At 46.3% G+C, this 138,717-nt stretch overlaps 8 protein-coding genes and 1 long non-coding RNA gene across 14 annotated transcripts in view; 3 read left to right on the top strand and 6 right to left on the bottom strand.

Annotated features, from left to right (window-relative positions):
* TMEM63C (transmembrane protein 63C) overlaps positions 1-28,397 on the top strand; it is a 32,480-nt gene extending 4,083 nt beyond the window's left edge. For all 3 annotated transcript variants that reach the window (XM_021542817.3, XM_021542818.2, XM_021542819.2), the window contains exons 2-24: positions 14,644-14,758; positions 15,034-15,254; positions 15,646-15,725; positions 16,807-16,894; positions 18,788-18,825; positions 19,242-19,384; positions 19,692-19,743; positions 20,180-20,288; positions 20,716-20,789; positions 20,895-20,975; positions 21,112-21,232; positions 21,350-21,483; positions 21,699-21,821; positions 22,364-22,517; positions 23,063-23,169; positions 23,958-24,044; positions 24,560-24,625; positions 24,748-24,910; positions 25,134-25,239; positions 25,440-25,607; positions 25,888-26,003; positions 26,153-26,224; positions 26,306-28,397. In XM_021542817.3, the coding sequence (XP_021398492.2) occupies positions 15,057-15,254; positions 15,646-15,725; positions 16,807-16,894; positions 18,788-18,825; positions 19,242-19,384; positions 19,692-19,743; positions 20,180-20,288; positions 20,716-20,789; positions 20,895-20,975; positions 21,112-21,232; positions 21,350-21,483; positions 21,699-21,821; positions 22,364-22,517; positions 23,063-23,169; positions 23,958-24,044; positions 24,560-24,625; positions 24,748-24,910; positions 25,134-25,239; positions 25,440-25,607; positions 25,888-26,003; positions 26,153-26,224; positions 26,306-26,518 (2,493 nt within the window). In that variant the 5' untranslated portion in view covers positions 14,644-14,758; positions 15,034-15,056 and the 3' untranslated portion in view covers positions 26,519-28,397. The remainder of the gene's footprint in view (positions 1-14,643; positions 14,759-15,033; positions 15,255-15,645; positions 15,726-16,806; positions 16,895-18,787; positions 18,826-19,241; positions 19,385-19,691; positions 19,744-20,179; positions 20,289-20,715; positions 20,790-20,894; positions 20,976-21,111; positions 21,233-21,349; positions 21,484-21,698; positions 21,822-22,363; positions 22,518-23,062; positions 23,170-23,957; positions 24,045-24,559; positions 24,626-24,747; positions 24,911-25,133; positions 25,240-25,439; positions 25,608-25,887; positions 26,004-26,152; positions 26,225-26,305) is intronic.
* Positions 28,398-30,959: 2,562 nt separating this feature from the next.
* NGB (neuroglobin) lies at positions 30,960-37,445 on the bottom strand. The gene is made up of 4 exons (XM_021542654.2): positions 37,269-37,445; positions 35,838-35,949; positions 34,234-34,353; positions 30,960-33,085 (listed from the first exon to the last, which is right to left on the bottom strand). The coding sequence occupies exons 1-4, from the start codon at positions 37,373-37,375 to the stop codon at positions 32,939-32,941; spliced, it is 486 nt and encodes a 161-aa protein (XP_021398329.1). The 5' UTR covers positions 37,376-37,445; the 3' UTR covers positions 30,960-32,938.
* A 7,329-nt stretch (positions 37,446-44,774) lies between these two features.
* Positions 44,775-72,489, bottom strand: POMT2 (protein O-mannosyltransferase 2). The gene is made up of 21 exons (XM_031504968.2): positions 72,396-72,489; positions 71,710-71,794; positions 70,827-70,931; positions 69,570-69,678; positions 68,581-68,689; positions 66,988-67,147; positions 64,332-64,438; positions 63,335-63,417; positions 62,187-62,296; positions 60,158-60,224; positions 59,290-59,362; positions 57,715-57,793; positions 56,812-56,963; positions 55,104-55,195; positions 53,938-54,014; positions 52,729-52,800; positions 52,455-52,514; positions 52,171-52,276; positions 51,054-51,194; positions 50,297-50,411; positions 44,775-49,759 (listed from the first exon to the last, which is right to left on the bottom strand). The coding sequence occupies exons 2-21, from the start codon at positions 71,767-71,769 to the stop codon at positions 49,654-49,656; spliced, it is 1,983 nt and encodes a 660-aa protein (XP_031360828.2). The 5' UTR covers positions 71,770-71,794; positions 72,396-72,489; the 3' UTR covers positions 44,775-49,653.
* A 161-nt stretch (positions 72,490-72,650) lies between these two features.
* On the top strand, positions 72,651-81,717 carry GSTZ1 (glutathione S-transferase zeta 1). 3 transcript variants are annotated; one of them, XM_021542821.3, is made up of 9 exons: positions 72,651-72,699; positions 75,659-75,710; positions 76,290-76,357; positions 77,177-77,257; positions 77,725-77,850; positions 78,380-78,455; positions 79,236-79,288; positions 80,545-80,594; positions 81,340-81,717. In XM_021542821.3, the coding sequence occupies exons 1-9, from the start codon at positions 72,676-72,678 to the stop codon at positions 81,464-81,466; spliced, it is 657 nt and encodes a 218-aa protein (XP_021398496.1). In that variant the 5' UTR covers positions 72,651-72,675; the 3' UTR covers positions 81,467-81,717. The 3 variants fall into 3 exon arrangements, with proteins under 3 accessions (XP_021398496.1, XP_021398497.1, XP_021398498.1); XM_021542822.3 differs by lacking the exon at positions 72,651-72,699 and adding an exon at positions 74,995-75,129; XM_021542823.2 differs by lacking the exon at positions 72,651-72,699 and having other exon boundaries at positions 75,666-75,710; positions 77,163-77,257.
* Positions 81,718-82,547: 830 nt separating this feature from the next.
* Positions 82,548-83,076, bottom strand: LOC144246474 (uncharacterized). The gene is made up of 2 exons (XR_013340151.1): positions 82,994-83,076; positions 82,548-82,848 (listed from the first exon to the last, which is right to left on the bottom strand). It is a non-coding gene; the product is annotated as an uncharacterized LOC144246474 (long non-coding RNA).
* A 9,480-nt stretch (positions 83,077-92,556) lies between these two features.
* Positions 92,557-107,898, bottom strand: TMED8 (transmembrane p24 trafficking protein family member 8). The gene is made up of 6 exons (XM_021542824.3): positions 107,729-107,898; positions 106,722-106,800; positions 104,032-104,161; positions 102,984-103,122; positions 102,415-102,714; positions 92,557-101,234 (listed from the first exon to the last, which is right to left on the bottom strand). Exons 1-6 carry the CDS (start codon positions 107,805-107,807, stop codon positions 101,017-101,019), a joined length of 945 nt encoding a protein of 314 aa, XP_021398499.2. The 5' UTR covers positions 107,808-107,898; the 3' UTR covers positions 92,557-101,016.
* A 1,006-nt stretch (positions 107,899-108,904) lies between these two features.
* NOXRED1 (NADP dependent oxidoreductase domain containing 1) lies at positions 108,905-114,267 on the bottom strand. Its single transcript, XM_077784408.1, is given in 6 exon segments — positions 108,905-112,195; positions 112,198-112,488; positions 112,909-112,967; positions 112,969-113,080; positions 114,025-114,189; positions 114,252-114,267. Coding segments are annotated over 6 exon segments (897 nt in total). The 3' UTR covers positions 108,905-111,941.
* On the bottom strand, positions 114,205-130,626 carry VIPAS39 (VPS33B interacting protein, apical-basolateral polarity regulator, spe-39 homolog). 2 transcript variants are annotated; one of them, XR_013340150.1, is made up of 20 exons: positions 130,397-130,626; positions 129,830-129,929; positions 128,422-128,565; positions 127,387-127,425; positions 126,964-127,028; positions 124,835-124,891; positions 123,822-123,914; positions 123,127-123,160; positions 122,566-122,668; positions 122,452-122,479; positions 122,218-122,291; positions 121,573-121,648; positions 121,148-121,282; positions 120,615-120,656; positions 120,133-120,222; positions 119,648-119,734; positions 117,007-117,096; positions 116,589-116,693; positions 116,097-116,321; positions 114,205-115,027 (listed from the first exon to the last, which is right to left on the bottom strand). XR_013340150.1 is itself a non-coding variant. In XM_077784017.1 (20 exons), the coding sequence occupies exons 2-20, from the start codon at positions 130,487-130,489 to the stop codon at positions 116,301-116,303; spliced, it is 1,476 nt and encodes a 491-aa protein (XP_077640143.1). In that variant the 5' UTR covers positions 130,594-130,626; the 3' UTR covers positions 115,432-116,300. The 2 variants fall into 2 exon arrangements, 1 of the variants encoding a protein (XP_077640143.1); XM_077784017.1 differs by lacking the exon at positions 114,205-115,027 and having other exon boundaries at positions 115,432-116,321; positions 130,397-130,489; positions 130,594-130,626.
* Positions 130,627-130,988: 362 nt separating this feature from the next.
* On the top strand, positions 130,989-137,175 carry AHSA1 (activator of HSP90 ATPase activity 1). The gene is made up of 9 exons (XM_021542829.2): positions 130,989-131,165; positions 131,510-131,700; positions 131,876-131,958; positions 132,610-132,727; positions 134,309-134,397; positions 134,745-134,879; positions 135,636-135,737; positions 136,283-136,334; positions 136,759-137,175. The coding sequence occupies exons 1-9, from the start codon at positions 131,086-131,088 to the stop codon at positions 136,929-136,931; spliced, it is 1,023 nt and encodes a 340-aa protein (XP_021398504.2). The 5' UTR covers positions 130,989-131,085; the 3' UTR covers positions 136,932-137,175.
* The last annotated feature ends 1,542 nt before the right edge of the window (positions 137,176-138,717 follow it).

Raw genomic sequence — 138,717 nt, 5'->3', positions numbered from 1 at the left:
TGGGACACACCTGGCTGGAGGATCTGGTTCCAGCAGCAGGTTGGGATGGTCTTCTTGGCATGGGTGTGGTTTGGAGTAGAATGTTCATATCTTTAGATACTCAAAACTTTCCTGGACTTGGCCCTGAGGAATCTCTTCTAGCTCACACTACTTTGAGAAGGGGGGCAGGACTACATGACCTCCCTTCAGCCTCAGTGCTTCTGAGCTTATTTGTTTGTCCTGTCTTCTGACAAATTCAGTCACCGTGGGGTAGTCCCCAAGGCAGAATTAGAGAAAGGACCAGAAGCCGAAGTTTGCCTATCTTCCCTTTGTCTGCAAGCAGCAGCATTCTGGAGGTTTCTACAAGACTAGGAGACTGCCAGGGCTTGCAGTCTCCAGGCTGAGGACATGCACTGTTCATTGTGTTTCTGATCTGCTTTTCTCAGGGAGGGCAGAACTATGTGAAAGTGTAAGGGCAAAGAGGACAGAAAAATGAACCAAACTTTATAGACTTCAGAGCAAACTTGGTCTGTACCTTGTTTCACTCTTGACCTGCTGCTGAATAGAATGGATGAATTAAAGTCAGGACTTAAGTTAATGATCAGAAAGCCATGACCTAAGTACCTGTTTTTAGTTTTGCTGTGTTTGTACACTTCTGCTCTTTTCCTAAGGACAAGCTGATTCTCAGTGATTAGCATGATGTGTTGCTTAGGGCTGAGCAGGAGGCTGCACTGTGCTTGAGTGGGTTTATAGCTATATGGTTTTTTAGATACTTAATGTCTATATTTATTGCATTACAAAATGGTGAGTGATGCATTTCTTACTAGATAACACTTAATTATTTATTATAAATTTGGTCCAGCTATATTTCAATGGAAAACGCAGTCCAATTGAAAATGCAGAAAGCGAGCATTTAAAAGGTGGTTTCTACGTGGTTAAATAAATCTGCTTAAAATGTATGAGTCCACAAAAGAAAAGAGAATAAATTTATGAAGACATTATTTATATTTGTAATAAATTAACAATACTATACTGCTATACTATATTGTATTATTATAATACTGTATCATAGGAACAAAATTTTATTATAGGAGATACAAAATATAGCCAGTGATATAATCTGATTATTTTTGACATTTAAGAATTCAGTCCTAGTAGAGATTATCCTCTCACAGTTTGTCTTCATTAGGCTTTGAAAGGGAACCAGGCTTTCCTGCATTAACCTGCAGTAATTTTTCAGAACTTTTACTAAACTAATCCGTGTACTAAGTTAATGGAAACGGTTTTTCCCCTCTACTTACAAGGAAGGTTGCAGCTGTCAGAGCCACTTTTGCAGTTCATCAGGCTTTATCTCCAGGTTCTCAGCCACTGAGCAGACCTGGCAGCAAGGACATACTGCATGAATTTCTAGTGACTTATTTTTCGCTGATGAGAGGGATCTGAGGCATGTAGATTTAAAGAACTTCCAGTTTTAAATTGGCTGATTGGCTGTCTTTTTAATTTAAAAGGTTTTTAGTTCAGACAAAATCTGATTACTTTTCAGTCAGGTGTATGTTTCCAAGAGTCATAATTCTTTTATTTGTCCTGGTTCCAAATCCTCTTTATTGCTTTTTCCTTTCATATTACTGCTGCTAATCTTCTCATCAAGCAGTTTCACTTGATTTTTCTGTTGAGAAGTTTTTGTCAAACTTAATTTTATTTTATAAAAGTTTTTTGGTTCTTATGTTTTCTTTCATAAAATTTCATCAGTTTCTTTCTTCTTTAAAAATAAACCCCAAACAAAGAAAATTTTAATAATAATTGTGGTAATGGCTGTGTAACCTCCTGAGAATTGTGCATTTTAAAGACTTGATGTTTTGTTCAGTCATTTCTGGAGATGGAGGATGGATGGCTTTGCAAATACAGTCCTCTGATATCCTAAACATTGGGCTGGAAAAAGCTAGCTGTGGAAAACTTTAGTAACTGAGAGAAACTATGATCATACCCTAGGTCTTGTCTTAGGTACATACGTACACTTTGATGACTATAGCTTTATGTCTGCTCCAGGTTTTAGGATTCCTTCATCCTGTCAGCCAAGTCTGAAGGACTGGCTGTTTATTTGGACAGTCCCTGCACAGAGTTAAACTTGAGTGGTTTCAGTCCCTCCATTATGAGAAGGTGAATTTCCAGCCCTCCTAAAAGGCATGTTGCAGTTTGCTTCAGCAGAGAAGAGATGTCACTTCACATTTATTTGGACCTTGCTTTTTAGCTTTTTGGGGGTGGTTTTGGTTTTGGTTGGGGACTTTTTTGTTTTGTTTGTTTGTTTAGGGTTGTTTGTAGTAGGGGGTTGGTTTTGGGTTTTGTTGTTCTGGCTTTTGTTTGTTTTGGTTTTGTTTTATGGAAAATACTCTGGAGGCAGCATAAATTTCTGTACATGTGTAGCCTAAAAGTCCAAGCTGAGAGCAATACTCAGGGGTATCCATCTACCTCCCCAGCTGCCCATGGGAGTCCTCTGTGCCAGTGCTGTGTCCTCTCCATCCCTGGGACTGGAGAAGAGCTGCACAGGCATTTGATGGGACCCTGCTGACCCTTGGCTCCAGTCCTTCTCTCAGTGCTGCAGGGTGGTGTGCTTCCTGAACGTTCTTGTAGGAAGCTCTCTGTTCCTCAGAGCTCATCTTGTTTGAGAGGTAGAAAGCAGGGAGAGTGTTTGTTTCAGCAGGTATCTCCTCCCTGGTTGAACAGAGCTAAGCTGGGTAGCTGGGTTTTGTGACCATGCCCTGTGCGTGGCCAGCCTGGTGCTCTGCACAGCAGCAGCAGCAGCAGCAGTGTTGGAGCTCTTGGGTTCAGTCTGGTCCTGCAGCTCATTTTGCACTGGGTCTCTTTCCAGTGTTCTCCTGTGGCTCCTCACACCTGGCTTTTGTTACTTCTTGGTCCCCTCCCTCCAGCATGACATTCATGTGCCCTGTGACAGAGCTGTGCTGCCAGGAGAAGCGTGGAAAGCAGCTGGGCAGGGCTTAGAGACCAGTGTGTCCTGCAGGTATCATTGCATCCTCAGGGAAAGAGCAACAGTGTGGGACTCAGCTTCACTTACATGTTGGTGCCCGCCGCTCTGGCTGCCTGTTCAGAGTTCTGCTCACCCTCCCGGAGTTGTGGTTGGCACAAGGATGTTGGGATGAGCCAGAACCTCCATAGCATCTGTGGTTGTACAGATTTTTGTCTAGTGAGTGCAGGTGTGCTGCTGGCAATAGTGGAGCAGAGGGGTATTTTGCTGCAGAATGTGTTCATGCTTTACTGGAAGTGCTGGTTGCCCCAGGGAGGTGGCAGCTGTGCTGAGGTCTCATGCATTTGCACCTTGCATTTTCCCAAACTGGCTGGAGGTGTTTCCAGGTGGGGAGATGCTTCACAGAGCAGGGATAGCAGCAGTGAAGCACAGTGAGCACCAAACTGCCCCTTATGTCAGTCACATAGTGGATGGGGAGGTGGAGACCCTCACTCATTTAGTAAATACCTTGCTGGTACAGGAAAGGCCAAATGTGGGATCAAGTTCTCAGGATGCTCAGTGCAGAGCCCCAGTACATGGTGACAAGATGGAATATGCTGGGTGGGGATGCAGGAAGGGAAAACAGCATATACAGGCATAAAGCAGGAGCCTTGTCTGGGACTGGGCCAGGATATCCAGCCATTCCACAATCATCTCAATTTCAATGTTGCATCCCAAACATCTCTTCCAAAATGGACACAGAGCCTGTCTGATTGCTAATTGTGACAGGGCCTCAATAGCTGCCTCCCCACAGCTGCTGGGCTGTGGGGAGCCTTGCAGTGGCTCTTGCTGGGACACTGATCCTTGCAGGGTGGAGGATCAGGGAGAAAGATACCATTCTGCTGACACTGTGTCCCCAAATCTCTTCAGCCAACTGTATTCCTAGTGCTGGCTCTGCTGTAGCCAAACCACCCTGGAAGAACGAGACATGAACTTGAGGAGGTTTGTTTTGCAGCTATCTTCTGCGGTGCCTCATGTTTAATTTCCCATTCTTTTCTGGTCCATGTGAGCAGCATTTATGTGGAGGGATGGGGGTGGCTGCCTGAGGAGCCTGTGCTGCTGGCAGAGTGGGCAAACCAGCACAGGGGCTGCCAGCCCTTCCCTGAGCTGCCTGTGTGGCCCTGTGTGCAGGAAAGGTAGGCTTGTGAAGAGAAACCAGGGACAATCTCTCTGCCTTCTCTGGTCCTAGACGGCCTTTTTCCAAGGCTGAATTGCCCATGAAGCATCTCTGATGGTGCCTTTTGGATGCAGCCTGTTTGAAAGGATGTGGCCCCCCCAGCAAACCTGCCAGGCTGGGCTGGCAGTCCCTACGCAGTGTTGTGCTATGTGCTCTTGCAGCGGAAAAAGCTTGCAGGTCGCTCTGTGACCACCCCGCTGCCAAATCTGCCATCTGTCTCACATCCTCCGGGTGATGCTGTGCCTCCCAGCCCACGACTCTCCCAATGCCTTGTCCCTTTCCCAGCCTGGCTGCTGTACATGTCCAGATGTGACACTTCCTTCTCTGCCTGAAGGGGAAGAAAATTTCTTGTGTTTTTCTCCATCACGTCCGTCACTCCCAACACCCCTTGCGCTGGTGTGGGCAGCTGCTGGACAGTGGGCATAGGCAGAGCAGGGCAGGACAGCAGTGCAGTCGGTACAGGTGGTGCCAGCCTGTTTGCTGAGCATCTGTGTCCCATTCATCCCCTGTGCTGGGCCACCTGCCTGTGATAGGTGAGAATTGGAATTGGGGGTGGATCATGAACCCCAGTTCTTGTCCCAAAAGTCCTATGGTTTCTTTCTTACCTCTGGTGCTCCAGGGCCATTTGACTCCCCAGATCCTTTCCATGGAGGAGATGAGAGCATGCTGGTGGGTGTGATGGGCTGCCTGCTCTGCTCTGCTTGGCTCTGCTATGCCCTGCAGCAGGTACATGACTGTAGCTGTGCTTGGGTGTTGTGGGCAAGGGGAATTCCTGGGCATGATGCAAGTTATGGGGACAAGTCTTGTCACCATATGTGAACACCTGTCACACTGGAAGGACGTTGAAACAGTTATGCTTTGCAGAGTCACAGCAGCTCCACATGTGCTTGGGAGAGCTGCCTTTCTTTCTGGCTGCAGCAGCAGCTTTCCTCTCATCTCTCCCAAAAGCTGTGTGGGCTGCAGAGACAACTGGATGAGTGCCCCAGCGACCGGAGGAGAGTGACTTCCTGCTCCCTCCACTTCTCCAGGATTGCCCTGCATGGTGTACACCATCAAAAGCTTTCCCTTCCCTTTGATGCACTATTGACTCAAACCAGTGTGCTGAGTGCTAATCCCTCTGGCATTGTTGGATGCAGTGAGCATGGCTGGATGTGACTGGCACAGCAGCTGCTAGGGCCATCCCCACTTGTGCAACCCACTGCTGCCAGCTCCCGTGCTTCCAGGGCAGTGGGATTCACCCCAGTGACATAGTGTCACCCAAATCTACTTGGAAGCTGGGCAAAGGTGGGAGGAAAGCCTTGTCAAGGCCAGGATTGGTGAGTGGTTATGCTTATGGGCTCCTGCTGCAGTCCAAACCTTACTCTGCTCTTGACACCAAGCACAGCCAATAGAAATGTTCTAGCTCTGCTCTAGATTTTAGATGCTCTAAAGTCATATTGTGTGTGTATATAGTGTTGTCATCTGCTCTCAGGAAGAAGCTTCTGTGCTTGCACAGAGGGGAGCTTGGCAGGGCAGGAGTGCTTTCTTTGCTTCTGCAGCAGAGTCTGCTGTGGAGGATGTTGTGACTGCATGAAGATGGGGAGGGGTGAAGGGTAGAGAAGCTGGTGGCAGCCAGGCACCAGGGCATCTCACAGAGCAGTTGGAGGAAGGTGCACATCTGGACCCAGGAGAGGGTGATCACCAGGATAACCATAGCACTGCCCATTGGCCCCTAGGAAACTGTGTGGTGAGAGTGCTTGGTGGGAGGGTGCTCTCAGTCTGTGTCAGGCAGCAGCAGGTTGGAATGGAGCAGGGCTGTGCCCAGCAGCATGAGCGCCAGGCCCTTGGTAGTCCAACATGTGTACTCACTCCTCATTGCACAGCAGGCTGATGAGCATCAGCGTGAAGAGGACTGGCTGGATCTCATCAGCTGAGAGCAGCTGCCCAAGGGCTTGAAATGTGCCTGCATTCTCCACCGACTCAGTAGTGAGGTCCCTGCCATTCCCAGGTGTGTCATGCTGTCCCGGCCAGGCCAGACACTGGGGTGCAAAGCCACCAGAACTGCCTGGCCCAAACAGTGTGATGCTGGACTTCCCAGTCTGCATCCCTTTAATGCACAACACAACTCCTTTCCTTGCTGGTCTCCTTCCTTCTGCCCTCAGGTGGAGTTCCCTTGGGTGATGGCTCCAACTGAGCTGGCTGCTCCCATGGCTAACAGTCTCTGCAGCAGGTGGCTTTATAAAATGTATCAGGTAACCCTCCCACTCTCCTTTCTGCCTCCCACAGCTCCCTGCTCCCCAAACAGTGGAAGGGACTTGGGGAAGAAAGAGCTGCCTTTTCCCTATTTCCATCCTGTCTTGTTCCCCATCTCAGGAACCAAAGTGCACCTGGCACCTTGTGGCATTGTGAAAGATGCCTGTGACTCATGGTGACAGCTTCAGTCTGGGTCCTGACCAAGGCACAGCTACTCCTGGTTTCTGTACAAGTTTCCACAAGGGAGTGCTTTTCCCAGTAAAGGTGGCACTTTTCTTCACAAAGACCTTAAAATCCTCTGTATGAGTACTCTAACCTGGATGGCATAAGAAGCAATCTGCCTGTAATTGCCTGACACCCCACCACAGTTGCAGCCTTGCTGAAAGGTATCTTCCTTGGTCTTCAATGCCAAAGGGGAGCTGCCTCTGCAATGGGGGCTGTGCATGGGGGCACATGCTGTGGGCTTGGAGCTGGCAGGCAGTAAGGAACCTGGAGAAGCCCTTTGCAGACAAGTTCAAGCCCTTCTCTAGGTCCGGCTGCTGCCATGTCCCTCAGTCACATAGGCAGTGGAGGCTGGGAGCTGTTCTCATCTGCCGGTATCATCCTTAATTAATTGCAAGTGCTGGGGACTGTGAACATCATGCAGCAGCCCAGCTTGGAGCAGGGATCTGATGGTACCAGGATGTCTCTTTACTGTTTTCCTAAAACACTGTTTTTCTGAATGGATGTGTGTGTGCATGTGTATAGGTTAACTGAGAACCCCGGATGATACCCTTCCCCTTTCCCACATGTGAGTTACCTGGGTCTCCATTCCCTGAAGTCAACCGTGGCTTTGTCATAGTATCATACAAAAGTTTGGGTTGAAAAGGACCTTTAAATGTCTTCTAGTCCAATGCCCCTGCAATGAGCATGGACACTTTCAACTTGACGAGATTGTTCACAGCCCTGTCCAGCCTGACCTTGATTGTTTACAAAGATAGAGCATCTGCCACCTGTGTGGGCAACTTGTACCAGTGTTTCACCATCCTCAATTTAGAAAATTTCTTTCTTATATCTATTCTGAATTGACCTTCTTTTAGTTAAAAACTATGCCACTACAAGGTCTATTAAAAAGCCTGTTCCCATCTTTATTATAAGGCCCCTTTCCTGTCTCTCTGCTCCCAGCCATCACCTACCAGCAGCCCAGCAGCACCCTGCTCTCTGCTTGGGTTGGTCCTGGTCCAGGTAATGCTTCATGCTGAGGAGTGTTGATTTAAGTTTTATCAGAGAACAAAAGGTGCATGATACTCTGGGGAGCTTGCAGCCTCATTAGCTCACGTTTGCTTGGTGCACTGCACACACAAAGTGTGGTGTGAGGGGCTGTGTGCGCAGCAGGAGAGTGAAATGCAAACCAAATATGGGTTAGAGCCAACTTGCACTGGCAGCTTAGTCAAACGTGGCAAAAATGGCTGGGGGTGGAATAAATTCTGCTCCGATTCTTCCTTCCCAGTCTCAGTGTGCTGGCTCCAGCAGCAGCTGGCTTGCACATGTGTGGAGGAGGCTGGAGAGGCGCTGCTCCCTGCACAGCATCTCCCACGCACTGGCCCAAACAAATCTCTCTGTAGATCTCACTGTAAACATTGTTTGCTCACAGTTGCCTGGGGTTTGGTTTTATTCTGCCAAGGACCACTGCAGCAAGTCAGCGTTGGTCTGCTCAGTTCACAGCATACCTGTAGGAGAAGGGGTTTATGGAGGTGGCTGTTTGGAAGGCCACAGCCATTGTCCTGCAGAGAGTCCCAAGGGGACTGGGATGCTTTTTCCTTCGAAAACTTCATGGAACTTAGTCTAAGTGCCAAAAACCCGCCCTGTGTTGTGGTGCTGGGGAAGAAGGGGAGGGCAGGCAGCTGTGGGTGATGTGAGAGCTGTGCCACCACAGGGACACATAGCAGGGAAGGGGTATGTATTGGTTTTGGGTGAGTCCCTGGGGCAGCATGACTCTGCACAGGGTTTCCTGAAGGTAGGGACAGCCTGCCAATCCTGAATGCAGAAAAACTTGCTTAGGTCCCCAAAATGGGGTCAGTCTCAGACTCCTAGTGCGTAACGTAATTTAGATGAACAGCGTTGGCAGGGCAGGTTGGGAATGGTGAAGCACTGAGGGTAGGAGCAGCAGTGCCAAAGGCAGGCTTACCACTGAGGGGAAGGACCTCACTGTGGGGTTTGCACCTCCAGGGCCTGAGTGGGCTCATGGATTGGCTCTTTCCCCAGCCTTCCTGCCCTGGCTGGCAGTGAGCCTGGCTTTGTACTCCTCAGTGAGAGAGTAGTGCCAGAGCTTACTGGTAGGGAAGATGAAGTTTATCTATAGCATTTTTAAGCAGGCTTTTCTTAAGCTGTCATGCACTCACATTCATTTTCTCACTGAGTGGTGGGTATGTGTATCATACCTTCATTGGCAATGACAAAACTAATATTTGAGCTGGTGTTTTTTTACCTGTTAGGGGTCATCTGTTGCTGCAGAGTGGTCCTTTGCCTCCAAACCTTACTTGCACCAGCCTCCATAGCCCACAAGCCATGTTGCACTATGGTCCTCCTTGTTTGAAAGATGCATCTGATTTGCAGCAGGCTAACCGAACAGGCTGGTGTATGTCCATGTCCTGCTGGTGACAGGATGGGGTCTCCTGCTGCAGGGTTGTCTGTCTTGTACCCTGACAGGGTGTGGGCACAGCATTCACACCAGTGTCAGTGAGCCCTGCCCAGGGATGCTGCTGCCCCACAGGTACTCGCCTCACAGTCCATGAGCAGCCAGATGCCTCTCTTTGCTTTTTGGACCTCGAGGCCATTAATCTTAATAGGGAAGGTTGAAAGGAGAGCTAGAGAGGAATGCCTAGGACCTCTGTGGGGTTTTGGAGGGCTGTGTCCCATCCCCTCTGTGCTCATACCCCTTGGGGACAGATGTGGCCCATGGTGTGCCTATTCTCCCATTCACCAAGCTACAGGAATGGAGAGGTCACCATGCCCTGTGGTGCCAAAAGTGCCGGGGTGTGTGCTGAGCTCAGCACAGGCTGCTGATGAGCCTTTTCCCTGAAGTCCTGAGGTACTTGGTTAGGCATGCTGAGTAAGTGGCAGTGGCTCCGGTTTCCTGCCCTCCCTGTAACTGCAATCCTGCAAGGTCAGTCACTGCAGTCCTGCAGGGTAGGATGCTAGAGGTTTGCCTGCCTGCCTTCCTGGTCCTGTGCACACCAGGACATGAACCTGATCTCCCTGTTACAGCAGTCCTTGATTTTCCCTTCCACAGCCTGGCCACAATCTACTTGTAATGGAAGAAGGTTGTAGAGGCAGTCAGGTAGCACAGATATTTGTTTTCTAGGTAAGGGTCCTCAGCCTGGTTTTTCTGTGTGGCCACAGACTGCTCCACCAACAGCCCCATGCCCTGGCTGCCCTCTGGGCAGCCAAAGTCAGTAATCCCACCTGTGCCAGAGGGGGATGCTAAGGCTGGATGAGTGTAGGCATGCTGGGAAACCCAGTTTAGTCATCTCAACGCTCCCAAGATTGTTTTGATGTGTTGCTACTCCAGCTGTCCATGAATCTCCTAGCAAATGAGTTTGCTGGCAGGATGCTTCAAGGGAAAGACAAATTATGAAAAATTGCATTCGCATAAAAGACATGCCTTATTTTTAATTGGAAATCTGATTCTCTGGATTAGTGCCCACCCAACTGGAGAGAAGAAACATATGCTGATGTATCAACAAAACAAAGAGGGCACTGAATATTCAGGGAAAGCTTACACACACTGAAAATTCTTCATAGAAATTATCCAGCAAATCAGTTTCAGTGGCAAATCTCATGCATTCACTGTGGATTCACAGGCCACAAAGAGGAGAAAGAATTGCTCTACATGTTTTCTGACATTTTTCTGACAGTTTTGGTATCTTCCCTCTAAGATCTATAATGGATAGACAATATATCAAAATTTCTGACTTTTTCTTATTGCTGCAACCCTGTACACACCTGTGTTTCTTGACTAGTCCATTGCTGTCACTTCTCTAGGACAGTGGCTGCTCTGAAGGGCATCTTGTCTGTGGTTGCCATCTAGAGGCCCTGCCTAATACACAGTTAATGGGAAGTTGTCCTGACACCTTCTGGAGGTGACACCCATCCACCTCTTGTTATTCATAACAGTATTTGTTCCTTTGGTCCATAAAGATTCAGAAAAGCACAATCACAGTGGTGTGTGAGGGAACAAGAACTGGTTTGGTGATGCTGTGGGTTCTGTTTTACTTTTCAGATACTATTGCAGGGTTCCTTCAACTGAATATTGCAAAATGATGAATTTTCTCATTTGTGTGATGTGAAAATTTAGCTTAGGCATTTCAACAATGACTTTAAGTGTGACTTGCAGTGTTCTTGTGATTTCTTATTCTGTATACCGAAAAACTTACCTCTAACCAGAGGGAATTGGAACATGTTCTACAGGTCTGAGTTTAAGCTGTTCTTGATGCATGTGAGCATAAATCTCCTCTTGCTGTTTCTGCAGCATGCTGTTCCTAGAACATACACATGATTTACTTTTAGCTGGTTGTCCCCAATAGTTATTTTAATGGTAGCATTGCAGCTATATAATTTGCATAAGCTTTTCTGTGAGCAGCACCATAAAAGGTAAGACTAGCTGGAACAAATGATCTAGAAAAGTAGTGATTTGGGTATTTAGAGGAGAGCTTCTCTGGCTATCTGGTGATGAAAGGAGCAGCAAAAGGGCAGGAGAGTGCCTTGAGGTCAGGTTCAGAGGAGCTGTGATACACTGCAAAATCTGTGTTTACAGCCTGAGTATGACATGACAGCTCCTTAGAACTTCTTAGGAGTTGGAGGTGCTTAAAAGAGGGGGGACAGGCTTGGACTGGGTCTTCAAATATCTTCTGCTCCTGAATTTTGTTTGTACAGTCTGGCATTGTACTGGCAGTGCTATGTACAGATAAATGAGCTGGTTGGGCTGGAAGCGTGCAGGCTTGCATTTAGGAGCTTTCTGGGCAGGAGAGCTGGGAGCAGGAGATACTAGCACCATCTCCAGGAGGAACCCATTGCTTTTGGCCACCAGGAGCAAAATATATGATACAGGAAAGAAACGGATAGCAACAAAGACTTGACAGAGAAACACAACTTGTACTGATCCCTGTGAAAATCCCCCTCATCCCCCCTCTACCATCCCTGACAGGATGTTCCTCCTACAAGCGTGAAGCCGGTGCCTAGAAACAGGCTGCAGGATCTTGTTGCTGTGTAGTGGAGTGGTGGTGATGGAGAAAGGACTTGGAAGTTGCTAAGGTCTCCTTGTTTGTTTGCTGATGGTCTAACAGCTCCCTCGGTCAGAGACACACTCTTCTTGTTAACAAAAAGGCAGTGAATTATTTAGCAGCTGAAAATGCCAGATGGCAGTGGCTCTGCTGCTTACAGGAGGAGGGGAGAGAGAGAGAGAGAGAGAGAGACGCACATGGTGAGGAACAGATTGAGAGCATTTCCATAGCAAAGAGCAGACCTTGGCTAGAGGTCCTGGTGGCCCAGATGACAAGCAGGAGAGCAGGAGGCAGGCAAGCCAGGGCAAACAGCTGCTGCTTGCCAGCATAGCCCCCTCACTTCTTACAGGTCTCTTCTGGAGGTCCCTTGTCAGGGGTCATTACCCTGATGGGACCATGCTGGCCCTTGAAGTACAGGACTCCCAGCCATGGCTGGGAGACAGGCTGTGATGAGGGCACTGCAGGGGGGCTTTGCCAGCCCATCCATCACTCCACACCTGTGGGGTGGAAGTATCAGCCCCAAGTCTACTGGGATGCTCTTTGGAGAAGTATCAGCATATCTCAAGTGACTGGCAGTTCTTTTGAGACTCACACTGATGTTCAGCTGTCCTCGCTTGGGCAGTGGTGTCTCCAGACATCATAGTCCAGACAGATGGATATGGATATGGATATGGATATGGATATGGATATGGATATGGACCTCCAAGGAGAACCGAAGATGCAGCATAAGGCAGGTCTGTAGCAGACACTGGAGCCCATGGCTCAGGTGACTTTGCACCATATGCACAGGAAAAGGGATTGCCATGTGTCTGCATGTCCTGGGGAACTTGGTGCCTGTAGTTCAGCATCTTCTGAAATCCCTTCAAGACATCTATGCAGGTAGTCAGATGCCAGTCTAATGTTGCAGTGAGGTGAGACTTAAGCTCTTCTGGGCTCATAGCCTTGGTCCAATAATCACAGCCACTGTTAGGCTTCCAGTGGAGATTTTTCTTTGGGATGGAATTTATGCTTCAGAAATGAAGAAAATAGCAGGTCACCATCTTTTTGTTGTTGTTGTTGTTTAATTTGGAAACTGCAAGCACCAAGAGTATTTCTTAAATTTTTCAACCCTTTGGAGAGCTTGAGTTGACAATCCCTTGGGAACCCTCAGTGTTCAGGTTGTCAGATTTTTTTTTTTTCTTCAACTCTTGTGTTTGAAAACCTACCTCTTCCTCAGCTTTTTCTTTCCCTAGATGAGGAGGTCAAAGAGAGTCAGTCTCTCAGGGATGTGATGTATGTCAGCTCCTGCACCAGCACTCCTGTCCTGCCCACTCTGGTCAGCTGAGGGTTGGGGGTGTCTGGGCTCCTCATGAACTTTGGGACAGGATTAATCTCCTCCTTCTTGTGAACTTTAGGACATGACTCCTCAAGCAGCAAACTGCAAGGTCTAAGAGAGAGAGGCTGAGGCCACAGCCATGCATATAAAATCAGATGCTAGTATAGTCCCCCCTCTACCACACTGACACAGCACAAGTAAATGTTTCCCAACAAAAGCAAATCTGTGTAGAGCTTAGGAATATCCCCTTTCTAAGCCAAGTAATTTTCTGTAGGCTCTGTGGGCTCTTTCTAAGCCAAGTAATTTTCTCTGTGCTCTGTCATTTTCTGTGCTCCCCAAGGAGCTCTCAATTAAGTTTTCTTTAGTGTTGAAGAAGATTTGATCTTGTTTGGTCTTGGTGGCTTTAACTGCCATAAACGCTTTGTGTCTCCACATCCCTGGAGGTCCCATCTGTCTTTGTGTGCATTCTCCTCCACTGCTTAATCAATCCGTGGGTTCTGCTTCTTTTCATCCACCCTGTTCATGGGGACTTTGAGTATCCTCCAGCAGGGATTACCTGGTGCTGGGTGACTGCAGGGGCTGTAGCAGCATCTCAGTTGTGGCTTGAATATAGATGAAAAGGAAGAAGAGGAATGAATGCTCAGTGGCTTGAATGCAAAGCTCCCAGGAGTACACTCTTGAGTTTTCACATAGTCTTTGCACTGGTCACAATATACTGACCTCAGTATACTGTGCCCATCATGTCTGCAGGGCAAGGCACTTATATAGCTCCTTATAGACTTCAGGCAGGCCTGAAAATATTTTTGTCAAGAGCAAAAGTTTCTGAGAACAGGGATGTAGAATAATTGTGGTTGGAAGGGCCCCCTTGGAGGTCATCTGATAAAAACCCTTGTTCAGGGCCAGGCCAGCTTCAAAATTGTATTTGGCTGCTCAAGGTCTCCAAAGACTGGATCATCTCACCACAGACAGCTGTTCTTCTCTGAAGGCCATGCAGCTCTTCAGGCACAAGAAACAGCTGGCTAGAGGTGTTAAGGGTGACTCCAAAGCACAGAGGCAGGACAGGCACATGAGGACAAGAGACTCTGGCCCAACACTGTTTGTTAGTGTTTGCTGTGCTGGTTCTCTCCTCATCTTTGTATGGTGAATGCAGCAGCCATTCGGTACTGTCCTGTGGCATCCCCATGAGTAACACACAGCCATGCTGGCTCCTGTAGGCTGCTTGTTCACAGGGGTTCCAGGCACTGCAGGTTTGGAGAGGATCCTCTCCTACCCAAAGCATAGCGGTAGGAAAGGTTTTGGAAACAAACCACAGTGTTGGCCATTAATGGTCTTTAAGTGTCTCCTGCCAGTGAGGACTGTAACCCATGGTATCAGCTCCTGGGGAAGGTGGCAGGAAGCCTGACATTTAGGATTTTGAGAAGCTAACTCTTCTGAAGAGATCAAGATATCTTGGAAGTATCAATTCTGCTTAGGTGGAAAGATGAAAGGGAAGTCCTCTAACTCCTGAGTCAGACAAATCATGATGCTGGAGGAGGACAGCAGGCTTAGAGATATTCCATAGGCAGTAGATACCTGGCTGTGGGGAGAGAAGCAAATGCAACCCCAACAGCCCAGTTGTCAATATCATCATTGTCAATATAATCATTGCTGTTTTTTCCAGAAATTCAAACAAATGCTTCAGCTTCTCATTCCTGCCTGCTGACAACACCAGGGTGTCCATGACTCAACCCAGCTTCCAGGACTGAGGGGCAGAGGTGGTGAGAGACCGGTCTCAGGTATGACGGAGACAACCAAATAGCATGGGATTTAATGGGGTGGGGAAAGGGCAGGAAGTAGCTATGAGATTTCTTCAGCAACACCCTCTGCCAAGTGTTCAACAACCTCTCCCTGAGAAAGACTGGGACTGGGGAAGCTCTGAGGTCACCAGCCAGTCCTCTCCTCTCCCTACCCTTAGTGAGCTCTTCAGACCTTGATGGAAGGGACCTGCAAGAGCCATGGCCCCTTTTCAAACAATGGCTTCTCCATCCACACTCCTGCCTCTGTGTTGCAGGGTGAGACCTCACAACGGTGTCGATGGAAAGTACGTACTCGATGGAGCCAGCACCTGATGGTGCTGGCCTCACCTCGCTGGATGTGCTTCTCTTCCTGGACGCCCCGGTGAACAGCACAGAGGAGCAGTGCTTCAGCACCCGCTCCCGCAGCACTGTCCTGGAGGGGCTGCCCTTTGGTGGCGTGCCCACAGTGCTTGCCATCAACTTCATCCTCTGGCTGGTGAGTGGGCCAGGAGGGTGCCACTTCTATGGGTTCTGCAGCCGCTGCATGCACTGACAGCCACACACAAGTGCAGCCTGTGCAGCGCTGCACCTGGCAAACTGGGGAACAGGGATGAGTGTGCTGGTGCACCTGGCAAAGTGGGGAGCAGGGATGAATGCACTGGTGCACCTGGCTGATGGGAGAACAGGGATGAGTGCAGGGGTCCAAGGCCTTTGCCCACATCATGGTGGGCAGACAAGGACACCAAGCAGTGGTGAGATCACAGAGCAGGAACAGTTTGGGTAAGAGTTCTGCATGAGCTTGGGCTCATGAGTGGGAAAGCACAAAGGAGGGATATGAGAAGATCCCATGGGGTGATACCTTGCAGCACAACACTTTCTTCTTCCAGCTTCTCCTTCTGGTCTTCTCATGTCTTCGGAAAGCGGCTTGGGACTACGGGCGCCTGGCACTGCTGATGGACAATGATAGGTAAGATGGATGCAAAGCTGCTCTGCAGGTGATGGTTCCATTCTCTTCAAGAGGGCTGGACGGAAGGCCAAAACTGCAGTATGACACACAGAGTTCAGCAGGTGTTCTTGTCCCTCCTCCCCACTGGGAATGGCCTGGTGCCCCCATTTCCCATGAAGACAAAGCCACCATCTGCTGCAGGGAGAGGGAGAGGGAATGCCCAGGCCAGCTTTCATTCCCTCCAGCATCAAAGAGCTGTTTTTCAGTGGGGACTGTGCTGCTGCATCTTCTGCCACTCTCTTGGGATGAGCGGGACTGCCTGGTGGAGGGGGCAAAGGGAGGCACACAGCAATAAAACTGTTACTCCTGTCACCACAGCAACTTGCCTGGCCCATTGTTTGGGCTAGGTGCAGAATTCCCCAAAAATAAGCAGTGTTCTGCTTATTTGGTAAAAGTAGAGACCAGACTATATTTCTGGGTGGGCTGTACTACCCACAACAGCTTTCCTGTCAGACCACAGCTCACCTTGGGCAGCAAAGCATCTTTCTTTGCACAGGCTGGTGCACACAGGAGGGGTCTGTGCAAGGCTGGGCAGCCCACAAGAGTAAGATCTGTTAAAATCCTTCTTCTGCCTCCTCCCCTCCAGTTCCTCTTGGTCTTTGAATGTGGAGCTGCCTGGTGATGAATACGTGATGTTTTCCCTTCACCAGTGAGAACAAAGGGCAATCAAGATTTAAAATGCAAGCTCTGATTAGATACCTTTTTACTGTAAAACCAGTTGAGACATCTGAAAACAGTAGAATAGAAAATGTCTGGTTCAACAGTCCCTTGTAATGGAGCTAATGTTACATCTCCATGAGCCCATCATGAGTCAGGGCCACAAAGAAGCTGGGAAGACTTGTTGGTGTGGAGGCAGCAAGATGCAACCCTTTTGTCCCAAGCCCAGAAGTAATCACTGTACCAGCCCCAGTGTAGGATGCAGGGAGGAGGGAGGCATTTCTTGGGCTGCTGTTCTAGGAGAGACTTCTCCAAGGGTGCTTATCCTCTCATGTCTGCTGCTTCTCTTCTGCCTCACCCCTCTGCTCCTTCCCTCACTGCAAAGCCTGACATCGCTTTTCTATGGAGAGCAGAGCGAGAAGGAGAAGTCCCCATCGGAGAGCAGCCCTCTGGATGCTGACAACAAGGATGTGGTGAGTGCCAGTGGCTGTGGCAGTGGAGGCCTGGGCTGGGCTTGTCCCAGCGCAGCCTGTCCTGTTCTTCACCAGAAACCCCTGTCAGAAGTTAAGTGTGAGAAATTAAATCTCATGCTCAACACTTTTCAGCAGTGGGGAATTCCTGGAATCTGGAGGGTTTTTTGTCCTGGATTCCTTGAGGCATCTATTTTGAATGGCAGTTTGGAGGGGATGCTCTTGTCAGCAAGCATCTCACAGCTGAATGGCTCTCCTTGCAGCTGTGGATCCAGTATGATGCATGGCCAGAGCCCAGCTGCATGCCTGCAAGGATCTTTCCTACCCCTCAGGATAAAGTCCCCCACACCACATTTCCTCCTCTGTCAACATGGTGGGGCTTTAAAGTAATTTTCCGTTTCTCTCTAGCACACCAGGCTTTCCTGGAAACAAACACAGACTGGCACATTTTGCTGCCTCTTCCTTTTTTGGCTGCAAAACCTCAAAAATCAGTCACTGGTATGACCATGAAAAAATGTCATGACTTATTAAAAAATCTAGGTAGGAAAGAAGCAAAAGAAGCAAAATCCTTGCAGGTTGCAGAAGGCATGTTTAAAGGCTCTGTACCAGATGCTCTAGGCAAATGTATATTGCTCATCAAAAATTAAGTGAGAAAGACTACAGGGACACTAATGAGCAGATTAAAGGAGATTATTAGAAGTAAGAATACATCCTTTTAAAAGTCAAACTGTTCACTAATGAAGAAAATCTCAACTCTGCCAGGTTAGATGTAAAATACACTAAGAGAGGAGAAGAGCAGTTTTGAGGAGAAATTCGTAGAAAGCATAAAAAGCCCAGAATCACAAAATCACAAAATGGGCAGAGTTGAAAAGAACTAACATGGATCATCTAGTCCAACCTCCTTGTTCAAGCAGAGTCATCCTAGAGCACATGACACAGGATTGTATCTTGAATATCTCCAGTGAAGGAGACTCCACAACCTCTCTGGGCAATCTGTTACAGTGCATGGTGCTTTCTTCCAGTCCTCAGGCACCTTTCCTGATGACCACAACCTTTTAAAGATGATCATGAGCTGCCTTGCTGTGGTGTCCACCAGCTCTCTCAGCAGTTGTGCATGCATCCTGTCAGGGCCCACAGACTTGTGGGTGTCAAGTCTACCTAGGTGTTTTCTAACCCAATCCTCCTTCACCAGGGGAAAGTCTGAAGACCCATGTGTGTATACAGTGACAGAGAATAAGCTAGTTAATGCGCAAGCACTAACTTTGTTAGTCCTGTAGCACTCTACAGCAGTGCCACCATAGCACTTGCTAGTGGTAAAAAAAGGTGCATTGAATGTTAGGGACTGTCATGGAAGGGGAAGAGGAGGGAGCTCTGGAAGCAGGAGTCTGTTGCAGTGATGCTCCTTAAGACTCAGAGGAAGCTGAGGTCCAGCAAGTCACCCCTGAAACAGTAGGTTAATGCTTGACTTCAGCTTCTGCAAATCCTTTTGCAGCCAAAAATATGCACCTGATGCCATCAGGATGGATGATGTTTGTAGAGAGACTTCCTTGTCCCTTTACACCCCTGTTCCAGCAGACTCCTTGTTCCCACTCACAGAAATTCTCTTATCAATACTTTCAGGAAGGGCATGGTCTCTCAGGGCTGGAAGAGAGATTGAGCTCAGCTTCCCATTAGCTCTTTGGAGTGTGTTTTCCTGGCTTCTTCTGAGGCAGTTGCTTTTGCCATTGGGCTGAACATTGCTGAGCTGCCTTGGGCACTACCTCCATTTGCTCAACCCCCTGGCCATAGGCACTGCACCACCTCTCCGTGTTTCCCCAGCAAATGTTATGACCCAGTCCCTCACCAGAGAGGTGCGGGTGGTTGTCCTTTTCTCATCCTGACTCTTTCTCCTTCTAGGGATTCTGTTCCTGGCTCCTTTCTATCTATCAGATGAAGTAAGTGTGTGTGCTCGGCATTATGGACTTGCCCCACCACTGCCCACTCATGGGGAGTTGATGCCCACAGGTGGTGGCCCATCACCAGGAGCTGCTGTGAGCAGCAGCAGAGTAGAGCCCTCTTAAAACATCCTCTCTGAAGAGGGAGCAGAGACTCACCTCTGCATTTCCTTCTGGCCCCTAGATCCTATCCCAAAGGAAAGGACTTCAACCTCTCCTCATAGGAGCCAATCCTGTGATGAGATGGCAGTTAGAGGGCTGCTTGGGTCCCTCATTCCCTCTGTGCTCAAATCCTTTGTGCCACACTCCGGATGTCATGAGTGTGGGTTGTGGGAGACTGGAGCAAGCCAGTGTCCCCATGATGGGAGGTGGTGGGGAGGAACCACCAGCTTTGACCCCCACCTGCCTCTCTCCAGGGATGAGGAGATTCAGAGCAAGTGTGGGATCGATGCCACCACCTACCTCTCCTTCCAGCGGCACCTCCTGGTCCTGCTGATGCTGGTTTGTGTGCTCTCCGTGGCTGTCATCCTGCCTGTCAACTTCTCAGGGGACCTCCTGGGTAGGTGCTTCCCTAGTCATAGGATGACTCAGGAATGCCATGCAAGCTTCCAAGCCTTTGGGCAAGCACTGTGCCTCTGGGAAGGAAAGCAAAAAAAACCCTGTCTCAGAAGCCCCCATGTGAGCAGGAGCTCACCATCAGCTGGGTGACAGAGGAGCATTAGAAGCTGGGAAATTCAGAGCAGTGGGGACCTAGGGACCTGGGAGATGGAAAAGAAGGGACCAAAGACCAGAATCAGTAACTGCTATATGGACATGCATACTGCACTGGGTCCACTTAACTTTTTGCTTCTCCTCTTCCTCTGCAGGACACAATCCCACCCACTTTGGCCGGACAACCATCGCCAACATCCCAACTCAGTAGGTGCTCCCGGAGGCAGGGGGAGTGTGTGTGCTGCTGCTGTGGTGGGCACTGCTGGGAGCACCTAGGCACAGAACTCACCACAGCCTTGTGCTGGGGCCAGGGACAGGTCCATGTGAGCAGCACACCACTCACACTAGCTGTCCTGTCTCTCTGAACTACATGAGCACAGTCAGGGCAGCCAAGCCAGTAGCAGTGCTCGTTGCACCCCACTGCTGTCAGAAGTGCTCTTGGGGATGTTGCGTGGCCTCATTTCTGTAGTATCTCGATCAACAGCCTGGGTGCTGCCCCTTTAGTTCCTGGGCTGCGTGTCTGACAGCTGGCACAGGGAGGTCCTGCTGGATGGAAGGGGTGTCCATGGGTGAGATGCTGAGTGCTGGGCTGTTCCAATACCACATGCTCACCACAGTGCTTGTTGATCTTCATCTCTTCCAGAGACCGTCTCCTATGGCTGCACAGCATCTTCGCCCTCATCTATTTTATCTTCACTGTCCTTTGTATGGCTCACCACTCTGTCCACCTGGAATACAGAGAGAATGAGAAGGTGAGAAATTTCCCCTCCTCCAACCCTGCCTTGTTCAGTGCTAATGGACAACTTCTTGTTTTGCACAAGTACTGGTCCCAGTAGGTACAGAGGTTTTTAGGAACAGCGTGAAACTGGTCTGGCAGGGAAATATGTGGCTGATTTTCACCAGCTTCTGGATAAATTGACAGTCTGGAGGCAAATCTTTCTCTCTTTGTTTGTCACTTGAGACTGAAGCTCTGCTGTGTTCATCTGTCTGGGGTATGGCATTGGCTGGCTGTGCCCTCAAGGTTTGGGACTGGGCATGGAGGAGATCCGTGCTGACTTGCCTCTAGAGTGGCAGTTGGTGCTCCAGCTCGCTGCTGGGTGGACAGGGAGATATTCTGCAGATCCCTGCCCATCCTGCAGATCCATCCTGCACATCCCTTTGCCTCTTCTCTTCCCCCAGGTCGCCCGGACACTGATGGTTACCCACATCCCCAAGGAGATCACAGACCCTTCACTTATTGTCAAGCATTTCCAGTGAGTAGCCATGTGCCACAGCTTTGCTGGGTGAGTGGCAGACAGGTGGCAGGGACTTGTCCCTGTCCCCTGCCTCCTGGTGCCACCACGCCCCTGTGCTTGCAGTGAGGCTTATCCCAGCTGCACCGTCACCAACGTCCAGTTCTGCTTCGACGTGTGCAAGCTGATGAAGCTGGATGTGGAGAGGTGAGTGCATGCACGTCCATGTTGCCTCTGTGGGAGGGTGTACTGCTCCTGCCCACCACATCAAGGCACCCAGGCTGGGTTTCTGTCTGTATGTCTGGTGCTCCCCAAATGACCTTTGCTATCGGCTTCCTGGCAGGCGCAAAGCAATGAAAGGGAGGCTTTACTTCACCACCAAGGCACAGAAAGAGGGGAAGATCATGATCAAAACTCACCCCTGCGCCCGCATCTTCTGCTGCCGCTTCTGTGCCTTTGATGAGGTAGGAGGGTGCAGGCAGGGCTTCAAGGCAGCACACCTGAACCATGGGCAAGGCAGAGCATGGCAGCTTACCCCTGCCCCAGCCCGGTGCACAGCACAGCCCTGGCTGCTCCCACAGGTGGATGCTGAGCAGTATTATGGGGAGCTGGAGGAGAAGCTCACAGATGAGTTCAATGCAGAGCGCAACCGCATCACACTCAAGCGACTTGATATGGCCTTCGTCACCTTCCAGGATGAGCGGATGACAGCTGTGTGAGTGTCCCTCATGCAAAGGCCATGGGGATGTCCCTCAATCTGTTGGCCACCACTACTGGGGAACTGGGACACCTTGCCAGCTTTTTCCACCAAAGCCAGGCAATGGGTCGGTCTCTTCTATGCCTCTGCCATCTGCCGAGTTGGCTGCCCTGTTGGGGCTGTGGGAAGGGTCTCACAAGTGAGACCTGACCCCTGGCTCCCTCTTCCTGCAGGATTTTGAAGGACTACAGCCACATCCACTGCCGCAAGCACCCCCAGCAGTCCTCTGTCACCACCGTGGTCAAGTCACACCACTGGGGTGTTCGCTATGCCCCTTCACCCAGTGATATCATCTGGTGAACCCCCATGGCAGAAGGGAGGGAGGAAGGGGGAACAAGCAGATATGGGGAAGCCCATGTCCATACCTATAAGGAGCCCATGTACATAGCTATAAGGAGCCTATACCCATAGCAATAGGGAGTCCATATAGCCATAGGAAACCTGTGTCTCTATCTATAGGACACTTTCCCAGGGTGATGGGGGCTGAAAGTCTCTCCTATTGCCATAGCAGAAGTCAGTAGGGGTGATTGGGGTGATCATCCCAAAGGTGGCAGGGTGCAGCCAGCTGAGATTAAGGGTGATTGCCAGACTCTGATTTCTCTGGCCTGATTCCAAAGCCTCCTGGTTGTATGGACCTCCGCTGTGGCTATTCTCTGGTCCAGGGGGCTCTGCATGTGATAGCAAAGAGCATGGGGAGGGGAAGAGGGTGACCTCAGAGCAATGCCTGCCAAGATAGTCGATGTAGATAGGAGTCAGAGCTTCATGAAGCTATGCTGGGAGGCCCAGGACACAGGGCTTTTCCTCCTCATCATGTCCAAGTTGTGTTTTCCTCTTGCAGGGAGAATTTATCAGTCCGTGGCACATCGTGGTGGGTGCGATTCATTCTGCTTAATATCTGCCTGTTCGTCCTTCTCTTCTTCCTCACGACGCCAGCCATCATTGTCAACACTATGGACATGTTCAATGTCACACACCCTGTGGAGAGCCTCAAGGTAGTCCCTAACCCATGCCAATTTTCCTAAAAGGTTGTCATTTCCAGGCTTATCTGTGACAGGTGGGGGGCACAAGCTGTACACTGTCTTAAGAAGATGAGCCACCACTAGGTTGGGCAGTGATGAGAAACAAGATCATTGATGAGGTCATGTCTGTGCTTGCTATCCATGCCCTCCTCCTTGTGTTTCCAGTGGCAGAGCCCTGGGGCAGCACCTGAGCTTTGGTGCTGGTTTCCATCAAGGCGGGCATGTTGCTGTCCATTCAAGAAAAAACATTTGGAAAGAGCTCAGGAGATGTCAGGAGCTGCCAGCAGCACAGCTCTTTCTTGCTCTTTGACCTGTGAGCTTTTGGGTGGGCACTGGGGCTCAGAACATGGCTGTGGTGCCTTTGGCTGGCCTCAAGTTCTTATTTCCTGAAACAAATGCCCCTGCTCAGGGAGGGGATGCTCCAGCCCACCTGCTGCACACACCAATGTGTGCTGTCTCCAGCACAGCTGTGCTGTGGTAGGTTGCTGAGGGGGTGCTCGTCTTCTCTCTTCCTGCAGAACCCCATCATCACCCAGTTTTTCCCCACGCTGCTGCTCTGGGCCTTCTCCGTCTTCCTGCCCTTCCTTGTCTACTATTCAGCATTCTTCGAGTCTCACTGGACAAGGTAATGGTGCTGGCCCCCCCAGCCCCCCAGGCTGCCATAGATGGGAGGAACTGCAGTGGAAGGGGAACCCAACCTGCAGGGAGGCAGGCAGTGAGGAGTAGACCTCCACAGTGGAGCAGAGCCCCCTGGGTGTTTCTCTCCATAGAAAGAGCTCCAAGTCCATGCACAAATGAGCCATTTGCTTCCCACAGTCCTCAACACTTTCAGGCTACTGACAAAGTCAGGTGGTTTTAAGATGGATCTGAAGAAGTTTGTAAGAGGGACAGTGTGATGGTGGACTGGCAGCAGCAGGGACATCCCAGGCATGCTTCCAGCCCTCCAAGGCAGAGGTATGGTTTCAGGATGCTTAAAGTAGGGGAAACTGCACAGCACACAATGTGCTCTCTTTGTCTTGGCCCTCCATCAGCCCCAAGCCCTGTGCCTCGTCTGATAAGTCCTTGCAGGAGCTTTGTCATCACCTCCCTTCCTTTTTCTGAGGGAAACAGGAAGTCGTGAATTCATACTAGACACCCTATCTGCCTCTTCTTGGGTGTCTGTTACCATCAGGGATGGTAGGAGAGGGCAAAGATGAAGGAGATGAGAGACTACAGCAGATTCCTCATGGTGACACACCCTAGCTTGGGAGAGGCTTTGCTAGCCTCCAGTGGATATGCAGACTAAATGCACACAGCTTTGTGAGGCAGGGAGTAACTCCTTGGTGAAAAGCGAGACCAAGCCCAGCCCCTCATCCCACCTGCTGCTCTTTCCCAAAAAATGCAATGTTCTTTTCTCATCTTCCATCTCTGCAGGTCAAGTGAAAATCAGATCACCATGCACAAGTGCTACTTCTTCCTGGTGTTCATGGTTATCATCCTGCCCTCGCTGGGTCTGAGCAGGTACGGACCACCTTGCCATGCTTCTCTCCCTGCTCCTGAGCTGCCAGGATCACACCTAGGCCCCTTGCCCTGGCAGTCCAGCCCCAAAGGGCTAAGATCTCATTGCTGCCAAAACGCAGCGATCTCTGGGGAGGAAAACACTCCTTTAGCAGTGTTGAGCCACTCACACATGGTCACACATGGAAACCTTCCCTGCAGAGGAGTGGAGCAGAGCCATTTACCAGGCTGCCACAGCTGATCCAAGGGGGCTGGTGGCAGTGATCAGCTGCTGCTTGGGTTCAGCAGACCCTAAAAGGACCTGGTCAGGTATCTGCATAGCTCCAGCTACAGTAATCCTGGCCTTCCAGGAGGCAAGCATTCACTCCACAGTGAAGAAGGGGCTGCTCTGGCAATGTAGGGTGCAGAGGGCTTTGCCTGCTCAGGACAGGGAAAAAAAGCACGTGCCTGCTGGGTGTCTCTCACATCTCTCTGTAGCTCCCCATCTATCTGAGCTGCTCCTCTTCTCTTCCCTCCAGCCTGGACCTGTTCTTCCGCTGGCTCTTCGACACCCACTTTCTGGATGAGGCTGAAATTAAGTTCCAGTGAGTAGCAGGAAGCTCCCAAACTTCCCAGGCAAGCGGGAGCACCTGTTGTCCACCGCCAGCAGCTCTTGCAGCTCCTGCCTGAGCATTCTCTCACTGTGTCACCTCTGTCCCTGGGGCAGGTGCGTTTTCCTCCCAGACAATGGCGCCTTCTTTGTCAACTATGTAGTCACCTCCAGCCTGATTGGGACGGCCATGGAGCTGCTGCGCATCCCAGGCCTCCTCGTCTACACTGCTCGCCTCTGCTTTGCCAAGTCTGAGCCCGAGCGGCTCCATGTCAAGCGGGTACGTGGCTCTGGTCACCTGTGAGCCTTTGTGACCCCCAGCACAGCAGAGATACACTCATTGGAAACTCAGGCTGTTGTGGTTCTGTGGGGGTGCTTATGAGGACTTCTTCAGGCCCCTTGGGAGCTAGTGGGGGTGAGGCAGTCCTGTGGGCCAGGGTGCAGAGGCAAGTGCAGGCTTTGCAGTGACAGAGCTGGCAATTACACTGTTGGTTGTGTCCCAGAGCCAAGCATACCAGTTCCAGTTTGGACTAGAGTACGCCTGGACCTGCTGTATCTTCTCCGTTGTCATGACCTACAGCATCACCTGCCCCATCATCGTCCCCTTTGGTGAGTATGACTCCATGCCCATAGTCCCAGCCATGCCAAGGACAGCCTGTCCCAGCCACCAGCAGCAGCATGGGAATGCAAGCTGCCTGCATAGTATGGGAGGGCACCCTTGGGCATCATCCCCAGGGCCTGCCCTGCTGTCCCTATGGCCTGGGTGTCCCCATTGCCCTCCACCCAGATGGCTCCTCTTGTCCCACCAGGGTTGCTCTACATGCTGCTCAAGCACATGGTTGACCGGTACAACATTTACTATGTGTACATCCCCACCAAACTGAACCAGCGCCTCCACGTCGCCGCCATCAGCCAGGTCGTGGTGGCCCCCATCCTCTGCATGTTCTGGCTGCTCTTCTTCTCCGTCCTGCGCCTTGGTAGGGAGAGCTTGGGGCTGCGCCCTGTCACTGCTGAGGGTCATGTCTGATGTTTGGGGGTGATGAGCCACTGGTGTCACCCTTGAGTTAGGCATGGCATGGAGGGTGGTAAGGGGGAAGGTGGTGTGAAGGCTTGGCAGATGAAGGAGGTGTCAGCTTGTATTTTGGGAAGGGGGTTGAGAGCTTGTAAAACCCAAAGCAGGCACCAGCCTGGGGCTCAGCTGGATGTGCAGCTGGTTCTTGGAGGCTTATGTGCTACCCCAGTGTCTCTGTGCTATAGGTCCCACCCGGCCTGTCACTCTCTTCACCTTTGTGGTCCTTCTTTCCTGCATCATCCTCTCCTTCTTTGGCCTCTGCCTGAAGAAGCTGCAGCCACGGAAACCCTCTAGCTACCAGGTGAGCACAGATATAGCCGCTCACTGTGTTACTTCACCCCAGTGCATCCCCTCTTTGCTTGCCATGGGGAATCTGAGATAGCACCTGGCTATGCCTAGCCAAAGCGGGGCCTTCAAACCCTGATTTCCTCATGGCCTCCTTCTCCTCAGATGTCTGACCAGTCTGAGGGCGCCTTCAATGACGTGGAGCGGAGTAGCGTTTCCTCCACCCCTAACTCCAATGTGAGTATCCCTCTGCAGCCCTGCTGTGGCCATCTGCTCTTGCTCCCCTGGGTCCTGATGGCCCACTGCCCCCCGGGGCAGCTCTTTTTGGCCACTGTCCTGCAGGAGCCTGAGCTGAGCCTGACACCAGCAGCCTCTCCGGCGCACCAGTCCTATGGCACCATGGGCAACCACCTGGAGCCAGCAGAGGATGGGGAGGATGGGGGGCTGCAGAGCTTCGAGACAGAGCTGGAGACCGTGGAGGGCGAGTACAGGAGTGGCCCCGTGATAGAGAGCCAGGCTCGCTACCAGTGAACATCCCTGCCACAGGCTGAGAATTGACTGTGCTGAGAGCAGAGGACATGCCATGGGGCAGGAAGGAGCCTTCCCTGCACTGTGGGGGCCACCTTGCTAATGGGGCAGGGGATCACAAGACTGATGTGAGGGAGAGACCCCATTGCACGGGCAGAGGCAGGAGGGTCTGATGGTCCCTCCTGCTGCCTGCACTGGCTGAGCCCCCTAATGTCCCCCTGTCCCCACTTGCCTCTTCCAGCACACAGTGGGGAAGAGGGGATGCAGCAGTATAGGGAGAGGGTATCTCTGAGAGGCCATGCTTTTGGGGGCAGGAGGGAGGCCCTGTTCCCTCAGAGGAGGAAGCAGCCCAGACAACCCAGATGAATGTGCCTGCCATCACGCTGTCCTCTGGGTCCTCAGTGGCAGGGGACAGCCACCCATAACCCTTGCATCTCACCCCATCCATCCACTGCTCAGGCAGCTGTCCTGCTGCCTCCCCTGCTGCTGGCCTGCAGGCTGCTGCCTGCCCCTGCTTGGCCCATTTTAGCAGGGACTGCTGACATGCGTGTGCTTTGGTGGAGGAGGTGAGTGTCCCTACATAAACACCAACAGCCCTGCACCAAGGCAAGCATCAAATGCAACCCCAGCTCTTCCTCGACCTCCCACCCCATCCCCCCATCTTGCTGCACAATGCCTGTGCCCTTGGGCACTTGAGGAGAAGTGGGAGGTCAAGAGACAAGTGTGTTTAATGGGTTTGAGGACAGCTCTTTTTCACTTCTCTTCCCTGGCAGTACCCCATCATGCTCATGCTTTCACTGGGGCTGCCCATGGGAGCCAGAATAGCTCCATCCTAATGCAACAGAACAGGGTGGACAGGTGGAGACTGGCAGGACCTGGACTTCCAGGTCCTCCTGGTCCACCACATCCTGCCTGCCCTTGTCCACAGGCTGCAGCTTGGGATGCTCCCCCAGTAGCCACACTGCCTCTCAAGTGTGAGTCCTGCTGTGATTAGTGTAAATGTGCCATTACCTGCCCAGACAGCATCCTTGGAGTTTTCCAGCTCATCCAGAGTAGCTGTGGTGGGGATGAAGGTTTATTCTCATCCTCCTCAGCTCCTCTCCCACCATAGCCCACCTGGGCATGCTGGCTTCTCACTCAGCCCTGTTTTGGTCTCAGGGCTGATTTTCCTGTCCCTGATTCTCCTGCTAGCTTCAGAGCAACTAGAGTTGCTATCATCCCAGGGCAGTGCAGGGAGGGAAGGGGAGAAGGTGCAGCTCTGCCAGCACCAGGGCTGCTGGCATGCAGAGTGCTGTTGTGTGAAGGCAGATGCTCAGCCATGGCACTGGTTAGCATTAGTAGTGCCACTGAGAGGAGGGGCAGTGTGCCAGTTCTGGGTTGGGGGGAGGTTAAAAGGCAGCCCAGCGATAAGAGCATTAAGGGGTCCCTTAGGACATTCCTGTGGAGCTGGTGGATCTCAGCTCAACCAGCTGGCAGTCCCATGGCCCGTGTCCCACCCATGCTCCTGCATGCTGGGGCAGTGGCTGCGGCACACTAGCCACAAATTGGTTGCCTCGGGGGAGCCTTGAGCTCAGACACATCCTTCTAATCCCAAAAAGTTCCCTGGGGGTTTTCAGCCTCCTGCCCAGGTGCCCCCGGGGCTGCCCACAGTTCAGCTGCTCCCCTCGCTGTCTGCTCCAGAGGCAGCACCAGGCAGGGTACGGGGATGCTGGTGGCCTCTCTGAGGGTAGAAGCAAGTGCCTGCTAGTGGCACTGTGTCCTCAGGAGCTCAAGCTGCTGGTCTGATTGCCCTTGGCTGCCCCACTGTAGGAATGTGCCAGAGGTCTGTACCTTCTCGTGATTTATTGCTATGACTGTGCCTTGAATAAAATTACTTCACCCAGCTGCTGCTTGGCGTCGTCACCCCCATGCGTCTTTTCCTGGCACCGGTTTAGAGGGAACCCTTGCCACTAGGGCCTTTTCCCACCTGTGGCCTGCTTTTGATCCCACCTGGGTCATCCTGCAGATGCTTCAGTGGCAAGGAGACTGCTTGGACGCATCCCCACCTCCAGACTGCCCACTATGATCCCCATAAAAACAAACCCCAACATGTGGGCAGAAGCAGCAAAGTTTCAGGAGTGGGAGAGCACCTCACTGTGTCCCAGACAGACTGGTACAGCCCTTGGCACCATCCCCACATTGGGGATGGGCTGCAGTCCTGGACAGTCATGTGCCTTTCTTGCCCACCCTCGGTCAGCAATCAATCCATTGTCAGAGCTGGCTCAGAACACCACCAAAGGTGCAGATGCTGCTTGAAGGTAACAGGAAGGTGGCCTGAAGCCGCTCTGGGACCACAGCAAAGGTCAGGGGCAGGAGGAACTCCAGCCTCTGAGGATGGAGCAGGTGTTCCCAGAGCTGAACTACCCACCAGCAAGTCCCAGGGAAGGGGGTGAACACCATTTTTTAAGTCCTTCTCTAGATTTTGAGAGAGCTATGTTCTTTTCTGCCCTCTTCCCTCCCAAAGTACACACTATTTTTACCTGAATTCCTACTTGAATGATCTCCCTCTGGTTTCAGCAGGTTCCTCCTACTGACTCCTCCACAGCTTCCCTGGAGCGAGCCTTGCCACTCTCGTTTATGGCATAGGGCAGAAGGCATGGGGAGGATTTCCCTTTGGGTGGAAAATTTAAAAGCCATCACACGCCCCTGCAGAGACCCCCTGCGGTTTGTAATGAGGGTAAACAGAGTTAACACGGGGCATTGCCGTGCCGGGGAGCTGGGCAGGAGCTCTGCCCATGGGCTGTGATTGCCCCCGGCCGCAGCTCTCCCGGGCCCCACGCGGGGAGCTCATCACGGCCGAGCGAGGGGGGTCAGCCCCGTCACACCCGTGTCACAGCCCCGTTACACCCGTGTCAGCCCTGTCACACCCGTGTCACAGCCCCATCACACTCGTGTCAACCCCATCACACCCGTGTCAGCCCCGTCACACCCGTGTCAACCCCGTCACACCCGTGTCACAGCCCCATCACACCCGTGTCAGCCCTGTCACACCCGTGTCAGCCCTGTCACACCTGTGTCAGCCCCGTCACACCCATGTCAGCCCCGTCACACCCATGTCACAGCTCTGTCACACCCGTGTCAGCCCCGTCACACCCGTGTCAGCCCCGTCACACCCGTGTCACAGCCCCATCACACCCGTGTCAGCCCCGTCACACCCGTGTCAGCCCCGTCACACCCGTGTCAGCCCCGTCACACCCGTGTCACAGCCCCATCACACCCGTGTCAGCCCCGTCACACCCGTGTCAGCCCCGTCACACCCGTGTCAGCCCTGTCAGCGCCTCCGCCTGGAAACCGTTCCGAGCCCGCGCCCCGGCTGCAGCCTGGGCGCTCAGAATCGTCACGGCCGGGGCCAGCAATCGCATGGACGCTCCCACTGTGCCAGCTGGTGGCAGGCAGTGACAGGAGCGTCCCCACTGGGCAGCAGCCGCAGCAAAGGGGCAGTCTGTGGGAGCTGCGGCAAACCTCCCTGCTGGCACAGGCAGTCAGAAATGGGAGTGCTGCTGGAGGCTGCTGTGCTGGCCCTTCCCTGCAGTGCCAGGTTTGGGCTCCCACCACCAGTCCTGAGGCCAGGAAAACTAGGAAAACTCATTTTATCAATGACCAAAAGGGGGTATTCAGATCTCTGCTGCTCTCCTTGCTCTTCACAGCCCATCACACATTGTCTTGTGGAACAAGTCCATCCTAAATGAGCAGCATGGCTCTCCCAGGATGTTTTCCCTTCTCTCCTGTGCCAGGGCTGGGATTTCAGCCTTTGGGAATTGCTGTTACAGACCTTGAGCTGGCTTCCCCACTCTAGGCACCATTCTTCAGCATAAGTGCCCAACTCTTACAGGGCTGGAAACCCATCATGTCAAAACTGGAACATGCTGAAGACAGAAAATCCTGCATCCTCACCAACTGCTCCCTGGGCAGGGCTGCTGGAATGACTCTGCAATCCAGCTGGCAGGGTGGATGATGCTCCATGGAGCCAGACAGGAATTCATTATGAGGCCATGCTCTGCTGCTGCAGATGATCAGCTGTGGGTGACCAGCAACAGGTGAGCCTGTGCTATGTCAAAAAACAAAAGCAGCGGCTGAACAACAGAAAAGGGACTTTTAGGCTGATTGCTTAAAATTCTGATTCCATTAGAGATTATAATACTTGCAAGGTCTGGGCAATCAGTAGTAGGGTGTCTCTGTTAACTCCTCCACTGCTCACCCACTCAATTGCCAAGCGTAAAAGTTCCCAACATGCTTTTGCTGGTGGATGCCTTCTCATGTCAGTCAAGCTGCACTACATAAGTGCTCCCAGTGACCAGTATCTCCAAAGCTAGAATCAACAAGAAACCAGTAAACCCCTCTCTGTCACCCTTTTTTCCTGGTCTGCATGGGCCTTTTACATTAAAATAAACACAAAGCATCAAAATGGGCTAAGACTCACTGTTGTTTTTTAATAAACAGTACAGCTGGGTATAAGAGGCACACAGACCAGTTCTCTTGGGAGTTACACAAAATGTGGCACAGAAGAGCAGAAGTCAAGGAGCTGGGAAAGCTAGAGGGAGCAGGGATGTTTTGGGCAGTAACACCCACACCCTGCCCATCACACAGCTGCCTACATGGAGCCAGAGGGTGTCCCACTCCCATGACGCTGAAGGCTGATGCCCCATAACAGGGTTGCAAAGAGGACATCCCCATTCCCAAACCCTCGAGCGCCATACTGTGCTATCAAAGCCAGTGTCTAGCCCCAGCTTCTCCATCCCTCACTGCTGGGTGCAAGAATGGGACCCAGCTGATGGAGAGAGCTGTGGGCCAGGATGGACACCACCACACTGCAGGGCTGCAGAGGCAGAGCAAGGAACCTGGTGATGTTCACTGCCTGTTTCACAATACCTATTAGCTTCCCTCCCAAACACAGCTGGAGGGCTTTTTGATAGTAGCCCATGGCTACCATCAGGCCTGGTGGCAGGGTGCTAGAGACCCATCTCACAGGGCGCTTCACTGAGCAGCTTCAGCTACATTGAGCAGGCAGCCTTCTCCTGCCCCAGAGTGGAGGACATCTGAGAACAGGAGGAATGTGTCTTCAGAGCAGGACCATTTCAGACCTCAACGCTAGGCCTCTCCTGTCCTGAAGAAGAAGCAAAAAAAAAGGTGCTGCCTGCAACTGAATAATTGCTCCATGTCCTTCTCTGGGGCTAATGTTGGCATTGTTCTGCTTGTTCCACAGTGACTTCCCTGTAAAGATGAACTCTTCCTCAAAGTGCTCAGGTTCAGCCCCTTCACAGAGCCCTCAGGTGCTGCCTCTCAGCAGTTTTCTGGGATTTCTTCTAGCAGATGCTATCTCCTCATTCCTGTGAGGGTGAGGAACTCTGCAGATGGGCACTGTGAGCAGCTGGGAAGCACTCCAGATTCTGACAGCATCCACAGAAAGATTCCAGCTATGCTTCCTCTGGCCAAGAGCCAGAATTTCTGGAAGCTGTTGCTATGACACAATTGCAACCTTCATTTTTAAGACATCTTTTCCTTGGATTTGTTTTATTTTCCTTAACACAAAGCAGTAAACACACATTGCTGCTGCTGCTGCTGCATTTCAGATGGCTCTAAGGTTAAACCAGCTGGCCAAATCAAGACAAAGCCTTTCAGCTGGCAGCCCAACCCTGCCAAAAGTAGTCTCACCTTGGGATTAATGTGACACTATTGCCTGAAGCATCCCTAGAAAACCTACTGGGTTGTGGCCAACCTGACACAGGGAAAAGCCAGGGATCCCATCCATGTCAGAGGCAAGGCAGAAAAAAGCACCAGGATTAACCATCTGGTAGTGATATATTGGTGAAGGGAGAGGGGAAAAACTCTCTGCAAGGTTTGAGGACGGCCACATGGTGTGACCACCTCACTCTCTTGCTGCCTTTTAACCTGGATGGAGCTAAATCTGTCTCTGCCACAGCTGAACCAGGTACAGCAGCACAGGAGGACTGACCAGTGTCAGACCTGGCAGGTAAAGCCCAGCAAACAGGATTTTGGGCAAATAAGCCCAAGAGTCCTATGCCAGCTGTCACCTCCCTAGGGTCGGTAGCAAGAGGAGGGAAGATGAACAAGCTAAAATCCAGAGTAGGTACATGGGTGTTGATGTTCCTGAAGGAACTTGGGGCAGGGTGGCATACCTGTGCTGTGGCACTGCCAGGCTTCGCTGCAGGGACATGCCCTGCCAGCCCTTAGCAAAGGCAGAGACACACTCCTGTTGAAGCAGGATGGAACCACGTGAGAGCCCCGCAGCACGTGTGAGCGGCAGAGGCAGCCATGGGCTGGTGCACACATAAAGACAGAGGTGGGGAGAGGAGGCGAGTGTGGCGTGAGACTCCCCGTGCTCAGGACTGCTGCATGGTCAGGGATAGGGATGGCTGGCAGGATCTAGTCTCCTTCTGGGAGGGTCTCCCAGCCACGTCGCATGGCTTTCACCACAGCATTGTAGAGTTTGCTCCAAGCTTCCTGCACCTCCGGGCTGAAGGCAGCACCAAGGCATTTCTCCAGCATGTACAGCAAGGACTCGCCAACAGTCTGCAAACCAAACAAGGAGCTGTCAAGCTCAGGACCAGAGGATGACATTCAGTCTCTTGTCTCACTTTGCCACCTTTTTTGATTTCTCCAGTTGCAGGGCACCTGTTCCCCTTCCACCGACAGTATCAGGCCCCTCCAGTCCCTGGCTCATCAGAGGGGACCCAGAACCAGCCCATGGCATCCTCTTCCCCTGCCCCGTGCTGGCCTCCTCCATGAATGAGTGCAGAGTGGAAGTCAGGGAGCAAGGACTGACACTGCACATGTAACACCAGGGAAGAGGTGCACATTCAGTTTCTGTGACTCCCAGGTGCAGGTAGCTGGCCCTATCCCTTGGCATAGCTGTGGAGCAGCAGAGCTGAGCAATGCTCTGATGTCAGGAGAGTGGATCAGACTGCATGCTGGATGCTTAGGACATGTCTCAGTGCTTCTCAGGCTTCTCCACAGGGCACTGCTTCTCACAAAGTTGTGAGCAGGTCCATGCAGGAGCACCCTCACACTGAGTGCAGGGCTGGTGGGCATCACTAGCCCAAACGAAAGGGACCCTGCTGCCTCTGAAGAGAACAAAAGCTAGCAATAGGAACGAGCCATTTGTGGGTTAGAAAGCTTTTCTTCAGCCTGCCCTTTCCCACCGCATTTCTGTCCATGCTTGATAGCAGGAGAGGAGTAATCAAGGGTTTAATATAGAAGATGCTTGGGTGTTAGTGGCATGGAGGAAGAAGGGCTGAGGTGCAGCAAACCCATCCCAGTGCAGATACAGACAGGTAGATGCTCCCTTTTCCAGGTGTGGAGAAGTTTGCCCAGAGCATTAGATGCAAAGGATCCAGGGCAAAGGCTGAGCCTACAACCCTGTGGCACAGGAGAGACTGCAATGTTCTAAGCCACGGTCCTCTTCCAACAGTGGAAATGCTTTGCTCCCATCTATCCTTTCTGCCTGGGCTTACTGGGCAAGGGCAGAAAACAAGGGGAGCTGAAAGGTTTCTCCCACTGGGGCAGTGTCACTACATGGGTATCAGCACCTTGGACAGGCTGCCCTGAGCCATCAGCTTTCTCTCCAGACAGCTGAACCCAGAAGAAGGATGGGGACAGCTGAGGGTTGCAGGCAGGGGTGAACAAACACAGCCACAGCGAGACAAGAGAGAACACCTCACCGAGAAAGATTCAACCTTCACACCAAGTGCCTGATGCTTCTTGCCAAGGTTGCAGAGATACTCTTCCAGGCAGGACAAATTCTCCAGGTGGCTCACAGCAGCATCAATCACCAGCATCACCTGGCACAGGAGCAGAAAGACAGAATGGCATTAACAGAAAGGTTCAGCTTCTTTCCCAGAGGAAACAAAATGTCTAATCCTCTACTTCACCTTTGTCAGCCTGACCCCATCCCAGCCCAGATGCCCTCTGAGTTTCCTTTGCTCTGCTGTGATCCGTGTGTCACATCAGTGAGGCCGGCAGCAGCACACACCACATCCTTCCATGGGACACTACCAGAGCTGCACAGAAAGCAGTGCTGCTGACCACCCTGTCCCAGAGGGGATAAACAGCCATGCAGCAGAGCAGTTGCAGGTTAAGACCTAATGCTGATGCAGTCATTAGAACTCCTAGGACCCCAGGACAACAGCATGGAAACCCCAGAATTTGCCAGGACTAGAGTTTCTGATTTGAAGTTGCCAAAACGGTGCAATTATGAATAAGGCCACTCCAATTCTAAGATCAGCTGAGATATTTTGGAGAGATGGGATGGAGAGTACAGCCAGGTCTCTTGAGCTGGTCTAGTAAAACATATACCATAGTCTCCCAGGAGCATTAAGAGTCAAATGGAAACAGGATGGAAAAGATTTAATGAAGGATGAAGGGAACAGACACAACAAATTAGAAGAAGAGATTAAAGCCAGGGCATGGTTATCTTGGCAAAGCCAAGAGGTTATAGAATTGTGCTCTGTAATTTCAACAGGCAATTTATCTCCAATAAGAGCAAAAAACTATTTCAGCTCAAGGCAATAATCTTAACTTTGCCAATAAAGAGATGCTGGAAAATAACAAAAAGCTTGCAGTATCAGAGGAGCTCAGTCCTGAAACAGCCTCTTAACAAGGAATAAAGACAGGCAAGCAAAGCACCAAACTGGTTTAAAGATGGAGCCAGGCAGTTTATGAAGACATTTGCAAGCCAAGGCTGTGCTTTATCCCAGTGTGGCTTCTCTTCAGGGTTCAGCAAAGGGTCTCTGCTGCATGAGGTGTACTGTGCATGCATGAGCCTCTCCTCAGCGTTGCTCCTTTCTGTGTTGGTTGGGGAGGGCAATGTGTACTGCAGCACTCCCTCGGAGGCTCTCTGACTCCACAGCAGTAGGTCCAGGGTAGCCTGGCCCACTGCCCAGTTCTGTGCCATCTCCTGGTCAGCATGTGGCCAAGCCAAGAACTTCAGTCCTCATCTGGACACAGGTGGACTTCCTGAGGCACTTCCGCAGTAGGAGAAGGATTTTTTCAGCTTTCACAGAAAGCAATCCACTCTCAGATGAAGGCATGGAAATCAGCACGGTGCCTCTTAGCCACCATAACCTGCATTCTCATTCCCTCCCCACTCTTGTAGGACACTTTGTCCTGGCTTTCTACTAGCATGAGTAACCCCCTGGAGTTACTATCTCAGAAGGAGATTTCCCATGTGTTCCCTGGTCAGACACACCACAGTCCCAAATCATTGCCTAAGAGTTTTGTCCTCCATGGAGGCTGTGCTCCAGCCATGCCACAGCCCCTCTCTCACCTTCCTGATGTGATCCAGGAACTCAGGGGCAGAGAGGCACTCCTGAGGGCTGGCAAACTGCTTGCAGTTGTACTGGAAAAGGGGCAGCAGGTCAGGATCCAAGTCAAACAGCCTGCAAGAGCAAGAAAGAACATCCCATCTTTATTTAAAGTCACAGTCACCCCATAAGAAGCACACCTACAGCCTACTTCTGCCTTCCTTCCCACCTACTGATCCATCTCCATCTGTAAAAGATCCAAAAGTTCTGAAATGCTTTAGTTTGGGGCAATCCAGACTTACTATGGACAAAAGCCTTTCTGTTTCTCTAGCCCATAGCCCCAGCTCTTAGATACATATTTATGGCACCTGAGAACTGGCACCCAACCCTCTGGAGTTTCTTCCAGCTTGGCCCTTCTTCTCAAAGAGTTGGCTGTTATCTCAATTATTCCCATTCCCACTTTTTGATCCCCTTGAACCCCAAAGCTCCCAAATCCGGGAAGGCCTCCAAGTTCCAGCAGCCATCTGGACCAAGGGGGGCATGTACAAACTCAGCGGATGCCCCACTCCCCGACACCATCACCAGCTCCCATCTCCTCTCCCCCTGCCCCATCCCCCCTTGCCAGTGTATGTCAGGCACAAATGGGACTCAATAGCAGCCACCCAGGTAGATAGAACTGGCCACCGATAATTCAGGCAAGACTGTGTTCTCCTCATCCTGCACATTAAACTACTGCACCCCTCTCCCCCACGTTGTTGTCACTGCTCTAGTCCTGCTCTGGAAGATTTGGATCCCTCCCGCTCTGAAAGCTGCTCATCAACTCTCAAAATGTCCTTTTTAAACGACTTTTCATTGATTTTTTTTTTCCTTTTTTCTCTTCACATAATTGATACATTAATCTGCCGAGGAGAGGCAAGGAGCTGGGTATCAGCCATTCCATCCGGCACACCATTTCCTCTGCCCTGCGACTGAATCCCTCTCTGGTGGCCAGGTCTGAGCCTGGGGCTGCACAGCACTTCCCTGATCAGGGAATGACCGGGGGGCCCCTTCCGCGGACGCGCAGCGCTTCGGAGAGCAGAAGTCGCGGTGACAAGGCAGGGGATCAGCGGGCAGAAACGCACACAACCTGCCCGCCGCTTCTCTCTCGCTCTCCGTCTCCGCGTGGCAAAGTTCTCACTCGCGCAGGACGGGGGAGGCAGGCAGCAGCGCGGAGCGGAGCCCGGCCCGGCCCCACACCGCTGCCCCACGGCACCTGCGGCTCGGCGGCGGAGCGGCTTCGGCTCCCCGGGGACCGCCAGCCCCGGTGGGGGAGAGCGGCCGGGGAGGGGAGCCATGCCGAGCAAAGGGAAGCGTTTCTCTCCAGGAAGCGGAGCCCGTCCATCCCTCCCGCACGGGTCAGTGCGGGCGGGCAGGCGGCCGGGGCCGGGGCGCGGCGGCCGCATCGCGCCGCTCACCTGGTGAAGAGGACGAGGCCGTGCTGCACGGGGCTGCCGCTCACCCGCTGCCAGCTCTCCCGGATCAGCGCCCGCTGCCCGCCCGACAGCGGCATCCCGCTCTCCATGGCGGGGCCGGGGGCTCTGCCCCTCGCCGCCCGAGGCGAGGCGCTGGTGCCGCGGCTCCGCGGGCGGAGGGGCCGGCGAGCTGCGGCCGCCCGCCCCTCGCTCGGCCGGGAGCGCCGGCGCTGCCCCCGCGCCCCCGCCGCGGCCGCACCGCGCCCCGCCCGCACCGCCGAGCCCCGCGGCCGCCCCGGCCGGGAAGGAAGATCTCGCGGAGTGTTTCTCACTCGGGAGGAGGAAGGAAGGAGGGATGGAAGGAAGGAAGAAAAAAGAAATGCCCAAACTTCCCTACCCCGGGCCCGCGGGGCAGAGCAGAAAGTTCAGCTGGTTCACGGTTGACATTTTCCGTCGTCCTGATTTTACAAGTGAAGCAGCAGGGCAGAGCCGAGCCAGCGAGGAGACCACCGGGACCTGGGCACCTTCACTCACCATCAGCACTGCTCCCTCTGAGCATAACTTTGCTTGGGAGGGCCTCAGCGATGCTCCACAGCATCCTCTTGCTCTTGGCCACTTCCACTGAGACCCTGATGCCACACGGCCACCTGCTATCTCCACAGGCAGATGCAGTCTAGACACTGCAAGGTAGGTGTCTAATTTAAGGCTAATTATGCCAGCTGAAGCTGGCAAAGTTGTTAATAACAGATGAGAAGACATGACATCTTTGTCAAATGTGTTCAGGATGCACAGATTCTCTTTGCTGTTCAGACACTGCTTAATTTGGCCCCAGGACTTACGCAGAACAGAGGAAACAAAGCAAGAAATGGCAAATGAGGTCTCAAGCACCACAAGGGAAGTCAGGAAAGTTAAGGTTTTCAGAAGGACAAGAGCAATACAAGAGTGCAACTATTACTGAAACCATCACAGTCTGCACCAAAATGACAATTGTGCTGATCTTATTACAAGTTCTGCTTCTGTACATCAGACTTATTTCTGATGATCAGGAGAAAAGACAGAAGCCTCCAACCCATCCCAGAGGCACATTGACTAGGTGTAGGCAGAAAGGATGCTCTTCTTATGGGAGAGTTTAAAACATTCCCTGGGAGGAGACAAGTGTTCAAAGACTCAATGTTATGTTCTCAGCCCCAGCTTGTCTCCCAGGAGCCTTTCTCCTACAGAGCTGGAGCGACAGCAGTGACTGCAGTGACAGCAGGAAGCCACCCGAGATGGCTCTGCAAGTGCCAGAATAAATTACCTGTTTTCTCAGGATTTTGAGACCACATGTTCTCAGCGCAGTCCAGACAAGATGCTGCGCAGAAAAAGCTCCACATGTGCTAAAGGAAGCTGAAGAACCCTGTCCTAAAATTGGACACTCGAGTCAGAACTGATGGGACTAAGGAGTCGGCTAAAACAGCATCTTGACTGTGGGGTTTAAAGGGTATATTCACACCGGGGGCTGATGATAAGTCATTGCCATGATAACCGCTGAAGCGGCAAGGAGCCTGAAAGGGCAGCTGGGAGATACAGGGTTAACCCGAGCAGGGCGGAGAAGACCAGCCCGGCAGCGACAAAGCAAACATTAACCTTTAGGTGTCCTGCGGCTGATCGAGCGCACCAGCAACGAGCATGAAGTGTCATCCTTGGTCATCTCTGCAAGGTACTCTGACATTTCAGCCAGTTGTCACAGGCAGGCAGACGTGGAGCTCCGTTGCAGAGCCTGGCTGGATGGTTCAGCCTGGCCCTGCTAGCAATAAAGAGTGAACACACAGGCAGTGGCCTGGTTGGTCCCAGGGCACTGGAAAGGAGCTTGGAGAGTCATCCCAGGCCACAGGATACTGAGGAGCAGAGTTGAAGCACGTATGTGCAGTCAGAGCAGCAACCAAGGCTGATTATTTGCCTAACAACATTTTGAATACAGTCAGAGCTGGCTGATAGTGAAGGAAGAGAAACTCCACAAAAGCAAGTTAAGAGTAATCAATTCCTGAAGATTTGTTGGAATGTAGGACACCTTTCCTCCCATCCATATAGGGCACCGTATCAGCTACCCTATCCCAGGGCAACAACAAAGTAGAGGTTCAGCCATTGTTCCTGATAGAAAGGGTGTCTCAGACAATGGCAGTGAACCTGTGATGGCAAAAGAAAATGGTGGCTCTTGTTCAAAATTATGTCCCTGCACCTTCCCTCTGTGCTGCAGGTAGCAGCTGAACACTCACAGACAAAGCACAAGTGTCAGATATAAGGGCAGCAATGAGAGGGCTTCCTTCCATGGAAAATAGGAGTGCTTCAGCTGATGAAAGGGGTAATGGTCTGGCCATTTTCCTACCCACTCGTTGGTACCCAAACCCTACATGGATATGGCACACAGTAGAGTCCAAGAACATTTCCCTGCCTGCCAGCAACAGGTCCTTCTGGGCAGGATACATTCAGGAGCAGTTTCCCCATCTCCCCTGACTGTCTGAACAGTGAATCCATCCCTTTGCTGCCTTCTGGCACCAATACATCTCCACTCTCTTAAAAAACCCAGTATTTTTTCCCCTGTGACAGCATAGGTCTTCCAGCACAGGAAGAAGAAGCTGCAAGGAGGGACTTGAGATAGGAGACAGGGAAAGCTCAGTGATAATAAACATTCAAACCACCATTCAAAGGGTTTAAAAGACTAAGGGTTTGGGAGAGACATTGCTCTCACCTGTGTGCAAAGCAGCTTCTCCCTTGCAGTTACATGGCTGTCAGAGTCCCTCCTGCTGTCACAGCACTGAGGTGCTGAGAGCACAGACTGAGTCCAGAGAGGATTTCAAGTACAAGGAAGCAAACAAGAAAACATCTCTTTTTGTTTCAAATGTTTTGTGAGCCTTCAAGCATGAGAATCTCAAGAGGTTGAGCACTGCAATGCTCTGAGGTTTTCCTGTGATGGTTCCCAGCTCCCTCGGCTCCATGGATCTAACCTGGCAGGTCAGCTTTTTTCTGAGCTGCTCTTGGATCCTTGCAAGACTGGCCCTGGAGCTCTCATGGGTGAAGAACACCCAGGTCAGCAGCACAGACTGCTCCATCTATAGACCACTTGAAGAAAGGGAAGGGAGGTTTTTGGAGAAATTCACTGACATGCAAAGAGGATGATAATGCTCTTCTCTGCTTTGGAAGAACACAAATTTATGCCTTTAGTTTGCAGTGGGTTTCATTATTGTAATTTACATCCACTTCAAGTTACAGTACCAACACTTTTAACCACCTTGCCAAGTGTCAGCTTTACTTGTTCAGTACCTCAGTTTACCCACATGGAAAGAAAGTTACCCAATCTCATAAAACCATGTGACAGAACTAGAAGTAAGCTCACAAATGCCAGTCCCCAGCCCAGCACCCAGGGTTCACAGCACCTGGACAACAACCCTTCCTGCCCAGGGAGGCCCTGTCTGCCTGGCCCAGGGATGACTGCTTACACGTGCTGCTGTAGCACAGTCAGATTTCATCCCAGCTCCTGCACTAAAAACCCCATATCTCCCTTTGAACTCCTGCTCATTTCCAATTCTACATCTGTAAGTCTTCATAAATAATGATACTATCTGCCTTAGGCTCCCTTCTCACTTAGGATGCAGACTCCTGAGTTTGGCTAATCCCTTTTGTTTCCCCTTTTCCCCAGTCTCAAAACCACAGATTATGACAGGTTCTCTTTTTCCCAGAATCCCATCCCCTCCCATCCCATCCTCAGGTGTGTGCAGAAATCCTGCAACATTCCCAAAATTCTTCTCAAACTACACCCTCAGGCCATGGTACAGCACAGCTCAGTAGCAAAGGCAGTCACGAAACATGGTTTCATAACAAGAATCAACAGTGATGCAAAAGGTAGTAATCTTGTTCATAAAATTATTTAGATGAGCTGCAGATCTTGCTTGCTGTCACCATGACTGTGGAGAGAACAGGGCAGCACTACCACCCTCAGTGGTGGGGATCTGGGCTGAGAGGGATAGGAAAAGGGAGGATTTAATGGTAGAATAAAATGAAAACTTCTTTTAAATTCAATTTGCTAAACATCCCCAGGTTTATCTTGAATATCCTGTGGCCAGCTAGGGAATATTTGTACAGGCAGGTGAAAACAGTCATAGGATGACGAGACATGAAGTGGTTAGAAAAGTCAAAGGGGATCACACGGAGCTGTTGGACCAGGTCTGGCACTTGCAAATGCTCAGACCTTACCCCAGATGTTATTTACCTGGGCTCCCTAGCACAGTGATAACTCAACACCAGCAGGCTGATCTTCCAAGAAGCCACCTCTGTCTTTTGTAAGTCACTCTGCCAAAGTGAGTTCAAAGAGTTCAAGACCATGTCAGTCTTGACACGCAAGCTGTATTTGGTCATAAGACACAGCTATGCAGGTGTGTGCACCCCAGCTGGTGGGATGCAAGCAAAAAGCTCTCCAGCCTCATTAGCTCAACATGGTGCTCTAGCTAATATGCCTGGCAACTTGGCAAGCATTGTGTTAGCACAGTTTCCGGGCTACTGTCCTACCTGGGGATGATGCACGTGGTCTTGGATCTATCTCCAATTGTCCTTATGCTTCTGGACGCATTCATCCTTCAGCTGCTAAAACATCATGGCAAAAGCTTGTAAATCAATGCTTTATTCATTGTGGAGTCTCCTCTGTAGTTTACCCCCTGGACTTCTTGTTTCAGAAGCACTGCTGGTCTCTCAAGTAGTCATTGATTGTCTTCTTTCTTATCTCAGCTCTCTTTGTTGTCTCCCTCCTTGCAATTTTAATTGACTATTGATTAGGCCATCTCTTACAAATGTTTGACCTACAGCAGTTTTCTCCAGGAATAGCATTTTTTATATGATCTATTAAAACAAAGGGTTTGTATTTTACTGCACCCATTCATTTATGTCAGGGCTGTGCCAGCATTCCCACATTTCAGCTTTGCACTCAGCCATCTGATCTCAAAGCAAACCCCATGTATTATTCCTTCTGTGTGTGGGACACTTCTGGCTTGAGACCTTCTCCTCCTCACCTAAGCCATTACAGCTTGGGGCTCTGTCAAAAATAATTCTCCTGTTCAGTGAGGATTTTTTCACCTGCAAACTGCACTGCTACATTCACCACTAAACTATGTCCCCAAATGTCAAATTGATGTGGTTGTTGTATGCTTTAAGGTGGTAATTCCACCACTTCCCTGAGCAGGCTGTTATAATGCCTGGCCACCTTCTGAGGGAAGAATTTTTTTCCTCATATTCAATCTAAACCTGGCCTGGTACAATTTGAGGCCTTTTCCTCTCATCCTGTCACTTGTGACTTGAGAAGAGACTGACTCCCACCTTGCTACAGCCTCCTTTCAGGTATTTGTAGAGAGAGATAAGGTCCCTCCTGAGCTTCTTCTCCAGGCTAAACATCCCCAGCTCTGTTGTCCTTCTCTGGACATGCTCCAGTACCTCCATGTATTTCTTGCAATGAGGGATCCCAAAAATGAATACAGGATTTGAGGTGTGAGTGCTGAGAAGGGTACAATCATTGCCTTGGTCCTGCTTGGCCACACTGTTCCTGATGCACTCAAGAATGCACGTTGACATTCTCATCTTAGCTGATTCCCCCCACTTCTCAGCTGCTTTCATTCTCCACCAGGTAATGGAACAGTTATTGTCCCTAAAGCACTTCAAGACACACTGCCAGCGTGTGACTCAGCTGATCCAACACAAATGCTTTTGTGAGGACAAGTAATCTAAATTCCCATTCTGGTCAATGGGGAAACCCAAGTACTTAAGAACCACCTCATCCTAAAACACATGGTGAAAAAAATAGGGCAGGTGAATGAAGCCTTAAGACTACCTTTGTCAGCTGCATGACAAGATGACAGGCTTTGGATGCAATATAGAGTTAAAGCAATGACTGCAAGAAGGATAAAAATGGAAAAGCAATTTACAACAATTATAATGCTTGCCAGACTTACACCCATTCTATAAAGCACAAACTTTCCGGAGCATGCATTACATGGCCCAGAGTACAGTTAGTGGTGGTGTACTAGAAAACAACTCCAAAGTGTACAACCACAACCCTCAGATGTAAACTAGGCAGTAGTGGTAGGTGTAGTGAAGTTGAAATCCATATGATTTCAGCATACGGACCTCAGGAGACTGGAGTTGGAAGACATGGTATGGATTGGGAAACCTTATAGTTAACCAAAGAAAATGAAAAGGAGGTCATGGGAGATTGAGGGCCAAAGGAAGCAACTTGTATGGGAAGTGTCTCTTTGGTTAGAAAATAGAAGATTACGAAGCAGCTTGAAGACGGAGCACAAAATCTGTATTAAAACAACAGGTCGTAAAAAAGCCTCATTCTTGTAGAAAAAGAGATAACAGGGTGATGGCTGGAATCTAGAAGCCAGCAAATTTGGCAGGATCAAATCAAGTGCAAATTGCAATTAGTCACCACTGTTCACCCATGTGAGATCACTCACCTGCAGACAGAAGCCATTCTTCCTTTAGAGGGCAGTGAGAAGTAAAGTTTTACTTCAGCATTTTACAAACAATACTTCCTTCTTTTTTAGTCATCTCCCTACATTCTAGCACAGCTTCCGTATCAGCAGTCCTCCCTTCCAGAATAGTCCTGATCAGATAATATCCAAAGACCAACTTGCACTGTGTGGAGCAATACAGGAAGTCAATAGGCTTTTCAGTAACCATTCAATAGCCTGTTGTATCACACTGTACAGGCCACAGTCCAGTTTCTAGTTGTCCTGGCTGTACTTCAGCAGCCCTTGGAACGTGTCCAAACAGACTGGTTGGCTCTCGTCCAGCACTCATCTGGGCATCAATGTGTAGTCCCAGGTGAGGTAGCTTTATTTTGGTTTTTCCCATCTAGTTCCACCCCAAGCAATCCGTTATTACACTCTACTCAAAAGTATATCCCAGCCCCTCACTACAGCCTCGTATAAAGCCAGATTCTGATTTTCAGTGTTCCAGTTTTATTATGGATTCTCACATTTAAATCACAGTAAGAGCCTCATTTGTACAAAACTGTGCACCTGTCTGGTGTTATGAACACCAGACTGAACATGACTTACAGAAAAATGCTGGGTTTTTGAATAAAGTGCTTGACCTGTCAAATGAATTCTTCATAGGTAACCTATCAGAAGCTTGAGGAAAATACCCATTAAACCCGACATATTATACATATTGACAATTTACCACATCTTTAACAGGGAAAAATAAACCTTCTTTGACAGACAATACTTAATTTTTGTCCAAATGTACCTGTTCCACTTCCTGTTGTGCTTACCAATACATTGCTTGGATTGCAGTAAAATCTGATCTCCTAGAATTTCAGTCCAGCAATACTCGTGTGCTAAAAGCTGATGTACATCATCACTATCCTAGATTAAATTCTCAAATGGGTCAATTTAAAGTTCATGTTGTTACTTCAAGCATGTATGTGAGGAAGAAATCGTAGGGGGAAAAAACCCACCCCAAAATCTAGACACAAAGATATTGCTTCAAAGAAGAGATATTTATTACAAAATTAAATTCCAAATTCTACCTCATTTTCCATGATCACCTGTACAAAACACATTTATAGCTCAAGGGAACATTCTCCCATCCAGACCATATGGTACAGTAATTGCACTGTAGTTAAAAGAATTCAGTTCAGACAGATGCACATACACACCCCCCAGCATTAGTAAAAAAGTTTCAGGACATAGAACAGAATTACCAATGAGCCACTCGCTGTTGCTCCAAACTTTTGCTTAACCAGGGGCAAGCTCTTCAAGGATGGCTCTAAACTGTGTCTCTTGTGAAACACAGTAAGCTCACTTGGTAAAGTTTTAGAATCAATTACAAATTCAGCAGGAGTGGCATCTATGCAAATATATTATAGCTTCAGATATTATTTGTGATAACCATAGCCCTTGACATTCAAGTAAAGAGCATTAAAAAGTTTACAAATTGAAGCAATTTGCAACCAACCACACAACCAAGGTCTTAGTACTTTAAAGAAGACAAAGAATTTTCAGTCCTGACTACTTGCAGCCAACAGCCCCATCCTGAAGAAATGTGCTACGGAGGTGGTGCTCTTATGCTCAGCCTTCCCCTCCCAGCAGGGAAGTGCCTTATGTTGTTCTAACAGTCCACACATTTTTGCTTTCATGACACACTTGCCCATGTGTGGAGTCATGGGGTCACTTGCTGTAAAGGGGGAAAAAAAAAATCTTACCTACATTCCCCAGCTGGCAGAGACACAGGGCACTGCTAAGGTTTTCACATTGCCAGCAGGATCCTGAGGAGGAAAGAGTACATGTGCACAGAGTGCCAGTCCAGAGGGGTACTCAGTCACAGCTTGGAAGGGAAGCTGCTAAGCGTGGCAATGGAGAATTTCAGGTAAATACCTTGCGTTTCCACAATAACAGTTGGTCTGCTCTCAAGTCCCCTAAAAACAATTCTCCAAAGGATTCAGGAAGGACAGGAGGGAACTAACACATAACACATCTGTTTACCTTTCCATTCCAAGATTCTGGTTTTGCTCTCAGACCACGTGACAGGTATTCACTCACTCAGGCTACTACAAGACATCCTGTCCTACCCCTTGTCCAGGCACTCGTATGAAATGGATGCATAGGTGAAAAATTAGGGGAAGCAAAGACATGTCCTGTACTTCGGGCATTCTTCAAGAATCAGAAGGGAGGAAGATACAAAAAAAGTATATATTGCCAATGCCCTTTGTGCATCCATCAGCCTCTCCAATAAAGCTGCAGAAAGAAAACTGTGCAGACTAAAGAACGGGGGTGACTCCCAGGGCTGCTCACAACAGTGGCAAACAGTGACGACACAAAGTCCTCCACCTGGACCAAGGGCAACCTTGGAACAGAAATCTCCATTCAAATCCTCCTCATAGTCACATCTGTGTCTCATATCATGAGTGGTCCAGTTCCTGGAAATAGGCCAGTCCCTGCTGCTGGAATAGATGTGTGCATGTCGATGTCCTGAAGCAACTGTTAGCAGAAACCTTTTAAAATGGATGGATTGCCTAGGATAAAGCTGGATGAGCCTAGAGGCCCTCTATCTATCCTTCAGAGACTGAAGAGTTGAAAATAGTTTACACACAAAAAAGAATTTGAAGCAGGGAACGTGGCAGCCTGCAGCTTTTTGTGATTTGAATCCATGGATACAGTTTGATGAAATACTTTGTGAGTGATAAAAGGAGCCTTGTCAAGCAGGGTTCAAAGACAGCAGCTGCTCCAGAGAACAGCACCTCTGGCCTCAGAAAGCACCGTTAGCTATTTTCCACGTGACTGGAGAAGACGACTAATGAGCAGTTCCCAAAAAGAACCTGAAATCATTCCACAAGCACAAATGGAAAAACTGAACCAAAGCAGTTGAAACCCAAATTCCATCCCAAAAGCAGAGTGCCTTGCACCCATTGCCTCATGTCTGTACCATTCAGATATTTCAAGACAGAGTCAGGAAGGGAATCCAAATTATTGTATTTTATTGACCTCATAAAATATCAGTTACTATTATGTTTCAGTAATGGCCTGATAATATTTTGTTTTAAGAAGCAAATACTGAAGGTCAAATTCTAAGAGGAGTAATTTTTCAGTACTTTTCTCCTGAAAGAAGAGAGAGCTACATGAATGTAAACTTATTTGAAAACCCAACCCTTGGAGTCCAGAAGGTACAGAGGAAATGTCTGCCCTCTAGTTTCAATGTAGACCTTTCAATCCTTTTAACTCCAGATCAAAAATAAAAATTCTGCTGGAAGTTGCTCCCTCTTGTGGAATAGCTAGATTTTTTTTTTCACTGTATGCCTCCACCCATTTACCAGCACACAAGACCTAAGAAATAGTCTCAATGTCAATCAAATGCCCTCAAGAAAATTTCTGAAGTGACAGTCCTAAAGAAAAAGAAACCTTTTGTCTGTGTTGAAACAGAAGCTGTACTTGTGCATAAGAAAGTAGGATGGAAGCATTAAATTTGCCACCTTCAGCACTCAGCTGCCAATCCACATCTAGAAGATTATCACTAATAAAGGATGGATGGATCCTAGCCAAAAAACAGACTGCTTCATCTTCCTCAGGCAACTCCTACAAAACTCAGCTCTTCATAATAACTGAAGAAACCAAGGTTATTAACTCAATTTTTACATTCCCAAGGTTTAATATGATGAATAAAGGGTGTTACAAACAGTAATTCCAAAACACTCCCAAGTTTCTTAGATTTACTTTGTTGTTCATGCTAAGGGGAAGTGTAAAATCGTATGTGCTGGAAAAAACTGCACTTTAAATCATGGCTTTTGCCAGGTCTTCTGGCAAATCCTCCCCATGACAATGGGACTCCCTTAGGGAAAGCTCATATTGAGAACAGCAATGTATTAAGTCAATAATCTCACCAAGAGATTGATGGATCACGTTGTTACAAGGCAGCACTGCACTGTCTACCTTCTACATTGCCAACAGTTAACAATTTGCTACTACGGTCAGATCTGGCAGGTTCTGAAGAAGTTTGTAGCCTTCCTCCACATCCTTCTTAACTATATATCACCTCTGTGAATTCCTGGCTCATGCAGGAGCACTTCCTGCAATAGCAAGTGGAAAAGAATCATCAAACCCAGCAGCTAATTATTGCAATGACTTCCCACCATGTATAAGCAGCAGGTGGTCAACTCAAAACCTTTAGAATCAAAAGCACAGGTCCATTCCATCTGAGCTAGTATCTATAGGAGTTAGTTTTTGGAGAGATGTGACATACCAAGCCAGAGCCTTACAAAGCAAGCAGCTGCCTTACTGAACAATGCTGTGGATCTCTACTAAAGAGGAACCAAAGCAAGTTTGACTGGAGTCTAGTCCCCCCCACACAACAACTATGCTAATGCAGCCCTTCCATGTGGTAGGAAATGTATTGGATCTCAAGATTTGATAAGAGAAATAAAATGCACAGTCCATGTTTAAAGGCAGACACACCCACCTGTTACTCTCCCTTTACCTGTAATTTAGATGCAAGGCTGTGAAGCAAAGCAAGAACTCCAAAATGAAAGGCATGAGTTCATTGAAACATATACAAGAGTTTTTCAAATATTACTTCTTGATATAGGAATACAGCTGTGATCTAAGTGTCATTGACATTGGATACTACAAGATAGCAACTTGAAGTGTGACAAGAAATCGACACTGGATGAAGGGTAGGAAATGGAATAAAAGAAACATAGACAAAAATATCTAACACAGGACAAAGGCACCTGATAAATCAAATTCCACTTTCTTGGAAGGAGTAGATTCACATCCAATGGCTCTTGACACTTCACAGACAATTTCTGCCTGGCCTCACATTCCCTTGTAATTTGATGTTCAGCAGTCTAGAGAAGGAACATGTTCAATTTGGGAACACTGAGCAGATACTTTGGCGCCAGCAACCTGTTTTGCAGATGCAACATGCATTGAGATGAAGCCTTCCCCTAAAAGCACAGGCACTGACACTGAAATAGCTGAGAGCAAAAGCTGAATGACAGCTGTCCGTAAGATTCCCAAGTTATCATTACAGTCTCTAGTACCTCCCCATGCTTGTCTCTACAGCATACTGGGGCTGAAAATAAACCACCTGCCATTTCTGCTGTAATTTCCCTGGCACCTTCAGACAGAACCGAAAGAAGCTACAAAGAGTTGAGCTGGAAGTCTGGCCGTGAAAACAGGCCTGCTAGGTGAGTTGTAAAAACCATTAAAGGTGACCAGAGAGAAAGGCAGTACATAGGAATAAACAATTTCCATCTCTGCAGAGGGCCTGGGAGACAGGCAAGGCACAATGGCTCAGGAGATTTTAAATAGATCCTTTCAGTCAAATTTTAAAAATCCAGGGTCAGAACAAAAAAGCTTCAGCCAGCCACGCCAGGTAGAATGAAGGTCCCCAGATACTTACAGTAAGCTTTCAAAAACCTCACCATAAGAAAGGTTGTTAACCTTGATAGAAGTCCTATAGTGCTTCAGATGTAGTGGTGCTTAGATTACAAAAAGGAAGACACACACACACATGCATAGAGCATGCATGCAACTGCAGACAGCCTCCAACTTGTACTGGTCTGGCTGCTGGAATGCCACTGCTGTTTGACTGACATACACTGCTTCAAGGAATTGGCATGGCAGCCAGTTGTCCATTAATACAACCTAAGGATTCAGGACATGAGTCTTTTAATTTAAGGGGACCTTGTTGTCCTCTGCATCTTCCAATGCAGGCAGTGCAAACAAATGCCAAAGCAATAGGGTTACTATACCCAGAGTCCTCCAGAGAGGGATTTTATAGTCATGTCCTCAAAGCACCAGAATCAACCTGACATGGAGCAGATCTCGTATTTCTGATCCACTGTATCCAGGCTTCCTTTGCTCTAGAATTCCCAGGAGTCCATCCACCGGAGCCCTGCCATGGGACTGCTTGGGTTGGAGGCCAAGGGTCCTATCATCCCATAGGACAGTGGATGGAAGAGGTAGAAGCTGTGGAAAAAAACCAAATGCCCATCAAACACAGCACAGTTTTATGTCTCAAGTAGTTCGCAGCCTATGGCACCTTTGTCTTTGGGCTGCTCTAAGCTCTACTGGGAACCTTTTAATCTCTGCTGAACCAAATATATACATAGCACACAGTTTTATCACCTGTCATTTTCTCTTAGAATCTGATAAAACCTACAATAATGAAAAATTTTTCTGTATTTGAGGAATATGTCATCATCATTGGAAATAAAACCACAAACCACTGAAAGGCAGGTTTGGAGGAGAAGAGAGTGTTCACGCTGTGTGCTGCAACAAAAGAAAGATCTCTTGCAATGGAAAGATGTTCTATAATGCATTACTGGACACAGATGCTGAATCTAATAAAATTTTAAGGTTTAGGATTGGGCTTGAGGATGTCTGACAAGTTCAGCAGAGAAGAGAAAAGGGAACAAAGGCTAAGGATAATTAACAGGCAGCAAAGTTTCTATTGAGATGGCAATTGTCATACATTCCATTCATGAAAAGTTCAGCTCTACACACCTGTACAGGATGAGCAGAACCAGTGCCAGGAATCCACCTGCATATACCCTTCTAGCTGTAGTGCTGGGTGATAAGAGCCCAGAACAGAACTTCAGTAGTGCATCCCAGGTGATTCCTAGGAGAAGAAAGAGGTAGAAGCCAGAAGAACAGAGCTGCTATGTTCACAGACTAGGCTGATTAAACTCTGTAAACACCAAAAGACCATGTCAATTTTTAAATTAATTTACCTTGGTAACCTTCAGAACCATAGAGATTGTTTTATATCAGCAAATGTTCATTTTGTCCTACCTTTCCATTTGAATAAATTCAAAAGAGATCTGTGTGCCAGATGCTCATGAAGTTGATATAAAATCACAGGAAAAACTACCAAGGCCAAATTATAAACAGACATGACAGAAAAGTGTTGGCAGTAAACCAAAAGGAAAGTAACTTATATACAAGAATATATAAGAACAGTGAAATAGCAGTGACCAGGAATCCCATCTCTAAATTTAATGCCCTAAGCACCAGACATGACTGCCTCATAAAAGACTAACCAACCAACCAACCACCACCAAAAATCCAAAGCCAAACAGACAAACAAAAAATTGGTACTGCAAGCTGATTTGTGAAAAACATTGTGAGTAAATCAATGCTTTCAAGCACTTTGCACAAGCAGAGGCTATAAAATAATAAACCTATTAGGCTGAAAAACACTCTATTTAACAGAGTATCACCTTTTTCCCTACCTTGTCTTCTCCAAGACTCTAGTATTTACCTGTCAACATGCTGGAAAAAAGCATGGCAGGAAAGTAGTGGTGGAAGTAGAGAACTCGTCCCATCATAAAAAAAGGGAGGTAATGAAGAAGCCAGCCCAGTGTGATCTGCCCTCCAGCATGTAGCACAACTCTGGACAGTTCTGGAACACAGATAAACATACTTCAGCAGAGAAAAACTCAGCTACAGTTCCAATTCGCAAACCTTAACACACAAAGTAAACTCAGCAGGAATGATCTTTGCTGGAAGTCATGTATTGGTCTGGAATTGCTTCAAGCCTCTGCAACATCCTAGCTGCATTCTTAATAAACATACAAGCACACTTCAGGAGAACAGCTACCAGAAAAGATATACAAACACCTAATCTCAAGGCATGGCAGGAGGTTGACCATGCTCTATGTTAAGACCAAAGGTGTAGTTTCTCTGGCTGTGCATCAAACTAATCAGGTGATTCTGGTTTCTGAAGAGTTTCATTTTCTCTGCAATGAGAGCCATCCAGATGATCACTCTGTCAGCCCTTCCTGGAAAGAAGTGGTGCCTAGCCTTCACAGCCTGGGGAAGGGACTATGAGCTCTGATGTCTGCATACAGCTTAGACAATAACTTTTTGTATAATTGAGGAGTTTCCCATCACATTTCAGAACTGACCTCCCACAAGGAGATCTACAAAATTAAGCAACCATTGGTGTAAACAGGAATGGTGAAAGTATGACTAATTAGGGCTTGTGAAAAGCTCCAAAACCTTGTCAATGGGCATAATAAAGGATCATTTTATCTCTTGCATTTGTCATTTGCTTTGCATAAATATCAGAAAACATTTCTTGTCTTAAAACACTGCAAACTACCAAGTACAGAGCACATGCAGAGCTCGATAGCAGGGCATTGATTAATTACCCTGTATCCCATGCAGCCAATGTAGGTAGCCATGCACTATTTTTGTAGAAGATCTGTGGTGTTCACTATAAAACTATAGCTATGAAGTTCCCACTCTTTTCCCTGTGGACACTTCTTGATAATCCAAGTTCAGTGGTTTCCCACCTTTGACACACAAAGTCCTGCTACCCACACATTTTCAAGATTCCTACAAAAGGCATTTATGAAAAGGAAGACTGACCTCACCTTTGAGTTCAGATGTCAGTTGGACACCTCTCTTCAGTGCCACTGCAGTGGCAACTGTTATCAGAAGATATAACCCAATAGTGACCAGATTTAGCCACCAAATCACCTACACAAGAGAAAAAGAAAGATTTGGGACTTCATGCTGGATGTGTGCATGTGACCTGCAAACATTAAGACTATAGTAATAGAGACAGTCCAAAAGGAGAAGGAAGAGAACTGGCACAAGCAAAACCAAGCTAAAGTTTGCTAAAGACATTGGCTAGGAACTTCTCAGTCCAACTTACCGGGTTTCCAAGCAAATAAACCCGATAATCTGTCTCATTGACACCAGAAAAACGCAGTCCCTGAGGAGAGAGATCAGAAGGGAGAAAAACAGATATTCATCAGTCCAGTTGGTATTTTGCACAGCATCTAAGGTGAGACCAATTCCAATCCATGCATCACAGGTGCTGCAAAAGAAAGCTGACAGTATCTTCAATGCAATTACAAGGTGTTTTGCTTCAAAAGGCATTGCAAAAGCACTTGAAAATAGAAAGGAATATGGATTGAACAATATACCTGGTAATTGATGGGCCAGTGCCAAGGTTTGGATGTGACTTCATTGTCCTTTGGTTTGAGGCCACTGTTTCCCTACAGATAAATTAACAGAATTTAAATGAGCAGGCAGGTGTGCTGCAATGTCTGCCCAGAAATATCTGTGTACACAAACATATATCAATACCCTTCCTGAGTGAAAGTTCTTTTTTGACCTACATAAACACATCTACTTCCACAATGGTCACAATTAGGACTATGAATGTTCTAATACTACTGTGCAAATGAAAATAGTTTTTGGGTAGCAAAAGAGGCAGTATTCTCTCATTTTTCCTCTTCAGCTTTTCTGTCACTAAGGATACCTGTTGCATAAGCAAGACCTTTTGTCATTAAGAGACTACTGTGACAGATTTCTCTCCCCTATGAAAAAAAAGCCTCAAAGATTATTTCCATGGAAACTCATGCAGGTGCTTCCTTACCTGAGACAGCATTATCACTGATTACCATGGGAACGCTTTACAAAAACACTTTACAAGTACTAACAATAACGTGCTTGACTACTTTTTTCTCTTTAAAATCTCAGAAGAGCTTCACAAACAGGAGCAAAGAAAACCCTAGATTCCTTTCTCAAAATATTAACTTCTCATTCTTCAGAAGAAAGATAGAGGAGCTGGAAGCAGAAGGGCTGTGGCCAAGAGTACAAAGAACAGGCATAGGAAAAGACTGCAAGAGCAGTCCACCTTGCAAATATTAAATCTGCTCTTTTTAAAAAGCATATATTTAGAGATAAAAAGGAAACCAGAAATCACAACTCCTTGATGAATCTGAAAAAAAATCAGAAGTTTTCTATTTTCAAAACACTTACTGGCTTTTTAAGTGTCTGGTTAGCTGATTTTCCTTATTTCGACCACAGTAATATCCTCCTGCCTCATAAATACTAAATTTCCTTTAAAGCCTTACAGGAAGGTAGAGAAAACATTACGTAACTAGGCTGTAGCTAGATCACATCAACAACAGAGCCAGGCATTATGCACAAGACTTCCAAACTTGGACTTGGAAGATTTAGCTCCAAGATCATCCTTTATTCTAAGTATAAATTCAAGTAGGTTGCTTGGCATGTAAATTCTGCCCTAGCTTGGAGCCATCACCCAGATCTCTCTGAAAGTGCTATTTCTTTTTGAATGCAAGAAAGAGGAGGAAGAAAATGATAATCTGGAATCAATGATATCGTACCCGGATCATAACCATGTGGGATTCTAGCAGAATTTCTGCAAAAGAAGGCTTCAAAACATCCAAGCTGATATTGGGCACTTCAAAAAAAAAAAAAAAAAAAAAAAGAGAGAGAAAATAGATTAGAAGTTTGTATGGTTCACTTTTATTTGCCTTTTTCATCATAAACTAAATTCTCTCCTCCTACAACAAATCTGCTTCCAGCACCTCTTTTAATTCCCTCTGCAATTCATTCATACTCTGAACACAGTGGCTTGCAGTTAGAAGTGTCTCCCAGTGAACTTTACAACTGTTGAATTTCTAAATTTCCTCCTTTACTTCAAGGAGTAATAGAAATATATAAAAGTCCATTAAATAAATAATTTGTATTTCTGGCTGGAATTAAGAGACAAAGGCTTCATAGGCTTCTTTTATCTGTAAATGAGCCATAGTATGGGAATGTAAAATGCATTACAGCAGAAGAGGAAATTCTACTAAGTCAACAGCCCAGGATTTCTCTCCTTTGCTTTGCATACTCTCACAGGAGGAAGAACAGTAAGTGCTCTAATAACTCAGAATTCAGCCCAAGCCACCTGAAATTCATGGCATGACAATTGTGTTGAACAACCTGGACAGATGAGCCTGTGAAATATATGTGACTCCTGGACGAGGCTGCAAGGCCCACCTGTCATTACTGGCAAACTTAGATCCATGTCACACACTGTTCATTTCTTGATGGTACTGCAAAGCCATAATTTAGCACACCCCTAGTAGGAGAATGAAAAAAATACACCAGAACAGACTGGATCCAAGCTTTTTTAAAATATCATTGAAATATATATGACATATTCATATCAATGACAACAATTCCCAGTTAAACAATGTTAGAAATAACAGCCTGTATTGATTGGAGTGCTTCACACTTTCGTAACACATTAAAATCTCAAAATCCTTAAAAAAGTCTTTATACTTCTACTACACTTCAAGCATTATCACCAGCTTCCAGTACAAACAGTGAAATAGAAAAGGGCTCTGCATCCCTGCACATATTCAAGTTCAACAATTTTGCACTTAAGCTGGGAAAGAACACATACATTTCAAATGCAAAATGCCAGGGATGATAGCTCATCCCTTCCTTTAAACAGTAAGCCAAGATGCACTCTCAATTGAAAAGGAAATCAATTACTTACATTTAGGGTTAATATGATCTTCAAAGTTCCAGAGGGAATTGGGTGTCTCCTTCAGGTATGGTGTGCAGGTGACTTCTACTTGTTCCCAGCCCCTGTGGATCGGCAAAACAGTTCACCACCACCCCACAGGAACCCTCAATATTTCCACTTCATGTTTAGTTTTTCCCCTTTAACTTTATACTTCTCCATAATGCTTCAGCAGTCAGGAACCATGTAGAAACCAAAACAGATCTGCAAGGCAGCTGACATCAAAATTCTACAGAATAGCTGAACCACATTTCTCACTTTCTCACCTAAAAAGTCTTAGATGGAATTTTTGAAAATTATGCACCTTGCCAACTACAAAGAAACTACTTCCAATTCAACCCTTATAGTTCCTCCAAAGAAAATCACCATCATCAATTTAAGTCAATCCACATCTACAAGAACTGAATTACAGAAACAAAACAACCACCTTAGAGGATACAAATAACTGTTCTTTAGTCTGTCACCCTATGTCTACCAGGTCGCATCAAAGACTTTGGGAGAAAGTGTATCAAATCTGGCAGAAATATGACAGATTAATAGGGAATTTTCTATCAATCACCACTTAGAAAATTTCACTAATTAAGTAATCCATTAAATAATTACCATTAAAGTCTCTGGAGGACAGTGATTACTACCCTCTAAATAAAAAATATAAAAATCCAATATACTCTAATCATCCTTATTTGCAGTTAACAAGTGTTTTTTTGCCCTCAGCTGTTATTATCATCAACATTTTGTGGTAGTAACTTCCATTCACATAACAAGTTGTTAGTGGAAAAAAAAAAAAACAATCAACAATCCACAATGTTTTCTGAATGCTCTTAGTGGAGATTTTTTTGTGGCTTTTTTGTTAACTGAACACATTATGTGTCCATAAGTCGAGTTTTATGGTGATGTCTAAATGGCATTTGCACTCCTGGCCAGGCAGTTGCCAGAGATACCTGCTTGCTCTGTGATTCAGTATACACAGGATTCTTCAATCTGGTTTTACCACAACACACAGAAGAGAAATCTAGAGTTTCCTAGGGAGGCAGCTCTTGAAACAGCAGCAACATGAATGCACAGGATCCATGTCAACATCCCATATGGTGCAGCTTTACAGACAGGGCAGCTTGCTTCCATCAGCCTGGATGTCTCTGCATACACCTCATCTGAATGATGAAGATGCATAATTCAAGGACAGATAAAATTCCAATCCCTGCTAATTGCAGTTTGTAACCCTGCCTCACTTCAGATGCTGCAAGCAAAAATGGCAAAGGTCTTCTAATCACAAGGTAAATTAATACCAATAGAAAGCAATTTTGAAGATTGTGGTACAGAACAGCATGAACTGCCCCAGTTTCCAGTGATTTTTGCAAACCCCAAGGATAAACAACACGTTAAATAACATGTCTGTCATCCCCTCCTGGTCTTACCAGATGACAAGATCCTATGTCCATGCCACTTTTGGATTTCTTAGTAAGAGACATTATTTTTCAGAGCTGCATAGCTTCTCTGTAACAGGCTGCATAACCCTAACCCAGATCCTTTGGTCATATTCCTAGTACTTGCTACTTATATTTTTATTCTTTTAAAGAAATGGAAGCAATGTAGTTATTTCTTAGTCTAAAAGTACCATTGAGTAGAGGAACATGTCAGCTCAAGGCCCTGCAGGGGTGGATGGGGATTACAAACTATTTACCATTTTGGCAGAGTCTTTCCAGAAGATCCCAATATACAGCCTGTGGCCACATGGGTTAGCCGGACCTGACTCCGCAGGACTTTGATGAGCTCCCCAGTCCTTCTGCCTGCCACTTCAATCCGCCAGAAGTCATTGGAGTCTCCTGTTCCATTCTATCGTGCAAACACACCATTCCAGAAAAAAAATTACAAAAATAGAAAAAAGAAACTAAACAATGCCCAAACTAGAAGACACACAGAATTGAAGCACTGCAAATAGGAAATTCTGAAACTCCACTGGGTGCTAAGCCAATAAAAAAGCCCAGACCAGACTCACTCACACTTCACAGAAGAGATTCCCCATCAGAAAGACATCATTCTAGACATAAGCAACCATTCACAAATACATCTCTTGCCAACCTTAATTTTGTTTGCTTTCAATTCATTCTTGACTGTAGCTCAGAGTTACAGCATAAACAGGGGCAACTTGGCTGCTTCACAAAAGGGGTTTAGGCAACAGATCTTTGCATTTAGAAATTCAGCCCTCAAAGCATATTCCATCTTTGTAATTCAAAATTCTGTCATTCTGTCAAAAAAAACCACTTGTCTATGTGACAAGGCCAAATACATAAAATAATACTTGTCAGAGCAACTTCAAGGTTGCTCAGTTTGTCATTTTTGGAGTTGAATGCTGCCAAAGCTAGACTGACAGTAAAAGTTTAAATTTTTTTAAATCTGTGTCACATTAAATAGACCTTAAATATGAGATAAGGCATTTCATAGTACATCAGTTTTCTCCTTGAGGATGGCAGATGTCCACCTATCATCCTGGATAACAAACTAAAAAAAGCAACAATAAATTCCCTTGCATGATATGAACTCTTCCCAAAAGAAGCAGCTTTTGTTTTATCTTGCCTTCACTTACTATTCCATAGCCAGTGACCTGAAAATGCTTCCTTGTCAGGGGAGCCTCATGTTGGTGACTGTGCAGATTTCTAGAAGTTCTGAAATGAAATTAAAAGTCAAACCTTTGAACCGTGTCGATTTGTGATAAAAACATTGATTTGAGCCATTCAGAGATCTGCCAGTACTCTAACCACTGAATTCCAGCTGAGGGCACAGCAGGATGCAGCCTTAACGGGATGGGAGACATGGAGCGAAACTGTCGCTTCCCAGCATGTGACTCTGAGCTTATGCCACACTCAACAGTGACAAAAAAGGATGACAGCATGAAAAAATCCAGCCCTCAAACTACAATCTACCACCTCTAAAAGGAAAAGAGATTGGTTTCATCTTGCTCTGTTTTGTTTTAATTATCAGTAAAGATGTGACAAAGAGACCTGTCTTAGAAGAAGAAAAGCAAGATCCTGACCTTATCGGTTTTGCTTTTGTGAGGAAAGACCGTACCATTTAGGGAGAAATCAGTGGTCACCATTTACACCAGCACAGTGCAGACAAAGAGCCTCCCATGCTGGCAGGGTGTGCCAGCTGAGGCAAGCAGAGAAACCTGGCCATAGCCCATCAGTCCTTGCCAAAGGTGCAGGGACAGTGCCTAGGGTGCTGCTGCTGCTGGCTGCACTGTCCCAGACACCGCTGTCCCACGGGACGCGCCACAGGCCAGCCTCCCGTGCCACCTGCCAGATCCTTCCCCGGCAGCGCCCATTCACTCCCGCGCCACAGACCTCTCAGGACTTAACCCACTTTGCCTAATCAAGATGTTATCATCCTCATTACCCATATATGTGATAGTAAACTCCCAAATTCAAAATTTAAAAAAATACTGATTATAAGACTTATTTTTTCCAAAATAATTAGTTTTGAAACCTAAGCAATGGTTGGTGCATATAATACAACATGATTTCCTGGCTCACGAGTTTAGAGGTTCTGTTAAAAAATCAAAGCTGTGAAAGCACATAGCATTTTGGCACAGTGACACAGGACATTACACTAGATAAAGACTAAATACCAAGTCACTTCCACTGTTTCCTCTTAGGTATCCTCTGCAGAAAGCTTCCATTTTCATTCAAAGTATTTAACTGCTATGACCTCAGTGCTGTTGAGAACTTCAGCAGGTGGATATTGCCTATGAACATAGGGACAGGATACTTGCAGTGCACTGACCAAAAACCCCTATATTCTATTTGTCTAGAAAATGCAGCATGGAGACAGGCAACAGAGTGAGAGTTTTGAAATTGCTTCTCTGGAAGAGTTACCCTGATTATTGCACCTCACAGAACTGAAGAAATCTCCCTGCTGCTTAGGCAGATAGTTCTAATAAAATCGTGTGGTTCTCTCTGAAGTTTCTCATTTAATAGACACATTTCAAAACATAAATCATAGAAGAAAAACTCTACAAACCTCACACTGGAAATTCAGATATACAGATACCTCTGTCACACAGTCTGTTTGTGCTTGTCTAACCACAGTCTCCAGCAAGACAAGTCTCCCACCAACTCTATTCAATCACACAATCTCTTTGAATCCCAGAAATCATCCTTACTCTTTATGTTCCAGACGAATTATATCTCCATGCCTCACAAACTCCACAGGACTTGAGGGGTCAGACAGATCTGCTGAAGGAAGACAAACTAATCGTATCAATGCACTGACAAACTTACCAGGGTATGACAAAGTTTCTTGCTGATGCTCATGCCTCAAGCAGATAATAAAGCAAACAAAGGTGGTCTGACTCTAAGTCTGGTGTGTTTTACAGACTCTAACCCTGAGAGCTACTATAAAGAATGTGAACTGTGAATTACTCTTGCAACACTGATTATAATTTTTCTTATATATCTATGTTATTTACATTTTTTGCTGTTTAGAAAATTCTTGTTGATTTTTATAAACACATGTGGCAGGTAAAAAATAAAGGAAACTGCCAGACCAAGCATGCCTCAGCTACCTACACTACATAATCTAAACCAACAGCTTTCTGCACAAACCACAGATCATCACATTTAGTACTCTTATCTTGTCCCAAGCAATCATCCACAAAAATCTGTCAAATACAATGTACCAGATTGTAACAGGACTCAGCTTTCCCAAGACTCTCAGCCACAATAACAGATTGCAAAAAATACTAACTCAGTTCAAATTTCCTCTCTACTGTTATTTACAGCCCTACACAGCTGAAAAATTGTCTCAATGCAACCTTCAGCTAAGAAAAGCTTATTTACTTCAGCTGTACAGTCTGGAGAAGAACAAAAAACACAGTAGACACACAATGTAAATCAAGAGACAGGTTCCCCTTGTTCTTCCTCCTCTCCCCCTCATATCCAAGAAGGATACTCTGCTCTGGAAAGAACTAAGAATATTTATGTGAAAAACAGAAGCAGCAGTAATAAAAGGCACTTTACTGTTTTTGTTACCTGTATCTGAGTCATGTTTCTTTATGATCCACAGGTTATTCAAATCTTTATGTAAGTAAGCAGTGACCTGAAATGACAGGATTCATTATTTTACATAACAAGAAAAAAAGCTGTTGATAGCAGTCACACATTCACCAGCAAATCAAAGCCCCAAATAAATGCACCAACCACACAGAAATCCTGGGATTACCTTGATGACAATGCCCCCTAGAAAACCAGTTATGGGCCACTCCTTAACCCAGATGACACCTCTTAGCCAGTGGATAGCCCACACTCAGAAGCACTACACTTCACATGCACCAACAGCCTCCAAACACAGCCTGACCTCCCCTCACCTGTTTCAGAAGCTCCTTCTACAACAACAGGATATTCAAACCAGAGCTCTTGCATAATCACTGACCACTATCTGATCCAGGAGACAGAAGCGGCACTGGCTTTACACACAGTAGAGATTTCTGATAAGAGGCTGACTGTGACAACCGTAACATCTGCCAAAGGATTCAGGCAAGGTAAGGATTCAGGGATCACCCATTACAGCCACACATTCTACACAGCTAACTCCTGCCAGCCTGCTCAGCCTCATAGATAATAACTGCATCTACTGCTACCATGACACCAAGAGCATCTTACTCCAGGTTGCTGCTCCCCAGAGCACATGGAACTGTACTCCCTTCACCCACCCACCTATGACAGAGCAGCACGCCCTGCTCTGTGAGACCCTAGCCCAGTGCCCCACCTGTGCCTCTCTCTTAGGTGGGAGCAGATGGCCCAGTGGGTGGGTGAGAGGCAGAACACAGAGGAGTGTCTGACAATAGGGAAAAAGGGACAGCTGGAGGTAGAACCTTGTACCTTGAGGTCAAGCCATCAGGAGAGGAGGAGAAAGTGGAAGCAGAGAGATCACTTTTCCTCTCTACATCTTCAAATTCCTCTCTAAATTCCCTTCCCCTCTCCAGATCCCTGAAACTACCCTAGAACCCTACTGTTGTCCTACCACCAGGGCATGGAGCACAGCGGGAAAATCTTCACTCTTCCCCACTTTCCATAAGGAACTCCCATTAGTGTCCTCTCCAAATTGCCTTTCCCTGCTTTTAGTGTCATAAAGCATGATCTGCATTCCAATTTTGCCTATGCTTGAGGCAGTTTAGCATGACATCTCCATATACCATAATAAACATTAATGTCATGTTAAGAGTATTAGAAATTCTGATTGTGACAAGCAGCAGGAAAAAAAGATTGAGACAAAGTTTTCACTTCTGAAAACTGCCACACAGACAGCAGGGAGTTAAAAACTAAACACTTGTGTTTCTCTGGCAATTTTCTTCCAAGGATCTCAACAATTTTTAGACACCAATAATCAAACTGCAGAATACATCTTGGTAAAAAAGTGCAGAAGCAGCAAAGATTTGTGAAGCTTGATGATGATGGACAAAAATAAGAAATCCACTTAATGCTTGTACTTCTTAATTAGAGATAGTTACATGATTTCTGATTTCTACTTTCACTTATTGCTTAATCGTTTAATGAGAAGCCCTTAGTTCAGATGGTTTCCATATGGCTACATTAGCTTACAAATGTACAGTATCTAATTTATTGAGCAAATTCTTTGGTGACAGATAAAGGAAGCAAGGCACAAAGGAGAGGGATTCATGTAAGGTCACAGAGGCCAGTGGCTGGAGTAAAAACAATACATAGCAGTTCTATTCCCTTGCTTTTAATATACAGCCAGAAAAGCTGCAAAATAATGTATTTGTTTTAAACAAAACTTTACAGCCTTCCTTGAGGTAACTTTCATGGACGGTGGTCTTGCAAAGCCTTGTTACTGTAAGTCACCCCTCTGGTGCAGTGTGGTAGGCTTTCTTCAAGCCTCCTTTTTAGTCAGAGTTCTAAGCCAAGTGCACAGCTGTGGCACTGAGAGGGTAACAGATGCTGAGTAAACACACAGCTCCTACCAGTTTGGCTCCTAATGCCAAATACAAGGAGAGTAACCCAGTGGTTGCAGACACAGGGAATACTACCACAGCACACCAACCTGCTGCTGGCGAGCCCCAATGCCCTCCGGATAGAGGTGCCAGTGGGAGTGAAGGTATCCCCCTGCCATCCGAAGGTTCTTCATTGTGACCACAGACCCATACGCCAAATCTGCATGAGAAAGAGGGAGGAACAAAGACATAAGGCAGCTGTCCTGTATCTCCCCCAGCTAGTCTACAGTGCTCGATTAAGCATGCACTCTTCATGGTTTTGATGGAAGTTTGTTTCCTGTTTGACACATTACTCCACAGGGCTCATTGCAAGCTTATCTCCCATCCCTAACCAGGATTCAGTGAAACTGTTATATAACATTTGGCTGAAACACTTAAAATTCTCCCACTAAGTTTTAACATAAACAAACATGGCAAGACATTCCTTTGTTTGTAATTTCATAATGATAGTTTTAAGATGGCTTTCCCTAACAGTATAACACTGCTGACCCCTACAGCAATACAAGAGAGAAGGGAGGCAAGCTCAGCTGTTGGATAGCAGAGCTGCTACACTGGCTTAAGACATCTTCCCTCCTAGTCCCCCAACACAAGTGAGAGAACTCAGCCTTGGAGAACAGACCTGATGCTCTGTCAGCGACAGCTCTGGAGCAGGGAACAGCCAGAAAAAAGCTGAAGTAATCAGAAAGCTAAACCATTTTAAAGGCTCAGTAGTCTCTAGTCAACCTGAGGATTAGGGAACAACCACATAGCCTTCTTTTTGCTAAATTTGGGTGCATTCTGAATACAACATAGCTGGACCAGTGGCATACTGTGTAACAAAAGTTGATAGTTTCCTTTTACACATATTTTGGAAACAAATCCCACATCTGAACTACAAATCTAAGGTGAACAGGAAAAACATCAATATAGAACCAAAGAATAACAAGATGCAAGCACACATGTCAGACCCCTCAAAATGGCATCCTTCCCTCTAGATGTAATACAATGAAACAGCTAGTGACCATGTACTGAACATGGTGGTATTTTCAGCCTTTTTCTTTCTGTCAATACATAAAACTGCACACAGGAAGAGTATGGATCTGACCTTAACCATGGAAGGCATAATTCACACTGCACTGAGTCATGGGGACACCACTTTTATTTAAGTTCTCATGTACACTGACAACATTCAGAGTCCTTTATTCATATGGACACTCACGCTCTGGAATGGAGACATTATGAAGATTGTTCCCAATCAGCTGGGATTGAAATGCTGAACTGAAGAAACCATCCCCAGGACCACTACAAAAGACAGCAAAGAATATGACAATTCAAGGTCTAACTAAGCAGCATACAAACCTTTGTCATGCATTACCAAGTTGTTTTTACAGAAGAAAAATTATAAAACCAGACTGGGCATCTGAAGAAGAGTGGGTGCAGTTCCCTTAAGAGACACACTTCTCTAATGTTTTGAATCACAGCAGATAGAGACAGTCTTGCAGGAAATTGTCCAGAGTTGCAAGGACTTAAGGTCACAAAAATGTAAATGCTAGCACTGCACAAAGCATCAGAACTGTCTTTGGGGGTGTTCTTACAACAAATAAACTGACCACTGTCAGGACAGATATAACAAAGCCTTTCTCTGTGACTCCTGTAGTCTTACTTCTGCTAAGAGGTTAGTGGTAAAACCAGTGGACTTTAACTGAAAAATAACAGATTTATTTTTCTATTCTTTTTCTACAGTAAAGTGCTTATTCACCTCAGTTTTTAATACTGGCATTTGGAAAACATTACTTGGCCATTTAACTAGCTCTTTCCTTGTAAAAAGCATCCCTTGGTTGCAAGCATTCAGGAAAGAGCCCTCCCTTCATGCACATTCAGACTCTTTAAATCACAGCCATTTTTCAGGAAAGTAATGACTTTTTTTAATTACAAAAAGACAAAGAATGGAGTTGAGACATTTTCAGGTCCCAGAAAGATAAGAGGAAAAAAATTAGACAGGAAATTTGGTTAGGTTACTTGCTTGGCATTTCAGAGAGTCTCAAACTCAAATTCAATTTCACTGCCAGCTTGGCCAGAGAGCTGGGGAAGAGAATTAAACAAAGACACAGCTTGTGGCTGTGCTTCTGACACTGAAAGTGGACTACTATATAACCAATAGCCTTTAATTCAAAGCAAAGACAAGTCATTCTTCTGGAGAAAACATTGTGAAATACCTTCTATTTAACACTGCAAAATGAACAGCAAACACAGCCGTGTAGAGGGCAAGCGGCAGTACAATGAGGCAGAGTACACGAGCCAGTAAATGCTTCCCAAACATGACCTGTAACAAACACAATCTGGATCAAACAGTGCAGGAACAACTTCACTCCTGATTTCACAAGACTCTGAGCAGCAGACCTATGGCTGGAGCCTGCTGTGCAAGAAAGCTCACCAGATTGTAGAATTACCTCAGAAAAGCCCAGAGAGAGGTAAAAGCTGAGCCAGCTCTTGCTGTGCATCTCCAAAAGCTGGAGCTATGGTACCTCAGCATTTTAGGGTCATGGGAAAAAAGACAAAATTAGGCAATAGGCGAGTTTAGTGTTCCAAAGTGCTGAGCATCCCTAACTTTGGCAAAGGATGTTGGACAGCCCCCACTGAAAGTATTTTGAGAGCAAGGACCTTAACTTGTTTATCAGTGGTACATATCTTAACCCAAAAATCCCAAAGAGATGGCTCCCAAAGTAACTACCAAAGCTAAGCAAGAGGGAAAATGAAAATTTGCTCCCCCAGTAAGTCTGTGCAAATGTAAATGTAACCAGGACATCTTGGGATCTACATATGCTTCACTTACAGAAATCACCTTGCTTAGCAAGGATGCTCTCACACAGCAACTTCTAGTGCTGCTCAACCAGAAACTACAGAAAAGTCAGCAGCAAAACCTGTTCTTCAAATGTCCCAAAATGAAAGTAAAATATTTTATTTCAACCAATTGAAAATATGTTTTGCAAACAGATGTCAAAGAAGCTATTGCATTTTCAAATCCTACTGATACTGCTGGTAGTAAATAACATAAAGTAGAGAGTGGATAACAAATAGTTGTGGAAGAAGAAAAGAATTAAATAGCAAAAACTGTTTACTACATGGCCACACTAATGTCAAAGTGGGTGAAAGCAGAGGCACTTACTATTCTCTGTATTTTTTAACATGATACCTGTCATATAATCATTAAGCCAATGATTCTCCATCCCTTAGTACCAGAACCAATTAACTCAAAAGGAATGGAAAAAGCTGAACACATTGCAAAACTCAGTGAAGTCAACAAAGGAAAAGCTGTTCAGTTCCAGTACTTCAGCAGAATACTTCATAACCACTGGACACTTAGAAACTAATGCTGATTGATGGTACATAACCAAATATAGACAGTAGAGAGGCACATGAACTACCCTCCAGTTCCCTACTTATAAAGGCCTCAATATGCTTCAATTTTCATGAAATGGTTTTCTGCAACTAAAGACTTCAATGCAAAGTGAAAGAAAAGAAAGTGCGTGTGAAAGACAGCAGTGAGCAAATCAGAACAATGGACCAACACAAGCTGAGAATTCTAGAAATCAAGGTAGTCCCCAAAAAATTGCATATAAATAATCATGAGTAGCTTCCTAACAAATGCAGAGGTAAGTTATTCAGGCTTTCAGGAGATTAATCCTCACCCTTTTTTTTCCTTCTCCTCAAGTAACAAGGCTTCCAAATAGCTATTCAGAAAGCATCTACCTTCTGGAGTAAATTCTTTACATACTCTAACACTCAGGGGTTTGCTGCCTTTGCTGCCAGCAGCACAAATGAAATCACTGTTCAGCTGTCTCCTGGCACAAAGCTTAGACATGATGGATTTGTTCTATTTCAAATGCAATTAACTGACTTTGCTCAAGAAGTGTTTCTCTGGAGTTGGCGCATTGAATCTTTGCAGCCCATATTGATTCAAGTTAACCAAAGAAAACAAATCACACAGGAGGAATAGAAAAAGTCCCCCCATACTCCCACTGTTTATAAGACAAACGAGACAAAAATGGTAAGTGAAAAAAAAATAGAATTTTCAAGCTTCAAAAGAGGCTGTGACAAGAAGAGAACTGAACACCTTTTAAAAGATATGACTGAAGAATTTGTCTTCCTGCCGGCTGCAAGACAGCAAATGGTACATCAAGGTGTTTCTCCAAATGGCAGATTTCACACTTCGCAAACATAAAATACAATATATTAGACCAGGACACTCAAACCCACTAGCATTTTTTTAAAGGCTTAGAAGAACTAAATGTGTATGAAGTCAAGCAGGCTATAGCTGTCTTAATCCTCTAAACTGGCAATGGATGCTGCAGATTGCAGAGCATTTCTGTGACTCGTGATGCTCCTGCTACGCAGCCTCTGCCCCCTTACTCTCACGAAGCAGAGCCTGAGCTCACAGTGCTTATGCAAACTGAGTGCTGCAAGACAAGCTGTCTGCCAGGTAGCACACACTCCTTGGAAGGTCAGGTAACAGTGCTGGGCACCATCTTGCTTCGGGCCACTGTAAAGCCTCTCCATTTTACTCCTGTAAAGATTAGACTGAAAATACAGCCAACTGTAATGGTAACAGTTTCTCTCAAGAAAAAGTAACAATCTTTCTGCTGTGCTTAGATACTATTATGAACTGCTAATATAAGTGTGCTTGGTTTTTTTCAAAAGTGAGGCAATAATTTTTTCATTAAAACCTTAATCTGCTTTTTTCATCACCACATCAGATGCTCCTCTCTGCTGTAGAGTATCTCTGTTTAGGTACTTGCAGGGGTGTCAAAGACTAGCAGAATTGCAAAGCAAACAAAACAAAGAAACACTTAAAGAAAAGCCTTTGAAACTCACCAGTGACAGGCTGAGGTTCCCCAGCAAGTCCCATAGGTCACAGATTGTGTTCAAGCCAACCAAGAGGACTACAAAAAGGCCAACAAATTTTACCCCCATTGCTCCAGCAAGGCTCACACCAGTCAGACTCAGCCAGAACCACCAGGAGGCAGAAAATGGCCTGCAGGACCAGTAGAGCAAGTCAGTAAATAAAATGATGGCTACATGAATGGGCAGCCTGTGATCACAAAAATAAATAACAGATCAGTTACCCCAAAAAATTACAGTCAGTCTTCTCAGGAACCCATAAAAAGTGGAAAAACAAGTTTTTCATTTAATTTAGAATCACACAAGGATACTGGTTTCAGATTCACGCTTGTGAAGCCTTGATACAGGCTTCAGGTACACTTAGGCCAGGGGCAACCTTAGATCCCCCATTCAAGGATGGAAACACAGACATCAGGTGTAAGCTAAAATACTAGTATGAAGAAAGTCTGACTACATGAAAGTTCTGAAAACAGAAACAAGAACTTTGCTCCATAAAGTGCAAACTTACTTCTCTCAGAAATTTAGGGACATGGGGAAGAACAAGAGGCAAAGAGCAGCCACCTGTAGTACAGCAAGAAAGCCCTAGCAGAAAACCTCTATCGAAAACACAAACAAAAGCAGCAGCAAAAAGCAAACAAATTATAAACTGACATAAAATTGAACTATAGAAGAGAGATGAGAAAAAATGACAGCAGAACTTAAAACTGTTTCCTTCTGATTCCTAATGCCTTGACGCTTTTATTTCAACTAGACAAAATCCCCATGACCTGCTAAGCAACACGATAGCTAGGGTTTGGCTTCTAATTTGTAGAATATCAACTACTTTGACAACAGGATTAGTTCTAAGATATGAAAAATAAATTCAGGTCAAGACACACACAGCTGGTCAAGCACTGCCCTGTAATTTAGTGATGCATTCCCTGAGGAATGTGCTGTAGATAAAGATGGCCTTGGACAGCCGTACATGATGCTGCACGCTGCATTTCAGCCACACAAACTGCAGACACAATAAGATTGATACTATTAGTTCTTGATTGTTTCATGAAGTAAAAGCTGCTCATATATAACACAGAATCTCAACTTCTTCTGACTTTGAATTTGGGATGCATTTCAAGGAAACTACTCTGTGCAGCCAGCCACAAAGAAGCCTTCTGACACATCCCAGTACCTAAAAACCACTACCCTCTCTGGATGGGTCTATAGCAAATATTCTTAACAACTTTACTACTTTATTCAGAATCATCCTGGCTATATTTCGCTCTAAGTTTTTGTAGCCATTTCTCTAAATCAAATAAACTACACTATTTACCTTAGACAGCACGATTTTTAAAGGTCACAGGCTTACAGTCACAGGTAAATTGGTGTACTCCAGGCACAATACTTTCTCCCTAACCACACAAACCCTCAGAGTAAAAATTTCTCTCTGCTACCAACAGTCATTTTCACCTTCAAATTTCCTGAAGTAATCTCATTTCAGCTATTCACACATCACCAATGGCAGACATTACTTTAATTGCGTGGAAGTTAAATATCACTAGTTTAACAAAATTATCATCCTTATCTTACCTGTCTGCACAGCTGTTACATTTCACCATACTCAGAACAGCTCCCATGAGAAAGAACATTAGAATGGGATCCAGCAGAATATATTGGGACAATGTAATACAGCCTGTATCTGCAAAGAGACACACAGCAATGTCAGAAACACTTGCAGTTCCAAAGTGAATCTAAGATTGTGGGAATTCAGCTTCCTCTGTGTAGTCAGGACAAGAAGAAGGTGGGAAATTTTAGAAATAGAAGGAGATCACATTTCATCTTCTACCTGGATAACAAAGGAAAAAAATGAACAAAAAACCCCTAAAAACAAATACAAGAACAAAAGGCAGTACAGCAGTATCTGTGAAACACCATCTGGAAAGTGCTGGTTACATACTGAGATGGAAAGGATTACAGCCAGCAATGATCTACCTCAGGCACCACCACAGTGTCAGAGGATGCCAGAGAAGTCATCTTTCAGATGGTACCTATAGAAAATGAATATGGCTTTGATATTTTAAGTCTCCATTTCTCAATACCTGTGTCCTTACAAAACTCCTATTTTGGTAACTTCATTTGCAAGGTCAATTTCTCCACTTGGCTCAATTCAACAAGGAACTTCATTAATTTCTTATTGTGAACTCTTCTAAAGTAATGCAGGGGTCATTAAAGACCTCTATAATTCATTCAGAAAACATCAATATTTCACTAGTGGGCAAAATCATTCCTAACTGCCCACCTTATAAATTTTTTTTAAATTAAGGTGCAATCTAACCCAATACTGTGGTTATGTAAATAACTGAAGTACCTATGAACTAAACAAGACTGCAAAGTCCTTAAGGGGACCACCAAGTAGGAAGGCTCATACATACATACACTAAAAAAAGTGGAATGACTTTGTTTTCGAGAAAGTCTCTCATTAACCCAAATATCCCCTGTTTAGGTTATACATGGTAATCCAGAAATTAAATTATCTGAACAATTAAGATACTCAATTTTGCTGTAGCAGGAACACCTACCAAAAATAAGGATGAAAGCCGTGAGTAAGGCTGCTGGCAGTGACTTTGACAGTTCCAATACTGTGAGGTAGGCAAAAGGAACCAGGCAGGAGCCAAGAAATGCACAGAACTGCAGGAAAAGATCATGGCAAAAATTATAACCTCACCCACAGTGGACAAGAGCTCACACCCTTTCCTTTCCTCCCTCTTCCATACCCACAACAACAGGAGGTGTTGCAGCAGCTGAACTGAGTCACAAAGAACATTGGACAAAAGCCAGATGAACAAAGACACCGCTCAGAGGACAGATGCTTACTCTCTTCTGCAGTGGTGTCAGTAACAACAGCCAGTCACACTCTTGCTAGCCTGCACCAGATATTCATAAAAGGATGCATTAAGTAGGTGCACCACACATCCACTACACTCAGCCTTTTTTTAACAAGATACTAGATTATGAAAGCTAAGAACAAAATACACTTGCTCTTTATATCTTTAGCAGACCAGATTCCCCTCTCCTACACAAATGAGACCAAGGATAGTTGGAGGAGAAAGAACAAGAAATCAAAACAAAAGAAAGCAAGACCACAGTAGAATTTATTATCTTTAATGTCTGTTTCTAGCACCTCTCCCACCTTACTCAGGGAAACCTAAAACAATGAACTTCTGGAAACTAAACTAAGAAAACATGCCTTCCCAGTTTTCAGTTTTCTTTCTAGGTAGTAGCAGTTGGCCACTGTTTCTCATTTTGACTTATCTGCTGTCAGTTATATGGCTCTTTGTCTGCCTAAATAGCAGTAGAGCCAGGGTTTCAGATCAAATAAAACTCTGAATTTTGCCCTGCTGTCCCAGACTCCATCAGCATACTCAGTTTAGTGTCATTGGGGGTGGCAAACTGCAGGTGACAATGGATGATCCTGGCTTTTTGACACCCTTGATTCCCCAGATTAGCCAGGCACAATGCAGTGAGAGAAGCTCAAACTCAGCAATGTTTGCTTTGTAGACAAGGCAAGGTATCTATCCCATGCAGCAGTATAGTCTCACTAATTAGCAGGAAGAGCTGCCCTCAGTTTTCACCTTAATTTCTTACCAGGCCTCTCACAAACACACATTAAGACTTATTCACTATAGAACCACTAACACTTTTCAAAGGAGCTTGAAGACAAGGCACGAGGGTAAACAGATCTCTGACCTGAACAAGGAGAGCTGTTCTTAAGAGGGAACATTGTACTGAAAGCCACAGGAAAGCTAACCAGTTGACAATAGCCTGCAAAGCCTTACCCCTCTCATCCCTACATAGTTGTGCTGCTCATATCGATCCCCTGGTTTTTGGAACGGAAATGTACCATCATATCCACTAAGGTAGCCAGCAAGTCCAATCAGCATCTGAAGAGAAAATGTGAAAAAACTGGTCAGGAATATCACAATGGAGGAAAAAGTACCTAGGCTAGCAGCAGTAAGGTTTCTGTAGAAGCCACGCTGATCCAGAGGACAAATAATTCAGACACATCATCCAAAAAAGAGTTTATTTACAGAAATCATATACGTACATACTGCCCTTTGTCTAAAGGCAAAATCAGAATTATTTTTGCAACAGACTATAAGCCTGACTGCAAGCTCAAGAAAAATACTAAGTGTGGAATTGAGCAGCGAGAATTCTGTAGTCTCCCATAGCTCCCTATCCCTTTAGTTTCAGGAGATTCAGTCTGAAAGGAAGATAACCCTGACAATGCAGGAAGATGCACCTTCATCCACACTACACACTGTTGCTAAAACAAGTTCATTTACAGAACAGGAAATCAATGCTCTCAGGGTCATTTGTGGCAGGCATCTCATCTGCTCACAGGTTATCAGGAACTGTTTCTTCCTTTAAAATGTAGGCTTCTATTATATATGCCCTCCAAGTGTCATATTGATTTTTTCATGTCAAGCCTTTCAAAACCCAACATGCAATACTGTTTTGTTTTCTTATATTTGAAGCATGTTTTGTAATGACAAAAAGTTTTCAAGTTGAGGCTCTGGACACAGAATGCAAATTGCTGTGGTGTCAATAACAGTTAGGAAGGACTTTGTTGTTCACCACATCCTTTGGCCAGGAGGCAGAGGCAGACTTTTGTGGGCCCACTCTGTGGCTTCTGAAATATGTAACAGAAAAGCAGTTTACCTTCCCCAAAGGGGGATGGACATCAAAGAAGAAGGTCCGATTAATGTAGTAACTTCCCATCTTCCCAAAATGAGTTTCATCCCAACTGGAAAAAACACACCAACAAAACACAAACCACAATAACCAATCTACTACAATGCTGAAGAGAGTTAAAAAAAAAAAAAATTCAGAAAGGCCTTTCTACTTATGCTTTTTATAGTATAGTGGGTTACTGCCATACATTCCATACGACACAATGCGTTAAACTCAGTGGGAAATCATCGAGAGCACTGCAGCCGCTGTAGGAAATGTGCTTTTTAAAAAAAGTTTTATATTATCACTGCAAAACCTGTGGCTTGCCCTTTTGATTCCAAATTGACCGCAGAGAGGTTAAAAAGTCGGCTTGTTGCACAAAAATCTCCAAAACGCCCTCCCCGGGCCCCGCTGCCCGCCCTGCAGCACGTCCCGAGAGCAGCGGGAGGGCTCAGGGGCCGGGCCGGGCGGGCCGGAGAGCGCAGCGCTTCCCTGCGGGCCTCACCGCCCGTCCCGTCCCTGCGCCCGCCTGCGACACACAGGGATCCCTCCCACGCCGGGCAAGGCCGGGCGGGGACGAGGCGCGGGCCGGGAGGAGGCGGACACGCACCCCCGCACCCCGGGGCCGGGGCAGCGCCCGGCCGCAGAGCCGCACGCCCCGCCCCGGCCCGTACCATACGTGCGGCGGCTCCCTGAGGCGGTGGAAGCGGGAGGCGAAGCTGAGGAGGGTGACGAGGGCCAGGGCGGCCGGGCGGGTGGCGGCGGGGCGCGGCCCCGGCCCGCGGCGGGGCTCCCGCTGGCGCGGCGGCATCCGCGGGCACCCGCCGCGCGCGGCACCGCGCCGGGCCCGGCGCATCCTGCGCGGGAGAGCGGGCGGGGCGCGGGGCACGCCGGGGGATGTAGTCCCGGCCGCCGAGCCGGAGCCGCCCAGCCCCGAGCGGGGTCGGGCCGGCGATGAGCGCCGCCGCCGCCGCCAAGGTACGCGGCGCTGGCTCCGCGCTCGCCCCGCGGGGCGGGAGGGACGGGGGACGATGGCGGCGCCACAGCCGGTGGGAGCGGGGCTTGGGGCGGCGGCTCTCCGTCTTCGGCCTGCGCGGGCCTCGCTCGGTTCGGCCGTGTCGCCGGCTGTGGCTGCTGGTACCCGGGGAGGCCGGGACGGCGGAGCCCGGGAGGAGCGCGCCCCCGCTGCCCCGCCCTGCCCCCGTGTCTCTGTCGCAGTGGAAAGCACGGAATTTAACCCCGTGCTAAATAAAATGCTTTAGTGTGCTAATGCTTTTAGTGGGGGTGCTTACCGTATTTTATTTGCGCTGTTCACACCAAGTCCTGCTGAAGAGATACTGAGAGTTTAGGAGCAAATCTGTTCTTTCTGCTTTACATTTGAACCCAGCAGAGTACAAGCTGTGCCTTTCAGGCACAGAGGTGTCCCAAGGAGCAGTGTGTGTGCAGGCTGCTGGGCTTGATGGGTCTCAGGAAAGATGAGAGATTTGGCGTTCCCAAGTGCATCCCTTATATCACTTGGAAAAAGGTGGTATCCAGAATAGACCGTACTACTTTGAAGAAGATGGAAAACCTAAGAGGTCAACATACAAAGTTTGGGGTGTTTCTTCCATCTTTCACAACAGAGAAGTGTGTTTGCCAAATTTTTACTCTGGACTAGTATTTAAGCCCAAACTTTCCTCGCTGATTGCTAAAAATGAAAACAACCAAACCAGAACTCTCAGTAGACATCAAGCAAATCCTGTCCTGCTATCATCCCAGCTCCAACCAATCTAAACTGCAGGTTTTGGTGATTTTATCCCACAGGGTTGTAAATGCAGGAAATTCTTTCCTGAGACTTCCATCGACCATGCTCAGCATTTCCTCTGAGGAAGACACAGTGTCACTCTGGGATATGTCCACTGAGGACAAAACATTTCTGCTGTCTCTACTCTTTACTTAGCTGATTATTTTTGCCTGTGATCTGCCCTGCTTCTAGGAACAAAACAGCATGAACTCAAGAGATCACTCCATGCCCCAGTGTCTGGAGACAGTTCCCAGCTGAACAATGATTTCCATGTTCTTTTTAGTGAAATCCCCCAGAGCCTTGAAATTACAGAGCAAGGCAATTAGCATGACACAGTTTATTCCAAATTATAGCACAGGCTCTAAAACCAAAAAAGAACTGCAGAGAGGATAAGGAGAAATGTCTCTGCTGGCTGAGAGGGCAGAGTCCAAAATGGATGTAGTGAATGACCTGAATTTCTGAGCCAAAAAATCCTTAGCAAGATCCTCAGGAAAAGCAAGTAAAATTAGTATCTCATGACTGCTCTATTTTCTCTTTTGAAGCCATAGTTTCTGTTTCTTCCCTGAAACTCAGAAGGCTAGACATTTGAAAAACTAACGTAGCTGATTTTTCTAATGCCCTCATTCCAGAAGAATTTAAGAAAATCAGCAAATACATTGTCCACTAAAGTGTTACCAGTACTTTCCATCTCTTTCCTCCTCACTTATAAATCTGACTAAATTAGTCAAAGACATACCTCATTTGGAGTTATTTGAGCCAATCTAAATTGTAAGAAGTGTGAAGTTTTCAAAGAGGACTGGAGCACAGAGATCATCAGTGTCTCTGGTTTTCTTTTGACAGACTATAATTGAGCATATCCCTGCTTTCTTTTGTCTTGCTGCCAAGTCTCTGGAAAAATTTTTATGCATTTTGGGAGGGTAGAGACTGAGAGAGATCCCTGGCATGCTGTGGGATCTGTGTAAGCAAGGAGAGACATGATTACAGGTTTCTTTAGAGACATAGATGGGTACCAATTTCCTGTGTGGAAAGAAAAGACTGACACAAAAAAAAAGCATAATCTTTTATTTTACACTAAGTTGGTCTGAGAGCAGAGTAGCAGCTTCTCCCATATCTCCAATGTAGGAAATTCCCTGTACTGGCCAATACTGGTGGGAGGGGAGCTACAGGAGCACACTATGGAATCTCCCTGAAAAGGGAGCCCATTCCCAGAGCTAGCAGTCTTTCCCTAGTGAAACAGAAATTCTGCATGCAGCTTTGGTTTTCTTTTTTTTTTTTTTTTTCCTTTTTTTTTTTTTTTTTTTTTTTTTTTTTGTTCTCCAGGGTTAGATTTCTGGATGAAAAGCTATGGAAATAAGAATGATTCAAGAATGGTTCCCAAATGTGCTTCCAAGCTTAAATCTGTTTAATGGTTTTGAGATCAGGGCTGGGAGAGGGTGACTGCAGTGACTCAGGATTGAATCTGACTGGCTGGTTTTTGTGTCCTGGGCACAGACTGGGGGGCAAAGTCCTTTCCTCATTGGTTATAGGAGAGAAGCTTTTCCTCATTACAGCTGAGTTAAAACAGAAAACACAGAGGCTGTTTTTATTTTGTGGAGACAACTGCATGCACCATGGCATCTGAAAAGGTGAGAATCTGGACAGGCTGGAAGCATCTGGGAAGGCTGCCTTAGCGTTATCATTCAGGTAGAGATGAATTCTCTCTCTTCATGGCTTTCGTCTCAAACAACAGAAGCTCTTCTTTTTTGGAAAGAAATTGGTTTTTCTGCTACATGGCTGGAAAAGTTGTTTCATACCGTGCAAATACCCAGATGCTTGGCACAATCAGTACAGAAATTTTCAGAAATCTAAGATGGGATAGAAGTTAGCAATATTGGATAGGTACAAAGAGGGAAGCTTTATAGTGTCAAGGTCATTTGTGCATTGTTGGAAACATCAGGTGCAACTGGATAATAAGAAGGCTATTATGAGAGACAGTGATGCTACCTGTATGCCCAAATCAGGAACAGTTACTTTCAGAAAGGAGCCGTCTCTCCTCCAAACATTGCTCTCCCCTGTCTTAGAGTTCCTGAAATGCCTTCTGCTCATGTATTCTTTTCCTTACATTCAATACTCTGGTGCTCCCAGCATATAACTCTTTTGTCTTTCTCTTCTCAGCCAATACTTTACAGTTATTTCCGAAGTTCCTGTTCTTGGAGAGTGCGAATTGGTAAGATTCAATTTTCATCTCTCTTTTTTTGTCTCAGTATTGCAGTATCCTCCCCTCCACTGACCAAATTAATCCATCACTTATTAACAGAGAGGTCTGCAAACATGAGCCTGGAACAGTCAGGCACCTCCCCATGAGGAGGAAGGGGAAGACCGCAGCTTACTTGGAGCAGGTGGAGTAGAGGGGAACAGATAAGAGGGCTTCATGATGCTACCTCAGACTCTGGCTGACCCAGGTCATGAGAACTAAGCAGGGCTGGGAATGGTCCTTACTTGTGCTGAGACAGAAAGGTTTTAAAGGTAACCACATGGTCCCCTAACCTCTAAAAGCCGAATCAGCAAGGGCTGTGCTGCAAAGAATTGCAAAGCTTATTTTGAAAAATGCAGGTTTTGCCAGGACTGATCTTTAGTACTTTGGTCCTTCATTTGCCAGAGCACAGTCTTCTCAGTGGACTCAGGCCACCCTCATTGAGGGGTAGAGTCTTTTTTCAAATATAGGTGCTAACATTTTCCTGAACCCATTACCAATGAAACTGGTCCCAGTGTAGCTGTCTGAAGCTGTACACTCTGCTCTCCCTAGCACTGGCTCTGAAAGGAATTTCCTATGACCTGGTCCCAGTGAACCTCATTAAGGATGGAGGACAGCAGGTAAGGATAAAAATACCACTGCTCTCTCCAGGGTACTGAACTTGGGGATCATTAGGAGACTTGAGATTAGCACTGGAAAGTTCACAGGCAAAATTACTGAATTCCTCACCACTTCTTTGGAATTAATAGCTGCTTTCAGCCACTGTTCCCTGGCATGTGAGACAGGAGAAGAATATGACTGCAGGAGAATAGAGGCTTTTTTCTCTCTCAAACATTTTTGACTGAATCCATAAGGCTGAAAATCTTTTGCTTACCATGATGCAACTGAATATATCTGGAGCACAGAGAAGCTGCCCCACACTTTAAACAGACTTAACTTCATTCAATTAGCAACAGAAAAGGCATGGAGTTGGGGATAGGGGGTGTCCAAAATATGCTAATTTATATTGCAGGGGGCTACAAAGGGCCTGCAAAAGGAAGAGGTGGGTTGCCAAAAGAGATCTTCACTGAGGCCTTACTTGGGGATCCATAGGAGGGAGTTGTGCACCTCATAGTACCACTGGCTCAATGGGCTGGTATGGGCCAAGGCAGAGTTGGACAGCTGGGACAGTAATGGTGTCACTGATGCAGTACCACTGGGCATTGCAGTGGTGCTTTATCAAGAGATAAAGCAGTCCAGGCCAGGTGCAGTGATCCCTGAGCCCCAGTAAGAGCTTGCTGTAGGCTAATAGTACAGCATAATTTACTCCAAAGATTAGTATTAAGGTAGAGAGAAAAAAAGAGGAAGGAAAAAGAATTTGGTAACTGGGTTCTGGGAGAAGAAAACAAGGAAGAATAATTTCTTATTGCTGTAGAGTAATCTCAGGTTTGTTTCCACAGTTTTCTGCTGAATTCAAGGCACTGAATCCAATGCAGCAAGTCCCAGCCTTGAAAATTGATGGCATCACCCTTTCTCAGTCGGTGAGTTATCAGCCACATCCCTGTTAACCTTTCACTCCAGCCTGCTTCCCAGTCTGGATGGGATGGCTTTGTTCCATCTTTTTCTCCAGAGCTCTCACCTTTACATTGGAAAAGAAGTGGCATTTATGATCCCACTTGGGAATAGAAATAGCACATATTCCCTGATGGGAAACCACTGTCAAGGATTTCAGTTCCGTTCTGCTTTGGTTCATAACTCCACCTTTCACTAAGCAGTTGGTCGTCTGACTTTGATGGCTGTTCCATGGTTTGCCTGAAATTACAGCTGGACCAAATTACAAGGTCACAGGCAGATGTCAGAGGAGTTATTCTTTTCTTTGGGTTGGTAATAAACTGCATTCAAGAGCTATTGTATTCTCTTGGATCAGCTCCCCTTTCCCACATGTCCAGGAATGTAAAGTCTTCCTTGGGTCTCCAATAACCTCCCATTATCTCTTTGTTCTTTACAGCTAGCTATAATTAATTACCTAGAAGAGACGCATCCTAACCCCAGGCTCCTGCCCCAAGATCCAAAGAAGAGAGCCCAAGTCAGAATGATTGCTGACCACATTGCCTCTGGCATTCAGCCACTCCAGGTACTGCCTTGTCAGATCCATGCAAATGAGAAGATCAGAAAGGATTTCTGTCCCTGAAATTCCCAGTCTCCTTAAATTGTTGCCAGCCAACCGGGTGGCAGAACTTCAGACTGGTGTGCTAGCAGATAAAATCTGCTTAACCTCTGCCTGATCTAAATACCAATGGCACCAATACAGTATTTCCAACACAGCAAATCCTATAGCATGCCAGGGCTCTTTCCAGAAAGAGCTGAATCCATATGGTTTTACTGCCTAGTCTAGGACATTGTAGGAAGAGAATTGAGCAGCCGAAAGGGAAGAGGCAAAGGGATACCCTGGCAACTGTTACAGAAGGGTAGTGCCAAGAGAAAGATACAGCAGGGTGCCTGATTCATTGCAGGTGAGGTCAGGGCTGACCCAACCAAGTGAACTCAGGCCAGGGGTTCAGCCTTGGCAACTCCTCATCTCCCCTGTCCTCCACTGGATGACACAGTGGGTAAGATCCAGCTAGCAGTAGTTATCTAACCTAGAGATTGCTTTGTCTTCACAGAACCTGAGTGTCCTGAAACAAATGGGGGAGAAAAAAATGGAATGGGCTCAGAACTGTATCACATCTGGCTTTCAAGGTACATACCACATCTAAAATGATCAGTAATTTGGCTGACCTTACAAAATTCTGCACCACTGGCATTCTATTTGCCTTTTTCAAGTAGAACCACAGATATTCCTATGCTGGTGTGCTGGGGTCCTGCCTTGCTGGCAGAGACTGTGTTCTTCTTGCCCAGAGTCTCATGTCCAGGACTGGTAGCTCCCCAGGATTGATGTGCACAGAAGACTTCCACTGTTGCACAAGGAAGAGGGGAAGCCTGGTGCCATCCTGCACACTGCAGCAGCTGATTAATTTTGAAGCACAAGGGCTCACAGCTCTTCTATAGTTCTACACATAGATAGAAATCTAATAGCAAACTCCCACAGAGTCTAGCAAGTAGCAGAGTAATTCTTTGCCTTTTTGAGAGAAATAATGGGCTTTTGGTTCCCTCAAAATCCTTTCCCCCATGTGCTACAATGACAGGCCCATTTTCACTTTCTGACAGACACAAACTGACTGAACCGTTGCCTTTCCCCCCTCCCCAATTACGTATTTCTACATTATCCTCATAGCATTTCGAGTGCATTGTCTAAAGCAGCTGAAATCACCCTGGGCCCAAAAAAGCTGAAGGAGCCTAAAGACTCATAACTATAATAAGATTTCTGTTCCTTCTAGTTTCTGTCCCAAAATGCTCCTTTTTCATACTCTGCTTGGGGTTAAAATGCCCTTGTACATAATTCTCAGTCTAGAAAGTGTTTGGTGTCCCTTTCAATTGACTTTCCAATGCCTCATTCCAGTGTACCACCTCTCTTGACAGCACTGGAGCAGATTCTGCAGCACACTGCTGGACGCTACTGTGTGGGGGATGAAGTAAGTATCAGAGAGAGCCCTGTGTGCTATTGCAGAACTGAAAACCAAAGTATCTTCCCCTAAAATAGGAAAGAAAATTAGTTGAGGAGATAAGAACACAACCCCATCCAGTGCCTAGAATTACATGCAGTGCCTTCACCATAACAAAAAACAGCTGCATGGATCCTACTTAGGCCATTACTGACTGACAGAGTTATGGAGATGCTTACTTGTCCCTGACTATAACCTGCTGATGGCCAGATTCTGCAGCTGTAGCTATGATCTGGCTGGTTCTAGATGATGTGGAAAATGATGATATATCATTTCATCTTTATGGGATTTGGACTTCAACATGTCCTGTCATAGGAGCAAAGCTTGGCTCAAAAAACATGTGTTCTGTTTTTAGCTCTTTTCTATGGAACCTTTAACCAACTTGTATTTTTCTGCTGTGACCATCCAATTTAAGATGGACAGATTTCACAGAGCTCACATAAAAGCTGTTCTGACCCGTACCAAACTAGAGGCAGTTCAGGCCTTTTCCATTTATTAGTTCTGCTGCCAGGCAAAAGGCCTTTCCTATAAAAGCCTTATTAAAAAGGAAGGCTCCTGCATTATTCTGGGATGCAGAGGATTGTCTAGCAGCAGCCTTATGGAGCCCTAATTAATAAGGCTCCTTACAAGATCTAATGCTGGAGAATAATGTGCTCTGAGAGGCACCCAGGGCTCTGTGATCTGGGGAGCAGGGTGAGGGCAGCTGCCTCTGTGCAGACAGGCAGCAAGCAGCACTGGCGTTAAGTCTTTCCCTCAGACTGCAAGTCTCCAAGCCTGTGTACAGAGGCCCTATCACATATCATGTCTTGACATTGCAGGACTGCTTGATACTGCTGCAGTGCAAGCAAGCAAAATTTACTTAACTTTTTCCAGCCATGCAAACACCCCTCTCCCTCCATCACCTCCCTCTGCAGCTTGCCAGCAGACGTGTTTGCTTAAAGGCAGTTGCCATAGAAGCACAGTGTCCTTAAGGTCATAATGATCAGCTGGTAAATATAAAGCTTCCTAAAAGCTCATGGCTTCTACTGGCAACTGCAATGAAGTTCTTTTTCTTGTACTATTGCTGTAGTATTAATGCTGAATTAAATGATTAGATCATCATGACAACTCCTCTGTACTGGCTGATAAAATAATTTCTGTCCTGGTCTCAAAGCCTGCCGCCACTGGGAGGTGTGAGAGGACAGGCTCTGAGTTATTCTAACCTTTTTTCTCTGCTATATTTTTAGGTTTCCATGGCTGATCTGTGTTTAGTTCCTCAAGTTGCCAATGCTGAAAGGTAATTAAGGCTAAGTTTGATATATTCTTCAAGACACCTACTTATGCTGGGCTGTCAGAGCTTACCTTCTGCTCCTTGTGCCTGTTAGACATTATCCCTCCAGCCTGCCCTATCCACTTATGTTTATTCTCTCCACAAATTTTCCTACTTCATAAATGCTGTCTCTTTTGGAAGTAATGAATTGTGGTCTCCTCTTAGAGGCCTCTGGGGAAACCTGATCTATGACTTTAGAAAAGCTGAAGTTGCCCACACTCCATATTCTCTGTCCCTGTTTGCTTTGTTCTTACACTGCACACAGGAGGAAAAGATTAATCAGACTTTATTTAAAGCCTTAAACCCATACAAGTAGTGGCTGCATGATTCCCAGGAAAAGTAGTGTCTTCTTACCTTGTGCTGCACATTACGTAAAAGTCTGGTGAAAATCGCACAAGCACAGAATCATTGCAGTTGGAAGGGAATTCTGGAGGTCACCCAGTCCAATTTCCCTGCTAGAGGAAGTGGCACAGGATTGCATCCAGCTGGGTTTTGAGTATCTCTAGAGAAGGAGACTTTACAACCTCTTCCGGAACTGATTAATCTCTCAAGCATTTGTTTGTAAACCTACAAGGATGAACCTTTTCTGTTAGTGTAAATGCCTGTGAGATTCTCTCACACCAGGCAGGCCTATCACACTGCTCTATACTTCTGCTCCCTGCCGCACTGGCTCTCCAACTCAAGTCCTTCACAAATTCTTCTCCGTTTACAGATTCAAAGTGGACATGGGTCCATATCCCACAATAACCAGAATAAATAAAGCTCTCTTGGAGTTAGAGGCCTTCAAAATAAGCCACCCTTCCCGGCAGCCAGATACTCCTGCAGAGCTGCGAGTTTGAAGCCTTTCTACTCATTAACTCTAGAAAGCTGCCATGATAAAGAAGACAACACCTACAGTTTGAGTAGGACTTCAATGCCAGTAGGAAACCCCAGTACTGTTGTCTCCCTTTCATCTGTGTGGGAAGGACAGAGAATCTGGAAGTAGTGTGGATGACTTACAGGATGCCTGTGCTGGAATACCTGCAGCTACTAGTTTTGTCTATGCAGTCTATTTCCATGAAGCAGATTAAAGCAGAAGTATCCATAATGATCAGAAGTTTCATCTGTATGGCTTTGGGCGGGGAAATGTGGCCACAAACAACTGTGAGGTATTGAGCCAATTCTGTATTCCCCATGGTGGCTACTTCTTTCTATCATCTACAGAAAGAGCATCAGAGAATCGGTGTACACATTGTGCTTATCCTTGGAGCTACCTCAGAGCCACAGCACAGTCATCAGTTCCACAGATATAAGCAATCAGATCTAGTCTCTGATGGAAGGTAGCTTAACCATTGTTGGGGTCTTGAAAGAGCCAAGTTGATAACTCTGTCACCCCTTGAAATAACAAGAGCAGTCACATGGCATTTATGAAAGGTGTGCCTAGAGCAAAGCTAGGTCATTGTGCCAAGGCACAACCGTCTCTCTCCACTACAATGAAAATTATGTTATCTTCTTTTTCCCACCCTCAGATACTCCTCTAGGTGTTTTCCTAGCCTTCAGCTGCAGATGGTTGCCCAAGGAAATCCCACACCAGATTCTCTCCAAACCAGAATAATGTCTGTACTTTTACTGTAAAACAGCAGCAGTAAATACCATTCCACTCATCCCAAATGAAACCAAACACCTAAGTCACCTACAAAGCTGAAAGCAGCCTGGGAATTCCAGCTAGAAACCTGTAGGGCAAGAAAGGAACCCATAACCTTGTGTCATGTTCTTGTGCAGAGTCAGCTCAGATCCCACTGAATGCTTTGGCACCTGAGCCTAGATATTATATATCAGGTATCCTAGGAAAACAATACCCATGGCTTTCAGAATTTACAAACCCACAATCTCTTGTACCAAGGTGCCATTCACCTACATACAGATACCTGGACTGCCATGTTGCTTGGATTAATTTATTGCCATCCATATCTGTATTTAGGCTGGTGAAGAGCCTTGCTGTTTAGGCTCATTCTGAGAATCATGCATTATCCTAGGTCCAGCTGGATCTTGAGTGTGCTGTTATAAAATGTCCCAGCACAGTTGGAGCCCCCAAAGACCAACACCGTGTGCAGCTTCTGCTCCTCTTTGTTCTCCTTGTCCATATCCATCAAGTGGGCAGGAGTCAGGTCAAGCAATGTGTGGCCAGCTCGGGGAACAGAGCAGAGGTCATGGTGGATCACTGTGCTCCATGAAAGAGTATCTGAAGTGGAAAGGGGATATCAATACTGACAAGCCCATTCCTAGTGCAAAGGATGAGACAAATGGACTAGACTAGGTGTTCAGAAACACCTCTGCAGCCCCAGAGTCATCTTCAGCTATCAAAACAGGGCAGGAGAGTCACTCACCTAGGTGGAAGACAAAGGCATCATGCAGGGCTCCTCTGGCATTGCAGCCTCCACTGATCAGAACCTTCTGGTCTGACACAGCCAGAGCTGCATGAAAGCTGTGACCAAAGCAAAGTCAAAAGGTGACTACAACAAAACTGGGATGGCCTCAGTCACTAATGGGTGGGGATTGGAAGGCTTGATCAGGAGGTTGGCGGCTTAAGGTGCCGGAAGAAAGCTGACTTCTGCTTCTCTCTGCCCTGGCTTGCAGAATAACCCTAAGAGAGATGTTTGCCTCTGCAGGTCAGGCCTGAAGCAACTCATTATCTCAGAAGGAGCTATCAAAACTCCTATGCTTTGCTCTGTGAGGTGAGATAAGAGGCTAGCTGGGCTCTGCATTGATTTAGATCATTGTTCTAGTGAGCAATTTTGTCCCTTCAGGAAGAATATAGTCCTGGTAGAGGAGTTTCTTCCTCTGTGTGGCACAGTACCTCTCCAGGCACTGTGAAGACCAAACAGCAGGCCATACAGTTTACTAGCACACAGCAGAAAACTTACCCTAGCCTGAAAGACAGAGGAGTCTTCCAGGGGGACTAAGGAATATTCCCCCACACCATACAGGCACCAACAAGGACAGCACAGAACTCCTGGTGCCACAGCAGAGAGAAGATCCACTGTATTTTGACTAATGGAACAGAGATATGCAGCTGATCACAAGCACTATTTAAACCTGGCTTCAAAAAGACATGACACAAGAAGATAGCTCCTGGGTCTGCAATAGACTCTTACCAACGTGCAGAAGGCTGTCCTGCCAGGAGGGGGACTGATGTGTACTCCATGAAACCTGAGAGACAGAGAAAAGGCAAGTGAAATGTCCAAAAACAGCCTCATAACTAGACAAAAATTTAGATACTCTGCCACATCAACAATGCCTCTGCCTTCTCTATTACCCAACTTCTTCCAAAAAAGCCATTGTTTTTTCTTCATCCCCTCCCCTATTGCCCCAGAAAGGTTTCGGTTTTTTTTAACCTGTAGTTTTAAACCTCCATTGCCTAGTCAGGAGTTTGTATAATGCTGTTTCTATTTTCCTATTGAGCACACCCCACTCCCAAGTCCCTGTCTTGGAACAGATGTTCCCAAGGCAGCCAGACAGCACAGACTTACTTACCCAGATCCAGAATGTGCATGTCACTGAGGTAGACAGAAGTCTTCTGACCCCCAAAAATCAGCAGCTTGTTTTTCAATAGAGTAGCTGAATGCCTGGGCAGAGAGCAAGCAAATAAATAAAACATCTTCAGCAAGTTCCCAAAACTTCTGTTTTAGCCTTGGCCCCTTCTACTGGGCTGCCACAGCTTCAGTCTACACCTGGGACAAAATCCCATCAGGATTCACAATAGGAGGTACTGAGAATTCCACTGCTCTAAGCACAGCCCTATCTTAAGGAGTACATGGTGGAGAACAATCACCTAATATTTAGGAAATCACAGGTGTGGGAGGGAAGGTAAGCAGAGGTTTCCTGCACTATTTTGGATAGCTGGAATTAGAGCACTCTCACCCAAGCCTAGGCAGAGGCTTCTCCCCTTCTGAAATGGGCTGATACCAAATTTCATCCTCTGGATTGAAGACATAGAGCACATTGCTGCAGGGTGCAACTGCCAGCGATGTTTTTCTGGGGAAAGTCCCTCCAAAAACAAAGAGCTCCTTGTGGTAGATAGTTGCACTGTGGTAGGTGAGCACTGGTATCCTCCCTTTAGCCTAGAAAAATTTCAATATATATTTGTTACCAGAAGTGCATTATTTGCTGCATGAAAATAGGAAAGGGGCCCACATCATGCAGTGAGTTTGACAAGTCTCAATTTTCACTTTATTGGCTCCCCAGCCAGATCTTTGCTGCACAGGCAGACAGTACATTCTTTGCATGCTCTACACCACCAGAATGATCTGATAAGAAAAATAAATCAGCCTCCCACACCTTCCTCAGAAGATGTCAGAGAACTGAAAGATCTCATCCAGGCTTACTCTGTAAAAAAACATTTTGTGCTTTAGCAGGAAAGAGACAGTCCCATGCTGACAAGCGCTCAGAATGCTGCTGTACTCAGGGCAGTTCCTGATTTGAGAAGACCAGCTCTTCACCTCAGCATCTGGTGCTGCTCCCAATGGCACCATATAAAATGAGAGACCATTTGCCTTCACTGCTTGTACAGTATCTCCCACCATTAAGCTTGGTCAGGCACAGCCCTCTGCAGCAACCATTTTTTTCCATTGCTTCATTCGCTGTAGACACAGCAACAGGTTTCTGTTCAGCATGTGGCTTTTCAACACAGCCTTTTAATACCTGTCAAACCCAACTTCACATCTCAGACAACCTGCACCAACAGTGGACCAAGACTACTAGACTAAGGACATGGGCACATGGACTGCCACATTCAGGCAGAACCTGCCACTCCACCTGCACTTGTGCCTTGGAAGAGATGCAGTACTCACAGCCACAAGGAGCCATTTCCAGGTGACTGTGTCCAGAATGTAGATGCTGCTGTAGTCTTTGTCCTCCCTTATGCCCCCAAAGATGTAGATACGCTTGGTGTCAGGGTCGTAGGTAGCTGTGTGACCATGCAAGCATGATGGCTTGGCATTTTGTAGCTGGAAACCCACTGGAAGCCATATATCACTGTCTGTAAGAGCAATAGCAGACATATGGTATGGGAGTTCAAAAATGCTCTTGATTGCTCTAGATTTAAAGAACATGCCATAAAATCTTTAGTCAAAACCTTGCTCCCTTTGTCTCCTCCTCTCCTTTGATTCAGGGCTAGAGGGAACTCATACAGAATTATTCTGTAAATAATGATGGGGAATACCAAGGTGAAAGAGAAGACCAGTGAGGTGCAGAAAGACATAAGGCACTGGAATTGTATCTCACATTTCCCCACCAGTCACCACACACAGACTGCAAACTGCACTGTTGCATTTACCCCTTACAATTCCAACTCTTTCTAGAACTTGTATCTTATCTCCTAGAGTGCTCTCAAGTATAATCTCAGAGCCCTCATAAGGCACTCTATGCTGTCAGCTCAGCCTGGTGACATGCCAGATGTGATGCCTTCGCTGTTCACTCCATATGCACAGGTGCCCAAGTACCCCCTCCAATCTGCATGAGCTATCCTCGAGGCCCACTGTCCCCACTGCTTTTCACAATCCTAAAGTTCCCACCAATTTCCAGCTTCCAGAGAGCATCCCTGCAGGACTGTTGATTGACACCTTCTCCACCAATGAGAACAGCTGTCCCCAGGTCACTGAGGCACATGGCATGGCACCACCGAGGGCTGGGACTGCCTGGGGAGGGAAGAGCACAGGCACATGAGCAGTCAGACAAGACACCCTCAGCTCCCTTCCCTGTGGGGAGAACAAGGCACCTGAATGCTCAGAGGGGGGAAATGGTAAAGCAAGGCTCCCTGCCCTCTGCAGGGGAAAAAGACATACCTTCCTAAGGAATATTTTCAGTTGGCTTGGGGGAATAATTGCTGTACTTAGAGAGACCTCAGAAGCAAGGACTAGCTGGATGCAAGATGCATTCAGGCTGCCACTTCAGACAGGTTTGGAGGTCTCCCATTTACTACCCCATCTCCAAAAGTTGTGCTACCTGGCCTGCGCTACTCCTCACGAGGGAGGGCTACCCAGGGACAGCTTGTCAGTGCCTAAGAACAATCAGAAGCCTGGAGCTGCTTCCACAGGTATTCCTTGTACTGCTCTGTTCCTCCTCCCTTCTCCTCCCAGGCCCCTGCAGCTGGCTGAGCAAGCTAAAAAAATACTTTTAAATCAAAGTCTATTTAATATCTTACCTTTTTTACTCAAAGAGCTATGTACCCAGAGGTGTGCCTGAGATTCAGAGGGGCTAAAGAAACATATTTGAGAGCCTGACAGTACTGGAAGCGCTGATGGCAATTACATGAAGAGAAACAGCATATATACGTGGCCTACTTGTTATTCTTGATCACTGCAGAGATACAGAATGAAGCATGAGAGGCTTCTGATGTTGAAGGGAAGGAATATCATCACTGAGTGACTGATAAGACAAACCAGGGTCTAGGAACCAAATCCTCACCTTGCAACTCCTTCACCGCCAGATCTGCAAAGGAAACACAGAGATGGTCCCATAAAGCACCCAGCAGACATACTGTGGAAAGTGCTCAGCTCCACTGTGTCAGAGCCCTTGGACCTTCCTTTCTCCAACCTCCAACACAAAGCTACCTCACTGCAACAAACAAGGTGCAAGACCAAGAATCATGAACTAAGTCTCATCAGAAGAAATGCAGAAAATAGGTAAGAGCAGGGCACAACTTCCTCTGACTAACAAATACTGTCACCACTGCCTTTTACCCCCCTGATAGAAGTTTGTTTCCCCCTTTCTCACACTGGCTGCAGCAGCAGAAGCTTTATGATGAAGCTATATTTGCCTTTATGACAAGCAAGGCAAGTCCCAATAAGCAATATCTTATGGGGACCACTAAGTTATTGCCAAACTTTTACACAAAAACTTGGTCACACTCTCAAGGTGACTTGGAATTCACACTCCAGAAGCCTAAGGTTTTGTTGCCAAAGCCCTTGGCAGTTACCTTCTCATTACTCAAAAGACAGTACAATTATACTAATTATATATATACATACATATATATATATATATCTCCCTTTTTGTATTCCTTATACTGTAATAATTACCACTGTCTTCTATAGACCAAGTGGTATGCTATTAGTAGGGTACAAACAGACTAATGCAGAGGTTACAGAACGTAACAAGGTAACTTTTTTGTGCCTCAATTTACTCTTTTGTAAAACAAATTTAACAATATTTGCCTTCATTTATAAAACACTTTTACTTATATGAAAAGATAGGCATTGTGTCACAGTAAAAAAGTGGTGGCACTAAGATGATATATCCCATGTTCTATTTCTGGCCTTTTCCCAGCAGGCAAAAATTCTTCCAGCAGCTGATCCAGGAATAAAGAGCATTTTCAGTATTTCAAAGCCAAACATACAAGCTCATCATACCTTGGAAGTACACAGAGAAATGGAATGGGAAGGTGCAGCCCAGCAGCATTAACAGATCATGTAGACAAGATCTGTAAAATAAAGTTGGAAGCTACCAAAATTACCTTCTTCATCAAGACCTCTCTCAGATGCTGTGGGTTCAAATAAAACTTTTCTGGGCTTTTTGGAGTGGACTCTTGGTGGTCCTTGGTGGTCAGGACTCATCCTCCAGGCCTCATTGGATTCCATCTTTTCAGCTGGTGACTTCAGGGCACAGGGTAACACCATGGTCCTCGGTGGCCGGACATCCTTCTTCACAGGTTTGGATGCTCTGGTAGCCACCTCTGAGCTCCGACTCTTAACCTGTGACACGAGTCCCAGCCAAATCAGCCACAAAGAAAGATGCCTGAGGCTACTGTGAATTGCATCTTACTGGGCCAGAGATGTGGTAGCTGTTTTTAGGCCCATCTTCCCAGTGAGTTTTAAGGGCCAACATGCCATCAGTATCAGCTGCCAAACAGTGCAGCTATCTGCAGCAGTGTGCTGTAGTCGGCTCTCATACTGCTGGCTGCTGGGCACAGCTAAAACACAGAAGGGCAAAAAGGCTATCTGTACTAGGAATGAAGGGGCTGGTTAACCATCCCACCAAGGACTACTACATTCAACATTTAAAAAGGCATTTCAATGGAGAATATATCTTTATTCAGCACAAGAGAAACTTTGGCTCCAGAACTTGCTTACCTTATCTCCACTGAAAAAATAGCAGCAAATGTTTCAGTTAGACATCAACTGAATGGCTACTGGTGAGGGAGAAGATACTAAGAAAAAAAGTGAAATAACAAGAAGGTGACTCCAAAATACACATACCCCAGTAGGATCCTCCAGGTCCTGGCCAAGGGGCCTGTCATCTGCTGGGAGCACTGGTGACTGGGTGGTTTCTGGTACAAGGAAGGGATGGACAGGTGTACTGCTGGAGACACCTCGGAGCAGCTGCAGCAGAAACAGCAACAGAATAAAAGGCCCTAAGGGTGTTAACCTCCATCCACACAAAGGATGAGCAAAAACATGTCTTGCAAGGGACAGATTTCCTGCAATGGAATAACCTGCCTTTTATGTCCCACACCAACAAAACAAGCACATAAAAGGAAAGCCAGACACTGCAAGATGCTAAATCCAGTGGCTTCAGCTCAAGGTGAAACAACTCTGTAAGTACCAAAGACTCAGGAGATAGTGGGACTGGAAGTGAACAGCTGTCAGCTGCCCGTCTCCTGCAACACACAAGGTGTTATGGCAAAACTGTTCAGAGAATAGGCCTGGAGCATCACACAGGTTTCAGGTTCTGCACAGATATTCATTAACAGATCTATGTTTGTCAGCTCTACCTTGGAGTAGCAGAGAAGGAAAAGGAGAGCAGGGAGAGGAGGTTCTGGGGCTGAGAAGTGACAACCTTTGGAACCTGGGACAGGAAGAGAGGAAAGTGTCAATCCTTTTACCTGTCCATTGACAGTCAGAACAAGCCTCACAGGGTTGCCTTTGTCCATCTCTTTCAACGAGGCCATGAAAATATCTGTTCTCCAGTGATCTTCCCACACCAGAGACCTGTACAAAGGACCATAGCTTTTCAGCCTACAAGTGATACTAACCGGGACAAAATTCCTGCTCCCATAATAGATGGTAACAGCCCAAAGCCAAAAGAGATCCGACCCTGAAAGCAGCCAAAGGGATCATCACTAGAGGGAAACACCATGGTGGAGGACCAGCAGGCCTGAGTGGCTTTTGGGAAACAGCAGCAGAATCAGGCAGCACCAGAGATCAGAAAGCTTTTCTAGGATGCCCCTCCTGACACCCTGGCAGCTCCTGCTATAACCTGCGGGTGGGCTCCAGCGTGCCGACCCGCTGTGGTGCGACGCCTGGGGACACCAGCACATCCACCGCGATGCTCGTGTCCGGAGAGTAACAGCTCCAGTCTCCCAGCCCGAACACCACCAGCTGCCTTGGCAATGGCAGGGGCAGCCAAGCCTGGAAACCCATCTGGCTGGACTGGCTGCAAAGGGAGGGAAGAAAAACAAGAGATAGTAATCAAGGAGTAAAATAAAAGCTGCAAAAAATATACGAAAACGCCCGAAAACACGTTTATGCCAGGGAGGGGTGAAAGGAGAGGGCTTATGTCGTTTAAAGATGAAACCATGCAAGTATGCAGGGAAGGAGATAGCCGGTGGGAAGCCAGAGCCACCAGGGGCTGGAGCAGCTCAGCCAGGCGGGCAGCGGCATTCCCAGGAAAGGCCAAGGAATGGCGTGCGGGTGCTCGGCCCACGGGGCAGCCCAGCCCCGGCGGGGACCGGCCGGGCCGCACCTGCCGAGCCGGCGCGGCGGCTCCCGCAGCGCCCACAGCACGTAGAAGGCGGGGCCGCCCTGCCGGGCGCTGCCCGCGGGCCCCGGCCCGCCCCGGCGGCGGGCGCGCAGCATGGCTGAGGGCCGGGCCGCCGGGGCCGCATTAAAGCACCGCGCCGCACCTGGGCGGCCCCCGCAGCCCCCGGCGCGGCCCCACAGCTGCGGGGAGCCCGGCCGGGCCCGCCCTGCCCGGCCGGGAGCGCCCGCGGCGCCGCCATCCCGGCACCGGGAGGAGGGCGAGGAGCGCCGGCTGCTCAGGCCTTCCGAAGCCGGACCGGCCTTGTCTCGTACTAAATCAGCCTCTCTAGAATCACGGAATTAATTAGGCTGGAAAAGACCTCTGAGATCATTGAGAACAGCCAATGACCGAACTCCACCATGTCAACTAGACATGGGCACTACACATCCAGTCTTTCCTTAAACAGCTCCAGGGATGGTGACTCCACCACCTTCCCTTGCGGTCCAGTATATAGTCACTCTTTCTGTGAGGAAATTCCTTCTAATGTCCAACCTAAACCTGCTCTGGCACAGCTTGGGACGATGTCCTCTTGTTCTGTCACTGGCTACCTGGGAGAAGAGGCCAAATCCCACCTGCCTACACCCTCCTTTCAGTAGTCCTGGAGAGTGATAGGTCTCCCTTGAGCCTCCTTTTCTCCAGCCTAAACAACCCCAGCTCCCTCAGCCACTCCTCAGAGAACATGTGCTCCAGATGTTCACTATTTCTACAGCCCAAGCCACGTGACCTTTTCCAGAGAGGGATAATTTGCTTGCTGATTCCTAAATTATGGTATCTGTATGGTATCTGTATGCATTTCTTGTAGTCTTCATTAAAAAGAGCAGGTGTGAGCCTTGCTTCTCTTACTCTGCAGTCAGGGCTCATATTGAAGGTAGGATGGTGGCAGATTCTCCTTAAAAAGTAATTACGTGTGTGTGTGTGTGTGTGTGTGTTACTACAGGCTCCACTGGGTAACTGATACCACCTGTACAACAATGAGTAGCTCTGCTAAGATTAAAACTGCTGTTGATAATCAAACACTACTAAAAGCAGTGACAGGACTTCAGCAGACAAAGTACAATATTCTGCCTATTCACCTGAAGCAGGGAAGAGCCATGTCCCTGGCAGAGGCAACAAAGCCTGCTGCAAGGCCTTCACAGAGCACCTCATGATCAGAGTGCTTCTGCTGCAGCCCATCCACAAAAATTACAGAAGGGGGAAGGGGAGCGGCAGAGTGGGGGTGGATGAGAAGAACTAATGTGAAATTTTGCACCACTTCCCTGCATGCCCACTGTTTTCCTTAGTTTTCCTCTTGGCTGTATACCTGAGCCAAGCATAAAGATGTATCATGAGTGCATCATAATAAAGTAGCTGTAGCACCGTTTCTCTTTAGTGATCTTAAAATGCAATGAAATATCTTTAACTTGGCAGAATCATCTATCCTTTGGATCACCTTGGTTTATGATTGCTCCTGCCCATTAACTTGTTTATAAAAGTGCTCCAAGGGACTAGAACAGAGAATTGAACCTCTGCAGCACTTGTCCTGCCAAACTTAAAATGACATGGGTGAGAAAAGATGACTCCTGCTACAGGCATCATTCCTTATTATGACCAGCAAATGCTTCTTTCAGGACATGTAAATAGAGCCTTTGTAGTGTGATAAAGCTGATGGGCAAAGCAGCTGTGAAGGGCAAACACTTTTTCTCTAGACAATTTAATGGGTATCTGGTAACGGAAGAGATATTTTTTAAATTCTCCAGCTTGAAAGCTGAAGTAACAAAGGAGCTAGGGGATCTCTGCAAATAGAGGTGACAAGTACCAGTATGAAGAACTGAAGGGTAAATTATTTGAACTTTATGTCCATTATATGAGCTTGGCTACTTGCTTGTTCCTCTCCAATTCCTCAACCATTCAGTACAATCTCAAGAAAAATAGTCCAGCGAGTCATTTTAATAGACAAAAGATTTTCTGGCTGGAACCATCATCATGAGCTGATAACAGAGCATTTTCCTATCCATTTGCATCAGAATCTCCTGTACATTCCAAAGTATATTTTGCGTATTTGATTCTTCTTTGCTCCTAAAACTAACTGCATTCTTATTTTGTTGGAAGGTTTGTAGTTGAATTTTTCATATCAAGATATTCACTTGCCTTAAACAGAAGACGAAGTTCTTGGTTGCATAGTGAAAAGTTTATTTAAAGGGAGTAAATTCCAATAGATTATTACAAATCAACCACAACACATCAAATATAAACAATACAAACCAATTGTAGAAGGAATGCAAGCACACTATAAATATAGCCTTCATACATGCCCTTCAGAAAGAGTTCAGTGACACATTTTGTTAAAATATCCTCTTCTCTATTTAAAACTCACCTCATGGTGAGAACATGGAAAGCAAACATTTGGCACCAAGAACTCAATTTTGAAATCACAGGACATCAAAAATATTCACATCACATAGGTAAGGACTGACAAACAACCATCACAGTTCACAAGAACATAGCTCTGAAAAAGGTATGACCAGCTACAAGGTGCTCCCCATTGAAAGCATGTGCTAATGGCGGAGCTGTGAGTGGAAAGCAGCTTGCTTCCCTCTGAGGAGAACTGTTCCCAGGCCATCTTGGAGGTTGCAGGGAAGCTATCTCCAGCTATTTATCATTTCCAAACATGGCTCCTAAATGTCAAGGTCATTACTTGGCAAGGTCTCCTTAGCTCTGAATTTTGTGGCTGGCATCCTGCTTCTTGCCAAAGGGACTTGACTCACCAGCGCAGATGGGTTTAAAACAAGTAACCCTCACTGATGGATCAGAAAATCCTTCCTCTCTCCCTTCCCAATAAAGGCTACATTTAATGTATGATGATTCTGAGAAAGCAACATGTAAAATCCAGAATGGAACCCAGAAAAGCCAAGGTGACTCAGATCCACCATCCACCTGGCCTGATGCACCTTCAGCTGCAACAGCACCACAGTTCTGGAATAAGTAGCCAGAGACTCTCTCCAGGCAAATGTGGACTATCCCCCCAGAACACTCTCCTCCTTGTAATATACATTTGAACTCTGCTATTTTATGTACCTTTTTAACCTTTATTTAATTGGTATTTACTGCAGATCAACTTATTTAGATAAATGCCTTAGCACTTTGACTCCTGCTAAACTTCTGTCTTTCACAGTCTAATTAGCAATATATTTAACATAATCAGTTCCCAGTTTTTCATTCTGCCAGTTGTGAAGTTCTCATTCATCTACATGATCTTTTCACATCCAATATTTTCCCAGATATGAGAAAAGTAGAAATAGTTTTTCTTTTACACTTGTAGATATAAAAAAAACCTAAACAAAAAACTTGGTGCTTTGGTCTCTCATCCACACTCAATATGCATTAACACACACCACTCACAACTCTGGATTTCAACACTTTTTAGAGAAAATTATGAATGGCCATAAGGAACACTTTTCTATGTCTATCTAGTGTTCCTCTGGACCTTGGGTTTAGTGTCAGCATATCAAAAGGAGTAGTCCTCTGATGTTCCTAGACATCTGACAGCAGCATATGAAGGCAAAGAATGTATGGCACCAGGAAATTCAAATACCATTGTACTACTCATTTTACAGCAACAAGGTGGTCTATGAACAGATTAGATCTTCAGGAACAGCCTAGAGAGGCCCTCCCTGCCTGACCTTGGCAAGTACCACCCCCTACCTAAATGGGCAAGAAATAAGAAATCTCTTGTGTTAATGACACCTATGGTTCTCATTTCAGACTTGCTGTTTGTTCCTAAGGCACCTTGTGATAAATCCTCTGTAGAGTGGCTTTAACAGGGGTAGTGAAAAAAGAAGGAAGAGTATAAGCAGTGGGGATGAAAATGAACTCATTTAGGGATTCATTCTCTACCCTAATTCCCCACAAGAACAACAAAATAGTTCAGTAGCTAGACCTGTAATAAGGTTTACCTCAAATTCACCTCATCAGGTCCAGCTCCACAGTAACTGTCCCACTGCAGGCCATAGGTGGAGGTTACATGCACACATGTACAAGGAGATAAGCTGACAGGTAGAGCCACAAAGAAAGGCATGTGGCTGCCTTCTAGACTCAGTGTGTAGTAACTTGACTTTCCTAGCACCTGAACTCAGGTAACTAAGCTCTTCCTCTTAACACATTTTCATCTTACCTGTTTGTGCATATTAAAAGGGTCCCGAGCATAAATTTGCTACAAGCCTGTGTCTGCCACCAGTAACCTTTCCTGAGAACATGTATTACAGGCTTCCAAAGGGTCTCACTAACTGTAAGCAGTACCAGCAGTGGTCTTTGATTTAAGCAATTTTAACTCTCTGTTCTCAATAAAACACATACATTTTTAACTTCTGCTGCTACATTACACCTAAAGCAAAAAAAGAGGAAACAATGGAGAGCTTACTACCTTCTCTGACATAAAAAATGTCCAACAGATTAGTACCATTATCGTAACTAAACACATACACAAGGTAATTTTTATACAAGTCCTTTGCTACAGGATATATCTCTGACTGAACATGTAAATTTTATTTAGATCTAAATTATATTCAAAACAAAATGGAAAACAATTTTGTGCTTTCACAAAGGCAAACCTAAAATGCAAAAGAAGTTTCTTCCTTGATTCAAGTTTCTGATTTATAGAGACAATTTAGAGGGAAAGGAAATATAAATTAAAAACCTATTTGAAATCTTCCTTCCATAAAAACAAAAAAATTTGCTTTCCTGAGGATTAACTTCCCTCTCTGAAGTGCAACTGCATTTAAACTTTATTTTTCTTTCTTGACCCAAGGTCTAATTCCAAAAATCTCTATTTAAATGGGAAGGGTTTCCATAACTGCCTAAGCCAGCTAGCAAGATTGAATACAAATCCAGGAAATATAACAAACTTAAAAAATTACACATGTGAAATAAGATTATTTCTTTGACAGAACTATGGATCTGATATTGAACAGGAATGGCTGCTGTTAATTACTAGCCACATAGCCAAGCTATTTGATTTATCAGAAAACTAATTAAGACTGTGTATCCTTCCAAAAAGAAGTCGTCACTTTGATAATGAATGCTAGTTGAATACCTGAGAAACAATATACTTGTATAATGTGGAAATATAAGAAAATAAACACAAAGAAGAATTATCCTGTACAACAGTGAAGCTTTCCTGAAGATTAAATATTCCTAAAACTATCTTGTGTTCATAAAAGATACCAGATACTTTTGGGAAACTCAAGCAGTGAAACAACACACACCAAATACTTTCAGTTCCACTGCAGCAGGCCTGTCTGTGGGCAGGCTGCATTTGCAGACTAGGCACATACTCTTTGCAATGACATTCCCCATTCAATGCTGTTTCTGGGCTTAAGTCAATGAGACCAGGTAGATGGGCACAGTCCCAAAAGAGTGACCCAAGCCTTATTAAAGATTGGTCCACACTTCAGAAAGCAAGAACTGAATAATAGGTTTGCCATCTACAGTGCCATTTATCTTAACAAAAACCATTAACTAATGGCTTGAAAACTGGGACATACTATCTATGTCTTAGCAAGTGATCAAAACTGACTGTAAGGCAGGTTTTGTGATCAAAACCACTGTATAGTTTTAAATGGAGATAACCCACTACCATGCAACAAGCTGCGCAGCTGAGGATCAATAATTCTGGAGTATCTCACGTATATACAGGTCAGAATTTCCTACAAGATAAATAAATCCTAACTAGAAAGTGAAGTAGGTGCCAAATAGCACATCATGTGTTAACCAGCACACACACAGAGGATTCTGCAGATCTCACAGCCAAGGACCAACAGCAATCACTGAGTGGGGCAATGCTGACATTGTGGTCAGACTGAATGGTCTGTTCCATCTTCTGTTTAGTGCCTCTGGTGACAGTGTGCTCTCCCCTCCCACTTCTGCTTGAGCAATAGCCAGCCACCAGTGGTGGGTGGGAGGACTGCATCTGGCTTAAGCTTGACTCTGAGAAGACAGGTAAGAACACAGTGGTTAAAGGCCAAAAGTCTTGTTCAACAGCTTAGGGTCAGTTGGGCACAAGGAAACCCAAAATACAGGCTGTATGGAAATATGACAGTAAGTCAATCATCTTACTCTAGTGGACAGCCCAGGGCCTGTTACCCTCTCCTGCATGGCACTAGGCTGTGCCCCAGGATCTCCACTCAACTAGGGATGCTTCTTAGGGTTAACTCTTGAGGCTGAGAGATTCCTTGCTCAGAAGTTCTCACAAAGTACTGAACAGCATACAAAACTTTGAAATCTCAGCTAAGTGAGATACAGGATTGACTGTGCACATAATCCTTAAGATGTAAACTATGGGCCAAGTCTGGGACTAAGGCTGGCTCCAGACACACCTAAATTCCCCTCAAAAAATGAGTTTAAAAAATAAGGGGATCCTTTCTGAACCTCATGACTCAGCAGACAGTCTCCCTGATAGTTTTGTCTGACCCTGTCCTCTATGCACTATAGTTAAATATACATTGCCATCGTATCTTGTTAAACTATTGTCACATTTACTCATAAAATCATAGAATGGTTTGGATTGGAAAAGCACCTTGGATATCATTGAGTTCCACCTGCTTTCCCATGGGCAGTGACACCTTCAACTAGACCAGGTTGCTGTACCTGCAGGGTTGTGTCGGAGACAGGTTACACGTGCTGGGGTGCTGTACCTGTGTTGCTGTGTGTGCAGGAGATGGGTTACACCTGGATCACAGCACTGACCTGAGTGCAGGATGAGAAGAGCCTTTAGAACATGTGGGGAGAACTGGGCATGGTCCAGTTACTGCTGCCTGCAGTGCTTCAGGAGGCACAGGCGTTCTGCACTCCCTGAGTACTGCAGGAGTCACACGTTGCAGCCATGCCATGATCATTTCTGATGCTCCTGGCACAGCCCTGTTTTACAGGCCTTGTCTGTCCAAGTATATTGTACTGTATGTGTGTGAGCTGACTGACATGACTGATTATATGTCTGCTATCTGGACAATGCTTCATGAATCTCTGTCACATTTTTAATCAATAACTTTCACTATTCACAAACCAATACTTTAAAAGGGTAGGGGAGTAAAATCCCCTAATGTATTTGCTTGCGATTTGCTTTTTTAACTCAACTATCCTTTAAAGCATAAACGGTTATGAAAGAATACTGTAAATTGCAGAATGTGATGAGTAACTCAGTGACCAGAGCTGCAGAAGTGTCTTCATAATACTGAACTGCTACTGCTGAATTTGGTTACCATCTTTTTAAGGAATTACTTTACCATATATGAGTATTTGTGCAAAATATAATGAAACTGTTACTGTGTTTAGAGTGTTTCTAGAGGCTTCAATAATTCAGATTTTATTAGTAATGATAGTTTCAATAAACTTTTAATGAAATGTTCATTTATTTTATAAAACAGCCCATTAAAAAAATCTCATTTCTTAAAACCAGTTATTTAAACACTTTTTTGAGTCTAAAGGCCTGAAGAGCCTGGAGATTTTTGAATTTCTGAAATTTGTCTGAATGTGAATTACTGTGTGTATCAGATGGATATATGAATTATAGTGTGTATCAGATGGATAGCTGTAATGTCTGTAATGATACAGACCCTTTTCCCTCTTTCTTGTAAGACCCACTGAAGCTGGAAAAGAAGTATAGTCCCATCTCCTGACAATTTGGGACAGTTAATTCCAGCACTAACTTTATTTTCAGAGACTGGCTTGTCTTGTTAAAGCATTTACTAAATAAACTTGCCATTTCCCTGTTGCTGGTATATTTTACTTCCTACATAATCTGTTTGAAGAAAATCCTCTACTGTAAAATTCTACCTGATGCAGTCTTTAGGTAATGGATTTAAGTGAAATTCCATAAACTTGGAATTTGGACAATTTGGAGTTCACAGATTGACTTAAGCTTGTACCCACTTTTACAAAAACACTTCCCTGACAAGCACTGAGTGATGAGCAAAAGTATTTTTTCCAAATTAACAACGTAAAAAAATAATTCAAGGAACAACCTAGTGAAACCTCTAAGAAAAATGTAATTCCCATTTTTTATTTCCTTTAACAGTCCTGCAGAACTTCACCACTGAGTTTCACCACCACCAAGTTTCCCAGAGACTGCAGAACAGCCTAAAGAACCTTGGCATTGACCACACATGTATGTGGCTGATCTTACTGCTTTGGGACATGACCAACTTATGTGCAGCTTTTCTTCTGGCATTGGCCCATAGTGTTTTCTGTGTGATCATAAATGGTTTTAAGGTGTTTTCCAGTGACTCGGTACAAAAGATTCATAGAATCATAGAATATGTTGAGTTGGAAGTGGCTCATCATGATCATTGAGTCCAGCTCCTGTCTCGGGACACCCCAACAATCAGAGCAGGTGCCTGGAAACACTCCTTGAACTCTGTCAGGCTTGGTGCTGTGATCATTTCCCTGGGGAGCCTGTTCCAGTGCTCAACCACCATCTGGGTGAAAAGCCTTTCCCTTATACCCAACCTAAACCTCCCGTGACTCAGCTTCAGGCCATTTCCTTGAGTCCTGTCACTGGTCACAAGATTGAAGAGATCAGTGCCTGCCCCTTGTGAGGAAGTTGTAACTGCAATGAGGTTTCCCCTCAGTCTCTTCTTCTCCAGCCTGAACAGACCAAGTGACCTCAGCTGCTCCTCACATGGCTTCCCCTCCAGACCCTTCACCATCCTTGTGGCCCTCCTTTGGATGGTCTTTAATGGCTTAATGCCTTTTTTATATTGTGGTGCAGAAAACTGCCCCAGTACTGGAGGTGAGGCTGCCCCAGTGCAGTTCAGAGCAGGACAATCCCCTCCCTTGTCTGGCTAGCCATGCTGTGCCTGATGCACCCCTGGCTGCCAGGGCACTGCCTGGCTCATGTTCAACTTCCCATCAACCAGGATCCTCTGGTCCCTTTCTGCAGTGCTGCTCTCCAGCCTCTCATTCCCTAGTCTATACACAACACACCAACTATGAAATGTTGTAAAATTGGTGTTTTATATCAGCTACTACTATTTCTCTGTTAGAAGTGAAGTGTGTCACTCTATCTGCAGTATCTAGGGACTTGACAGATGATCAAGTGGGTTTTTTTCCAGAGGATGAAAAAACCCAAACATCATACCTAAATTTCTCAGGCCTGATTCAAGTGCTGTAGAAAGGCCAGAGTATGGTTCTTCATTTCATCCATGACAGGTTAAAGGAAGGAACAGCCCTCTCCAAGCTGCTAACTGAGAGAGCATCTTGTTCTGACAGATACCAAGCCCTACTGTTCTGTCTCCCTGTGCTCGACCTGCTTGAATAAAGCAGCTTTGCAGCTCCCCCCAACCCTGATGAACACACTCTCTTTTGAGAAAGGTGACTGTTTTCTCCCCTTCTCAGGGCCCAAAGCAGCAACAACTCTGCTCCTTGCCCACTCCCCCAGAAAGCCACTGTGCTCCAAGCAGTGCTCTTCCAATGTCCACTCCTCCTGCTCCCAGCTTGGGCTGCTCTGTCATAGACTGACTGCTTCCTCTCTTACCATTTTGACCTACTAAGTGCTCTGGAGCAGTGAATCAGTAAGCAGAGATAGCTAAAAGTAAGCTTGAATATAGAGCAAATTGTACAGCATTACAATATACCCTTAATAGGAAATATGCAGCCCTTCTATGAGAGCAAAATCTTTGGCTTTAGCTACCCCAAATAATTCTGTCCATCATTTCCTGTCAATAGAAGGAATGGACCAAGTAGAGGTGCTTTACCTGGATGATTTAAAAATAAAACTCAGAACTTTTCTAGTATCACCATGGAAAAATCATTTTGTGTCTCTGCGAAGAGGTATCAAAATGTAAATACAGCAGTATTCTTAGAAAAGAGAACGATTTCAAGTTAAAAGTATTAAAATAAACAACAGTTACAAATAAACATGTTTTAAAATTAATCTCTGATGGATTAACTTCTCCTTGTTCAACTCAGCCACTACTTAAGCAGAAGGTGATAACTAATACCATCACTAGTCACCAAAACATGCCAAGGAACTTCCCAACAACACCTTTGCAATAGCAATAGCAGTTGACAAACTGCATTGACAAACTGTAGCACTGCCCAGCCACTCGTGTGAGTGAAGGAAGCACTGACTGCTGGTGACTGTAGCGATGGTAGGTGATGGGGCTACCCTGGCTAAGTGACGAGCCAGCTGTGCTTCTGGCTCACTGAAGCTAACAGCTGCCCTCTAGTGATGCAGATACAGCAGGAGAGTTGGAAAAGTTATTCACAAAATAGTAATATTATTTTCACTTCATTTTGTACCAGCACAACAGATCAGAACCACAACCACCTGAATGTGACTTCTGAGCAATTGCCAGCTGTGACTTGAAGGCCCAGCCCAATGCCTGCATGGAGCAGACCTCCCAAAGTTTTAGAGAAAGAGCAGCTGCCTGGGAACAACCAGGCAGTCACAAGTACCTTTCTCCCCTGAGACAGTGGGGAAGAAGGGTGCAGGGAGAAACCAGTTTATGTCCAAAGAAGAGCTGGCAGAATTGCGTCTGGTTCTGTCACACAGCAGTGCCCGTCAGGCAGTACCAGGGCTGGGTGGCAGCCTGCTACCCTCACCATTACCTGCCTGCCATCTTTGCCCCTTCCCTCTTCTTCAGCTAGTGTAGTAGATGTGAAAGAACAGAGTCTTGTTGCGGAGCAGAGAGTACGAGTTATCAAACTTGAGCAGGTAGATGCCCTCGCCCGGGTACTCGTGGCTGCCTGCCTGTACCTCCCGATGGCTGTTCCTGCGGTACACAGGCAGGATCTCTCCATAGCGGTTCCGCAGGTAGCTTTTGGAACCCCGTTCCACATCACCTACAGGGGACAGTCCTGAATGGGAGAGAGGAGACAAGTAAGTAGGCCAGAACCACTGCATGATACAGAAAAAGACCAACAAGATCAGAATGCCACACAGACATGCAGCTATATGGAAGGCTAACAGTGATAGCATTACCTAGAGCATCTCCTCTGACCTTTCTGCAAATAATTCCCACAAAGTCCAGCCTTCCTTACCATAAAAAAGGTCATATCAAGAATCAGTTCTCTTGAGAATACTGATGGGACAGTATTTACTAGCCCACCAGCCCAGTCTCCCCTCTTTTTTAGCTTACCTTTTAGACACCTTACTGCTTTTATACATGCAACAGCAGTCCTGTGATATAGACTTGAAGCAAAGAGAGGCAGGAAAGCTCTTAGCTGTTACCTCATAGTGTCTCTGTCCTTAATTGATTTCTCCAAGAGAATTCCTCATAAAGGAACCTATCCCTGCTTAGAGGGCCTGCAAAACTCAGACACGAACCTCCCAGCTACAGTGGTCACACATACACTGAAGCCACAGAACAGCCAACATTACTATGTGTTTCTCAAGTACAGTAATACAGGTAGCAAACATTTCAAATACAGTCAGAAGGAGCTACTGATGTACTGGGGAAAAAAAGAAAACAAGAAAAAAAATCAAAAACCAAGAAATCCTCCCCTCCAAACAAACAACAACACAAAACACCAACCCCCCCAAAAAACAGAAACAAAACCCCAAAAATATCAAAAAACAACAACAACAAAAAAACACCCACAAGGAAACCCAAAACCCCCCCCCAAAAAAAACCAAAAGAACCCAAATAAACAAAAACAAAACCGAAACAACACCCCAAAACAAAATCTTCTTGCTTCCACTCACCACCAGAAATTTCTCAGTCTGAGAATCTAACAAAAACAGTCAGGTTAAAATTTCAGACTTCAACTTTTTTATCATCTAGAAGTTGGCTGAGTGAATTCTGATTTTATTTTTCCATGTGTTCAATTTTAAGAATGCTCTTGGAGAGGACAGCCATTGACATATGCTGAAGCAAGAAGGGCCAGATGCTTTCTTATCACTCTATAACCAGGAAGCCAATAGGCTGCAGAGATAGCAAATGGGTTGACTAAACAAAGTAGATGGAAATTGTAGCATCTGACAGATACTCTTAGCAGCATGGCAACACAAATTAACCTTTATAAGATCTGCACTAACCTTCAATTTCCTCGTCCTCCTCTTCATCCTCCTCATCACTGGATTCACTGACCTGAACAGTAATGGCAGTGCTAGTAACTGTGGTCCAATCAAAATACACTCCAAACCCAATGTCGTAGTCATCCGTAGCAAACTCCCAGCAAATGCATTTCCCATCAGGATGGGTTGGCACACGCACTGTCACCACCTCGCCTCGCTTCACCACCATCCGGCCATTCTTCTCCTTTCCCATCTTGGCTTTGAATTCCTTCATCTTCTCAGTGGTCCACATGGTGGGTGCAGCCAGAGGTGGAGGCTGAGCTGAGACAAGGGAAAAGTTCACAGGCTAACATGACTTTTCACTACTGACAAACTACTACCTGAAAACAGCAAAGCTATTTCTGGTAAGGGGCCTGCATTCTGGGGCGTGCTCCCAAAAGCCCCAGATGTCAAGTTTTTCCACTCACTAGCCAGGAGCCCTTCTAATTCCAGCAGGAATTAGAAGAATCTCCAGGACAGTGTCTGGTCTTCTAGCCAGGGCAGGCACTTAAAAAAATTACCCAAACAAGAGTTATGTCTTCAGGACTCACCTTTTCTTTGCTCCCCAAGGAGGTCTGCAGTCTCTAGCTCAGCTGAAAGGATATCCACAGCACCAGTGTGGTCTGACTGAATCATGACTATATCCCCTACTCCCTGAGGTACATGGTAGTTGGTTAATCGAACAGCTTCCTGCACAAAGCACATAACAAACATCGTCACAAAGACCACCCTGGTTAAAAAGTCTCTGCCTAGATTTGAAACAACTCGTTAGTAACTCAGGCATCTTTAGGAAACAAAGTCAGACCTGCAAAAGCTTCTATTATTAGTATAGACTAGCTCTGAGACACCTCTCAGCATCTGTTTCCCCGCACTGCACCAAAATCGTGAACTTTGAAGTCAAATGCTACATCAGTGTCACAAATTTCACTCTCCTTGGTCTCCCAGGGCATCCTGGGCAGGCACATTTTTGCATTTGCATCAGAGTTAATTGTTACTCCTTAACAAAGCAATGGCCTTATACATTTAGCCGACTACTCTTGGAAAAAATTCTCAACACACAATCTCTCTAGGGAGAGCCTTTCAGCCCTGTGTGCATCTAGACTACAGCCACAATCAAACTACAATTGCTCCATCCTAGTTACAGGTCCATCTGGTTCACTCTCTTCCCTTATATGCAAACTCACAGGTCCTGAACTCGGTGTCACTTGCACAGGTTTCCCTGACTCTAGCTGTAGAGCAAACAAATTTGCTGCTCACAAGAAGAAACAAGGCATTTCAGTTCCCTCTTCCAGAAATCCGCAAGAATGGAATTTCCAGAAGCACCAGGTAAGAGCAGAAGGTGACAATTACCTTGAAACCTCAGTGAGCAAGGAAGCAAGGACTAGCTGAAGACACAAGAGGGACTTTGCAAATTAGACTGATACCACTTATCTCCCACTAATGTACAGGAAAAAATGTAACTGAATCTACGTTAATACTACTTTTATCTTAACACAACCCTTAGAGCCTCAGTGCCACAGTGGCAAGCATAGCAGTAGAGTGGGAGAACTGTTGCTGCACTTCTGTCTTCATTCTCAGACATAAGAAACATCCATTTACCTTTCTGAGAGACTGGATTTGGTCAGGCAGCTTCTCTTCTACTACAGCCACTTTCTGGTCCCCCAGAGTGCCAATTTCTTCCTTCGAATGCTCTGTTGAGTCTGCCCTCAGGTGTGCTCCAGGCTGTGACCTTTTGGAGGAAGAGAGCACTACAATTCAGCACTTGCACCCAGGGCACAGCCAGCAGAGGAATCACTGCTCTGGAACTCAAATTCAGATGAATGGAAGGAACAAGCTTCTGTGGTCAGCACCTGCTGACTGGACAAATAACCCCTGCCCACCCATCCTGCCATGTCTGCATGATTAGTTTCCATGTGAGCCAGGGGGAGCAACTTCTGTGGGACACTCCATATTTACTATCCTCTAGATGGCAGAAATTCACTGCACTCACCCCACAGCATGCTGGCTCACCAACACTATAGCAAGGACAGACAGACATCAGTAGCAACTTTTCTGCCCAAGAAAGGACAACTTTTATGCCAGCTAGTGCATGGCATCTGCATACTGCCTCAGAGGTCAACTGGATCAGTGAAAGAATTCAGAACAATTTTGACAGCCATCCTGAGAATGCCATCTATTTAAGTGGCCCATTATGCCTTTCCTTACTAGCATTTCCAACAGGTACAGGGAGCACCCAAGTGTCTCCTTGCCATATCCAAATACACCCCACAGATAACAAGCAGTAAGACATACAATGGGCAGCACTTAAAAGAGGTCCAAGTACTGCACTGTAACAAAAGAAAATGGACATGCTGAAACAATAAGAATGCTACGTAGCAGGAAAAGAATGGGCAAGAAAGGAAACCTCTCTGGCATTTATTCTCCGTTGAGGATTTTCTTCTAAATTATATTTTTAAAATTGCTGCATGTTGTCTATAGGTAGACTTATAATCCCAAATGAACTCAGATGCCAGAAGAGTGTCCTCTGTAAAGCTCTCATTACATATGTGAAACTTCTATGAGAAGCAACCTAGTATTAAATAAGAATAGAAATATTTGCACTTTTGAAAATCAAAACCTTCTCACAGCACTATAAAACCAATGTCAACTGCCTTGCTCTAAACGATCAGAAACATGAGAACACAGCATTAATGGAAAAAAATTGCATTTCTTCAAACATATCCTTTCAGAAATGAGAAATATTCTCATTAGTAAGGAAGCAGACTGAGTATAGTTTGGAATTATTAAAAATAAAATAAAATATACACAGCTCAATTAAGACACATTCTGCATCCACAGAGAAGACTTGAACAGGGCAAATGTGGCTTTTGTTTTCAAATTGCTACTCCTATGGCACTACAGAATTTATTCAAAAACAAAGAAATTTTTTACTTATTTTCTCTCAACAGTGTGATTTCCTTTCCTAGAATTGGCATGATAGACCAGAAGGTCTGTAAGAGCAACTCAAATAAGTCAAATAGCAGGTTCACAAAATGGCAGCAGATGGGCAAGATAAGAAGAATACTTGGTGAGAACAAATTTTTAAAGGAGGAATTCTTGGACTTCTATGCTATCGTTTTCCAGCCTATTTGCATTTCAGTTTAGCAGGTGCATGAACACACCTAGATGGGCTATTTGGTCATCTGCTACCATAGGGACACACATCTGCTCAAAAAGCTCTCCATCAACACAGGAGCTTACAGTTTGGGAATTTTTTCCTCTAGATACCACTGATACCTAAGAGTCTCACTGAAAGATTAGAAAGTGGTACATAAGCTTTACAGGCAGACTTACAAAGACACAGTTCAGCTGATTTCTTCTCACACAAACCTTGTGGACCATCTCCATCCCTTTCAAAAAAGATCTAAATTAAGACAAATTTAATAGATAATGTCCGCAAGTGTCCATTATCTACTTTAGCCATTTTGCTCATGGTCTGTATAGACGATATAATAAAAAGATGGAAGAACTCATTTACACTCAGAATGTCTGATAGAGATGTCAGCAGCATCAAACCAAGATGGCATCAGACTGCTGTTTTGGTAAGAAGGGTAGTTTGATGTGAGGGTTTTTTCCTGGATTTTTGCTTTTTTTTTTGATGAAGCTGTGGTTTACCTAGTGGAATTAACTCACACATTTCTGAAATTGTATCCTGTGCAACAAATGTATAATGGCAAAGGAAACTGCATTGCATTGTGTTAGTGCTTCTAGCCAATTAAATTACTTGGCCACAAACACATGCCCAGCTGGTACCAGCAAGCCAAATGTCTGATAACAGGAGGATTAATGGAGAAACACAGAAAACAAACAATGAAGAAAAAAGCCAAAACTTTGTCAAGAAAATAGAAAAAGATATTTTCTTGTACAGCTTCCACCAGACTTACAGACAGCAGGCATGCTTAATTATTAAAGTATCCTCAAGACAGGATACAGAAAATTTCCCCCTGAAAATGTACTAGCTCTTATAATAAATTATAAAACCACGCAGAGTTCCTTTCAAGCTGAATGACTCTGTGATTTGAATAGCTGAGCCGTGAACTACATTTCACAAGCTTTAAAACAACCCTAAAGCCTGTAAGAACAGGCCCTCCCATGCTGACTCTGGTATACTGTCCCAAAGTAGACAATTCAGTCTCCAATTCAGCCCCTTCTTTTTACCTGCACAGAACAAACTGCCATACAGAAGAGGTCACAGGACTGAAACAGACTGTCACGCATGTGGGCCACAACACACAAAAAGGTTTTCCTACCCGCTCTGCGAAGTACTGGACTCCAAAGAATCAACTAGCTGATCTGCAGGCTCTGTCTTTTGGGCTGAGTCTTCATTTTCTAACAATAAACAAAATATAGGAAAAGAAGGTGAAATAACCGTTGGTGTTTATAATACACTGACAGGAAAAAAACCTGCAGCCAGTACTCAAACACTGACAAGGTCACACAGCTGTGGAACAAAGACCTGTGCCAACCAGTTTTTTGTGTTATGAGCTGTTTCTAGAACCTTGTGAAGCAAAGATTTTTAATGGCCTCAACCCTAGGAAAGGGAGAACAAAAACCTTGGCATGTTTGTGGTGTAAAGCCATTCTCAGAATCAGGTTTCATTCAGGAACTACTAATCCTAGCTTTAGAAGGACAGAACAAGGCCAAATTTCATCATGCAAAGCTGAGCTGACAAAGCCCTGGAAGAAGCAGCCATGCAGCAGTTCACAAAGGGCACTGACGAGATGGAAATTCCTAGGTCACTGCTAAAAGGACTTTCTGTAAAGATGGCTCCTGATCTTCCCCGAGACTCCTGAACTCAGGGAAAGCTCCGTCCCATACGAGTGCGGTTCGTGCTTCCCAGCCCCGCTCTCCGATCGGTTGAGGCAGTGGGCAGGGCACGGACAAGCTCCAGCTTCCGCAGGTTGCTGATGCCCCGCGGAGCCGCTGGCCCTTCCCGAGCGGGAATGGGACAGCTCCGGCCCAGGGGCTCGCAGCCCACGGCACAGCCCGGCTCCCGGCCGGCCGGGGCCTCCCTCGCCTGGCAAAGCGCAAGCCTCCCTCGCCCCTCGCTGCTCCCCCGCACCAGAGGAACTCCTGCCGCAGCTCCCGGCGCCCGAGCGGGAGGGCAGCAGGGACCGCGGCCGGCAGCACCGCAGGGAGCTGCCTCCCGCAAGCGCGGCTGCTCCGCCAGAGACGAGCTACCCACCACGTAAAGGAAACTCTCCCGTAAGGCCAACGCTAAGCACGCGCCGCCGGCTGCCCCCTGCCCTGCCCGTACCTGCGGGGCCCCGGGGCGCGGTGTCGCCGCCCGGGCGCTCGGAGCGGCAGCCGGCGGCGGCGGAGAGCGCGTCCGACATGGGCACGGCTCGGCGGGCGGCCGGAAACAGCCGAGCGGGGCCGGAGCGGGCGGCCGGAAACAGCCGAGCGAGCGCGCGCGAGCCGGGCCGCAGGGAGATGGTGGCGCCCCGGTGCTCATCGCTCAGCCTCCCCCCGCGACAACGCAGCCAATCAACATTAAGTCCTGCAGAGCCGCGGGGCGGGCGGCGTTGCAGGCTGACAGCGGGAGGGAGTGGCGGAAGGGAGGCGGGGCCGCACCTCAGGAAGTGATGGTTGCCAAGGTGACAGGGCCCCGGAAGGACGCGTTGCCGTGGTGATCGGGGATGGAGCCGACGGCGCCGCGCCCGGGTCCCGCGGGGACTGCGATGGCTGAGGGGCCGGAGCCTGAGCCCGAGGGCGCGGGGGGACGGCGGCCCGTCTGCCCCTTCCTGGCCTGGAGCGCCGAGGAGGTGGCTGAGTGGGTGGCGCAGCTCGGCTTCCCCCAGTACGAGGTGCGGGGCTGCCGGTCCGGGCGCCAAACCCCCGCGCCCGGCGCCGCCCGGCCCGGCGGCCCGGAGCCCGGTGTGTGTGTGAGAGCGGCACGGGGGCCGCAGCGGCACGGGGCCACCCGCCTTTCTCTCCGCTTCCCTGCCCAGGAATGCTTCAGGGCCAACGGCATCACCGGCCGCCGCCTCATCCACGCCAACTGCTCCAGCCTGCCCGCCATCGGCGTCACGGACTTCGGCCACATGCAGGTGCAAAAGGGCCACGCGTTTTTATTCCCTTCTTCTATGCTTTGCTGGGCACAAACAGGAGCCCTGTCTCTTCCCCATTTTATGAACATGTAATCGATCTTTGTCCTTTCAAAGCTATATATTTTCTTTAACAAACACTGATAGTTAAGGCTGAATTTCAGGGCTGCAGTCTGGCCTTCCAAAGGCCTGAATTTTTTCCTAAAAATTCAGGAAATCAACAAATTGACTTAAATTTCATTACCCTCTTTCCCTCCCCTAGTGGAAACCACAGAGGCACTGCATTTACAGAGCCAAATAATCTGTTTTGCATCACAATTTGAAGTTACTTTCACCATAAGACTCAGCTAGAAGTACAAACCAAGAAGAAAGAAGAAACTCTATGCTCCAGTGATTAAAATATTAACACTGTTTATTTTATTCTACAATACCAAAATACAATTTCACCACAGTTCTGTCTGTTTGCACAATCTTAACTCTTTGTTTGAAACTAAATATACCACCAAAAATATTAACTAGTGCCATGACTTTGCCTGTTGTTTTGACAGAAAGGCATCAAGTTAACACTAAGCTTTTCAGACAGCAAACCTTCACAAATATTTCTGGTACAAGCAGATAAAGACTATAGTCATTTGTGCTTTCCAAAAGTGGAAGACTTTTCTAAGTTTTGTAAACCTCACCTTTGTATTAAGATATAGGGATTATGTACGGTGTTAGTTCAGCTGCTGAGTAATACTAGGCCATGGGTTAGACCTATCAACTGTAACCCATTCTTCCTCTTGTAGGAACCGAAGTTCCTCTAGATAAGCAATAGACAGGCAGGACACTGCCACAAGCTTGGAAGTGAGACTGTCTCAGTAATGTTTTCCAAAGCTTGCAAGTAAATTGGGAACATCTCACAGACTTCAGTGGAACCTAGATGTTCTCAAAGGTCGTGCCCTATTCTGCCAGTTATTTGTGTTTTAAAGAACTTTATTCCGACAGAATCCAAGTATGCAGAGCTCTGCAGGATGTGGCCCTTTGGGTCTTTCAGGAAGTTCTGCTAGAGCAGGTGAAAAGTTAAAACTGCAATTTCCCAGCAAGAAATATAAATGAAAGGCTGTGAGCAGTCAAAACTGATACAGTTACTATAGAAATAAGAGTGATAGCATCAACTCAGTGAGATGGAAACTGCAGTTTAGGGGAAACGGCAGTTTGGTAGGGAACTACAAAGCTAATTATGTGGAAGCTATGGAGCTTGGACAAGTGACTGCTGGTTTTAATCTCACTGTACTGGTATTTTAAATATCAAAAGCACTCAAGATAAGAGTCTGGTGTTCTTTTGTTATCACAAAAAGTATTCAGAGTCAAGCTGAAGTTGGGGGAAGGTTTTGAGCAAATACTGTGAAACTCTGAGCAAATCAATAAAATCTTGCAAATTGTGTTTTAAGCTTCAGTCAAATCAGATAGTTAAATTCTCAGAAGTTGCTTCAAAAACACTGGTAAGGCTCTGCTCACTCACAGTTCCAGGTCCAGCTTGCTCACCCATACACTCATAATTTTCAAAATGAACAATATGATTTTTTGCTAATTATTTTTTACACCTTTGTGTAGATTGTCATTTGCATTATACTTGAACAAACAGCGATGATTTTGCATTAAGCAGAAGAGACTGCAGTTCATTTATCCATAACTTGTTTGTCCTTGAAGTGCAAGGATGAAAGCTATATTTATGTCACTAAGAGACCAGATATGATGCCATCCCTGATAGTAAATCTGGAGAGAAGGTGATATGCACTGCTTTTACAATGTCACATGCAGCTTATGGATTCAGATCCCCCCTATGTTGCAACTTCAAGCATCAAACTGTACCAAAATTCAGAATATCACTTATTTTTCCTGCTGCTCTGACACAGAATAGATGGTTTTAGCTGTTGCTCCATTGTCTTGGTTTGAGAAATGAGAATTTCTGGTGTTTCATCTTATATTTCAGGAAATTTCACGACACGTGCGAGAGTTGCTGGGGATTGAGGAGCCTCTCTTCAGCAGATCCATTGCCCTCCCATACAGAGACAATATGGGTCTCTTCCTAGAGAGAAAGGCACCAACAGGAGAGAAATCAGATGCCCTCACTTTCTCACAGTTTGTCCAAAATGCAGGACTGGAGCCCTATACTACAGTTCCTTCTTTGCAAGGACCCCAGACCATGGTGGGAGTGGATGCTCTTCCTGCATCACAAGACATGCAGAGGCAGAATTAGAGACTTATACTGCACTTTTGCCTTTGAAAGAAGCCCAGCAGCCACAGCAGACTGTATCCTTATTACCTTGCAGATTGTTCAAGGAGGTACAGTTCCACCTTTTCACAATTACAAAAAATTGTGCACTGCACTGCCACTGCAACTCTCAGACGTTTTATTACACCAAACCCATTCCCACATTCTCTTTTTTCTGCAATACTTCCTTTGCTTGCAGGAACTAAGTGAAGATGTTGTGGATCAAACTGTAGCATTGTCTGTCTTTCACTTCTGCTTCACAGTTGATTAAAAAAGACCAAAAAACAATCATAGACATATTTTAGGCACAAGGGATTGATAAGAACTTCCCAGATGCCCAAGTGAATAGATTTCTCCCATGCTTCGCTGTCTGCAACTGGGCTTGCTCTGAAACGCAGATGTAAGATAAATGACATATACAATAACTGGTGTACAGGTGTGGCAACAGCTGCTGTCAGCAATCATAATTAAGCAAGGGTCTAGGTGCAACATGCATAACTAATCCTTGGCCTTGCCACAGAAATTATTTCCTGTGAGGCAAAACCCGGCAGGCAGTGTTTTATCATGGTAAACAGTACTGAAACACATGATAGATGGTGGCAGAAAGTACAAAAGAACACTGAACTAGAGAATTTAGGGAATAAAAATTGCTTTGTCCCGGGTGGATTTGGTCAGAGTATCCAGTTACCTGCTTTTTCCTTGAAGGACATATCATAGTCTGTGGTGGTGAGGGGGGTTACCTTATTAGCAGCAAGGAAGTAGAAGTGCTGATGAAAGCCTGTCTCAACAGAAAGAATGCTCCTGACTAAATCACTAGTATGTTGTCAGGATTCAATGGCTTTCTCAAGATCCCTCATGGGGAATAAAAAAATACAAGGAAAAAAAAACCAAAAAAACAGAGACTGGGCTTGATCCTGTTTAGTTTGTTATACCAAAGCTGCAGCCACTACAAAATAATAATTTGGTTTTGTAATTCAGTTTTGTATTGAAGCTGCAATAGAAACACAGTGAAACTGAAGCAGTTCATAGGCCAAGAAGACGATGCAATAAGCAAATTCAGAAAAAAAAATAGAAAAGCTCAGGCAACCAGTAATTTTGCTAAGCAGTGTAGAGACTGAAACTCATAGAAGAAAATGTGTGCATAGGGTTATTGGCTGGAGTAGTGACAGCTAAGTGCTGGTTCTTGCACCACTTAGTCCCATGAAGGGGCTGGGATGAGATCTCAGCAAAGCATTCCTCGTGGGCTTCATTGTGGTGTATGAAGATTTGGGATCATACTCAGCATTTTCCTCTGGAATTTCTGAGAAACTGTTGGAAGCAGCTGTGGACAATGGAGACTTGTTACCTGGTATCACACTAGGCTCCACTACAGCTGAAGTGAGAGATGTCTTGGTGCTGACCAGCCCACATTGTTTTGTAGGACATCTCCAGAGGGTGCCTGGTACAGTAGAGCACCAGGCATCAGATGGCACCAGACAAGCTCTTTCTTTTCTAGCAGCTGGCTAAAGAGAGACTTTCTCAGTGACACAGCTGTCAGGTCAAACCAGGGGAAGGTTCTGGGAAGGGAAAACAAGTGGAAATATTTGCTGGCAACAACTGTCCAAAGCAGCTTGCTAATAATGATAGCGGTTTTATTCAGTGTCTGACTACAAGACTCCTTCTTGGGTCTTTGAGAAACCATCAGACTCAGAGAATTGAATATAAAATGTTGCAGGCATCAGTCAGTCAAGTGAAGTAAAATTGAGACTAATGGCTCCAGAGTAGTCCTCCAAAGGCAAGAATCCTTTTCCTCAAGCAGCCTTCCCATCTTAACATCCTCAATAGTCCAGTTTATGAACTATCAGAAGATCATTACCCCCAAGAACTGTCCTCTCTATATATTCCCATAGGATTTTTTTTTTTTTTCATCCAATGCCCTAGTCTTGATCAGTTGCTTCAGACAACCCTGATTAAGTAGGATCTAGGGACAAAATAACTCAGTCCAGGTCCTCTGTTGCTAATACATCATCTAATGGAATTCCTGGAGCAGAGATGTGGTCCTAAGGACAACACTCTCCAACCCAACAAGGCAGCCCAAGCTTTATGTGAGATGAGGCAAGTTGCAAAGCAGAGACAAGAAGTACCTCAGCATTCAACTGTCTTTCTCCTCTGAAGTAACTGAAGAAGCAAAATCTTTGCTGACAAAACTCTTGCACACAGGAAAGTTTTTGCTCTGCACAGATGAAGCAGCATTCAGGAAAGCTGAAGTCATTGCTTAGTTTCAGTGCCTTCTGGTGAGGCAGATTCTACCACATGATGCTGTTCAGGCCTGCATAAAAAATGACCACCAGCTATTCATGGAATTTCATTTTCCTTGCAGGATGAACAAAAATCAAGTATCAATTATCAGCGTGCACACAGATGTGAAGAGATATTCCCATCTCATACTGCTGGGAAGAATCACACTGACAACCAGACCTTTTTGGTTTGAAACCTCTGATCTAGGACCATTTTAGGTGAGGGATGCTAAAATTAATATTAACAAGTTTAATATAGCTTGTATTTTATGTAGCTCATACTAATTGAGTAACCAGAAGTCCTTGACAGGCTGCATATAAAGTCGTATGACCATTCAGCCATGATGGCACAGCAAGCACCACGGGTACTTCAAGCGCACTGAGCAACGCACTAATTACAGGGCGGTTGTTCCGATGTTTCAGGTCCCCTTTTGTAGAAACAATAGGTTCGAGTCCCATCCAGTGATAAAACCCAAAAACTGCAGATTCGAGTCCTGCAGTAAATCCTGTAGTGAAACTGTATAGTGAAAGGTGCACTGTGAAGTTTTTTTAGGCCACATGTAAGTTAGTAAGTTAGCAGCTTTTACAGCACAGTTTGCTCAGATGCTTTGTGTTAACTCTAAGGGAGTTGTGTGAGTTGAATGCAGTATGTGAATATTTTGTGTGTGTGTGTTAAGAAGAGTGAGTTATATATTGAGTCTGCCACCATTAAAAAAAAATTGACATATGGCCACCCATGACATAAAGCTGGTTTGCTCAAAAATGGCTTTTGATGAATGTTATAAATATATGAAAATCTTGTACAGGACATGTGCAGTTGGATTTTCACTGCACATCCTGGCTAGAATAAAGTAATTAAACTCACCAACATCTCAAAGATAGGATCATAGAGTTTCATTTCTTCCTGAGTTTGGTGCCAGTTGCAGGCTCTGAAATGACATGGCCCATTTTTCTTGAGGGGAAGGATGGAGATGTCAGGGCTGTACACAGTGACAGGACAAATGACAGCAGGCAGACAGCATGTGTGACAGGAGGCAGCAGAGTAACACAATGTCCTCCCAGACCACCAGCTGAGCATTTTTATAAAAGCATGTAAAGCTCTGCTTCTGCAAAGCTATTGCACTAAGCAAGGTGAAAGGGACTCAAAAGCTCAGTGATAGCAGAGCTCATGAACCACCATTCTAGGCACTGGAAGACATTTACTTGTGCTCTGCCACATGCAGGTGAAACACAAACCACTGCCACCAGACTGGTAGCAGTATCTGCCTGCCCAAAGTGGCACAGAGGGACTTTGGTGGCTGCCCATCACTGTTCTTACATACCAAAGGGCAGCAGCAGAGTGACACAAAGGAATAAATATGCAAAGAGCTCAGCTGCCTGGCCTAGTCCTTGCAGGTTGATTTGAAGTCTTTAGCTATACAGCTGAGCCTTGGGATGTGGCTAGTTTTCAAGAACTATAAAAAGCTATTTAATAAACCCTGTTTCATCTCTCCCCCGAGATGATTAAAAAGATAATTTTATTCCAAACATCTCCATGGAGGACCATTCTCCCCATTTGTCTTATCTAAGTTGTGGGGTTATATGACTTTATATGCAGCCTGTAAATGACATTTGTTTACTCAATTAGTATGAGCTACATAAAACACAAGCTGTATTAGACCTGTTACTATTAATTTTAGCAATCCTCACCTAAAATGGAATTTCCCTAGCTCAAGGGCAATCTTATCAATTTGTCCAAGTATGTGAAGACAGGGAGTGAAGAAAGGGACCCAGACTCTCTTCAGTGGTGCCCAGTGATGACAAGGGGCATTGGACACAAACTGAAATGTGCTGGTCCATCTGAAGACACAAACCCACCTTTTACTGTGAGTGTTGCCAAATTCAGAACAGGTTTCCCAGAGACGCTGAGTCATCTCCAGTGATGATACTGAAAACCCACATAGCCATGGTCCTGGTCTGCCTGTTTCCAGGTTATCCTGCTAAAGCATGAGCAGACTAGATGATCAAGAGGACTCTTCCAACTCAAATGATTCCGTAAGAAAAAAAGAAAAAAGAAAAAAAAAAAAAACAACAGAAAAAAAAGCCAAAAAAACAGTTCATAGTGCAGCAGGGAGGCTGGAATCCAAATCTACTCTCATGTTTGTGTGACCCCCTGTGGCAGCAAACTCTCCTACAAACTCTCTAAAATTAATTAATCTGTGCTGATGGCACTTAAGGTATTAAATAAGGTACTGCTGCAAGCAATGTCACTGGTGACATGCACTGTGCTTTTCAGAACATTAAAAAACATCCTGCAACTCCTTTTGTGGGAGCTGATAAATTGCTCAGGATTAACACACGAGTGACAATGTGCTTAGTGGGGAAATGAAAGAAACATGCCAAGGAGAAAGAGACAGCTTTATTTACAGAATTGAAGTGAGGTCTGAAGGGATGAAGTCAGCAGCTGCCTGAGGAGTTGTGTTTCTGAGAAAGTGCATTTCAATCTTTCCTGGCATAACACTTTCTGAGAAAAGAGCTGCTGGGACCAGCAGGTTTGTGTCAACTGAGAGAGGTCCCTGTTTACTCTCCATCCAACCCATCAGGACTCTGACCACCTCTACACTAGGTACTTCCCTGATAAAGGTATCTTCCAAATGCTGCAGGGTGCTAGCAGAAGGATACTGGCAGAGGTCCTGGCTCTCTGCAGGAGTTCACACACCTCTTTCCTGAGGGTGAGCCAGAATTAAAAAAAAAAAAAAAAAAAAAAAAAAACACAAAACCACAAAACCCTGCAACTGGTTCTTTCCCTCCCAGCACTTTTACACAGCCATGATTACTGATGCCCGAGCCAGCTTGACTGTTACAGGGACTGGTCAGGACACTCTGGTGGAGACTCATAAATGTGACTGACACATTCCTCTTGCAAGAACAAGCCCAGGCACCACCCAGAACAAACATTCATCTTGCTGTGCCCAGCAACGTCCCTCCATACACACAAGTGATGCCTGGCTTACAGCCAGGTCAAATACAATCAGATTCCAAAAAGAATCAACCCTGATGGATCAGTACCATGGTTTTGCCAGCTACATTTTAGCAGCTGTCTTCAACCAGCCTGAACGCCATGGTCCCACAAGCCACGGGCACCCACTGCCACGGACAAACGTTGATCATGCAATGAGTAGTAACAGAGCTGCTCTGTTGGCACTGGACTGGGTTTTGCAGTTCCCTCTTTCAGTGACAACGCGACGGTCAAGCAGGCTGTTTCACACATGTTCAGTTCTTCCACCGGATTTGCTAAAAGAGAGAACAAGACATGACTAACAGCAATGCTGAACACAGAGCCCTAGGGGCCAACTTAGTGACTCTCCCAATTCCTGACAAGGATAGCTACAGCCAGAGCGTACCATTTCTATCAGTATAACCATTCATTCCTACCCTGAATGCAAACAAAAGATTAGCTTCCCAGCAGGGATAGAAAGTACATAGGACAGCCATGCCCCTAGACCTAATCTCTATCTGTTTCTGGTGAAGTGTCTGGAAGAAAGAGTAACCATTTCTTACCGTGTTGCTGAGAATGCTGTTTATCTTCTCTTCTTCTGCAGAGCCCCGCTCCACTTTGCATTTATAAGCTGTCAGCTGGATACGATCCTTTAGATCCCGGTAGGTCTAGATAAAGGGCAAAATCAGCACCCAGCTGAGATAAAGGGATACTTCCATGGTTAGACGGTGTCCTGCAGATGGGCAGGGCAACTGTACAATCCCCCATCCAGTTCCCAACACAGAACAATTTCAAAGCACAAATGCTAGGAGCCTCTCTCCTGACTCATGGACTTCTACTGGGAACCTTATCATTTTTCCCAGGCCACAGGGATAAACAAACCCCACCAGGCACAGGACAGAAGTGCACATGGCAGAGAACAGAAAAGCTAGAGAGAAAAAGCAGGCCCATGTCCCAGTTCTGCACACAGCAGCAATCTACCTCTATGACAACATCATGGCACTTGTATTTGGTAGCGAGGTTGAGCCGGGTCTCCACATCTTCCACCAGGCGCACGTACTCCTGCAGCACCTGTGAAAGACAGAAGCATGTCTCAGCTCCCTTCCACAAGTATGTCCTGTCTCACTCTCTCACCCAGTCCCAAAACCTTTCAAGGTTGGTGGTCACACAGAGTTGGCCCCTTCTTTAGGGAACAAGTGACCTCAACAAGACTGTTCAGGATCCCAGAGGTGTTGCTTACAAAGCTCAGAATCACAGAAAAAGTCAAGTTAGAAGGGACCCACAAGGATCATGGAGTCCAATTATTGTCCCAGCACAGCATCATCTCCAAGGGTCAGAACATGTGCCTAAGAGCACTGTCCAAATGTTTCTTGAATTCTGTCAGGCTTCATGGTGTGACCACTTCCCTGAGGAGCCTTTTCCAGTGCCCAATTACTCTCTGCGTGAAGAACCTCTTTCCAGTATCCAACTTAAACCTTCCCTGACACAATTTCAGGTCACTCCCTTGAGTCCTGTCACTGGTCACCCCTCCTCTTCCCCTCACAAAGAAGTTGTAGACTGCAATGAGGTTTCCCCTCAGTCTCCTCTCTCCAGGCTGAACAGACCAAGTGACCTCAGCTGCTCCTCATATGGTTTCCTCTCAAGGCCCTTGACCATCTTCACGGCCATCCTTTAGAGACTCTCTAATAGCTTTATAACCTTCTTATAATGTGGCACCCAAAACTGCCCCCAGCACTTGAGGTGAGGCTGTCCCAGTGGAGAGCAGAGTAGGACAATCCCTTCCCTTGCCTGGCTGGTTGATTCTGTGTCTGATGCACCCAAGGACAACGCTGGCCCTCCTGGCTGCCAGGGCAATGCTGGCTCAGGTTCAACTTGCCAGCGACCAGGATCCATGGTACTGCCCTCCAGTCTCTCATTCCTCAGTCTGTCCATACATCCAGGGTTGCCCCATCCCAGATGAAGAATTCCTCACTTTCCCTTGCTGAACTCTATTTAATTTTGGTGACTGCCCAGCCCTCTAATTTGTTGAGGTCTCTCTGCAGAGCCTCCTTGCCTTCTAGGGAGTAAACAACTCCTTCCAGTTTTGTATCATCTACCAACTTGCTTAGTATCTCATCCAGTTGTGCATCCAAGTCATTTATGAAGATGTTGAAGAGCACAGGGCTAAGGATGGAGCCCTGTGGAAACCCCCACTAGTGACCAGTCACCAGTCTGATGTTGCCCTATTTACTGTAATATTTTATGCCCAACTCATGAACCAGATGCTCACACATGTCATCACTTGTTTATCCAGCTGTGTGCTGGACATTTTGTCCAGGACACCCCAAGAGACATCAAAAGCTTTACTGAAATCCAAAAACATTACATGGAGTAGCTTCCCTTGATCAACCAAGTAGGTTGCCTTTTCATAAAAGGAAATCAGATTTGACAAGCACAACTTTCCTGTGCTGGCTGTGACCAATGACTGTGTTGTGCTCCAGGTTTCTCAATACCTCCCAGAATAATCTTCTCCATAACTTTACCTTACACTGAAATTAAGACTAGCAGGCCTACAGTCTCCAAAGTCCTCCTTCTTGCCTTCTTGAAAATTGGGACATTACCCAGCCTCAAGTCATCTGGCATCTCTCCAAATTGCCAAGACAGCTCAAAAAATCATTGAGAGGTTTTCTGATGACATTAGCTTGTTCTTTGTGGTTTCTTTGATGAATGCCATCATGCCCCATAGATTTCCAACTGAAGCAGCAGATCTGCATAGATTCAGGGTCGACTGGGAGCTGATAGTTTTCTCAGTCATTGTAGTCCAACTCAGAGCACTGAGACCCACTTGATCCACTGTTTATGAGGTGACCATCCTCATCCTGTAATGGGCCAATGTTATTTCTACACTTCCCACTGCCATTAAAATATTTGTAAAAACTCTGTTTTTTGTTCCCCACAATTCTGGCCAGCTTCAACTTCAGTAAAGCTTTGGCTGCACAAAATTTTCTCCCTACAGTGGCAAGCAGCATCTGTTTTCTTCTCATGTCATTTGACCTTGCTTCTACACCTTCCTTTTTTGTCTTTGATTTCCAAGAGAAGATTCCTGTTCAATCAAGCTGGCCTTCTGCCTTGCCTACCTGACTTCCAACATTTGGCAATTGCCTGCTATTGTACCCTTAGAAGGTCATGTTTAAAAACTGACTGATGGACCCCACTGCCAGGGGACCTTACCAATTTCCCAAGCAGCCTGAAGTCTGTTCTCCTCATGTCCAGACCTGAGGTTTTACTGGCACTTTTCCTCCTATCAACAGAATGTTAGGCTACCTCGCTGCTACGGATCAGGTTAACCATTGCCAGCCAAATTAAGAAACTTTAATGTAGCAAAGGAAGGTGGCAATGCACATGGGAAGAGAGTTCCCAGCCAATTTTGTCCAGTTTTCCCTCTTGCAGTCAGAGCTAGGACCCCAGCCCTCAATACCGCTCACACCTTCTGTTGATGCATGGGTTACTCAGCTGTGTGCTGCACCCACCTGGCAAAGCTAGACGATCTCCCACTTCCACCTAGGAAGCAGCTCACCTGAGGAGTCATTCATACACCAAATCCCAACAAAGAGCAGGACATAAGCAGGAGTTCCTGGCTCACCTGCACAGGAGCATTGTTCCTCTGCAAGATCTCCACCACCCGGTGGAAGCCAATAGGTGCCTTCTTCTTGGTGTAACCCAGCCAGTTCTGAAATGAGAACCAAACCTATGTTAACCCAAAAGGATAGCCTCTCCAGTCACAAGAAAATGTGTTTTTTCTCCCAGTGCCAACAACATACTCCACAGCCACCACATACACCACATTGCAGAGCCCTTCACACAGTGCTGGGCACAGGCTGGCTGCAATCCTTTTGGTAATAGAGCTCAGGGGCAGCCCCCTTCTCTGACCTTACTGCTGCAGCCAAACCAGGCCCAGCAGAGGTCTCAGGCAGAGAGAGGAGGAAAGTATTGCAACACTCTGCAGCAGAGGTGCTGGGCCCTGCTGAAATAAAACCAGTCTGTCCAGTAATTCCAGAACAAGCCAGCTATCAGTAGCAGATGCCAGTACTTGGGCCTGTGTCCCCAGCAAGGTTTTCTGCAACTCACCTTGGTGGTGAGGAGGGCATCCACATCACCCCATGCCCGCAGCTTGGCACGGGCTGCCAGGGCAGTCAGCACATACTGCTTATCAGGAATCTGCAAGGCAGAAAGCTGCAGTCAGAACAGTAGCACAGTTCAGGAGGTCTGTGTGGGCTGGACATAAATGGCATCTGCCCCAGCTCTGTCTACACCAACACCCAAGCAAAGAGGCAAGGTGCTGCCTGATGCCATACACAGCACTGCAAAGACTAGGAAGTGGGGATTTGCAAGTGCTGCTGCAGACAGGGTACATCCATTGAAAGTTTCCATATGACTCCCAATTGCCTTTCTGAGACTCCAGAAGGGCCCTGCTCAAAAATGATGCCATGGCCCCCTCCCTAGCTCAGTGCTGAGCCCCTCAAATTCCTCCTACTGAGCTCCTTCATTACATATAGTTTGTCTGCCCATGTTTTCAGCTGGTGCTGCCACAGCAGGGGAGACTCACGCACCTTAAATGTCTTCTTCAGGTTGGTGGGGCTGCTGAACATTCCCTAGAGAAAGCAGACAAGTCAGTGCAAACTCAGAAGGGCAGGCCACAGCACGGGTTATAACACCTGTTATAAGGCATCTGCCTTGCACAGAGTCAATCTTCTCAAGATTTTACTGCTTTTTGCTCATGTCAGGGCCACAGGAGGAAGCAGCTGGCAGAAGAGAGCAACTATCCCACCCCATTAGCTGTCTGGTCTGGTTTCCCTACATCCTCAACTGGTGCACCTCCAGCACTTCTAACACCAGTAACATGTACCTCAGCCTCATGGGATTTACTGGGGTTTCTAGGAGGCAACTCCCTGACAAACTGTGCCAGGTTCAATGTCTTGGGGCACAAAACTCCAAACTGGTCCCAGGGGACAAAGTCCCTCTGAGAGATTAAACATGACCTCTCTTTCCCTTTTTCTCCTTAACATGCCACAGGTTGACCACCCCACATCTTGAGGGCTACAAGGATGAGATGAAACCTTATCTTCTGCCACATCATCCTCACCTCAGCCTCTGTGTAGTGGTAGAAACAGGAATAGAAGAGGGTGGTCACTAGTGGCATGTTGAGAATTGAAGCCTTGCGAGGATATTTCCGAAATAGCTCTGACTGCCCAGCCATCTCCAAGTGTCGATCATTAGCCTGTAGAATCAGGAAGACAGATGGGGAACATAAGCCAAGATGAGCCTGTTGAGCTGTGGGATAGAGACCTAGAGAGAGTGTTGTGACAGCAATGTGCAAACACAGCCCCAACATGCTATCAAGTCTCAGATCTGGTACTTCACATGTGCCTGGCATAGCAGCCTGAATCGCAATTACAAATACACTAGCCAGGATAGGCTGGTTAGATCCAAAGTGGTGTAAGTTAGGGACAGCAAGAGATCTCACAGGTAGTCCCAGCCATCTCCTGACCAGCAGAGAAGATTTCAGACCTCAATGATGATCTGTCGCTCCAGCAGGGTATAATGGTCTTGGATGTGGGAGGTATCCTCAGCTGAAAATGGCAGCCTGGCCAGACATGAAGAAAAGAAGCACTGTGACCAGCTCTTAAGTATAGAATCCTTCACTTACTTCTAAGTACTCTTAGAAGAATTTTTTTCTACCAAACAAGCTCCCACTCTTCCCATCTTGAAAGGCTAGTGGGTACGCAAACTCCTGACCCATTGCCCTCTCCAACTGGCTCTCTCCTTGACAGGCTCCAGAGAAAGAAATATTATGTGGTACCTCTCACAGAATAACCTAAAGTGGATGCTACCAACTACCTCAAGTGCTCAGGCACCCAGACTTTCATCCATCAGAATCTGAAGGATCAGTGATCAGAAAGTCCCTTGAAGCATCTTTCCTCCTGAATAAGCAGCAAAAGTTACTGGACTAGTGATCACCACAAACTGGTGATCAATGATTCCTCATTGGTCTACACTATATCCACAACTCTACTCCCACTCCCCACTAAGGGAAAACCGACATCAGCTCTCAACCCATGTAAGCTATGGCACTGGCACAGAGGTTTAATTTTATTCACTAACACCTCCTGTGAAGAATCCACATCCTTCCCCTGCTTTTGCATTTTTTCTTACCCAATGCAACCTTTCAGAAATTCCCTCCTTTTTTCTACATCCTGGATGTTCAGATGCTCCCGGTACTGAGACAGCTGGAGGGAGAGAGGAAAGAAGCAGTCTGTTCTCAGGGATTTGGGAGATACAGTATTCCAGAGGATGAAATGGGGGCAAAAAGCTTTTGCGTGATTCCCACACTCTGCAGCCAGCCTCCCCCCATGCATTAAGGGAGCTTATGCTCCTGGGAATACTCACAGCAACTTCCTCAGTTCTGTCTAAGAACCTGCAAAAGAGAATTAATAAGCATTAACTTGGAGGCAGGTTCCAAGCAGTGTTCAGCCCTACCACAAGATGGATCAACAGCCTCACCTGAGCAGATCCAGAAGGAACTTCTGCTCACCCGTCTCTCTGAGGAAATGGATCAGATGGCACAAGGCCACCTGCCGCACCTCCAGCTCCCGAAACAAGATCTCTGCAGGGGAGAGAGTTTATGTACAGATGGGTAAAGTAAGATAGTGCTACCAAGCAGAGGGGACTTAGCACAGTGCATGGAGTTGAAAGTCACTGGCAGGATTCAACAATCTTATCCCATCTCAAATCACAGTGTTGAAGGCTGGAGCACAGAAGAGCCCAATCGCTGGGCTGACAGCTGAATTCACAGCCATGTGCCACCTCTACAAATTCATTTTCATTCATCCCATCACCACCACCTACCACTGCTTAAAGCTCTTTTCCAGAGCCATTGTAGGCATCACCATCCCCCCCACCTCCTACGTTACACTTGCTCCTACATTACACAAAAATATTTCATGCTTAGTAAAGCAGCAATAGCCCAAATGCTCTCTTTGTAACTTGCACCCAGTGAAAGAATTACCCCCTCCATCCTTCACTGAAACACACTACAGAAATCCCAGCCCCAGTCATGCTCACCTCTCCTCAGCGTCCGTTTCAGGAATATCAAGACCTGTGAGCACAGCCAGACAGGTCAGAATTAAGACACACAAAAGAGCAGCACACTGGTCAAGGCCTAGAGAAGTTTTTGCAAAGGGCCTCTGAAAACCCAGCTCTTAGAGCACTGAACTTAAATTCTGGTACCCACAACACCCAGGACAAGCAGTGAGCCTGGGCCACAGCTGCTTAGATTCTTGCCTATACTCTACTCTTGAGTTTAGTTAAGCGAGACCAAAATTCACAAAGGAAAACCTTTCCATGCAAAATCCAAGGAATTACAAGACCCAGATGAAGTAAGCTCTGACACAATCCTATTTCCTGTGTGATACTTTAAAAGCCAGAAAAACTGGTGAGGCCAAATACCAGGTCCCAGATCTTCTGTGCTGAAATGAGCAGATTAAACCTTGACCTTCAAGAAATAGTTGCAAAAATCTGTAAGGCTGATGGATCAAAGTCCTTGTTATTAACATTAATTGTGCAGAGTGGCAGGAAAGACAGCAGGAATACAGAATTTCCCAGTCTTTAGCTTTGACACTTTCCAATAACTGTTTGGTTTGAACTAAAGAACACCTCCCAGTCTTGCGAGACCGGGTGGCCAGCTGACTACATTCTCCAAACACTCTCTGTGGGGCCACCCCGCAGTCCCAGCCCTGTATGGCCCCAGCAGGACTCACAGCTGTAATGACATTCCCATCATGCCCTGCCACAGCTTCATCCAACAGCACCAGCTTGTCCTGCAGGGAGCGAAATCTCTCTAGAGAGCAGACCTAGGGACAGAACAGGAAAAAGCAGGCATGTGGGACTTGACAGTCCTCAGGCTGAATCCAAGGTATTATTTATTCCTCTCCCATAAGCCCTTCAGCAACATGAATAACTGCCCTCCCAATGCGTGGAGAAATTAATTCTTATGTAGCTGAAATCACATGCTGCATAATCCCTGAAAATTTGTCCAAAGGAGTTGCAGTCAACCCTCATTACAGCCCAGTCTAGGATAGCAGACAATGTACATTCAGCACGAACACCCTTGTAACAAGACAAAACTTTCCTGTACACCACAAACCACTAGCCCTGACAGGAGGAGGGAACTCTGCAGGCCCCTTTCCACAAAGGAGACCAGAAAAGTAGAGTCATAACTCTTTCTCCCTTCTTCTTACCCCACATCTGTGGCCTCTCTCATCCTTTAGTTCGCCTCAGCCTGTGAGGAGATATGTGCAGAGTGAAACCACAACTCCCTATGTGTTCACTGCACACTGAGGCAGCTGAGACTAAGATTACACTTCCAGTGAAACCATTTCTCTCTTCCTCCCTCCATTTGCCACCAAGTGAGAATGGAGATAAAGTTCCACTCCCTCAGATTTTTAAAATAAACCCAGTCCCAGGGAGCAGAAAGGGTAGAAAGGGACACAGCAGTACAGATACCTACTGTCAAAGCCTTGCTGAGGGGACCACTCAAGTAAACAAAGCAACAAAACCCTGAAGTTCTCCTGCTGCTCCTGAGCTAGTGTGATCCCAGTACTGCCACCTGGCAAAGTAACAGACAGGCAGACCACCACCCCTGCTAGGTGCTGCAAGCAACGCAGATCCCCTCCTTGTTCCCAGAATAGCTAGAAGCACAGAAAAGTGTAGAGCATCTTGGGACCACCCACCCTCCATCTCATACAAGCAGGTGGGAGTGCAAAGTCCTTACCTTGCCCCTCTGCATTCGCCTGACTGTATCTTTGGGGCTCCAGTCACTGCTGTAATCCTGCCATGGCAAAAATAAAGCACTCTTAAGCCTTAGATAATTTCAGCAATCTCTAAGCTGCTTTCCACTTCTGCTGCATCAGGGATGGCTTACATGCAGCTACTCACACTTATCATTCAGCTGCTTCAGGAAAAGTGTTGGTAGGATGTGTATGCACATTTTTCAGGTGCAGATTTTGAACCCTCAGACTCTACATGTGCTGGTGTGGAGGGAAGCTAAAGGCTCATATGTTAACACAGCCTTTCTATTGCCTCAGTAAGGTCTGTCATCATATCCCTTGTAAGAAGTGCATTGCATCAGGTTGTTCTCCTTGCAAACTATGTTGCTTTCAGGACAAACAAAATACATGCAAAATAGACTAACCCAAAACTGAAGGGCAAGGAGTCAGTTTCTTGTTACAATTCAGACAGACTTTGCTGGTGAGCCTTCCACAGCAGGGTGGAGAGCACAGGGACAAGAGAGAGCCTCAGGCAAGCACCTGGGGAGTCACACAAGATAAGGACAATGTGACAAAGGCATTGAAGCCTGGAGGAGGACCACCTTGAGGTAATATGCTACCACTGCTGCAATGACCAGAATTTTCCTCCATCAGCAGGTAGACACTATGATCTGAACACTATGATCTGAAGCACTAGATAAAAAGTGATGGTGGCTTGAGCCACTCCTAACTCAGACACCATAAAGTCATCTAGGTCTCTATGAGGCACTCAAGCCAGTAGTTGCAATTCAGCTTTCTGCCTCAAAAGCCCAGAGAAAAGAAGCAACTAGAACCAGCTCTGTGGACACTGAATTTTAAACCTATTGAAGATTTATTGAAAGCACAAATCTAAGGATGAAAGGTCCTATTGGAAGACCTCTGCACGAGTCTCTCAAAGCAATGTACAACTGAGTGTCAAATACCCTGATATTTTGAGCACCAGAGTTCCATCCAGCACCTCTGGCCAGAGGCATCTTCTCAGCTTGTCACTGTCAGGACACTCATCAAAAGCTGCCACTAATTTTCCCTTTTTTGTCCCACCCCACTTACACCACCCCCATTTGCATTTAAGAGGCTGCATAATTCTTCTCCTTCCTGTTTCACTGCTTCTGCAGGCCCAGAACAGAACACAACCGGGCAGGCACTCTTGCTTCTCCTGCTGTGCTTTGAGGAAGTGCTGTCTGTTAGGCTATGTCATTAATGGCTAACTGACAAAATACACCAACCTGGGTAGGATCAGATGGCCAAGGACAGGTGGACCATGAACCCTAACAGCTCAAGGATGCAAATGCCAGCTACTGGAGGAGACTGGGGTCTGGAATTCAGCTACAAAACAAACCAGATGTCTAAGACCAGCTACTGGAGGGACCCCATACAGTGTGTGTATGTTCCACTAGTGGAATTGGTCAGACAGAAAGAAAGCTCAGGATCAAGCTTGAGTGTTTTCTGTATGTGTCTACTCATAAAGGTGTTGGCTTCTGTCTTGGTTAATCTGTGCAGACAGCTATGTTAGTATTATGCATGTCTGTCTCTGTAGGAAATATAGACTCAGTCCTGTTACTACCTGGACCTAGGGACATGGGATCACAATCTCACACCTAGTAAGAGGAATCCACCTAGTCCCAAAATCCTCTAGATTCTCTAACACTTATGACTGCATATCTGGTAGACAAACATTCCTGCCAGTTGAAATGCCGCCTCTGCACAACTCCCTCTATGTTGTCCCAGTGATTCATGAACAGGAAATTTCAAAACTTTCATATTTAAGAAAATGTAAAAACCACATATGATGCCAGTTTATCTGGCCCAGCATGAAAGCAGCTTACAGACACAGCACTATTTTGAAATCCTTTCCACAGAGGCTGCTAGGCTATTCATTAAAAGGAGTAACCAAAACCAAGACCCCCTGCAAAGCTCTGTACTTCTGAGCAAAAGCAGAGAACACTTAAATTACTGCAACACTGCATTTTGCAGCTCCCTGTCCTATTCCCTGCATTGCCCTCTTCTGTCTGAAATAGCAACTGATCATTTCCCATGAAACCAGTAGAGTAGGAAGTTTACTAATCTCAGTATACAACAAGCATAGGCTGCTCACCTTGTACTCAGCTTTTGGTCTGCGCAGCTCTGGGGCATAGTTTTTAATTCCTGTGTCAGTGAGGGCTGAGAGGGAAAGGCACAGATGAGTAGCACATAAAAATCCTGATTCATATCCACTTCCAAATCCAGCCCCTTATTGGTTTTCATGGCAGAAGAACCAAACTTAAGCATCAAATGGCAATACAGCATTACTCTAAAACAAATGGTTGTCAGTTGTACATAAGTAATTACCCCAAATCACTCTGCGAATTCTTTAATTTCTTTGAGGAAAGAACAACCCATGATTGAACTTTTAGACAGCACATTATTCAGTTTCCCTTCTTGCATCATAAGGCAGATGACACTTCCCTTTTTTTTGGAAATGCTTTGTTTTGTTTAAATCTGCACACCTTCCAGAATGAGGCAGGGACCCAAAACTTACCATCTGAAAGGGACTGGAAACTTGAGAGTTTGTTTCGTCCTGAAATAAAAACACTGATGAGACACTGTTCCTTCACCAGCACCATCTCCTTCACAGGGCACATAAACTGAGACTGCAAGCCCGTTTACTGCAGCTATGCCCCTGTAGAACAAGCCACTCTGTACAGCAATTCACACTACACCAGCACAGCTGGGGCTCACCTGCTTATGTTTTAGGGCTTTGTAGTAGTAGTCTGTGGCATCACAAACCATATCACACTCCATCCCTATCTGCTCTCTTGGTCCTGAGGCCAGGAGAAGTTAGACCTGAATTCACTCATCTACCTACGGAGCAGAGGCTCAAGCACATGGCACTGCAACATAGGCATCCAAATTGCAGCCCTGGTGGATGGACCTGTCCATCTTGCCATGACCTTTCTCATCACCTTATTGTCATAGTTGAGAGTAAAAAACCCCCCTGAGAAAGAGAGGCAAAGTAAAAGCTGTTTTGTTGTCTTGCTGTGTGAGAACAGAGCTGAACTCTTGCAAGCTGTGTATGTTTGCACACAGCCTGCTGCACAGCTCCCCACATAACCAGCCAGCCTGCCACTACTGCTATCATGTGTTTGCTGAACCAACACCAACAGCAGCCAGCTGAGCTCCAAATAAAGGATAATCAATTTGTCTTCTCTACAGAACTGAAAATCAAATGAGGGCTACATGGGTCAAACCATTCCCTTCACAGCCTGCTCTTTTCCACAAACCAAATGGATTGCCACACAGTGTTGTGCTCTACCTTGCTGTTCTTTGGAGCCTGGATTTTAAGAAGACGTATCTCCAAAGCCCCTTCCCGCTCCACAAAAGCATGTGCTCTACTGCACAAGATAGTCTTCAATTTCTGACCAGTGAGCAATACACTTTCCACCTTGAGGAGAGATTGGAGCTTCCCTGTCTTGCAATACACTTCAGATGAAACAATTTACATAAGATAACACATTGCCCCTTGACAGCCTTAAGGGAAAACACAGTTATCAATAGTGTGTATAATAAACCTCACCTTTGAACAGGCTGCTCAGGGAGTAGGAAGAAGCTTGTTTGGGAAGAGCAGCATAGGAGGAAGAGCCTTTCTGTAGGCTGGAGTCTCGGCCATCCAGGGAGCTAGTGCTGCCAGAAGCTGTCTCTTTGATTGACCAGGAGATACCTGTATGCAGACAGGTAATTTTTATCTGAGAAAGAGTCTGTAAAGAATGATCTTCTGGCACAGCAGAAACATTCCCAGCTGTGTTCTGGTCAGTTCTGCACTAGCACATCTTGGTAAGTCTGACCCTCAGCTCTACGTAGACACAGTGCATCTCTCCATGCAGAATTCCAGTCTCATATAATGCTGCTTGTAAAGCAGTGGCACATTGTCCTCCAGAAATGGCTGGTTTCAGCAACATTGTACAGCTGGCTACAGCTTGTGTAAAAGGAATACATAGGCACCCCACTTTTATATAATATTGCATGAGGCAAGGCATAGTCCTTGTTCTAAAAGTACAAAGCAAGACAGTCCCTAGCCTACCTCAAACTGCAGAAGCCTAAGAGCATGCTTTCCTGAACACTGAAGATTAAGATAACTTTCCTTCCCACACAGACAAAACAGCTCTCAGTGTGCATATGCTGCTGACAATGCATATATCTCCCTCCTGCCTGTTCAATACAGTATCCCTTGTTTTCACACAGCTGCACAACACAAATATTTTAAGATGAGGATGGCAGACAAAAAACCACAACAGGTAAAGAGACCCTGGGTGGGAAAACAAAGCAGAGGGAAGAGCTACAGCAAAGGACAAGAAGATCAGTCTTTGAAGGTCCTCTGGGTGACTCATATGAAAATTATCATGGTTTGACAATAGCTAGTAAGTGTCACAATTCTGTGGATCATGAACTCAAAAGCACAGCACACAGGATTGTGTGTGGGCTATGAACTTGCTCCCATCATCACTAGAAACACATCTGCTTAATGTTTACAGTTCCCTTTCAAATTTCAAGCATAAGAGTAATTCTATAAACACACATTAAACCTTGAATATTTGTGCTGTGGGGTCAAAACACAGACACTTTAAATAGTGCCATTTCAGGCAGTGATGTGAAGGAAACGATCACCTAGAATCTCACAGGCCACCTGAGCAAGATGAGTATCAGTCCATAACCACCAAAATACCTGCTTTGAGCTTGGCTACGTATTAGAAAAAAATACAGTGAATTCCCTTCTCCAGAGCAGTCTGCACTCCTCTTTTTTACACAATTTGGGCTTCTGCTCACCCTCTTTTCAGTGAATCTGCTCAGATAAATCAAGTAGTTCATAATGTGACCTGGGAGACTTGAATCAGATTAGATATGCAGAATTAGATAGCAAATAATACTCCTGACTTAAATGATTTGACTTAAGCAGCAAGGATAATTTGCAGTATTTCTGCACTTACTTCCCACAGGTTCTCCACTCCAGCTGACCCTCTCGAGGTCATCATCATCATCATCAACAATGTCGCGAAGGCTGTTCACTGCCCGTTTGGATTCCTTCAGCTATGCACAAAAGAGTGACTTTGCATAAGGACCATCAGAATTGCAGAATGCACTCAGTTTCCTATTCTCATCAGACATCCTCCAAAGAACTTTGAATACAGCTTCTTCAGCTTCCATTGCTGCTTCTTGGGATGCTATTTTAGTCCTGTAGCTGTGCAGCAGACAGAGGAGCCCTTCCTCACTGCTGGGAACCTCAAGGACAACTACGTGGACACTAACAGCTCAACCAGAGGGAAATGCAGTCTGGTGCGTGGGCGAGGAACCACGTCCTAAAGAAATTTCGTACTGGCTACTGTGGAGGGAGAGACAGGAGCCTTTGGTACCCTCTGAGTGGGCAGGAGGTGACAATGCACCTACAGAACACCAACCCTCCGCGATGTGCAGGCCCGAGACCTGGGCTGGGACGGCTACGGGGACCCACCCGGCGAGGGTGTCCTACCGGCAGCTCCAGGGTCGGAGCTCCCTACCTGCGAGAGCTCGTCATCCTCGTCGTCGAAGGTGAAGGCCCGGAACTTGGAGCTGTGCCAGTACTCCTCCTCGTCCGCCCGCACCCTGCTCATCTGCAACGGCACGGCGCGGCTGCCTCAGCAGAGGGAGGGAGCGGCTGCCTCGGGGGTATCACCGGCCCCGGTCGCGGCCCCGCCGCCCCTGGCCCCTCTCTCACCTTGCCGCTCCTCCCGCGCCAGCAGCGCCTCACAGCAGGGCAGGGCGGGGCGGGGCGGGGTAGCTGCGCGCGGAGCACGCCGGGACATGTAGTTCTCCCGCTGGGCGCAGCGCGGCTGCTCCTCGTTCACGCACTACGAGTCCCGGCGTCCCCCGCGGGCCGCATTGAATTGCCTTCGGACTACCAGTCCCAGCGGGCTGCGAGTGCGGCGGAGTGTTGTCTGGGCCGGCAATCGGGATCGGGGCTCTGGAAACTGCGGGCTGGCTCCGGGAGCTGTGGGCCGGCGGGGACGGGAGCGGGAGCGCCAGCCCCAGCCCTAGCCCTAAGCTGCCTGCAGCGCGGCGGAACCGCTAGCCAGGCGGAACCAATAAGCCGGGGCCGCGCGGCGGGGGCGTGCCGGAAGGGCCCGCGCCGGGCGGAAGGCGGGAGGCGGCGCGGCGGTTCTAGCAGCTTCCACGGGCGCTCGGAGCGGAGGCGGCGATCCCGGTCCCGATGGCCAAGTGGGGGGAGGGAGACCCGCGCTGGATCGTGGAGCAGCGGGCGGACGCCACCAACGTCAACAACTGGCACTGGTGAGCGGGGAGGCTGCTCCCAGAGCCAGCGGGGCCCGGGGCGGAGGGGGCTGCACGGCCCGTGTCGCGGGCAGAGCCGCCTCCCGTCCCCTCCCCGCGCTCTGCTGCTGAGGCGCCGTGCCCGGGCTGCTCCTCCGGGGCGGTCCTCGGCCCCGTGCGTGTGTGCCGGGGTGCCCGAGCCGAGCTGTGCCGGGGGAATGCCTGGAGGTGGCCCGGGGCAGAAATCTGTGTGTGTTTGTGTTGAGGTGGGGCAGGGAGACAAGATTGGGGAGCACTGGATAGTCCCAGTATGCACTGTCAGCGTGGCCTGTCCCAGATTGTCACCCTGCTCGGTTTTCCTGCAGGACAGAGAGGGATGCCTCCAACTGGTCCACGGAGCGGCTGAAAGCTCTCCTTCTGCCTGTCAGGGTGGAGGGTGAGGAAGGGACCTGTGAGGTGACAGAAGTAAGCAAACTGGATGGAGAGGCCTCCATTAACAACCGCAAAGGGAAGCTTATCTTCTTCTATGAGTGGACTATCAAGCTGGCGTGGACTGGTGAGTGATACGTACCCCTCCTGTTTCGAGGTTAGATTAATGTGTGATATCAAGGGTAAGGATACTTATCTCATTTGGGAAATAATAACAAAGGGAATATCATATTTTGATACAATACAAGTTTGCTTTGACAACAACAGAGTAAGAAAGATTGATCTGAACAATATAATTACAGGCACCTCAAAGACAGGAGTGAAGTACAAAGGTTATGTGGAGATTCCTAATCTCTCAGATGAAAATGACATCGATGAAGTTGAGGTAAGCAAAGCTGGATGTATGGAGTATTCTAACAGGAGTACTCACAGCATTAATATTTCCTTCCCTGTTTCCATTTTTAGAACATTTGTGTAGAATTTTTTACTGTTAGAGATTGCTTAAGTTAATAGAATCAGAGAATGTTTTGGGTTGAGTGAGATCTTTAAAAGTCATCTATTACCAACCTCTCAGCCATGAGCAGGAACATCTTGTCACTAGACCAGGTTACTCAGAGCTCCATCCAAGCTGGCCATGAATACCTCCAGGGATGGAGCATCCACAGATTCTCTGGGCAACCTGTTCCAGTGCCTCAACCACCATTAGAGTGAAGAATTTCCTTCTAATTTTTAATCTAAATCTACCCTCTTTCAATTTAAAACCGTTACCTTTCATTCTGTCACTGCACTCCCCAATAAAGAGTCGCTCCCCCATCATGTTGTATCTTTATCAAATTAATTCCTGGCTTCTAGATGCAAAAGTCTCTGTAGCACAGGAAGGTGTTTAGGCATACATGTACAGGCTGAGAGAGGTGAAGTGAAAGATGAATAAAACTGCAGGGCTGTTTATGAAAGTTTAGCCAAAGTCTGTGATATTGAATTAAATAAAAGAACTGTGCACATTTGTCCTTGTTAATTGGTGCTTTTTATTGTTCAGATCCTTGTCAGCCTTGCTAAAGATGAGCCTGACACTAACTTGAAGACCCTGATGAAGCAAGAGGGTGCAAAGAAAATTAGAGATGCAATTAAAACTTACATCAGCACTCTCAAAACGGGTACGTAACTGAGCGGGAGAAGTGTTATAGGAACCCATATGGACTAATTCTAAAGAAGGGATGGGGTAAAGAGAGGAGTTTCTCACTCCATCTCAACAGAAAGGTGTCAGAGCAATAACAGTAACTTTGGGAAGAAGCATTTCTGGCTCTAGACAGTATAGCACAGCTCAGAAAGATTGATTTTGGTAATAATGCAATAATAAACAGAATTTTAAAATTTATGTTTTAAAACTGAGAATGCCCTTCATATCCTGAAGCTATAGAGAAAATGAAAGCCAGTAAAAAGGGTTGGTTACCCCATTGACATAGTCACTGCCTGTGGCACAATCTGGCCTTCAGTTGGCTTACTCCCTTGGAAAGTGGTATCTTCTCCAGTTTGTCGTTTGTTTTTAGGGGTTTTTTTCCCCTCTTGCCACACTGGTAAAGACATCTAGTGTTACTTGGATTTTAGAATAATTGATGTCTGGAAATTGCTCTGCAGGTTTTGTTGGTGTCTTTTAATAAGCTGTCTCAGCATCTGGATCAATTATTTTGTTAAGTTAAATCTGAGTCCAGCAGTTGGAGTTAAATCAATGTGCTTTGGTTGAGTTTGACTTTCCTCTCAAATACAGGCTGGGAATGCTACAATTACTTTTTATAACCACTTATATTACATTACATGTCCTAGATATGCTGGGTACAAACCACCACTGATTGCTGTTTTTCCAGGATTAAATTTCTGTATTCTTGGTTTGTTTTTTTTTTTTTCAGGCACTGTAGTGTTCAGGCTGGGAGATGCAGTCACCCAGTGAAAGATAAGAATGCTAATCAGAAAAATCTGTATGATCTTGTGGGCTGCAATAAATGAAAATAAGTGGGAACCAAGTATTGCAGGATACAGGTTTATGCACATATGATAAAATTTTGCTTTCTAATGGAATTTTGCTGCTCTGAACAGATGAAGAGGAAGAAAAAGGAGCAAAATGTTGTGTAATTGGTAAAAGCAGAAGTGACTGAGCTGAAGAAAGAGCAAATGTAATTCTGAACAAGGCTGAAGGTTCTGATGGAGTTACAAAAGTGTTAGTGCTGCTGGACAGGGTGCTGGTGAGGCGTGCCTGGCGTTCTTGTGTAGTCCTGGCATCTGGCATTGATAGATAGTTAGAAGTTACTATTGTTTACCACGGCAATACAAGAAATGGAAAAGCTTGGTTTGGTGTGTCTAGGCCAGCAAGGCAAAAGCTTTTGATGCATGATTGCAATTTATATTAGAGAGTGAGAGAGGAAAAAAGCTACCTAAGTCTAAGACTAAGCAACATCAATGTGAGAGCAGCATGTGGAAGTATGTCTAGGCTTCGAAGAGGAGGTAAGTTCCTAATTGCTAGTGTGGGCAGGTTCTGACAGGGCCTTCGGTGGAGAGTAGTGAGGGAAAGAATTAATTGCTTGTAAAAAGAGGTCTGTGACTTTTTCTGAACACTGTTTCAAGTCATGGATGCTAGCCAAGAGCAAGGGGGAAACCAGGAAGCCCTTTTTGTGTATTTCAAAGTACAGTCAGAAGGTACTTGATCTTTTATCAGTTTCATGGGCACATTCCTGTCTTTCCAGAATTCACCCAGGGCATGATTTTGCCCACAGTGAATGGTGAACATACAGAAACGGCACCTCAGGTGGCTCCTAAAGCAGAAGACCGCAAGGTAAACAAAACTGCAAACATGCTTTGGGATCAGTGAAGAAAGGTACACTGTACTAGGTTCTGGAACTTACAGGAACAACCTGTGTTGTGTATAGGATATACACATTCAGGAACTGGCAATCTGTGGAATAGGTGTGACTGTTATCATTGGCAGCACATGATGTTTCTTCCAAGCAAAGCGATAAGTCTGCTTTGTACATTTAAATATGGTTGTATCTTATTGCATCTTTACTAAGAGCCTTTGTTTTTCCCCTTGGATATATGAACTATTTGTTGATTATTTTGGTTTGGATTTTCTTTTGGTGAAAAAAAGTGTGTATGTGTTTGTTTTCCCTGTTGTTTTGTTAGACGGCTGCCAGGAGCAGTACTGCCATACCACAGTCCAAATCCATAGGAGTCAAGATCCCTACCTGCAAGATCAGTTTGAAGGACACCTTCTTAACATCCCCTGAAGAGCTCTACCGGGTATTCATTACCCAGGAGGTAATGCCTGGCTTCTTCTGAAAGTTGTTCTTCGCATATAGGAGGCTTTTTCTATTAAGGTTTTTAAGAAGTTCTGTAGGACACAATCTATGAGAATGGAATCAGAAGATTGTTGTACAAAGTAGTTGCTGAAAGCTTGTGTGTGCATCTTTTCACACAGCTGACAAGAGGGGGTTAATGCAAACCAGAAGCAAGTTCCAGACTGCTGTCAGCATCTCTCTGTAGGTGTATCCCTTACTGCGTGTGGCCAGGTCACTTGAGATTTACAGTTGTGTGCTTCTGGTTTGTTTTTTCCTTCTAAGGTTAGGTGGTATCAAAAGCATGCTTTGGAAATAGCTTCCACTTTTCCGCATGCTATTATATAGTTTAGGAGGAGAGAGCAACATTGTATCATTATTTAAACATCGTCTTAGTCTTTTGTTCTTCCTAATTTGATAAGAAAAATGAAAAAGCAAAGAATATTTTTTTCTTAGAATTAAGTTTCATTAAGAAATCAACAAAGTAAATCACTGTGTGACTTAGAACACTGCATAGCACTATGAAAGCTGGAGGTTCTTTTCCTTGGGCCGGTGAAATGTTGCTGTAGAGCTAAAAACTTGATTTTCTGGCCAGGGATTCTTGTCTTTTGCTGAAGACCTTACACTATTGACCTACCTCCTCTTCCAAATTTTTGTATCTGGGTGGGGAGGCATTAGGCAACAAGTTTGCAGGAAAATAATGTCAAGTAATACAGATCTGCTCCTGAATTCTTTTCAGATGGTCCAAGCTTTCACCCACGCACAAGCCACCTTGGAGGCCGATAAAGGAGGCAAGTTTCAGTTGCTGGATGGCAGTGTCACAGGAGAGTTTGTTGACCTAGTAAGTACTAACCAGTTCAGGTGTATCTTGCTCAGAGGCAGCACTCTTAATCAGGCTGTAACTTTTTATCAGTTCTGTTAGAGTGCTTTTGTTAGCTAACTGTGGGGTTCTACCTGGTGCCCAATAGTTACCTAAAATTTCTGTGGCTATTGAAGCATTCTTAGTAGTATGGATTAATGCATGGCATTTAATTCTGGGGAGAAAATGTGACTTCCAGTCACAGATCTTCCCTGTCTTTGTGTGATTTTACTTATCAGAGGTTGGAGGAGTGTTAAAGATACTAACTGAACCTTTTTCTCTTTGGCTCAATTGCTACTAAAGTCTTCTGGGCAGTCAGGGACTCTGTCTCAGGGTTTGGGGCTATACTATTGCATACCTTTCTAGAAGGGGATTGAAAAGAAAAGGACACTTAAAATCTCTTTCCCTCTCTGTGTGTGTTTCTCAAGGGATCTCTAAGGCTTCATTCATATCAACACGATTCTAGATGTTTTCTATTAGACTGTAGGATTTACAAAAAATTACTACGTAATCTTTTTTTTTCCAAGGTTCCTGAGAAGCAACTTGTTATGAAATGGAGATTTAAATCTTGGCCAGCTGGTAAGTAGTCCAGAAATGGACTTGCCCGTCTTTGAAGGATACCAGCCCCATTTGCCACACTTAATTGTAGCTCATGATCAGGGAGGAGAGGATGTTCTGGGAGCTGCTCCAGTGTTATCCCAGCTTCCTATCCCACACTGTCTTGCCTGCATCTCCAGCCACTGCACTGTGTAGAGCAGTGAGCAGGTAGGAAGGATGAAGTAGCTGCTTGTAAAGCTGTAGCTGCAACTGCTTCAAACCGCAGGGAGAGGGAGCCCTCTTCTAGCCGTGTTTCTAGGCAAGGCCTACAGCTGCCATAAGCAGACCCTCTGGGAAGGACCTCGAAGTCTTAAGTGGTGCCCTGTGAAGGGAGGGGCAGAGCAGCCGCTGGGGGCTGCATGTACTGTACTACACACTGCTGACGGATGTGCTTTGGTTCCTCTAGGGCACTTTGCAACCATCACCTTGAACTTCAATGACAAAGGTGGTGAGACAGAGGTGTGCTTGGAAGGCAAGGGTGTTCCTGCCAGTGAGGAAGAAAGAACAAAGCAAGGCTGGCAGCGCTACTACTTTGAGGGCATTAAACAGACATTTGGTTATGGTGCCCGCTTGTTTTAATACCGGCTGCTGGGAGGCTCTGCCTGAAGACTCTGCCACATGGACTGATAAAATTCTCGCCTGTTTCTTTCTAATCTTGGCCCTGCCGCTGAGTAAAGTGGGATGACAGGTGATGAGGAAGGCCATGGAGCAGCACCACTTTCAGTCCCTCACTGCTTTGTGCATGTCTTGTGCTGCAGGGGATTCTCTTACATGTACATACTTCTATTGCTAAATAAACCTAACTTAAAAAAACACTGTGGAATTCGTGTCCTCAGATTGGCTTGAGTTCAAAGGGTTGAGCGATAGGCTGAGGCAGGGATCTGTCTAGAAAAACACCAATCAATGAGGATTGCTGATGCCAATATGATTTATTCCTCACTTCTGGGGGAGCAGAGATCATGAGCTTGATGCAGTTTTTAGTCTGAGCAGCTGCTCATTTTCCCTCTGCTTTTGATCTGCCGGTAGTAAATGTTTCAAACTCCTCCCATTTTTGAAGCGATCTGTGATCCTGTTTAAGCTGTTCCTCTCTTTGCATATGCCCGTCAACAGTCATTTCTTACACTTCCACTAGTCTGCTCTACATGCACGACAATCATGCAAACCAGTGCTAGGGAAACTCACCTAGGAATTTCTAGAGCAATGGTTCTAGAAGGTTGTGGGGCCCAGGGCCAGCTACCTCCAAGAGCTTCAGGCCAAAGCAAACTGTTTTTTTCAGAAATAAATCCCACCTCCATTTAGAGTTTAGAGAGTACAGTACTTTTTGCTCATCATACTTCAGCTATTGATTTAACTGGTGAGGAAGAAAAAAAATGCTTGTTCTCACCTGTTAACATGTTAGTTCCTGGAGCTGTCTTCAAAAGCAATAAACTTGTGTACAGGAGAAGTGAAAATCTGATGAGAAGTGTCAACCTGCTTAACCTCAAGGGTGATAGAAGTGCTTGGTTTTCTTTTTGAGGCATGAGCTTTTCTTGTATACTTTTTTCCCTAGTGTTTTCTGCAGAGCTCCTGTAGTAAACTGGAAAAGAGTAATGTTACTGGGTGAAATTTACTGGTTTGGGGATTTTTCTTTTTCTATTAATTTTTTTGAAATCTGACTTATATGTGATTAGTGTTCCCTTCAATAGAGGAGACAGGAAAACAAGTAGTGGCTGTTTTAAAAAATCCCTGAATGTAGTTGTTGGAGTCTCCTTTTAAACTATAAAGAGTATTCTGCCTGTTCTCCCTAGTTCAAAGTGCTGAAGTATGAAGAAATCATGAAGTGTATAAAGACAGACATCAAGAATGCAGCATGAACAAAATCCTGTAGTGTGTACTCATCCCTGAGCTGACCTGTGAGAACAAAGGAACTTGTACAAAGAGGCAGTTGTAGATACGGTAGAGCTTCCTTGTGCCATGCAGGGTTCTCTTCCCTAAAGCACTGTCTGGCTGGGAAAATGGATGCAGGTATTTTGCCAGGATTTTTGGGCACAGATGAACTACTGTATGCAGCTGGTAGGCTGTGGGGGGGCAGGTAACATGATGGAGCACACTGATCTCACTGTACAGCCTGTATGCTTGGTTTTCTGTTTGGCAAATCCCGGACAGCAACATGGGAAACCTTAAACAGCAGGGCTGGCAAGTGAGTTTGCAGCCAAAAATTTGGTAGAGAAGAGCAAAATTATTTAAAAACTGAAAAAAAAGAGCTTGTTCTAAGTCAGCTTGAGACAAAGGTGACAGCTGAGTTGTGATGTCTTTGCTGTGCTTGGGCAGCAATGCTGTGGTAGCAGTGCTCACCCACTGCAGGCTCTGCTGCCACAGCTGGGCC

This window comes from Lonchura striata, chromosome 6 (genome assembly GCF_046129695.1).
Source record: "Lonchura striata isolate bLonStr1 chromosome 6, bLonStr1.mat, whole genome shotgun sequence".
Lineage (NCBI taxonomy): Eukaryota > Metazoa > Chordata > Aves > Passeriformes > Estrildidae > Lonchura > Lonchura striata.
This window is presented reverse-complemented; position numbering and strand designations above follow the sequence as displayed.

Excerpts from the sequence above, each read along its gene's own strand:
- GSTZ1 (XM_021542821.3), top strand. The coding sequence starts at position 72,676 with ATGAGCGCCGCCGCCGCCGCCAAG. Across the intron at positions 77,258-77,724 it reads GCATCACCCTTTCTCAGTCG|CTAGCTATAATTAATTACCT; the intron begins GTGAGTTATCAG and ends TGTTCTTTACAG. Across the intron at positions 77,851-78,379 it reads CTGGCATTCAGCCACTCCAG|AACCTGAGTGTCCTGAAACA; the intron begins GTACTGCCTTGT and ends TTGTCTTCACAG.
- TMED8 (XM_021542824.3), bottom strand. The coding sequence starts at position 107,807 with ATGTCGGACGCGCTCTCCGCCGCCGCCGGCTGCCGCTCCGAGCGCCCG. Across the intron at positions 106,801-107,728 it reads CGCGCCCCGGGGCCCCGCAG|AAAATGAAGACTCAGCCCAA; the intron begins GTACGGGCAGGG and ends GTTTATTGTTAG. Across the intron at positions 103,123-104,031 it reads AAATCCAGTCTCTCAGAAAG|GAAGCTGTTCGATTAACCAA; the intron begins GTAAATGGATGT and ends TGCTTTGTGCAG.
- POMT2 (XM_031504968.2), bottom strand. The coding sequence starts at position 71,769 with ATGGGAAGTTACTACATTAATCGGACCTTCTTCTTTGATGTCCATCCC. Across the intron at positions 64,439-66,987 it reads GGAACCTCAGCCTGTCACTG|GTCATGTTTGGGAAGCATTT; the intron begins GTGAGTTTCAAA and ends TGTTTGTTACAG. Across the intron at positions 59,363-60,157 it reads GAAACATGACTCAGATACAG|CAGATCTGTCTGACCCCTCA; the intron begins GTAACAAAAACA and ends GTCTTCCTTCAG.
- AHSA1 (XM_021542829.2), top strand. The coding sequence starts at position 131,086 with ATGGCCAAGTGGGGGGAGGGAGACCCGCGCTGGATCGTGGAGCAGCGG. Across the intron at positions 131,701-131,875 it reads TATCAAGCTGGCGTGGACTG|GCACCTCAAAGACAGGAGTG; the intron begins GTGAGTGATACG and ends ATATAATTACAG. Across the intron at positions 136,335-136,758 it reads ATTTAAATCTTGGCCAGCTG|GGCACTTTGCAACCATCACC; the intron begins GTAAGTAGTCCA and ends TGGTTCCTCTAG.
- VIPAS39 (XM_077784017.1), bottom strand. The coding sequence starts at position 130,489 with ATGAGCAGGGTGCGGGCGGACGAGGAGGAGTACTGGCACAGCTCCAAG. Across the intron at positions 122,669-123,126 it reads GAAACGGACGCTGAGGAGAG|AGATCTTGTTTCGGGAGCTG; the intron begins GTGAGCATGACT and ends TCTCCCCTGCAG. Across the intron at positions 122,480-122,565 it reads TTCCTTCTGGATCTGCTCAG|GTTCTTAGACAGAACTGAGG; the intron begins GTGAGGCTGTTG and ends TCTCTTTTGCAG.
- NGB (XM_021542654.2), bottom strand. The coding sequence starts at position 37,375 with ATGGAGAGCGGGATGCCGCTGTCGGGCGGGCAGCGGGCGCTGATCCGG. Across the intron at positions 34,354-35,837 it reads TCCTGGATCACATCAGGAAG|GTGATGCTGGTGATTGATGC; the intron begins GTGAGAGAGGGG and ends CTCCTGTGCCAG. Across the intron at positions 33,086-34,233 it reads TGAAGGTTGAATCTTTCTCG|ACTGTTGGCGAGTCCTTGCT; the intron begins GTGAGGTGTTCT and ends TTTGGTTTGCAG.